General features: G+C 37.0%; 6 protein-coding genes and 1 long non-coding RNA gene across 13 annotated transcripts; 6 read left to right on the top strand and 1 right to left on the bottom strand.

The window, feature by feature from the left end:
- The first annotated feature begins 3,168 nt into the window (after positions 1-3,168).
- Positions 3,169-13,125, top strand: mtmr8 (myotubularin related protein 8). The gene is made up of 14 exons (XM_042723715.1): positions 3,169-3,357; positions 5,020-5,142; positions 5,443-5,605; positions 7,231-7,388; positions 8,087-8,215; positions 8,684-8,818; positions 9,255-9,387; positions 9,534-9,643; positions 9,735-9,860; positions 10,408-10,457; positions 10,835-11,035; positions 11,220-11,348; positions 11,521-11,647; positions 11,729-13,125. The coding sequence occupies exons 1-14, from the start codon at positions 3,334-3,336 to the stop codon at positions 12,020-12,022; spliced, it is 1,902 nt and encodes a 633-aa protein (XP_042579649.1). The 5' UTR covers positions 3,169-3,333; the 3' UTR covers positions 12,023-13,125.
- A 63-nt stretch (positions 13,126-13,188) lies between these two features.
- Positions 13,189-17,177, top strand: LOC109075039 (ankyrin repeat and SOCS box protein 12-like). Of its 2 annotated transcripts, none has more exons than XM_019091019.2 (4): positions 13,189-13,299; positions 13,971-14,169; positions 15,319-15,891; positions 16,716-17,177. In XM_019091019.2, exons 2-4 carry the CDS (start codon positions 13,980-13,982, stop codon positions 16,868-16,870), a joined length of 918 nt encoding a protein of 305 aa, XP_018946564.2. In that variant the 5' UTR covers positions 13,189-13,299; positions 13,971-13,979; the 3' UTR covers positions 16,871-17,177. The 2 variants fall into 2 exon arrangements, with proteins under 2 accessions (XP_018946564.2, XP_042579648.1); XM_042723714.1 differs by lacking the exon at positions 13,189-13,299 and adding an exon at positions 13,607-13,814.
- Positions 17,178-20,548: 3,371 nt separating this feature from the next.
- Positions 20,549-27,795, top strand: amer1 (APC membrane recruitment protein 1). 2 transcript variants are annotated; one of them, XM_042723712.1, is made up of 3 exons: positions 20,549-20,672; positions 20,821-20,997; positions 22,817-27,795. In XM_042723712.1, the coding sequence occupies exon 3, from the start codon at positions 22,922-22,924 to the stop codon at positions 25,724-25,726; it is 2,805 nt and encodes a 934-aa protein (XP_042579646.1). In that variant the 5' UTR covers positions 20,549-20,672; positions 20,821-20,997; positions 22,817-22,921; the 3' UTR covers positions 25,727-27,795. The 2 variants fall into 2 exon arrangements, with proteins under 2 accessions (XP_042579646.1, XP_042579647.1); XM_042723713.1 differs by having other exon boundaries at positions 20,821-21,012.
- A 4,613-nt stretch (positions 27,796-32,408) lies between these two features.
- LOC109075042 (rho guanine nucleotide exchange factor 9-like) lies at positions 32,409-56,960 on the top strand. Of its 2 annotated transcripts, XM_042723711.1 has the most exons (11): positions 32,409-32,608; positions 42,325-42,504; positions 42,796-42,879; positions 48,854-49,069; positions 49,934-50,113; positions 50,203-50,435; positions 50,602-50,731; positions 51,919-52,050; positions 53,902-54,145; positions 54,377-54,445; positions 55,020-56,960. In XM_042723711.1, the coding sequence occupies exons 1-11, from the start codon at positions 32,600-32,602 to the stop codon at positions 55,190-55,192; spliced, it is 1,650 nt and encodes a 549-aa protein (XP_042579645.1). In that variant the 5' UTR covers positions 32,409-32,599; the 3' UTR covers positions 55,193-56,960. The 2 variants fall into 2 exon arrangements, with proteins under 2 accessions (XP_042579645.1, XP_018946566.2); XM_019091021.2 differs by lacking the exon at positions 42,796-42,879.
- Positions 56,961-57,556: 596 nt separating this feature from the next.
- On the bottom strand, positions 57,557-82,375 carry LOC109075040 (GRB2-associated-binding protein 3-like). Of its 4 annotated transcripts, none has more exons than XM_042723706.1 (11): positions 82,117-82,236; positions 71,255-71,318; positions 70,115-70,418; positions 66,198-66,402; positions 64,595-64,998; positions 63,811-63,863; positions 63,440-63,671; positions 61,360-61,450; positions 60,973-61,057; positions 59,982-60,092; positions 57,557-59,679 (listed from the first exon to the last, which is right to left on the bottom strand). In XM_042723706.1, exons 3-11 carry the CDS (start codon positions 70,377-70,379, stop codon positions 59,563-59,565), a joined length of 1,563 nt encoding a protein of 520 aa, XP_042579640.1. In that variant the 5' UTR covers positions 70,380-70,418; positions 71,255-71,318; positions 82,117-82,236; the 3' UTR covers positions 57,557-59,562. The 4 variants fall into 4 exon arrangements, with proteins under 4 accessions (XP_042579640.1, XP_042579644.1, XP_042579641.1 ...); XM_042723710.1 differs by having other exon boundaries at positions 70,115-70,341; XM_042723707.1 differs by lacking the exon at positions 71,255-71,318 and having other exon boundaries at positions 82,117-82,375.
- A 1,364-nt stretch (positions 82,376-83,739) lies between these two features.
- On the top strand, positions 83,740-109,818 carry LOC109085737 (SWI/SNF-related matrix-associated actin-dependent regulator of chromatin subfamily A member 5-like). Its single transcript, XM_042723705.1, has 25 exons — positions 83,740-83,923; positions 85,600-85,683; positions 89,593-89,759; positions 89,891-89,991; positions 91,140-91,240; positions 91,535-91,714; positions 91,844-91,999; positions 92,171-92,302; positions 94,412-94,480; positions 94,590-94,699; positions 98,626-98,852; positions 98,977-99,098; positions 99,975-100,127; positions 100,263-100,395; positions 102,299-102,444; positions 102,679-102,807; positions 103,000-103,110; positions 104,188-104,301; positions 104,419-104,541; positions 104,645-104,777; positions 106,522-106,640; positions 106,892-106,966; positions 107,065-107,202; positions 108,536-108,646; positions 109,160-109,818. Exons 1-25 carry the CDS (start codon positions 83,867-83,869, stop codon positions 109,217-109,219), a joined length of 3,051 nt encoding a protein of 1,016 aa, XP_042579639.1. The 5' UTR covers positions 83,740-83,866; the 3' UTR covers positions 109,220-109,818.
- Positions 109,819-110,747: 929 nt separating this feature from the next.
- LOC122137361 lies at positions 110,748-114,014 on the top strand. Its single transcript, XR_006154793.1, has 3 exons — positions 110,748-111,079; positions 111,464-111,572; positions 113,874-114,014. It is a non-coding gene; the product is annotated as an uncharacterized LOC122137361 (long non-coding RNA).
- The last annotated feature ends 7,172 nt before the right edge of the window (positions 114,015-121,186 follow it).

Raw genomic sequence — 121,186 nt, 5'->3', positions numbered from 1 at the left:
CCCTGAGTCACAAATCAAAACTTTAACAAGACCAAATCTTTTGTCATTTTTTTTTAAAGTGAGAGTAAGGTTGATGGTACATGGGGCACCATTTAGAGCAATTTTGCTGGGCAACTTTTTTTGAGCAGTGTTTCTTTGGCACTTTCCCTCTGAGAATTGAAATATCTATCTGGATACTTTAGATCAGTCATGGGCCCTGTGCCTCACCTGGTTGCCCACTGATGGCATCATTGCTCAAAAAGTTGCCCCATGTATCATCTGCCTAACTGAGGACTTTACAACAAAATAACTGAATGCCATCAGTCTACATTTTTTAAATAATAATAATAAAACAGCTTTAGACAAACCTAAATATTCATAATGCTATCAGATACATAACTCAGATATACAAATAGCATGCCTATTCACGTCTGGAGACGGATGGAGCCTTTTGTATGTGAGTGTATGTGGGGTTAAAGGTTACAGACTGTGCTTGTCTGTCTCTGTTTACTTTATCTGAGACAGGGAGGTCAATTCACTATCAATGCACATCTAAACACACACACTCATTTAACTCATTCTGCTGTGGTTCTATAGTCTTGCATCAGAATCCTGATTCAGAGACACCAAGAAGTGAAGAAACAGTACCAGAATTGCTTACTGTATGAAAGTATATATAAAACTGCATGAAAATCAAACATCGAAGTGTATTCTTTTTTAACTGTGACATTAAGCATTATTGTTAACATGGCATAGGCAGAACAGAAAATAATAATAAAGTAAATAAATAAATAAATAAATCTTTCTCGAATTTGATGATTTTATGGTTTCGACAGCCATAAAACAAAATGTGTTTATTCTTACTGTAAGTGAACTTTAATTTAATGTAGTCTGGGTCATATTTATTCATTTTGCTTCTCTTGTGTTCATTGCATTTTATTATTTCCATTTATTTCAATGTTTTTATCTGCTTGTGTTGAACTACTCATGTGCAAACAACAAACTCTAGACATCCAAAAAGACTATATTTCCACTATAGAGGAACATATTTAATATTTTTAGTGCTGTGATTAAAATGGAAAATAACATAATTCATTTGTTCACTAATCACAGGTTATTCAAATACATGCAGGTTATTCCATGTAACATCCATCATATGCCCTACTGCGTTCATTGAAACAGATTCTACATCTTTGACTGTATCCCAAAAAACAACACACATCGTCATTCACGTACATCTCTGTTGCAGCTGGGCAGACCTGATTGTGTCAAGCTATTAACTGAGATTAGTCCTCACACAAAAGACAGTAAATTGCCATTGTTTGAGAACTAACACATTAGCATCAGGTCAACAAAGCCTGTCTCCTGAGGGTGTGAAAGGCTCGGCTTATTGAATATGACTGAGTCATTAACTTTAAGTGCATACATCTCAGAGACTGAGACCAGGAGTAACGCATGTGTGTGTGCATGTGCGCATGTAGGGCCTACATTTGTGTGAGCTCCAGATGGCAAATGTATTTCTGAAAAACAATATAACTGATAATGTGACACCATTTGGTGGTAGGATTACAGAAACTGAAAAGGGTGACAATAAGAAACAAGAGAGAAATGTGAGAAAGTGAGAGGAACTGAAAGAGGAGAGTGGAATAAACAGGAAATTGAAACTAGTTTCAGGTTGTATTAAATACGTATACTTCCTTCAAGAAAAATTTGGTGCTTAAGAAACATTTCTGAAAACAGCTTCATATTTTGTAGGAATTCAAGTAATGGCTGCTGAAAATTCAGCTTCGCCATCAAAGAAATCAAATTACATTTTTGATCAAATAAATGTACCTTTATGAGCATAAGATTTTAAGTAACTAATATTTTGCATGCTTGTTTTTATAGTTTATAAACGTATTTATGATATTTTTCATAACATTTATGATACCATTACAATACTAGTACAGGTACTTTTGTACCTGCTAGTCAGAATCAGACAAACATACCTGTCCTTTCTGAACCCTGTTGACATGCCCAAACCTGGTCATGCTCACATTGAGAGTGCAGGAATGAGATACACGGAATGATACAGAGTTAAGTGTTAGACAGCATTCAAATCTGTGTGTAAAGATCCATCTGCAGATTTTATCCTCATCCCAAAGGGCGTGTTGTTTATCTGATTCTCTTCTCTGAGTTGAGATTCCTAAAATTACATTAGCTTCTCCAGCATCTGAAGGGCTATGCTTCAAAAACAAACTCCTGGGCTGCATCCAAATTAGGTACTTATTTTAAATAAGTTCTTATTTCACAACCTTTCATGTTTTTTTGTATGCATATTCAGATGCGGTAACAACTGTATTTCTTGAGTAAACTCTGCCTCGATTCGAATGAAACTCACCTTTGCTCTTAATTGCAGTCAACAATTGCTTTATTGTTGTTTCAGATTCTACACTATGTGTATTTTGTGCTTTTGTGTTTACAGGACATTGGCAGGTATTCGAGAGGGAATTTGGCTTAAGCCGAGTGAGCTGTAGCCTATGTTAATGCTCTTCATTAGTGTGCTGTTATCAGATAACTGAGCCTTTAGGTTGGAAGGTTGTTATGGTGACAATGGGTCAAGCGATGGGGGTCCTCCCCAGCAATTAGGCAAATCTGGTTGGGCCACCCTGCAGGAGCAACCCCCCTGTGCTGCATGTGTCTGGGTGTAGGTAAGGCTTAATGAGGTTTCCAGATATGTTTAGGCTTGTCTAGATCAGGGATTTTCAATCTTTTAGATGCCACAGACCCCCAAATATGATTATCCTTATGCGATGCACACCATCCTAAAACTGTATGTATTATAATAATAATAAAAAATATTAAAAATGTGTGTAAAATATTATTTGGAAAATATTTAATTTCTATTTTTTTACATCACTGTGTTTCTTTCTACTCACTTACTGTACTTTTAGATTTTTTATAATAAATATATATATATATTTTTTTATTTTAATAATTTTATTTATCTATTTATTTCAATCAAATGTATAATTTATTTATTTTAACCGAATTTATTTTAACATTCTGTGACTAAAATAATTGGCGTTATTTATTTTAAATTGATATGTTTTGTTGACAGAAGGACTGCAGTGTTTAAATAATTACAACAGCATCCTTCAGGAATTAACTGCTGAAAACCCATACATCAAGTAGGAGACTGAAAACACGTCGCGCTTCGAGTTATCGCGATATTTGCTCCCGTCAGCTGACATGATTGTAGTCCTCAGGTCAGGGAGGAACGCAGCAACATAATATGAGTTCCTGAAACAAACATGATAACCGCTAAACATCGAAAGTTTAACGTGGACATTTGGATGATAAACCACTGAAAATATGGAGCACATTATTACGCCAAAGGTAAGTCTGAATCAACAGGTGTGCTCGTGTAAAGTTGGCAGATCTCGTGCTGTATGTCAGATTCAGTAACGTTACTCTAAAATCTCGATAGATGTAAAAACATAACGTTACAGAAGGAAGCGTTTAAATGTGGTTTCTTAACACGATTCCGAGTTGTTAGGTTTTACTTAATCTGGTGTTAAATCCATTCAGTTATTTTTAATGTTGGTTACTAAACGTAACATGTAGCCTAACATGTGAATGGAATGAACTTGAAGGAGTTTTCAGTCCTCACTTCATTTCATCCAAAATTCAGATGTAACTTTGCTCAGGTGAACCTGCAGGCAAAAGGGAGGGAAAATCATATACAATCTTCATCTTTTTAGATGCCACATACCCCTATGATCATTCTCATGTAAGGGACCCCTTCCTAAAACATTGAAGGTATCTATATAGTTTCTTCTATAAAGACCCAGTTTATACAGTAAAAATCATAATATTATAAATATATCTAAAATAGAATTGGGAAAACTTTATTTATTATTAATTCAACATTATTATATTGCTTTTTACTGTCACAGTACTGTATTTATTTATTTTAATTGCCTTTAATTTACTATTTACTTTCTTTCCTTGAACATCATATTTATTTTTATGTATTTTTTAATCGTTATTTTTTTAATTATTTATAGAATTCTTCTCTAATGTTTTCCACATACCCAAATTTGAAGTTTTCCCTGGATGCAAATTTGAAAAGCCCTGGCCTAAAGTATGACCTTGTCATGCAGTATCCCATCACGTCCCATTTTAGATGTCTGTCTTATGTAACACACTTGATTAACATCATCTTATTAGAAGAGCCTCCCAAGACCTTAACTACACAGAGAGACCTTCAAAATGCACAGTTCTGCATAGGCACTTTTGTTACATAATATTATATGCTCATATGATCGTCATAAAAAGTATAAAAGGACGAATGCTGCAGTGTTTGGCCTTTTTGGATGTTTATGGGGAGACATGGAGGGGTCAGCTCAAAGGATGTCACATGTTGAATCAGCAATACTACAGGAAGTCTCTGTATTAGCAGCTGACACCTCTGCTCGGATCTGCTCTGCCTGTTAATAGAGAATTATGGGTTTGAATCTTGATCAAAATTGACCGGTAGAATCCAAAAAGTTTCTTGAGTTTCTTGTCTTGCTGAAATACATTAACCTGTTCACTAAATAGAGACATACTATAGAGAATACTAACTTGCATTTGCTGTCCTAAAGCCCTGAAGGGATCATTCTAATCATTTACTGAAAAGATTAGTTCTCATGTAGTTTATCAAGTGTAAACGAGCAGAATACATTAGACTTGGCTCGAGAGAAAATGTTACTTAGTGCTGAATTGGCATCTTGTGTTATAATGTTGTTTCATTGCTTGTTACCAAGTAACCAAAATGACAAGAGATGGAGGAACAGGATGTGCTGACAGTAGTCTTAAGAGGTTCTGTAGGATTTCCTCTCCATTGTGTTAAACACAGGCTGGATGATGGGTTCTGCTCCCTGAGGGGCACATCCAAACCCTCAGACTTGATTGTGTCACGCTAACCCTTGCGGTCGCTGGCTAGTGCTTTTTTTATTATTTGCAGATAGTTGAGTCAATAAATCTGCACTGTTTTTTTTTTTTTTTTTTTTGCAGGTGGAGTATGTGAAACTACTGAACAAGTATGCTGACAAGAAATCAGCTCTGGGCACTCTCTACTTGACCGCTACTCACCTTATCTATGTGGAACAAACTAACAACGCACGCACAGAAACATGGGTAATGAAGGCCATTGGGAACAGAATATGTAATAGTCTTCCAATTATCTGTTGTAGGATCGCTTACACTTTATTTTAAGGTGTCATTGTTACAGTGTAACTGAGTAATATTAATTAATTACTTACTAAATGGTTAGGGTTAGGGTATGTCTTAGGGATACTTGCATGTAATTATGCATAATATATTGTTATTGAAATAGTAAGTAACGTGTAACAATAAAGTGTTACCGTAGGATCTTTTAGAAACACAGATGTCTAGATGTCTGATAACAGTGGATGTATCAATCACATGTGTTTGAAGGTGCTGCATCATCACATCGTGTCGGTAGAGAAGCTTCCGTTAACTGCATCCGGTTGTCCGCTCCTGATCCGCTGTAAAACCTTCCAGCTGCTTCATCTGCTGTTCCAAAGAGAGAGAGATTGTCAGGATGTCTATCAGTCACTTCTGCGCCTGTCTCAACCAGGTGCACACCACACACACACACACACAAACGTTTGCTTCACTAACTTATCTTAGTGAGGACATTGCAATGTGTTTATGCAGTTTAAGGTTAAAAAAAAACACATCATTGTCCACATAATATACATTATTGTTTCTCCTCTATGCCCCACCTTTCTGAAACGCATCGATTTTTACAAAGCTCATTGTTCTGAAAAGCAAGGTGTATGCTGATTGGCCAGCTATCCAGTGCATGTCTGCATTTGTGATCTGAGAAACAACAAACAACAAGCTCTAACAGTTACTCTACACTGCTTAAAACTTGCGTTTGAATCATTAGTGGCAAATTCTTTAAATATAAAAAACTTATGTACAGGCTGTGAGTCAGAAGCACCGGACTGTCCTTGCAAAGTTGGAACTGCCCCAAATTATAGAAACAGCCTTTGAGCACAGATGCATTGTAGGCTACTCTGCAGGTTCAGGAAACAGTCCTCCATAAAATGCGCTGCACACATCTGAATATTTGGGTTGAACACTTCTGGAACAGTGTTGTAAATACAACTTAACCACTGATTTCTAGTTGTGTCCTCTTTTGGAAGGAAAAACAAAGTAGTTTCGCTTTCAAAACGAAACACACAGCATCACACAAGGCGGGTTTGAGTAAGCGGCGGCTGGCGGGCTTGTGAATGGTGCGGCCAGCAGATTTGATGAAGGAGCAGCCGGCGGGCTTGCGGCAACCACATGTGACGACACTGAGCTGGACTCTACTTCGTCCACATTGAAAACTGATCTGGCGATCCACAGGGCGAAGTTGATGTATTACCTCAGCGACCAGCACGGATCAGCTCCAGGCATGACGAAGTGGATATCGTCCTCTTTTGGACAAAGTACTACAAAGTAGTTTTGCTTTCACAACCAAACACACAGCGTCTCCACAACATTGCTGGCGGCGGCAACAACAACAATACTACAACGAGAATAAAAGTTATGCCTTCTTTCTTTGCGTGAACGTTTGGGTGGCGTTATGCAAATCTTCCCACACAGTGACATAGACGTGGGGGCGTGTTTAAACGAGGCGTTTTAGGAGGCGTGGACAAGTCTTAACTTCTATGAAGAATATCTCTTTGGATTTGAGACTTTAGTCTTTGCTACTTTACAGATCTTCTTTATTCACCAAGAGCTTGTAACACTCCAAAGAGAGAGGAAAATTTGAAATTGCATCATATGACCCCTTTAATGTTTAGTTTTAGTATTTGTGCACTTCAACTTAAACATTTTATTTCAGTTAGCTGCCAAGGGCATATTTATAAGTTTTATTTAAGTTTTTAAGTTTACCCTTTTGTCTAATATTTATATTTTATTTAATTTCAACTTTATTCCAATTAAGTAAAATTATTGGTTATAGTTTTAGTCAACATTAACAACACTGGTATGTAATGAACATGGTGACAGCACATGACTGGCCCAATTAGACAAACAACACTTATTTTTCTTTCTTTCTTTTCTTCAAAATCATTCTTATTTAGTGCCCAGTCCAGGAATCTTCCAGTAATGTTTATTTAAATCTGAAAAATGCAGTAATATTTTGCAGACTGACCCAACTGCACACGTTTGCTCTCAGATTCTAACAGTGCTTTTGTGCCATTTCAGTCAAAGAAGAGGAGCTGTATGCCTTTCTCTATAATCCACACCAAAACGAGGAGGACAGGAGACAGGGTTGGGAATTCATCAGTGTGGCGAATGACTTCAGCAGGATGGGTCTCTCCAATGATTATTGGGAAATTAGCCATCTCAACAAGAACTACGAGGTAACATCTTCCTATTACTCGAAAGTCTAGTATTCATGCTTCCTGTTTAGGACCGTTTCACAATAATCAGCCTAACTCTTTTTGTCTACTGACCACAATGGTTATACTGACCACATATTATATGTTCTAGGTACAAACAGTTTCAACCAAACACCCGTATACTACCCTTCAAAAGTTTGGGGTAAAAGATGTTTTTCTTTGAAGAAATTCATACTTTTATTCAGCAAGAATGCATTAAATGAAGTGAAGACATTTATAATATTACAAAAAAAATTACACTGTATTTTAAATAAAAGATGTTCTTCAAACTTCCTATTCATCAAAGAATCCTGAAAAATATGAAGCAGCACAACTGCTTTAAGTAATTATTGATAATGATAAAAATGGTTTCTTGAGCACAAAATTAACTTATTAGATTCAAAACTTTAGTTATTTTAAATTGTAGCAATACATCACAAACACCATTAAACAGTAAAACTTTGATCAGAAAAATGCAGAACAGCATAAGACAACTTCTTTCAAAAATGAATCTTATCAACTCCAAACTTTTGAACAGTAGTATATGCACCCAAAACTTGATCAGAATATTCTTTTTTTATTTGACAAACATTTGTAATTAAATTGTGTATGTTATGTTATAATTATAATTCATATTTTGTTCTGTCTCATGGATCTTTCGATGTCTCTCTTTCACATAGATCTGTAGCACTTATCCATCTATCCTAGGACTCCCTAAAAATGCCAGTGTTGCGGTAGTAACAGGCAGTGCAAAGTTTAGGAGCCGAGGGCGATTGCCTGTTCTGTCTTACTATCACAAAGACACTAAGGTATACAAGCACATGCACATCATGAATACACATAATGGCTCTGTTCCACAACCAAGTGAGCACCCTACCTAGACAAAATCTGACAGGCTGGCTATTTCAAACAGTAGATATCCTAATTATACTGCCTTCTAAAATGTTTGGCAAAATTCTAAGGTAACATTGCATGTACTCTTCACCGATAACAGAGTCCAAAAATACACTGCAACAGACTGATCACATTGACCAGAGATAGAGTCAGAAGAAAAGCTAATTATAAGTACTACAGTATATACATGTTTTATTCAATACTGCAAAGCAATGAGTGAAAATAGTTTAAATCAGATTAACCTAGAAACTATTAATTGCATTCCATTTTTACAATTTGGGTGCATATTAATTCACAAGTAGATTTAAACAGGAATGATTTAAAAGTTGTGCCACTAACAACAACATTATATTTTCTTTGCATCTTGTGTTACTGTCTTGCAGGCTGCGATCTGTCGCTGTAGTCAGCCTTTGTCGGGTTTGACGTCTCGCTGTGTGGAAGACGAGCAGATGCTTCAGGCCATCAGCCAAGCGAACCCCAACTGCCCTTTTATATATGTAGTGGACACACGGCCTAAGGTGTGACCTTTAACCTTAACCTTTCTATATACATAAGAGGACACGTCCAGAATGGATCTTTTAAAATGTTTATCTTTAAACTTTCAACCCCAACTCCTGTGGCATGAATGTAGGAGACACATAAGAGAATGTGTAATCTTTCGCCCTCTGACCCCAACTACTCTTCTTTTTATGTTGTAACTAGTTAACCATTACATTCTTGTCATAGTTAGGTTTTTCTGTAACATTAGAATGAGGTTATGGAATGAATTTTATTTTTGTATGTATTGCAGATATTAAATATGCTTAAATTATTGTTGCCCGTCTCATGTTTCATCAGTGTAACTGGAGAAACAACATTTCATTCCTTTCCTTATTATTTAGGAGATCGTAAGCCTTGACCTGACCCTCTGGAGCTATGTATGCATGTATTTGTACATGTGTTTGTCTTTGTCAGTTGAACGCAATGGCCAACCGTGCAGCTGGTAAAGGCTATGAGAATGAGGACAACTACTCCAATATCAGGTTCCAGTTCCAAGGAATCGAAAACATCCACATCATGAGAAACAGCCTACAAAAATTGCTGGAGGGTGAGAGAACACTCTTTTTTTTTTATTAGTACTGGTATATGCAGTAGCTGATTAGGTTTATTTCTGTAAGTTGCTCAGTTGGGTGTTGGCTGTACTTTTTAAATCAGTAGATAAAATGATGATTGGTTGTACCTTTGCTCTTCCAGTGTGCTCTGTGAAGTCTCCTTCCATGAGTGACTATCTGACAGGTCTGGAGAACTCTGGCTGGCTGAGGCACATCAAATCTGTAATGGATGCAGGCGTGTTCCTCGCCAAGGTACTGACCTCCATGCTATAATTGCATAGAGAGACACACCAACAAGAGTATATCAATGATGATGAGCTCAGTCATTTTGTTTGTGCTCTAGGCTGTCTGTGAAGAGAGGGCGAGTGTGTTAGTGCATTGTTCTGATGGTTGGGACAGAACGGCTCAGGTGTGCTCTTTGGCTTGCATACTGCTGGACCCATACTACAGAACTATTAAAGGCCTCATGGTAATGACCCAGTAACCTATAACCTCTACCCTCAACACTGGACTCGTGTGAACTTAGTTCACACTCACACTGTTGAGCAGGTCATGGCTTTTCAAATTAAGTCATTAACTATTCCTGTGTAACTTATTATATACCATATATGGGTTTGGGGTTGGTAAAATTTAACGCTTTAATATTTAATTTTTTTTTAATATAATTTATGTGATGGCAAAGCTGAATTTTCAGCAGCCATTACAGTCTTCAGAAATCATTCTAACATGCTGATTTGGTGCTAGAGAACATGAATAGAAAGTTTAAACAAACAGCATTTATTTGATATAGAAAGTTTTCGCAACAATATAAAAGTCATCATCACTGTTCTTGCATTAAATACCTGAAAGTATTATTATTATTATTTTTTTTTATCTTACTGACCCCAAACACTCAGACTGAAATATGGCAAAATAATAGAATTTAAGGTCTTGACTGTGTTGAATTTGTTTATCGTATACAAGAAAGCAGGCTGTTGGGAAAAGTCATAATTTGACATCTGTTTTGTTTCATACAGGTTTTAATAGAAAAGGAGTGGATCTCTTTTGGTCATAAATTCAGTCACAGGTAAAAACTTTCACTGTTGTTGCATGTGTTAAAAAATACCCCTCCAAACATTATCAGAGCTTTCGATAACTGCGAATATGTATATAAGATATATTCATAATAATACCATTTTAAGAGAATTATTGTTAAATATTGTAATAATTAATATTTTTTATAATTATAAACATTAATAACCATAATTATTAAGAATTGCAAAAATTAAAATGGTAATACATTACAGTTACCTTTTATATACTATACCATTACGATCAATACCAAAATTAAAATGGTAATACATTACAGTTACCTTTTATATACTATACCATTACGATCAATACCAAGTCAGTTTTTTGTGACATCACATTTTCATTTGTACTGCATATATGTTTGTGCTGTAGGTGTGGCCATCTGGACACCGACCCCAAAGAAGTGTCTCCGGTTTTCACCCAGTTCCTGGAGTGTGTGTGGCAGCTGTCTGAACAGTTCCCCTGTGTGTTTGAGTTCAACGAACATTACCTAATAGAAATACACAATCAAGTCTACGCCTGCCAGTATGGAAACTTTATCGGCAACTGTCAGAAAGAGAGGCTGGACATGAGGTGAGGAAAGACAGCACATACACACACAAACATACATGTATGTATAAAAATGATGCAGTCGGCACTGAACGTGTATGCTTCAAAATGAAGAGCAATTATTCTTTATTATTAAAGATGAAATCAAACATGCAACGACTGAATGATTTTAAAATGCTTTGCTTCACTGTTCATTGTGGGATTATAGGTTGCATGAAAAGACGTTCTCCTTGTGGCCACATCTTCTGAAGAACCAGCATCTGTATCGAAACCCATTGTACCGGCGTTCGTTAGAGAGCACAGTTCTGAGACCCAGCACTTTACCACTGCACTTCAAGTACGGATACACTCTTAAACATATGAATAAACCAGCTGTGCCATTGCAAACTAACATTTAAAGATGACACTTAAAAAAATTCAAAGTAATTGGATTTTTATCTAGAGCAATTTTATTTGTGTTTTCCTGAATAGTTTTGCATCAAATTTGTATGTCTGTATGTGTTTTCCAGGTTCTGGTGTGGGATGTATAACCACTATGACAGAGGCATGCACCCAAAACAGTCTGTTCTAGACCAGCTGCTCTCCCTCACACAGAAGCAGGAGGAAGGAGAGAGAACCATGACTGAATTACAGCGAGTAAGTGGGTTTGTGGTAGTTTTGTCAGTGTGGAGAGGTATTCGACTGACATGACGCTGTCTCTCTCTTCTCCATTTACAGCAGCTGGCTGTTGCAGATGGAGTTCTCCCCGATCCATCCGGACCAATCAACACACCTACGGAACAGGACAGTCCAAGCGAGAAGACTCCCACCGCTCCTTTCGTCCAATCAAATGGAAGCTGCCTTCCTTTGGTTAATGGAGACGCAGAGGAGGTGGGCCCGGGAGCTGAGAAGTGCATTGACAAAGAAGGGGCGGAGCCAGGAGCCACCGAACACGATCTGACCTCCTCTGAGGACAAACCTGTTTCTGTGGAAACAGAACATTCCAAAGAGGAGGTACAAGAATCCTCTTGAGTCTCCATAGTAACAGAACGGACATTTTGACTGAAACCCCAAAGAACAAATATATGGATTATTGAAAAGATGCATAAAGTACTGTTTCCACAGCTGAAGCTGCAGCACACTAGTTTGTTATTGTTTATATTGCTGTAATATCTGTTCTTTATGTTTTCTGTGGACTTCAGTGTGTTTGATGGCCTTCAGACCACGAGGATTGAAGCTACATGCTTTGATCGTAGGCACTTAGAATAATCTTCATTTTGTTTAAATGCCGTTCTGATCAAATGTGGCCTTATTCATTGTACAATAGACTGTTTTTTAATGTCTTTCTTTTAGTAACACTTGTGTAGTACATTTGAAAGCCAGACTCTGATACTGATTTATTCAGACACACAAGCAGCTGATGTGAAATTCATGTTGATAAAGGGAACATGTTGTTAAAACATGGATCAAATTGATTATAAGTTTTTTGCAAAAAGGGCTTAGTATTATTTTTGTGGTGTTCCTAATTGCAAACGCTGCTCATTTTTCATAAAAAGAAACACTGCTGTTGACTGCTGATTCATTGCAATAGGATGCCATATTGTTTGAGCCAAGCTCTAATGCCAAACAAAAAATTTGATGCGCTTATTTCCTTTTAAACAAGCCTTTTAAATTGCATATAGTTTTGCAAAGCAATACTGTTTTTAATGATGTGGAAAAGTTTTGACAACTTCAGTTCTAATATTCAACTTCTTGAACCCTGGCTGCTGTGGGGCTCCAGACACGTTTTTATTATTATGTGAAATGCAAAACCAATGTTTAAAAAGGCTTCCTTTATTGAGAAGCATTTGTTTACATTATTATTTTTTGATTAAATTAGAAATAAAATCTATTGATTAAATGTACAGCAATAGTCAAAAGGGAATTTTGAAATAAGAAAGAAGAGGGTTACCACTGAAAATGACTGTGGTCACGTTACATCTATTGTTTTTAAAACTGAGAAGAGTTTTGCTCTGTGTATTAATTGTGTCGGCTCATTTTATACACGCTTGTTTTGATCATTGCACTGTTTTGTACCTCTTTTGTACATCATTCAGTTTTCTTTAAATAAATAAATATTAATTTTGGTGAACAAATGTGCGTTATGTTGTGCGATTATATTGCATTATGTTTGTAGACAACACTAAAATCGCTCATCACACAAAACAGGATGTGTGTGCGCGCGCAGCGCCCCCTCTGGTCGCCCATAGTGACAGAAGTTCAGCTTCCGCTGTTTGCTGCTCGTCGGTGTTTGGTTTGTTATTAGCTCGGTGAGTGTCCTTTTAGGCGAAAACACATTTAAAATATCTACTATATGCTCATGTTGTATATTTATTGTAGTCTTTACCCTTAAAAATGCGTGTTTGTTTGACAGCAGGTCAGAAGGAGCGAGTCAAACTGCGTTATTTATGTTTCAGATAACGTTAACGTTACTGGAGTTAAATACACCGAGCTCCGATAGCCTGGGAATACATTTCCGTTTGAATGCGAGGAGTGTTACTCTCAGCTGAGTTTACTGGCACAAAAGCATTTAAAAGTGCTTGTGTTTTTGGTGTGTATCTCGTTTGCTACCCGACTAACTGACCGTGAATGCTTGCTAGTAACGTTAAAGCTAATGCAGATAAACTCTTATCATGACAAAGCGTTCCATTAACGTAAACGCTGTCAAATATATTACATTAATATAATCGTAGTTTACTCATTAATAACAGTAATATCCCAATATAAGGTTGACTTGTTATGCAAAACTGAACTGAAAGTGCAACATAACAATTCACGTCATGAAGTGAGTGCAGTTCATCCTGAATACAACCTAGTGAGCTGAATACCTAGACAGCATTTTTGGACATAGTCTAGATAGGCAGCTCACTAATTTGCTGTTATTTTCAACTGTCATGCAGAGGCCCTCATCTGTGCATGAACTGATTGTTTTTCTCTGCAGTTCTCTTCTATGCTCGTGCTGCGGCCAGTGGAGGAGGATGAAGCAGCCTCTGAGAGTCTGGTGCTGAACCGAGCTGTGGCTAAAAATGACCATTTCCTGCTGGCTGAGCTACTGTCACAAGAACACTACAGGAAGTGCATTAATCAGCAGAGCGGTTGGGGGATCCCAGGTACACCGTTACGCATGGCTGCTTCCAAAGGTACATGCATCACCCGTTTCATGGTGACACAGCTGAGTTTTTTGTCCACCACGACCACAAGATTCAAGATTTTTCGTCACAAACTCAGTTTTATATATATATATATATATATATATATATATATATATATATATATATATATATATATATATGTGACCCTGGACCCCAAAACCAGTCATAAGTAGCGCAGGTATATTTGTAGCAGTAGCCAACAATACATTGTATGGGTCAAAATTATCAAAATAATTTTTCATTTATGTCAAAAATCATTAGGATATTTTGTACATTTCCTACCGTAAATATATCAAAACTTAATTTTTGATTAGTAATATGCATTGCTAAGGACTTCATTTGGTTAACTTTAAAGGTGATTTTCTCAATATTTTGATTTATTTGCACCCTCAGATTCCAGATTTTCAAATAGTTGTATCTCGGCCAAATATTGTCCTATCATAACAAACCATACATCACGGAAAGCTTATATATATATAAAAATCTCAATTTCAAAAAATTGACCCTTATGACTGGTTTTGTGGTCCAGGGTCACGTATGATACATAACCAGCAATAATGTAAGTCTGGTCCGGTCCATAGATTTAAAACAAACTATAAGACAAAGAAAGTAATAAACATGGAGATAAAGATAATAAGACTGTACAAAATAAAATAAAGAGCTTGAAAGTACAGGACATTACACAATAATCTTAGAAGAAAATATAATAAATATTTGAATCTAACAGAAATGTACAAGTGAGAAATATGCTGAGGTATGTACAGAGAAGAATTTGAGGTTAATGTTCAACAGTGCAGGTTGTTACGTAGCAGCACAGTGCTGTATGCGGCGACAATGTCAAGTAACGGGTGTGGTGAGTGTATGCTAATGAAGTCCTGTAGATTTTAAGAGGCTGAGGTTAGGAGCCTGATGCCCTGAGAGAAGAAGCTTCTCCTAAGTCTCTCAGTTTTGGCCATCAGACTATGGAAGCACTTTCCAGATGGGAACAGGGTGAACAGAGAGTTACCGGGGGATTGAAGTCTTTGATGATTTTTGTGGCTCTACTTTTACAGCATCTGAGGTAGAAGTCCTGCAAAGCGCACTGCTCTCTGCAGGGCTTTGCAGTTATTTTTAATGCAGCAGTTTTTTCCGCTGTAGGTCACCTGAGGTGTCTGCAGTTGCTCCTGGCCCATGGGGCAGATGTAGACCGCCTTGATGTTAAAGCCCAGACCCCTCTTTTCACCGCTGTGTGCGGGCGTTACTTGAGCTGCGTGATTGCGCTTCTCCGTGCTGGAGCTAATCCGAATGGAAGCCACCTGAACAACAGCTCGCCCGTGCTCACCGCTGCCCGAGAGGGCGACCCCGAGATCCTCCGCCAGCTGCTTCAGCACGGGGCGGAGGTCAATGCCAGGTCAAAGGTGACGCTGTGGGCCTCAGGGGTTGCTGTGTGCAGCGGTCCACTTTACCTGTCAGCCATATATGGACACCTGGATTGCTTCAAAATGTTGCTGTTATATGGGGCAGATCCGAACTATAACAGCCCGGAAGAGAAGGTGAACGGCAGAGCCACGCAGCAGAAGACGGTCCTGGAATTGTGTTTGAGACATGGCTGTGCAGTCGAATACATTCAACTGCTCATTGACTTTGGGGCAAACGTCTACCTGCCGACCCTCATTATAGAGAAGAGCACCAAACAGAACGAAGCTGTTGAGCTGTTGCTGAAAGAGCGAGGTGAGAGAAGTTTTAGTGGTATTATAGCATTGTTTTTTTATTGCCATTAGTGTTGTATGGAAACCTGTTTCTACAAAGGAATAAAAAACAAAAAAGGTGTTTTTTCCCCATTGCAATTCTGAGACAAAAAGGTCAAAATTTCAAGGTATAATCCCAGAATTCCAAAAGATATAAACTCACAAAAAAAGGTCAGTTTTTTTCTTCACAATTCTTATTTTACATCTTGCAATTCAGATTTTTTTCTCTCAATTCTGAATTCTCAGAATTGTGAGTTTTTACCTTGCAATTTAGAGATTATATCTTACAATTCAGAAATTGCAAGAAAATAATAGAATTGTGAGATATACACTCAGTATTGCAAGGGGGAAAAAAAAAATCAGAAATGTACGATGAAAAAAAATTGCAATTACCTTTTTTATTTTTATTTATAACATTACGGAAACAAGCTTTCAAAGTGTTGTTAATTAAAACTATTAAATATCTTTTTTTATTTAAATAAATCTGAAAATAAAATATAAATATACAATGAAAGTTTAAGTTAAATGTAAAATTAGAAGTTTTGCCTTGGCAACTAACTGAAATAAATGCATTTTAAGCTGAAGTACTAAAACTTAAATGAAAGTAAATTAAAGCTAAATGGAATTTTTTTTTTTTTAAAACCCAAAACTAATAAAAATGACAAAAGCACATAATAATACTCAAACTAAAATTAAATTAAAAAAAAATGAATGCTAATTCCAAATTAATTCAAAATGAATGAATACTATTAGTAAAATAACACATATTGTGATTGTTAAAACTTTTTTATTCTCTCTTTTTCACAGGGTGCCCGAAGACTCTCGCATCTCAGTGTAGATTGGCCATTCGTAAACACCTGATACAGGTGAACAAGATTCAGTCTTTGGACTCTCTGGAGATTCCACCCAGGCTCATCGACTATCTCAAACACAAGCCACACAAGAGTGCACTGGTTTACTGACAAAACAGATTACCCTCCACGGTGCCTTTACTAAAGGACAGACTCATTCACTCACACATAGACTGGACAGGTAGACCATACAGACATCTAGAGGGACAGAAACAGACAGAAGATCTGGACTAATTACGTGGACTCACTTGTATGCAAAATAAGAGATGGAGCGATATACTGCTACTAACAACCATGGTTTACATATATGTAATGTGTTAAACTTGAACATCCACATAAATCAATTAGCTTTAATCTCTTTCAGATTTGATTGTGTAATATTACCAGTAGTGTTGCTGCAAATGCTCTCGAGCAGTGGTTCTCAACCACATTCCTGGAGGACCACCAACACTGCACATTTTGCATGTCTCCTCAATCAAACACACCTGATTCAGGTCACCTTCTCATTAGTAGAAACTCACAGACTTGTAATGGGTGTGTCAGACAAAGGAGACATGCAAAATGTGCAGTGTTGGTGGTCCTCCAGGAATGTGGTTGAGAACCACTGCCCTAAATCAGTGGTTTTCAAACCGGTCCTACAAGCACCCCTAGCACCTCACATTTTGTATGTCTCCCAATATCTAACACACATTTCAGGGTCTTGCAGTCTTTACCAATGAGCTGATTAGTTGAATCAGGTGTGATAGGTAAGGGAGACACAAAAAATGTGCAGTGCTGGGGGTGCTCGCAGGACCGGTTTGAAAACCATTAGTCTAGAGCTTAGCTCATACAGCCTGTTCTGCCTTTCCAAGATCATCTGGAGCAGAGGTCTCAAACTCAATTCCTGGAGGGCCACAGCTCTGCAGAGTTTAGCTCCAACCAGCTCCAACTCACACCTGCTTGGAAGTTTCTAGTAATCCTGAAGACCTTGATTAGCTGGATCAGGTGTGTATGATTAGGGTTGGAGCTAAACTGTGCAGAGCTGTGGCCCTCCAGGAATTGAGTTTGAGACCACTGATCTGGAGGTTTTCATAACTCCTACTAAATTTAGCAATTATTTTTTTTACTGAATTTTTTGTGTTTTGTTTATCAGAAACAGCTTGTTGAAGGATGTAAAAATGTTGGTAACTGGCTTATTAATCTTAATATGATGTGTAAAATCCATTGTGATGTACTTGTGTCTATGAATCCCTCGTTTAGAGCAGATGGACTCTTCCAACCGATGTTGTGTACCCTCCATCATGCAGATAACATGTAATGGATATCATTTTGTTCCTGTAAGGTTAAAGACTTCATCAGTTCCAGAGCAAGTCCTCAGAAGGACTTATAGCAGAGGTATTAAAGTATCTTGCCTGAGGATTACAAAGTAAATCAGTCTATGCTAAATCGGATATACAGTATATGCAGGTGTATTTTGAAAACACAATTCTGCTATGAATAACATCTGGCTTGTAAGTTTGTTCATAAAATTGTACAGCTGAACATCATAATGTTTATCCGTGTTGTCTTCTCTGTATTTACATGTATAGGGTATAGTTTGAGGTTTCCATATAGAGATTTATTTCCACTTCATAAAGTAGGATTATTGCACTGATGTGGAAAACGCTAACATTTAGATTTAATTCATTTTTAATTTAACTTTAACTTTAGTTTGGTTGTGTGCTTTTGTCATTTTTATCATTTTTTTTTATTTCTGTTTTGGTCATTTATTTCAGTTGAGTTTTTCATGTAATTTAAATTGACAAAATATTTTTCATTGTTTTAGTTTTATCACTTTATGATGTCAAGGACCCCTCATGCCTTTCTAAAATAAAAAGGCTGCAAATTTAAATAATTGACTTTCTGTCATTGTACTTTTTCTATTTTGGTTAAAAATTATCTGAAATCAATATTTGAGTACATAACCAGCCAGTGTTCAAAATTAACGCCCTAACAGCAGTTACACGTCTGTAAACATGAAGTTGTCCCGGCTACTAGGTTATCGCATGTGAGGATCCTGCAGGTGGTGGATCGTTTATAGCCTTTTCTCACAGCAGCTAGAATAATTAAATGTATCATTTTGATTGCGGATTGTAATCCACAAAGGATTACGTGTTCATGAAACATGTGAATGAAGTTAAATTATATTCCAGTTTTAAATATGCTTCTGATTACAGATAGCCTGGGATAACATAAGATTTGTATTTTAAAGACAACCAGTTTGAAGGGAGCATAATTTGCTTTTTTGGGTTAAAAGAATTTCTTAATATGAAATTCGAATGGCATGACAATTAGAGATTAGACTGTACAGAAATTTAAATCTACACCCTAATACACACTATAGGCCAGTGGTTCCCAACCCTGGTCCTGGAGGCACCCCAACACTGCACATTTTGCATATCTCCTTTCTCTGACACACCAATTTCAGATCTCGGAGTCTCTACTAATTAGCTGATGACCTGAATCAGATGTGTTTGGTTAAGGATGCATGCAAAACGTGCAGTGTTGGGGTGCTTCCAGGACCAGGGTTGGGGCAATGCTGATGTTGTTAACATTAATAATTTAAGAATAAAATATAACAATAATAATAATTTGCATGGTTTGATGTGATATGAGCAAACCGATCTTTAGATAAAATCACCATTGGTAGCGCGATTTATTGTAATGCTTTTTTCCCTCAGTTGGTCAGAACAAAGGTGGCAGACTTGTTACATTACTTGTTCAGATGACAATATCCGGTGAAAATTCTTATTTGTGTCATATATTCCAAGACATAGGCTAGAATCTGTGAGGTACAATAAATATCCACACCAGTGTATTGACTGAATGCCACACATACTCCTCAAAACATTAGATTCATCTGCGCTGGAGCCGTGCCGGCGCACAAACCACGCAAAGAAGAGAATTCTGCAAACAGCTGCAATTGCAGGTTTTCAAACTGAGGTGGCGACAAAGAGGCTAAATTTACAGACTGCAGCTTTAAAAACATTTTTATTTTGGTGGATAATTTTAAAATTCAACACATTAAAATTTGACATCCCCTAAAAAATATGCTTAGTAAAATCGTAATTTTTTTCTTTCTCACAAATTTTCTGTGGACCCCTGGGGCTTTGGCCAGGTTTGTATCTGCTACAGCGAAACTCGTTTTTGGTTTACACCTTGTGTACTTCTCCAACAGAGCATTTATTGTGTTAATTAGTGGTGGGTAGAGAGAGGCTTCGTGAAACACTGAAACAGTCGAAGGAAAGGAACCGAGGCTTCAAAACAATTCAACACCCGTCTCTACGTTCACACCTAGTGGTCATTTTCAAGTATTGATCTGAAACAGCGTTGATAGCAAATCGAGTTGACGACTTGTAACAAATATGTTGTGCTTGTTATTCCACCATGTGGGTTGGGGGTGTGGTTAGTGTGCAGGCGTGGCATTTTGCCAGAACCAGTCACTTAAGTTTCGAATCCCGGGTGAAGCATATATGTAATTATAATAAATATTTGAAAGTTGTGTTTTTATTGTTCTGTTCTTGTGATGTGTTGTAACATCTCTCTGACAACTGAAAAAAAACTCTTTGTGAATGTTATTTATTTTGGTCATGAACAAAAATAACTAATAAAAGACATCAAGACACAACGACTGGCATTTTTTACATATAAAGATTTTTATTTTTATATATTGTTCTACTGCATTAACTGCACTTTTATACGTTGCAGAGTTAGGTTAAGACAGATGTGCGATTGTGTGGTTTGTTCCCGACCTTGTCGGTCAAAAGCAGATTCGGGTCTCGAAACACTTGTGAAACGCCTTAGTCACGTGACATGGGTGTTTCGAATCACACTTCGTTCGGAGCAGTGTTTCGAAAACATCTGCGCTTCGGGATCTCGACGCCGTGTCGAAACGGTAGTTTCACGTCATCAATCCCTAGTTTTAACTGCGTATATTATATTATTTTTATTGCAAAGTTATGTAACCCATTGCTATTATTACTTTAATTACCTTTACAATTTACCTGTTTTTAATGTCACTGCTTTTTATCGCCCATGCAAAGACGAAGCAGACATACCATGGTACTACACTTCCCAAAATGCACATAGCACGGAAAAGCCGCCAGCCGCTGCAGCCAGCGCTCAATGAACAAAGTGAATCACAGTCGCGAGCTCCTGCAGCGCTGCGCGAGGACAGAGCACATCACTGCACGCGCGTTCGGAAAAGATGGAAAAATAAGGCGAGTATCGTTAAGGTATTTATCTTTGTGTATTTTTCGCTATTTGACTGTTAACGTACGTGAGTGTACGCGCATAAACAGCTGTTTGCGTATGCAAGTAATGTGTATGTCAGTGAAGCGGACGCGAGCTGGTTAGCGTCTGGGCTAGCGCGCGTCAGTTGTACGTTCATTCGCAGTGATGGTGTCCAGCTGGGGACACTGCGTGTAGTCTTTTGATAGAAGTTCTATTCGATGCCAGTAACATTTTCAGTGCAGTAATTGGTGTAATTGGCCCATGGGGTGTAGTTCTTTGGACTGCACGCTGTCTGTATGTGTTACTCCTTTGTTTATGATGCACATACAGTGAGTGTTCAGGCCCGCTGGCTTCAGTCAGCTTTTGTTTTGATTGTAGGTTTAATCTAGCGGAACTTCGCTCACGTTATGTGTTGCATTGAAAGACTCATTCAGGTTGTAACACTCTACTGTCATCGATTTTGTTTTTGGTATTTTTGTAGGTTAGCCTTTCAGCCTTTGTGTTTAAGAAAACAAATTTTGTTCGAATTATTTACACCTACATGAGCAAATGTAATTTACTCAGTAGTACATAGCCCAGTAAAAAACTGCATGATAGAACATTTTATTCTTGGTGATAGCTGTAACCAATGGGAATACAACAATGCAAATGTTCATTAAAACATGATAAAGTAACAGGTTAGTATCATATATGGTATAGTTTTACAAATATAATTGTGGGTAAAACATAAAAAATAAAACATGCAATTATTATTGGTTCGTTGCATTTAATTGAAAAACCTTTTATAAACATTTTAAAATGGTGAATCATTTGGGCTTTGTGTTTTCTCATAATTGTTACCAATTTTAATTGTGAACAGGGTCTAAATGAGCCCAATGAAGGTTATTAATATATTCATAATAGATCACGTGCGTCCAAACCTGCTCTTCTAGGGTCACTGTCCTGCAGAATTTAGCTCCAACCCCAATTAAACACACATGAACCAGCAAATCCAGGTCTTAATAGTCATACTAGAAACTTCCAGGCAAGTGTGTTGAGGCAATCTCTGTAGGACAGTGGCCCTTTGGGACTGAGCTTGGACTCTCCTGCAATAGACCCTTTAAATATTTATATTTATTAAATATAGTAGTTAATTTTGATTTTTGTTCGATTTTGCTTGCTTTTTTTATGGAGTCTTAAATGAGTTGGGACATTCTAGTATGCTTTATGCAGTAAACATTGATACTTAAAGACCAAATTTCAGTGTATACCTGAATAAGTTCAGGACGAACTGAGATTTGTCCTAGTTGGTGGCAGTATTATATTTTGTTATATTGTGTTCTATCACAAACCACTAAAAAGTAATTCATTCTTTAAAGGGATAGTTCATCCTTACGTTAAACACAAAATAAGATAATTTGAAGAACCAAACAGGTGATGGTCCCCATTGACTTCCATAGTAGAGAAAGAAATACTATAGAAGTCAATGTAGATCATCAACTGTTTGATTACCAGCATTTTTCAAAATATCTTCTTTTGTGTTCAACATAAGAAACATATACATGCTTGGAATGACATGAGAGTGAGTAAATTATGACATTTTTCATTTTTTTGGGTGAACTATTCCTTTAAAGTTTAAACCTTTTTTGCAAGGTCATATTTGGCATTTGTGCAAACGGTCATCTCAAACATTGATGTACAGACACATCTTTCAGTGTTTGAATAAATTGTTATTGTAAATGTTTATTAATAACTATGTGCCTAAGTTTTTTATTTTTTATTTTGACTGTTCCTAATGATGCGTCTTAATTTCTGTTTCTTCCACAGGTATAAGATGTTTGATAAACACAGTCCCCATACCTTCCAGCCTGCCTCTCAGGGTGGAGTATTTACTACAGATATGCTCCACTAGCCACAGTCATTTGTGTCAGTATGGAGACCGCCACAGGAAGTGAGGTTGTAGGTGCAGAAGGGGGTCCACAGTCAGACTCCGTTTCCCATGACAGCCCTCAACCTCAGTCACCCCCTTCTGTGAAAATACGGAAGGCGGCTTTTAGGTTTTTTGGTGGTCGGAAGAGCATCTGTGTTCTGCCCAGCTTTTTCGGTGGCCGTAGCAGAAGAAAGGGGTCATCAAAAACAGGTGTTACGAAGAGCCAAACATACGATGGGGTGAGCAGAGCATGCTGGGAAGATTTGGGTAGAGGTAGCAGTGAAGCTGCCTCAGGGGACTTTGAGTTTTGTGCCTCCAGTGACCCTCAGAAATCACAGGAGGATCACGGGAAGTCTCAGTCTCTACCACGACAGCGCAGAGGCCTTCGGGGGCTTTTCAGCAGCATTCGGAGACACAGGAAAAACAAAAATGTTGAACTAGAAAAGCGTGAGACACATGAAATGTCTTCAAGCTTCCATGCCGAAACAGTGCCTGGTGCCCTGTCGAGCGTCAGTGACCGTAGCGAAGAGTTGGTGCCAGATGTGCCTAATCAATCCACAGGCAGTGAATGCGAACTGCCATTGGCTGCCACTGAATGTATGAAAGATGTAACGCTAGTGCCTGAGAAAAGGAGGAGCAGAGTGGAGGTGGATAAGAGGAAGAGAGCAAAAGAAGAGGAGAAAAAGGGGAAGGAGAAACAAAATGCGAGACGGGAAGGACTGACGACATATCATCAACCCTTGTGTGCCGAGTCAGAACTGGACCGTTTGGCTGAGCAGAATGTGGACGTTCCCGACGGGGAGCCTCCTGCTGTATCCTGTTCCTCTGAAAACTTAAACTTCGGTGATGTTTCGTCATTGAAAAGCTTTGATTCGCTGACAGGTTGCGGAGACATCATCGCAGACCAGGATGATGTCAGTGTCGCCGAGAGCTCAGTGTCTGCTGAAAGAGGCAGCCGAAACGCAGGAAAACGGAGCTCGTGTTTTGTCACGTATCAAGGTGGAGGAGAAGAGATGGCAACTCCTGATGAGATAGACACGGATTACTTGCAGAGCTTATGGGAATCTGAAACTAGTAATGAAGTCTGCTATGTCCCCTCAGACATGGGCTCGGATAGCCCTTCGCTTACTCCTGATCAGCAAATCAGCTCCATCCGTGTCACCTCCAACAGCAGCCCACTGGGAATCACAGAAACGGCCCTCACTCCTGTTGACCTCTTGAGCCCACAGAGCGAACGGCAGGAGTCGGTTCCCAACAGCGATGAGGGATACTATGACTCCACCACGCCAGGTATGGAGGAGGAGAGTAGAGAGCGTCCACACCAGGAAAGGCTTCCACGGGACAGCTACAGTGGTGATGCCCTTTATGAACTTTTTGAGCCTGACGATCGTCTACTCAGCCCTGCTCTTCCTCCCAAGGATGCCCATTCATTTGTTGGTGCAGATAAGAGTCAGACAAACCCTCTGTATGCCCTGGCATCCTCTGCCCTAGAGACCGGAACAATGGAGACGGAGGAGGAGCGTCTGAGCAAGATCCAGCATGCCCTTCTGTGCTGCGAGCTCCAGAATCTCAGAAGCCCATCCAAAGATCAGCTTCTGTTCCAAACAGACTGCTTCTACAATGATTCGATCCTTTCCACAGGCAACAGTAAGATGGTTTTGGAAGAAGCCATGAATCAGTGCTATCCCCAATCACCACCGAGATCCCAAGCTGTAAAAGAGCCAGTCCCTCTCAGCAGGGGTCAGATCCAGGGGACTCCATTGTTTGCCGATTCAGGATTTAGTTCTCATGTCGCTGAGACAACCAGACGGCAGCCTCAATCTGAGGATCAGAGCCCATTACTACCCGCCAGAGGCTGCAGTCAATCTCAAGAAGAGCTGATGGTCTGCTTCTCCCAAGCACTCGTAGATTTCACAAAGAACACCCGGCTTTACCGCAACTCAACTGAGAGTCTTGATGGCTCAGAGTCGAGTTCTCCTTTCGGGCCGAGTCTGAGTGCTCTGCCCGCCATCGTCACGTTCGACGTTGTCGACATGGAGAATGAGGGTGAATGTGAGCAGCAGACCGAACTTGTTGAGGAGGAGGAAGAGTTAGCATCTCCTTATGAACCCTTTGAGGAGGATGGCTGTTACCTTCAGCAAGACGCCTTTGCTGAGTGTGACCAGCGTACTTTTGATGCTTACGAACAAAGTCTTTTGCTAAGTAACGCTTGGGGCATTGCTAGCCTTCCTCGCCACCTCAGTTTGGGTCGACCTTGCCCTCCCGTCCCCGCCCCATTAGCACTAAACCGTCGCAGTCGCTCCCTTGACACAGACAGTCTGGAGTTTCAGACAAGTGAGCTTTACACCAACTGTGACTCTGTGTTTTCACAGCGTAGGACTGCTGATTGTTATGATAAGGCATTACCGCAACAGCCCTGCGGGATCACTGTTGATAGTTGGAGGCGGGGCTATGGGCGGAGTTTTGAGTCATCCAACTCTTCTCACCAAGAAGCTAAGTTGCCACATGTGGGCCAGTCAACCATGAGACCTTCACATCTCCCTCTAAAGAACAACTGCCCTAATCGTAACCTCCCTGGATCTGCTAGAGCCGATGGTGATGGGGAGATTTTGTTAGGGGGAGGTGATGCGCTTTACCCCTGCAGTTACCCCCCTATAGGTATGCAGTGGAAGAATCGACCTGTCGGGGTCACTCAAGGTGTGCCCCACCTTCGCTCTGAGCAATCGGCAGACCATCGAGAAATTCCCATAAAGAACCGAAGGGGGGAACTTCAGGGTGGCTTCACCCCTGCACCACCCAAATTATAAACAATATCTCCCACTCCAAGTACAACAATAATACAAATACAAGTCTCGTCACCAAAGACGATGCTGGATGTTTACTGACAGTCTTGAATTGTATCTCACTCACACACTGTAGTTGCTGTTACTGCCGGATAAGCTATTGTATTCTTTTGTGATGTACTGTGTAGTTTCTGAGCTATTTTTTAGTTTCTGTGAGTTTTAAAAGGACGTGTATTTGTACCTGTATTTGTTACTCAGCAGGTGCTGTCTATATATAGATGCCATATTGCTTTGCATTTATGTAGCCAGGTATTGCGATGGAAATTGATCCATTTTGTTTGGTTTTGGATATGTTTTTGATATATTTGCAAAAAGACGACAACCTATACATTACTTATTTTAGCATAAGAATGAAAACCTTCATTAGAACATTGAAACCAATCATCTTATAACTTTATAAGTGTCAAACTCAGTTTGAGCAAATACTTTTTAATGCAATACTTTTTTTGAAAATATGCTGTATGTTTCAAGGTTTTAATATTTATATCTTTTTAAACATCTTGTTTAGCTAGTCACACATTTCTTTAATATGGTATTTTTTGTTTTTGGGATAGTACATGCTACTTTCATGGGAAAAATGCCTGTTAAATCAGTGGCATTTTAGCCAACATCCTTGATACACTTCTTTACTTTATTTACTGAAGGCTTAAGGATCGGAGTATAGAATCTGGTTTGTTTCCTCTTGTGCTGCTAAACAGTATTTGATTGTTTTGGATTACATAATGTACTGTATTAACTGTATGGATATCTGCATATTTGAGTATTCTCTGTGTACATTCAAGTCAGATCTGGCCTAAAGTCTTCAGTAAATATGATCTATGTAGTTGATAATCAAAGGGTACTATCTTGAGTCATTTGAGACAGAATGTCAGTAAAGCCTTTAATGACATTATGTGATTGTTCTGTGCTGTTGTATCACAGTCACGGTCATCTACCCTCATCAGAATGCCAAAGTCAGATTAATGCACTTACCATTTTTACCAGTGCATATATTCAGCTCTTAAGAATGAATCAACCTTTGTGTTTCCTTGTAGATAAATCCAGTGCTGTTCTATAATTAATGTTTTATTCTTTTTTCTTGCATTTGGTACCTTTGTGTGATTGACTGTCCATACCCCATTTTTTAGTGGTATCAGAAAACCAAAAGCATTTTTTCCCCTTTTTGTATTTTAATACACAAGCATGTACATACACAGACAAAGAATGTTAGAACGTGTCAGTAAAACTTGACCTTCATTAGCCTCAGTGTTGTCATTTTCAAAAGGTTTAAACATATCAATCACAACACACCCTGGACGCAATCTCTCTTTCCACACTGGAATCAACACTGACTGGAAATAAACCCTTAATAGGCATCAGTACTGCAAGTTTGTGAGTGTTTTTTAGTACCATCTGAAGTGCTTTAGTTTCCTATGGCAGATGATTTGTTAATAGTGCAGCTTTAGGTCATTATTAGGCCTTGTTGTATGCATATGTGTATATATATATTTTTGAGCGTGCTTTTTATGTTTTGCTTTATTGAAGAGCTTCTGGTGTTTGGGACCATCATGACTAATGTTTTTTTTTTTTTAATTGTGCTCTTGTACTGTGAGTATTAGGATTAGCAGAAAACAGACACAATCTTAATATGTTAGTGAAAAAAAATTAACTCTTTTGGACCTATTAAGACTGTACTATCTATTTTGACAAAAGAGAAATGGAATATTATGACTTAAAGCTGTGTGTAAGCTTATCATGCACTGACATCTGCACTGTAATTCTGTTTTTGATTATGTAGTGAAACCCTAAATGGGCAAATGGATTTTAGATGTGGCACTTATAGGTGAAATAGCATTAGTGCCTTATTATTTTTTTTCTGAGCTGTTAGGCATTGCCTTATTAGTAGAGCTTATGCTGTATTTGATTGACAGGTGGTCTCCGTTCTAAAGCCAAGGAGGTTCCAGTTGTCATGGAAACTGGTTGAAGCTGTCGTGCACGTCTTACTGTTATGAGCTGGGAAGAGCAAAATAAATGTAGGCAATTCGTGACTGACAGCAATTGATGTGTCATATTGTCTTTTCCAACCTCCCTTCTCGCTTTTCTTTTTTTTCCCTATACATGTCAGTATGTAAATTGCATATATAAGAAAACAGATCAGCGATCAATTGAGCGTCACAGCAGGTTTTGGCTCCCTCTACTGGTTAGATTGTGTCCAACCACTGTGATTCTAAAATGCTCATGTCATAATAAATAGTTTTAATATTGTTGTACACTATCAAACATAAAAAGTAGTTAATCATTCTAAACCACATCGTTGATTTAATTTTAAACGTATCCATCTGTGGGCCTTACTATATTTACATGTGATGACAATTTAGTCTAAATTTAGTGAAATTAACACTGTGTGCAAAACCTCTCAAACAAGTTTGTTAATATCTTGCATTTAACCCTGTCGCTCAGTTCATTCAGTTCAAAATTGTCCAGGCTTATGCATTTACATTTATTTAGCATTTGCTGTTACACAAAGCGACTCACAAAAATAATCTTAATAAATATCTGAATGTAAAAAATCTGTTAGAGAACATTGTGATGCCCAACAGCAAGACTTGGAAGAAAACATGACACAAAAGTTCTGATTTTTTGTGATCTAGTCCACCACTGCATTAGGGGGCACTCTCAGCATAAAACAACTAAAACAACAGGACTGCATTTATGTTGTTGTTGTTATAATTTTGGTGATAAAACAACTTACAAGCTTAATCATGCAGGTGAGTCACAGTGCACAACTTGCTGATGTAGATTTATGGAGACAAAGTTGAACTTCTAGCAGCATTTGCAGCACACTGATTGATTTGCATTAGCTTGTCTGTTTACTTCTTCTGTCCTGACCTCAACCAATCAGCACGCTGCATTCCATCGCATCACTGCGGGATGCACTCCCAGGGTTGCTATGCAATGGCAATATTGTAAAACCACATGATCCAGAGTTTGTTTATTGCCCTCTTTGAGCTTTGAAATGTTTTTCTTGACTGGGAATGACTGTCGTGTTGACATTATCATCTGTTTGTCTGAATTGAAACAGATGGCTGGTTTACTGAACTCTGTTACAAGTGCACACAGTGTAAGGTCATTTGAAGAAAGGTGTATTCCACAAGATCCACGCTAGTTTTGGCCCATAACCAGAACCGTACAGTGGCCAGATTTCAATATGACCTATTTCTACGTGGTTTGTGTGAGCATGTTGATGATTCCTTCATTGGCACGGAGCTGTGTGATGAGTCTCTTTCTCAGGAGAGAGTATATTACATAAGCCTTCAGTCTCTTTCTCTCGTCCCTTAACAACCTTGGCATTCATCCGAGATGGATATTGGAGCGTTTGTATAGACAAGCTTGTACTTTTGTCATTTTTGCGATTGTCTCTTTTTCTTCATCTTGAAAGAGAGGAAAAAGCTATTAAAAAGAAACACCTTCTTTGAACTTGGAGCCAGTATGATGCTTTTGGACAGTACTATTATGGTAATACCATGGTATTCTATGAAGTACTTTGAAGCCATGTGCATAAGCGGTGTATGAATATGGAGATCATTTAGTACTATTACATACATCAAAGTGCCATTTATGTAGCATTTTTGTGTACTACCTTGCACTATATTTTTGAAGCAGTTTTTAATATTTAATTTTAATCGCAATTTAAGAATGATTTTTAAGCTCAAATTTTAAAGTATTTTTAGACAACTTGGAGAACCAATTAAATAAGCAGTGTATGAATATGGAGATCATATTTATACATCAAAGTGCAATTGTATCGTAATGTACCGCTTTGCACTATATTTTAGAAGTAATTTAAATTTAAACCGTAAATACTATTTTTTAGAATTTTGGTTTAAGATAAAAATTTAAAATAATTTTAGAAAACACAGAGAACCATGCAGATAGACAGTGTATGAATATGGAGAGTATTTAGTATCATTATACATCAAAGTGCAATTATACAGCAGAAGTCAGTTTTTTGCACTCTATTTCAGAAATAATATTTTTAATAGTAATTGAATAGTATTTTTTAGATTTTAGGTTTAAGCTATCATTTTAATATGAGGAACCCTGTAAATAAGCAGTGTATATGGAGATGATTTTGTATTATTATGCATTACATCAAAGTACCATTGTACTTTTGTGTACTGCTTTGCGCTATATTTTAAACATAGCAATCTAATAGTATATTTTAGATTGTACATATATTTTAGTATTTTTAGAAAGTAACAATCACTAATTATTCATACCTGTGTAAATGTCATTAGCCTGGAGCTCAAGACTTCAAAACCTCCTTTTATCTACAGATATAGAGCAGGACTTCACTTATATATTCCACATAATAATAGGAAGTATAGCACCATGTTTTATTTATGAAACTTTGAGCTCTCTTTTCATCTGATTTATTCAGGACTCACACACATATGCCACAAAATACACTATTCTAAACAGTGCCTTGGGAACGAGGTAAAGCTTATGAGGACTGTGTATGTGTGTGTATATATACATAAGATGCCTAAAGGTTAAAACTGCATGAGCCGGACAGGACATATTGTCTCCAAAAGCTTTTATACACATACACACCAACTCCCTCGCTGTTATACACACATATTCCCCAAAACATTGAGTCCATTAGTGACATCCCAACTCGCACACTGTCCTGCCTTGGTTTTAAGCTATGAATACACTCTTACGTATGCAAGAGCTACATCACAGAAAACCTCGGGACACACAGAGGGAAGTCGGGGGGATGGGATCTTGTGATCCCCAGAATGCTCGTTACATCATCTCTCCTGCTTCATTGCATAATGTAGCAAAAATATATATGTGAAAGTCAGCTAGAAATACTGGATTGGTGTTCTGTGTGTCTTTCTGTCTCAGTACAGGAATTTGAGATTAGTGCTTTCTTGCAGGGTTCATTTGTCCCCTAATCATTTAAAGAAAGGGTGATGGAGACGGTTATTGGATAAAAGTTTTGGCTTCGCTTTTAAGAATTTCAACAAGGAATTTATGTGGAAAGTTGACACAGTGTTCCTGCAGTGTGATATAATAAGCCTGTACTAAACAACATTTTTTGTACATTTGGCAGACACTTTTTTGTATAATGACTTGCACTGTATTTAAGGTGTACATCAGTGTGTGAATTCCCTGGGAATCACATCCATATATGACCTTAATGTTAGTTTATTAATGCATATTTATTTATGCACCTCATATTGAGAGACTACATGGAATATTTAAGAAAATGCATTTTAGTAAGCTACATGAATATAAAAAAAAAAATACTAAAAATGTTGCAAACATAATTTAGTAAAATTACATTTGAAGTTAAATAACATAAGACTGCAAAATAATCTAATATCTAAACTATATAAAATCTACTGCTCTACCTTTCAAAAGTTTGGGGTCAGTAAGATTTTTTTCAAAGAAATTAACACTGTTATTCAGCAAGGATGCATTAAATTGATCAAAGGCACTTGAATATACTATATATTTTTAACTGTAATTACATTTCACAATATTTCTATTTTACTGTATTTTTGATTAAAAAAAGAAGCTTGGTGGGCATAAGACACATTCAAAACATTAAAAAAATGTCACCGACCCCAAACTTTTGAGCAGTAGTGTTTATAGAGACACTATAAATCTCCCGGCCATCAAGATCATCCTATAGAAATGAAGCAGTGATTCAAACATCACATTAGCTCCTCATCTGTTGTCTGTGTGATTTCAAACACACGCTGTATATAATTATACCTGATGACAGAGAGTAATCTCCTCTCACCCATGATATCAATGTTTTCAGTATCATATTACATTAGGCCTGCCTATGATGATTAAATAATAATAAACTATTTAAAAATGAATGGTGTCCCTTTAAAAAAAAAAATCAAATGATCATCAGAGAAAACTGTACAGGACTGTATTGTCAGCATGATGCATAATTAAACACATCTGAAGTACTGAGATTCATATTCAAAAAACCACCTGCAGGTTGAATCTATTTTGATTTCGCCAAAAATAAACATAGCTCTATTCTGTCATATTCCATTGACGTGTTTGTTAAAAAACAAATTAGTTTACTTAAAAAGCACGGAAATTGATCTATCAAAAAGGTAAAAACTAGGGGTTAAATCTGACAACTTTATTAAAAGTGCTTAGAATAGCAAAAATTTCAGTTGAGAGAGTTGTGATTTTTTTCCAATAGTTAGGATTGTTTTGCATTTGATGTTTTGAGATGGGATCTTTATGGGACACATTGCTGGGGTTGTATATTTTTTGCCAGGCAGTGTTAAATAGATATATAAGTGCTGCCTGTTTGCCTCTGAATGATGTAAAACAGAGTGCAATTTTGTCCATGTCTTTCCTTTGTTTTTGCTTATTTGCTTATTGGACATTTTCCTTTCTGCACTGAGACGATGATGATGTGAGTTCCCAAAAGCCAAAAGGTCAGCATTATTTTGTATTCTTTTTTTATTTATTTTTTTGATTATGTAATGTTTGTAGCCTCCTCAATAGCAGAGTGAAGCACCCCTTCTTTTGACTGATGGTTGGCTCCTCAGTGTGTGTGTGTGTGTGTGTGTGTGTGTGTGCCGTGGTCACAAGCACCGCCCATACTTCAGCTCTATTCATAGAGAGAGAGAGAGAGAGAGAGGGAGACGCAGACTCCCACCTCGCCGTGAGAACAGAACAGCGTCTAACCGGACTTACGTTTCTCTCCCATACGCCGCGCGTTGCTCACGGAGCGCGGATACAGGGTTGCAGCTGGCGTCGGGGGCTCGAACCTGCGGAAAGGACACGGATCCAGGACCGGGACTGATCCTGAGGATGATGAAGGTGAGGCTGACTGTGATGCTCCCGTGAGCGCCATTCTTCTGGCTTACCGACGATATCTGTTAACGGATGCGAAAATAACGGGGGGGCGGGGGACGACTTTTTTTTGGCGATGGTGGATACACACGAGCAGAACAGAGGTCGCGAAACCGCGAACTGGCATCTCGGTATCGTGAAGTATTCTTCGTTTTATTCACCTGGGAGGCTGTGAGTTAATGGACGCCCCCCCTCGCGCCGCGCTCCATCCGCCTGCGCGGAGAGACTCGCACCGTTCCAGTGCTATGGAAACGGGAGAGATGGAGCAAGCGCACGACAGAGGGGGATACCCAGCACCTCAGCGCCGCCTCGGGCATGTCAATGACGTTGGTATATTTTGCGCTCTCCTAAATGTGTCACGGTGTCCGTTAGAAGCTGTTCACCTTTGATTTAAGCGCGACGCATGTGCGTGCGCAAAAGCCGTTCGGTTTTCTGCCACCGTCGCTTCGTTGTGGCTGATTCTGACGCGAGTGCGCGTTTTCTCGTTTATTGATTATGAGCGACCGGCGTTCTGTAGTCGAGCGGCCGGATGCGCGCGCGCGCAATCACGCGTGCGTCCGCTTCGTTTATTTTTACAGACATGATCGTTTGTGCGCAGTTTATCGGTGTCAAACGCGCGCACGCTGATTTCGCGGTCGAGGACGAGACTTGCAAGCTAGGCCGGCGATGACGCGGCTCTGGCCTCCGTTCAGAGGATAAAACCCGGACAAAATGAAAGAATTGAAAGAATGCTCGCGTATTTTGTTTCCTTGAGGTGTGTCCTCGAGCTGATCGCAATGAGACGCTCCGATGATCACAGGTGCCTGGCAACCATGTCCTGTGCCTCTCACATCTTTCATTTCCTCTGCACCATCCTACACCATCTCTGGTTTCTCTTATGTTTAACAGTTCTGGTCTATTATAGAGAAGCCACTTATCATCTGTTGACCTATAAGCACACTACACTTTTTTGCTACTGAGGGACATTTGAACGAGCATGGATGTATTGTGCGATCAAACAATGTGTCCAGGCAGTTGCACCTGAATGGTCTTATACTGAGGCCATGCCTTATTGCACACCCCATTCATCCAAGGTTCAGGCTATAAACACCAGAGAAGTTGGTGTTAAACCTGTGACATTCCTTTGCATGGTTTGTTTTAATTAGATTTCACATGCTTCTTGTGCAGGTAGATGCTAGACTGTAGTAGGGGAGTGTTTTAACTTGTAATGAATTTAGTTTTAAAGCATGCAACTCAGTGTTTTTGCAGAACAGTTTGTCCCTAAGCTGTGTAAAGTAGCTACACTGGACATTTTAGATTTTTTTTTTTTTTTACATATATCAAATATACTTTTTAAAAAAAAATGATTATGCCTTGCACTTTATTTCCAAATGGTAAAAAAAAAAAAAAAATCAGTTCTGAACTTTAAACCAAAATATCATCAATACAGAAATAAATGAAACAGGCTTAACAATTCGTAACTGACACTGTTTGTTTGTGTTCACATGTAATTGTCACAAATGTGACTTTAACTCTTTGTTGGTTCTGTAGAAGTTGGTCAGACATGATTCTTTTTTGTTTTTAAATACAGATGAAACTTTTGTGTGGATGTTATATTTAAAATGAAACAAGAGACCCAGTTTCAGGGGATATTACACCAGCAAAAATGTGACTCTAGACCACAAAACCAGTCATAAGAGTCAAATTTCTGAAAATGAGATCATCTGCAGGCTGAATAAATTAGCGTTCTATTGATGTATGGTTTGTTTGGCTGAGATACGACTATTTTAAAATCTGGAAAATTGCCTTTAAAGTTGTCCGAAGGAAGTTCTTAGCAATGGATATTACTAATCACGAATTAAGTTTTTAAATATTTACGGTAGGAAATATACAATATTCTGCATAAAAGAAAAATCTATAATTTTGACCCATACAATATATTGTTGGATATTGCTACAAATATACCTGTGCGACTTATGACTGCTTTTGTGGTCCAGGGTCACAAATTATAAATCAGATGTGCATAATGTTCATACCTCCAAATAGGTTTGTAAATTTCCTGTAAATTTTAGCTATTTCTATACAGAGACTTACAGACTCTACTTCCGCCTCAGATCAGTGATACCCATGGATGACAAGGATTTCAAAATTTCTTATTGGCTAAACTGATGGTGTTCCAACATGCTTATCCCTAACCCTAACCCTTCTAGAGGACAGACAGGCGTTTGGCTATTCTCATTAAAGATGATTACGGAATCACTGCCATCAGCTAAAACATGAATCAGCTGAATCATTCCCTTGAACTCATGTTTCTCAAACCATCAGCCTTAGTGTTTTGTGTGTTCGCGCTGCAAGCGCATATTTGCAGACTGGGGTTTTGTTGTGCGTTGGAGCATAATGGTTCAGATGCATCCCACTGAAGTGCTGAAACCGTTGACTCACTCTCTCTATGGAGAAACAATATTGCTCCCGAAAACTTCACTGATGGCGTGCTGCATCAAACTCGGTAATACTTCTGCTGGACACTCAAAGCCACAGTAAATTATCTCTATACATACACACTCAAAAAGCTGACTGGAGCGGTACCTTTTCAAAAAGCAAAAATACCATTTAGATACTTATATACACTTTAGGTACTAATGTGCACCTTCATGGTACAAATAAGCATCTTTTTATGAGTAAATAAGGTACAAAGGTGTACCTTTTAAAATACTGTCAATAGGTGTTCCTAATGACAGCTTTGTACCTTTAATGACTTGTTTTCATTTTAAAACACAAGGGTTTGAACCCTGTAACTGCTTTATTAGCTGTGTTTTTTCTTCTTTAAAGCAAAGTAAACATTAATAGCTGTAACTGGCTTGTGATAAGAAGCCACTGTCACACCAAACATATTAAGCACTGTGTTTATGTTCTCTCATATAATATTAGAAATACCAGACGGGAAATTTTCACATATTGTAAAGCGGTTGTACGCACACACTGCAATTATGCATTGAGACATCAGTTAGCACCGGTGTGGGATGTTGAACACCGACTCATTTTGTATTGCCAGGCTATGGCAGGATATTTCCCTTTTGCATTAGCATGCAGTCCTTCTCTCCCAACAGATCTGATGCACCTGTTAACAGTGAAGGGAAGTCTGGGAAATGTACTGCCAGTGCAAGAGAGCGACTCGGACTTAATGTCGCAAATGACATCATGTTGTCCGCGTTATATGCCCTGGAGACAGATTCTCTGCCTTCTTTAAGTGCGCAATCTCGCACGAGTGTAAATGCGCATGTTGGCGTATTCGTTAAAACAGAAGCTTATGGATTCACTTTACATCCTACTCTTGAGACGCCAGCAGCCTTTAATCCTGTCCTCTGTAGCCATCTTAAAATGGGCTTGAATCAGCTCGGAAACTCTTACGTAAAAGGTGATTGCAGAACAACTGATGTATGGAGGTTTTCTACATAGTATGGCACTTCTGACCTCATAGTGCACATTTTAGGGGTGCGTTCTGGCCTTTCAAATTTGCAGCTTGAGGTTTCAGGACCGTTCCACCGAGCTGGTGTACGACATTCACATGGAGAGGCATGTGCATCCAAAAATATGACTACGCAAGTGTGGGAAAGAGCGGGAAAACCAAGAGAATGGCCAGATTTAGAAACATCTGCACTGGGAGCGTAGGCTGGGAATCCACCCACCCACACACACATGCACACACACACACATGTATCTTTCATGGCTGAAAGGCCTTTGTGCATTTTCTCAGCTCGTGTTTGTTTTAGGAACCGTGTGGGCAGGCAATGCTGCATGACTTTAAAGCATTTATAATCTAAATTTAGACCTCAAGAAAAAAGCGCAAAATGTTTTATCAGGATGATTCATATCAACGTGGAGGGAATAACAGGCTTAAGCGGCATCATACGGCTAAGCAGCTCAGACTCGAGTAGTTGCTTAAAACATTCGGTTCATAATGTTACTTCGCTGTCTGCACATTTCATTTCTTTTATTATCTCTCCCTGCAAGATATGATGAGAATTAATGGCTATATGAGTTTGTTTGTGTGTGTATGCAGTTATGAGAGCTTAATCCATAGCGTAGCAGTCTATTTTAATGCAATCTCTCTCTCTCTCCACGTGCTTTCTCCAGTTCTCTCTCCTAGACTCCTAGCCCACTGTACTCAGATTACATAATCGTCCTCCCCAGTCAGGTGTGTGTGTCTATGGTGAGGCAGCATCCTCTGGTCTCTTACATGTTCTGTTTTCCTTTTTCCCCTTTTCCCTTTTTTGCCGAGCTATAGCCCTCTGAATTATAGGGCTGTTCTTTCTGTAGTGCAGTAATAATGATACTGAATGAAAGAGGCACTCTATTTTCTGCTAAGACGTTCAGAGCTCTTTATTTTGTTGAAGGGATCTCAGGTGAGCAGCACCTGGATGGAGTGATGGCAGTCACTGAGAGCTGAAGTGCTGACCCAAAGCAGCTGTTCTGCTGGAGGGGTGGAGATATTCGATTATTGGACATGGAATGTTGTTAGAGGGCCTAATGGGTCATTTGGACCAGATGTTGAGGTAGACACCCTGTTGAGTGTTTTTAGCCTCTGCTGTGCCATTTGTCCAAAGAACCGCAGCTTTCTCAGAGCAGAGGGAGCTGACATCTGTGCTAGTGAGCTAGTGAGGGGTCATTCCTTCCTGAAAACAAAAGCTGTAACCAAATTGGGTTGAAACTTGGATATATCTAGATTCAAGTGAGGTTGATGATTGTCTAGAATTGTAGAAATGGCAGCACCTTGAGGTTTACCCACATCGCTTTTACTAGCTGGACTTTGTTACACATATATCTATTTGATATTCTTGATGCTTCTCTGTTTTTATTAAGATGACAAAGAGTTTTTAAATGTATATTTTTATGCTGGTCAACCTCAGAAATCTAAGAGTGCTTGTTAGTGGCAAAAAAAAAATTGAGATGGCCAATCAAATCAAAGAAGGCTGGCGATATTGTCCTTAGATATCGAACGTGAACTCCAGTGTGATGCTTCAGTTTTTAGTGAGGTGAGATGTAAGTAGCTAAAAATTAAATATCTGTCAATACAATAATGTTATAAGATAGAAATTCTGTCCATATGGCCTAAACCGTCAAAGTTTGCAACTCTTTACAGAATTTTTATACAAGACTACATTCAAAGTTAGTCTGGACAAAATTGTATAATGAATTTAAAGCAACAATATGTAACCTTTTTTATTATTCAAAATGTTCAAACTTTATATAATGAGCAAGTACATAAATCCATTTTTCAAACTATGTTTTTATGTTACCTTGAAACACTAAGATATGCCTGTAGTAAGTGTTCATATTCAGATTATTTTAGATCTGTCCTGACAACAAACACATACAGTTTTGTTTATTAACTGCAAGAGCACCAGAAGTTACATAGTGTACCTTTAAATTCATTTTGATTTTACTTCCTTATATTCTCATTTGAATTGCAGTTCTGATTCCACATTCTGCCTCTAATCACATTCAGAAAAGTAATTTTCAGTTCACCTTTGAGCCCTGGCTAGGATCCATGTTACATTTATCTAAAGCCAGAAGCCAGAATGGTCTAAAACAGCAAGTTAAGATCATCTCTTGTCAAAGCTTAAGAAAGCTCAGTGATTTAGGTCAAATGTTTAACAGATGTCCATTCAATTAACCTGTGATCCATAATCAATAACCAGTCCATAATCAAATTAATGATAGTGTGTAAGGCTAATGACTGAAGGACATCAGTTTTGTTGATATGTGCACCAAGGCATTCACACACAGAATGAGAGACTGAGCAAGACAGAGAGAGAAAGAGGAAGAATGTTCCTGAGTACAGTTCATTCATGCAGGAATAAAGGCAGGAGGAACGAAGAGACGGCAGATAACACACACACAAAGTCATGGCCCTCTAATGCTAGTGTTACTCTACTGCTGTATTCTCACTGTTTATGAACAGATTGCCTCAGTTTGGCTCTTATAGACAGGATTTCATCCCGCTAAATTCATCACCATCCAATCTGATAATCTCAGGGGCTCTTACATCATTTTATCGTGTAATATTTCAGTGTGTGGTTGATAGCCTACAGCTCTGATACACGCAGTGCCACATAATAATATCTCACATGAGAATAAGTTGCGGATGAAATGGGATGTTTAAGGGTTGTACATGATCCTCATCAGCTGTTCTCTTTTTCTGTTTCAGTGTGATCTGATGCTAGCTTGGACAGGAACACTGCTTTTCCACTGCAGTTTTTCTGACTGATTTGCATAATCCTACTGCCTACTGTTCCCTTTAGAGAGAGAGAAAAAAGCATGTTGCAACATTATTGAGACTGCACAGAGAGACACTTCTTAACTTTTAACTTAATAAATCAAACTCATTTGTTTCCTGTTATTAGTGATGAATCGGTTGAACTGAAGTATGAATGATTCACTGACTCGTTTATCTGTCTTTTTCCTAATGAGCCAGGAACTGATTAGTGAGATGATAGTACAAACATTTGCAGTGAATTAAGGGAATATGGTATGACTTTTCACAATATGACAGTTGGTTTGGTAAGTAGTATTTTAGTAAAACATTGAAATCCAGTCAAGAGTTTTAAATGAACTTTTATTATGTATTGCATAAACAAATGTTATAATTCCTTTATGTTTTCATGACAGAACGGAACAAACAACAAACAGTAGCCTACTGTGACTTAGTGTTTCATTATCATGGACTTTTAGTTTGTTTTCACTAGGATTCCATATTTCTTTGTTCAGTTTTCCCGCCAATCTTTAGTTGTCATGGATGTTCAGCACAGCATAGGTGTTTTTCAATATTATCCTCATTTGCCATGTTTTTAAGTCGCTATGTTCTCACCTTTAATTTGTCTGGAATTCTGTCGAACACAAAGGTCTTGTAAGAAATTATAATTTGTATATTAATTCATGAAACGTATTACAAATTAAAGAAGCAGTATCACACAAGCAAGAATGTCTCAGGCAATCGTAGCCATCTTGATATTTACAAAAACGGCACAATTGCGACAGATATTGCTCTTATAAAACAATTCACTGAGCAAGAGATTGTTTTGAATAACCTACATTCTAGACAATATCACCAATAATTTCGACAGTTTTTGCATTGCTAATTAAAATAATTTCGAGCAAACAATAGCAGAATTAATGACAGCAAAACGTCACTTAGAAACATCGTTTTGCTGCTTGAATGAATTGAGTGAATCATTCAATGATTCACTTACATAAACAAACACTTTTATCCTGCATGAAACAGTGTTTGAACAATTAAATGAATAATTTAGTGATTCATACATGAAGGCAGTCACTTGTTGCCACCTACTGGTAAAAAATGTGATTGACATGAAATGGTCTTTGAAAGATCCCCATCACTAATGCAAGATTTTCACCCAGTAATCAGATCTGTGCACAAAGCTGTCGAGCATGTAAAACAGAAACAGTCACCATATCCAATTACAAACATGTACAAGACACAAGTAATGCATTTACACACATACAGATACATATAGCTTCTGGAGAAGATTCTGTACAGTAGATAAAACAAAAATTGATGGTGGAGCGATAATTCAAACCCTTAAAGGCTGTGTGTATTTGTATGTAATTGCATGCACATGTGCACACACACACACACTTTTTTGTTTCTGTGAATTGTGGGGACTTTCCATAGACTTCTATTTCTTTTATACTGATTAAACAATATTTTCAATCCCCTAACCCAACCCTAACCCCAAACCTACCCCTTACATTTTTTGCATTGTAACACCTTCAGATAAACAGAATGTTGGTCCCCACAATGTAGCATAAACAAGTACACATACACACGTGTTTATGTTGGGTAATTCAGTGCCCTGTACACTTGAACAACAGTAATGGAGTTTAGATATCAGATCAGCAGTGAACTCTCACATTTACCCACAGTGTGTTGTGACACTGAGATAACAACTGCCATGATGTGTATCAAATGCAGTTGCTTTATACAAATCAAACAGATTTTATTCGTTCTGCTGACAACATAACATTTTTTTCTCTTTAAGTGCGCAAAAGAGAATTTTTTACATCCTGGCTGCCTCTGAGACAGAGAGAGAGAGGAAAAGTGCCTGGAGTTGTGGGGGTGAAATCCTGGAGCTGATTATGTATGAGTGTTTCTGTGTAGAGAATTACCAAGCCATCATCTCAAGTTGCTGTCATGGGCTTGTATATGTGAAAGTCAGCAGGAAGCAATACTATAACGCATCTCGTCTTTACTCGAGCATGGAAGCCATGGTTACTCAAGCACAGCTTCTCTATAGCTCTGTGACCTTGTACATTGCCACTTCCTTCCTATACCAGCACAATTGAACCGTGGGATCCAGTTCATTTCAGATCTGATTTGGAGCTGGTTTTAAAGAGACTTTTTTCTTTTAAATTCTGTATATTTCATTAAATTAACAGCCACAACTGAATGTTTAGAGCAAGTTTGGATGAGGTATGCTGTTTGTATGGCATTGTAGTCAATATCTAGTTGTTTGTCATTATTATATAAATAGCATAAATTCTTTGTGTGAGTGTGTGTTTAACTCGTGTTCAAGAGAACTGCACTCAGATCATTTTCACCAATAACAAAAGGATAGTTTAAATAGTAGTTTGATATATTTTATTAATAAGTTATTTGTATAAAGGATTTGCATAAATGTGTTCGCTGGCTGGAAGCAACATTTGTGACAAAGGAATGGATATGAATGCAGTGAATATGATTTATTGTACACTACGGTTCAAAAGTTTGGGGTCAAACATTCATTTTTTAATGAATACTTTACTTTTATTCTGCAAGGATGTATTAAATTTGATCAAAAGTCACAGTAACTATTTATAATGTTACAGAAATTTCTATTTCAAATAAATGCTGTTCTTTTAAACCTTCTATTTTTGTATTTCTACTTTATATTAAAAAATGTAAAAAAAATGTGGCATCATTGATAATAATGTTGTGACACTGAATACTGGAGTAATGATGGTGAAAATTCAGCTTTGCCACCAAAGGAATAAATTACTTTTTTTTAAATAGATTCACAATAGTAATATATATATATATATATATATATATATATATATATATATATATATTATAAAATGACAGTTTTTACTGTATATCTGAGCAAATAAATAAAAAAGCTTTGCTGAGCATAAGAGACATCTTTCAAAAACATTTAGAAACCCCAATTTATTTTATTTGCTGTTAATACTAATAAGGGTCGCACATTATTTTACAGTACATGAACCTACCTAAGAAAGTTCTGGTAATACAAGGTAACTACATGGGGTAGGGTTAGGTTCAGGGTTAGTACCTAGTTATTACCTATTTACTGTAATTACTACATAGTATGTACATGAGGAATAAAGTGCTACCCTAATAAGGCCTATCAACTTCTCTCAAAAAATAGGGCTATTGTGTCTATCCTAGCAACTTAATCTGCACCTTTTGTTTCCAAACTGAGGTGAAGCAGTCAGAAAACAGGGCAAACCCAAATCAGATGCAGCGTGATATCTCGACACCCCTGTCAGTTTTGTTTCCGCAGAGCTGACTGTGGAGTGGAAGCCAGCATGTGACTATTTGATGTTAATCCAGAATGTTTCGGATGTTATGTAACTGTTGTCCTCCTGTAGCTTATCCTGCATCTACTCCATCTCTCTTTCTGCAGTTGGTCAGCGGGGGCTCTGTAGTGAATGCCGAGGCAGTATGGGACCATGTGACCATGGCTGACCGGGAACTGGCCTTCAAGGCCGGCGATGTCATCAAGGTGTTGGACGCCTCGAATAAGGACTGGTGGTGGGGTCAAATCGACGAGGAGGAGGGCTGGTTTCCCGCCAGCTTCGTCAGGGTGAGTCCATCTCTGACATATACCTGTCTGATGGCCACCTGTCTAAGACACCACATCTGTTTTCATACCCAATACCGTTTCTAACTCAATAGAAGTCAGATAGAGCTGTTTTAAAGAAATGCAACATACACGCCTGTCAAGAAATGAACAATATGACACATTTTCAGGTAAATGATTCAATATTAAAGACATACAGTGAGTCACAGCCCAGTCAGAAGAGGTCACATTCTTCCCTTTAACCTCCATCTTGAACCCAAACTCTTGTTTGTGTTGCTGTTGTTGTTTCTCTAAGTGGAGTCCCACCCCGCTCAAACCAAACAGCTTTTTTATATCAACCCTGTCGCTGCATCACGCCTCACAAACGCCACGGCTAAGGTGCGTTTTTTTCAAAACCACTGCTTACCGTTTGACCGTTGAATGCATCCCATTGCTTACTGCTCACATGTTGTCGCTGTGTTCCAACGTTTCGTTTACGCCACAGTCGCCGCGCTTCGCTTCCATGGCAACTTATCTTCATGCCCGGGTCTGCCAGAAAACACTGAAATGGGAAAAAGATTTTGTTAATGTTATGCTGACTCAGTTATGACATTTAACGATGACTACTATCAATATTTCCCTCTTTTCTGACAGTATCTTGTCTTTTTCTTTTTTAATGGGACTTGAGCAGATGTTGGTCTTAATTTGAGCAATTTGACTGCTAAAGATCTATTTTTGATCTATATATATATATTATTATCTATTATATGATATATATATATATATTTATTTATATGTATGTATATAAAGAGAGCTACAGAGATTGAAAACTCAAAAATAGATTTTATCAGTCCCTTCAGTGACTCTTCCAGCATCTCTTCAAATTGCGTCAGGGGTCTCAGTGGGGTCCCATTGCAAACACTTCCTCTAACTCAACCTTTTCTCTCGCTATAGTGAGCCAGTTTATGCTTGAACCCCTCCAACCTCTTGTATATTATGTAAACTTGAGAAAAGTCTGTTGTATTTCAAGTGTTAATTTATTAGGGATAATGTAAAACTCGGATCTAATATCATGAGTAAAGTGTGTTGAAATGTTATGAATAAAACTAAAGGAGGCGATATGATCATGTTGCACAATAAAACTGAAATATTAATCATGTGCAAGCACAGTCAAGCTTGATAATTTGCATATACATGCAGCCTCGCCGTTAGCCAACCGGGGGGTGATGTCCCTGCACATAACTAAAGATGAACCCTCTGTTGCACGACATTCCCTCTGGGTAACAAACCTGTTCTCTTCACATTGCACAAGCACATGATAATTTACATAAATGCAGTTTTCCCATTACATTTTTATGAATTAACTTATATGACTTGAGTGTATAAATAACTTCTGTGAGTTATCATATAATGTTTTATTTCAATTTTATCTTTTCTGTACTATCATTTCATATTATAAATTACATATTATATAGATTGTGTACACTACCATTCAGAAGTCTGGAGTTTTTGGATTCAGTTTTTTGAACAAGGAGGATAAAGTAAAGACATTTATAATTTTGCTAAATATTTCTGTTTCAAATAAATGCTGTTCTTTTGAACTTCCTAAAATTGTATAATGGTTTACACAAAAACATAAAGCAGCAAAACTGTTTTCAACATTGATAATGATAAGAAATGTTTCTTGAGCACCAAATCAGCATATTAGAATGTTTCTGAAGGATCATGTGACACTGAAGACTAAAGTAATGATGCTAAAAATACAGCAGGATACATGACATTTTGAAATACATTAAAATACAAACAAAATAGAAAACAGTTGTTTTAAGTTGTAATAATATTGTTGTGTTTATTATTTTTTTTTTTTTGGTTGAGTAAATGCAGCCTTGGTGACCATAAGAGACATCTTTGAATTCAAGCTTCAATCCAAACTTTTAAATTATTGTGTATATTGAAAATAATAAATATTTATGTTAAATATATTTACATTCATTTATAGTTATTTAGATTTAATATTTATACATTTTATGTAATAACTAAGAAACATTTGGCATGTTTTGATGTATTTATTTTAATATTGTGTCACAGTTTTGCCTCCAGGCAACATAACTAAAAAGGACAGTGAAAATATCGTCTTTTAAAATGAATTTTAAACAGAGATTTTAGTGCCATTTTATGCAAGTCGGTTTTTGTTTTACATTCTTTCATAATGCATACAATTAGAGTTAATGATGCATCTGGATTGTAAGTCCAATGCAGTTGTGGCCAGAGACTGTGAGATCCATCGGTTTGCTTTCTCTGTGAAATCCCAGTATGAAATTTGAACATAAACCCTTTTAGTGGGGATCATGGTTGAAAGGATAAAAGGAGGTGTAGGATAGAGATGTGGTTTTGAAAGAGGAGTGCGTTCGTAAAGCTGGAGCACTCTTTAATGGGACTTTTATGTAACTTGGTTAACTTTGGCTACATACGTCGAGCTTCCTAAGTGCATTTCTCAGTTCCCATTTTGCTTTCTTCCTATCTTTCTCTTTCCTCTCTTTTTCTAACAGTCATCTATCCCCCCTTCCTCCCCAAACACACACTCGCACAGATGCCAGGTTGTGTAAGCCACTCTCTCGGGCATGACAGGTGTGAGAAAATCTCTTTGCTGTACAGAGAATATCACCTGTGTCCACACAGACAGATACATATTTAATACACACACACACACACTATATCAATCTTTATTCGGACCCTTTGAGCATCTCTTATGCAACGCTGAGAAAGGACAAGGAGAAACAGACAGGAAGAGAATGAGTGTGAGAGAGATGGATGCGGGAGAGTCTGAAAGCATTATGTCAAACCAGTTGGTGGCGCTGGCCTGCAGGTTTGGCGTCTCTCTCCTGCTGAGACCTGGAGCTCTCGTGTCATCAGAAATCATTGCTCACTGTTTACTCACAGTCCACACGCACTACACTAACTGTGCCCACGTACGAGAATCAGCAGTGTACGGTGGAGCTTATAGGGTTTTAATTATGAAACCTTACATATATGAAGACAAACACAGCTTAAATGTGGTAGGCATTTTATTATTTGAAAATAAATTGTCGTTTATCCCAGTTGCAGTGTGTAATTTCTGCACCATTAGCAGCACAAAATGCAATACCTTAATAATAATTCTTAGTTCACAGCAAACTGAAACCAAAGAATCCAATTTGTTGTACTTCACGAATGAACCCTGTTTGCAAACAAATGAATTCAGGTAACATTTTTATATAGTTTAACAAGTCGCATTTTGTGAACTATTGAAACGGTACATCTGAGAGGGTATATAATCATTCTAAGTACCCAACTAAAAGTGATTGATAAATGTTGTATTAATGTCACTTAAAAAGGTTAGTTTTTGGTTTTGGTGGAAGATGCGGACACCTTTACACTGTATCCTCTGTTCTGCTGTGTCTTGTGTTTCTCTTCACTGTTCAGTGAGGTTGAGTCATGAAGCATAAAATGAGACGTCACTTTTCATTAGAGTACAGGAGAGAAGAACAGACAAAAAAACCCAGATTGCTCTGGGAGGAGAGGGTGAGAGAGAAAGATAGAGAGGCTAAAATAGATTGGACACTGAGAGGAAGGAAAGAGAAGATTGAAGTGTGTGCAGGTGTGTGTGTGTGTGACATCTGCGTCATCGGTTTTCTTCTGATTCCTCTATTTCTTGAAACAGATAACTGTAGCAACACACGCTGTGTAGCCGGGCAGCAGGATCACTAAACTAAGCCTTTCTCTTGACGAGGATGAGGACGGACAGCTAGCAAGGCTAATGTACTGGAAAGTTGCGCTGAGGCAGAGATTTCTAGCTATACAAGTATAATTTGAGATTTTAATGAGATCTTAATCTGAGAAACATCCTTCAAGAGATTAGACATCGTATCTGTGACTCTGTGTAGAAACAGTGTGTGTGAGACAGAAAGAGAGAGAGAGAGGGCGAGGGACTTATGCAGGACATGGTTTCAGGGTGAACAGAATCTGTGACAGGCTTGTGTATTTATGAAAATCTATTTTTAATTGTGAGTGGATTGTGAGTCCATATCAGGTCAGCAGTGTTGTGTGTGTGTGTGTGTGTGTGTATGTATGTGTGGGTAAGAAATTACCTACACTGTGGGGACCAGCCAGCCGTTTTCATGAAGAATACGGCTTAAAGGGACAGTTTAGCCGAAATGAAAATTCTGTTATTTACTCATTCTCATGCCATTCCAAAATGCATGCTGTTTTTTCCCATAAAAATAGTGGAACACAACGGAAGCCCGTTTCCGCCACTGAATAACAAATTAAAAAAGCTAATTGCGACATTTTATTTCACAATACTGACCTTTTTTTTTCTTGTAATTGCGAGTTCATATCTCACAAGTCTTTTTTTCTAAGAATTGCATGATACAAACTAGCGATTCTAACTTTTTTCTCAGAATTTTGGGATATTAACTCAGTTTATTAAGTCAGAATTACTTGATATAAAGTTTATATCTCACAATTCTGACTTAACTCGCAGTTGTGAGTCTATATCACGCAATTCTGACTTTAGAACTTGCAACTTTCTAAGAATTGCATGATATAAACTTGCAATTCTGAGATAATGTCAGTCTTTTTGCCCCTCAGAACTGGATTTTATAATTCGCAATTGCAAGTTTATATCTCACGGTTCTGAGGAAAATAGTCAGAATTGCAAGATATAAACATGCAATTGCGAGAAAAAAGTCAGAATTGTCCGTTTATATCTCGCAATTCTGACGTAAAGGTGGGGTAAGTGATATCTGGTAGCCAATGTTGATATTTCAAATCACCAAAACAAACACGCCCCTACCCCTGTTTTGATAGCTCCACCCCACACATACATACGCAACCCAAGCAACGATTATGGCAGAATCTGCTGTATTATTATCTGCTGTATTAAACATATTATCTTACTTTTCGGACACACTTTGGGAGCTGGCGCTTGAAACAGACAGACGCTCCAGGCTTATAGTGTGTGTAAATGAATGCGTCTTTATCATAGCTGAAGGGAACGACAATACGATTAGAGATGAACAAACAAGCGAACGTGACACAAGCATATTCAAGCAAAAGCCAGCATATATTAGTTCTGTGAAACAAAGCAAAACCAATGTTACTCATCTATCAAGAAGAAACAAAGCAAGCTTGAACACTCAAGTCCCCATTCATTGTAAACTCAAGGAAAAGAGCGACCAGTGCTTTCTTCAAAACTTCACCTTTAGTGGACCACAAAAGAAACTCATACAGGTTTGTAACAACATGAAAGTGAATAAATAAGGACTGAATTTTAATTTTTGTGTGACCTATCCTTTAATAAAGTGATTAAAATAATGCTTTTATTAGGCTACTGATATGACTGGAGTCTTCATCTCATTTTAAATGCATTTTACATATTTTTCAAAAGTATTATTCTTTTCATAAAGGGACAGTTCACCAAAAAAAATTACATTCTGTCATCATTTACGCATGTTGTTCCAAACCTGTATGACTTTTTTCTTTTGCAGAACACAAAAGAAGATATTTTGTCAAGTGTTATTTGGAAGTCAGAGGTAACCAAAATATTCTTTAAGACATTTTCTTTCACATTTCGCAGAAGAACATAAGTCATACGGGTTTGGAACAACATGTATGAGTGAATTATAACAGAATTTTAATTTTTGTATCAACTGTTCCTTTAAGTGTTACCTTTTGTACACCTTTTGTTTCTGTGATTTAGGAGTATAGCTCAGTATATAAAATGGGTGCATATTTGTGGGTTTTTATTATGCGTGCGTGAGAAAGAGAGCTTGCAAGTGTGTTCGCATGTGTGTTCACATCAGTTGGCTCACCTGGGAAAGCAAATGATAGGTTACATAATCAGGGCAAATAAAATCACATCAGATCCTCTCAACCACCAAACACACATATACTGTGTTCCTACAGTCAGAAAAAATAATTCATTGGATGAACTCAATTTCATTGAGTTATATGTATCTCCCTCCTTCTCTTCCCTTCTCCTGGCTTATGTGTGTGTATCTTGGCAGCTCTGTGACAGGTCCAAATGCAGACTCATTTATGTCCATGTGAAAACAAATTTGGTAAGTGTTTACTGCAATGCCTTCAATGTGGAAAAATGCAATTGGGACTGGTGCCACCAGAGGGCACACTCTGACTCCATTTATTTCATTTCAATGTAACTTTAACCCCTTTAAAGCTTTAAAAGCCCTATCTAGACCTTTTATGATAGCAAACACGCAGGCCCTTAACTCTGGATGCTAATCGAATGTGAGCACAGTTATCATGATTACTTTAATTGATAATAACAGGGCTTGAAGATCAAGTCATGTCTCTCTTAATGTGTGTGTTCTAGTTATGGGTAAATCAGGAGGAGAACAATGTGGTCGAGGCTGCCGAAAGCTCCAGCGAGGTGCAGAATGGCCATGCCGAGGCCAGTCCGAACCCCAGCACTGACTGCCTGTGTCTGGGCCAGCCCACGCAGAACCGAGACCAGATGAGGGCCAATGTCATCAATGAGATCATGAGCACAGAAAGACATTACATCAAACACCTGAAGGACATCTGTGAGGTAAAGACACATGCCAACCCTTTCAAGGCTCAGGAGACTTCATTGAGTTCTCTTTAACCATTATATTTGGTTGTCTCAGATGGTTCCTCTAAAATTCCTGTGGAGAAATATACATAAACACAACTGAGACAAATGTTAATGCAGTAAGAGTATAAAACTGTACAGTTTATGTGAATAGCATGGCTCAGATGAATCAGATGAGACATATTTGAATTTATAATGAAATCTTTTAATCGTTGACTTGTCAACTTGCTAAATGTGAGAATAGTATGTTACGTTGCTGAAATCTCATAAGGAACTCGATAGAAAACACGTGAGATTACTATGGTCTTTTCTCTAAAAAAGTCTCCATTTGCTTTAAATCTATGTCCAAAACTGTACAGTATGTTGACATATTGCACGACATTACACTACCATCCAAATATTTGGTGTCAGTAAATTATAATTTTTTTGGAAAGAATTTAATACTTTTATTCAAAAAGAATGCATTAATTGATCAAAGGTGACTTTAAAGGCATTTCAGTTGTTACAAAAAAATCTATATTCTAATCTATAATCGATATAATCCAAAAGAATATATATATTCTGTTTATCAAAGAATCCTTAAAAAACTAGATGTTTCTTGAGCACCAAATCAGTCTATTAGAATGATTTCTGAAGATCACATGACACTGAAAACTGGAGTAATGATGCTAAAAATTCCAATTTGCCATCACAGGAATAAATTACACGTTAAATGCATTTAAATAAAAACAGCTCATAAATGGTGAGCATAGGAGACTTATTTCAAAAACATTATAAAAATCCCAAAAACCCAAACTTTTGAACGGTAGTGTTAATTTGTGTACGTGTTATGCCTTTTAGGGGTATCTCCGTCAGTGTAAAAAGAGGAGAGACATGTTTAACGACGATCAGCTGAAAGTGATCTTTGGAAATATCGAAGACATTTACAGATTCCAGCTGAGCTTTGTCAGAGACCTGGAGAAACAGTTTAACACAGAAGAACCTCACCTCAGCGAGATTGGACCTTGCTTTTTGGAACACGTGTGTATTGAAACACAGAAAATCACACATATATACACACTGAATTGAGGATACTGATTTTTAATGTTTTTTTTTTTTTTTTTTTACAGCAAGATGGATTCTGGATCTACTCGGAATACTGTAACAATCACGTTGACTCCTGCATGGAGCTCACACGTCTCATGCGAGATGCACGATACCAGCACTTCTTCGAAGCTTGCCGATTGGTTCAGCAGATGATTGACATCGCCATTGATGGCTACCTGCTCACACCAGTCCAGAAAATCTGCAAATACCCTCTACAGCTGGCAGAGTTACTGAAATACACAGTACAGGAACACAGGTACACACGAAACACACTAACTCCAGGTGCATCGTGCAGATAATGTCGCTCGGGTCCACAAAATATATGACTGTGTAAACCACACATATCTGGTTTCCACTTATCATTTTGACATCCCTCATTTTCACTCTTCTGTTTCACTCATTCTTTTCTCTTTCTTTCCCAGTGATTATCGGTACGTAGCTGCGGCACTAGCTGTAATGAGAAATGTCACTCAGCAAATCAACGAACGCAAAAGAAGGCTTGAGAACATTGACAAAATTGCCCAATGGCAGGCCTCTGTACTGGATTGGGAGGTGTGTGGCTAAAGCTTTTCAGACAAAATCATTAGTAGGATATAAACGAGAGCAATGGAATAGCTAAACAGGAAAAAAAATATATATAAATAATAATAGTAAATGATTAAATAAGTAGCACAACTGTGTGTATATGTTTTATATGTTTTTGAAAGAAGTCTCTAATTTGATGCTCAATTATTATCAAATATTATTGGTGTTCAAGTATTAATATTAAATGGTTATTATTATTTTCAATTTTGGAAGTAGTGTTTGGTGCTTAAAGGGATACTCCACCCCAAAATGAAAATTTTGTCTTTAATCACTTACCCCCATGTCGTTCCAAACCCGTAAAAGCTCCATTCATCTTGGGAAACAATTTAAGATATTTTGGATGAAAACCGGGAGGCTTGTGACTGTCCCATAGACTGCCAAGTAAATAACAGTATTAAGGTCCAGGAAAGGTATGAAAGTCGTCGTCAGAATACTCCATCTGCCATCAGACGTGCAATCTGGGTTATAAGAAGTGACGGGAACACTTTTTGTAAGCGAAGAAAACAAAAATAACAACTTTATTCAACAATTCCTTTGTCAACGATCTCCTCTGTGTCTGTATCCCTTTAATATTTTTTTGTGGAAAGGATTCGTTCTCTGATTTTTTATAAATGTATTGTCACTTTTGAGCAATTTAATCCATCCTTACTAATAAAAGTATTAATTATTATTATTATTTAAAAAAAATCATACTTACCCTACATTGTTAAATGTTAGTATCACAGGTTTCCACAAAAATATTATGCAGCAAAAACATTCAACATTGATAATATTAAGTAATGTTTCTTGAGTACATAAAGTAGAAAATTACAAATCAAAATATTTAGAGAAATTGTAATAATAATTACATAATATTAATGTTTTACTGCATTTTAGATCAGACGAATGCTGCCTTGGTTAGCATAAGAGACTTTCAGAAACATAAAAAATCCTAACTTATTTTAACCCATTAAGTGTATTTAATATTCACTCACTCTGATGTTATCTCCTTTTACAAAAAGAGAATTTTTCTATACAGGTTTCAATCAGTGATGCATGTTATTTACATGTAATCTGCACCACAGACTCCATTTGAGAGCTGCATGCTAAAACCTGAACGCATCAGAGCCTCGGTGATGTCAGATGTAGTGATTCATTTGTTATTGTGTGTGCAGGGCGAGGATATTCTGGACAGGAGCTCAGAGCTTGTGTACACTGGGGAGATGTCCTGGATATATCAACCATACGGGCGCAGCCAAACCAGAATCTTCTTCCTATTCGATCATCAGATGGTCCTCTGCAAGAAGGTGAGGAAAGAAAGAGGGGATGAAGGCCATGATAACACTGAAAACTAATTTTCTGATAAAGTAAGATTCTGATGGAAATAAAGTGTAGAGAACAGGTGAAAAATTAAGGGATGTGGACAGATAGATAGATAGATTGTGTAGAGGAGTAAGGATTGATCTTTGCACATTTGCTTTCACTTTGAGAGCAAAGATGCAGAACCGAACCAGACAGGCACACAGAAGCAAATAACTGATTCAGTTCTGGTAGTGGTACAACTGAGAGTTTGTGATTTGGATCACTGTTTTATGTTTCAACTGTCCTCCAAACACCCTTAAGCTTAATGCACGTGGCTCATTTTTAGTCTTTACACAAAGGTGCAAAAAACTGATTTCTTCAGCCCCATCTGACATACACAGACAATTCAGCAACACAAAAACAGAGAACTTTTTTCTCACAAGACATATGTGACCCTGGACCGCAAAACCAGTCATAAGTTGCACAGGTATATTTGTAGCAATAGCCAAAAATACATTGTATGGGTCAAAATGATCTATTTTTCTTTTATGCAAAAATCATTAGGATATTAAGTAAAGATCATGTTCCATGAAGATATTTTGTAAATTTCCTACCGTAAATATATTCAAACTTAAAAGGATAGTTCACCCAAAAATGACGTTAGAAACCCGTAATACCTTCGTTCATCTTCGGAACACAAATTAAGATATTTTTGATGCATTCTGAGAGCTTTCTGATCCTCCCATAGACAGCAATGTAATTAACACGATCAACGTCCAGAAACGTAGCAAGGAGATCAGTAAAATAATCCATGTGACATCAGGGGTTCAACCGTAATTTTACGAAGCTACAAGAAAACTTTTTGTGCACAAAGAAAACAAAAATAATGACTTTATTCAACAATTCGTCTCCTCCGTGTTACCATAGTGCCATTTTTATCCACTGAACGCAAACAGTGTATGCTGTTCTTTGTCAGCCACACCACACGGATACGTTGTTTTCATTCAAATCAAAACGTAAATAACCGTAGAAAACTTATCCGGGTGGTGCGGCTGACACAGAACAGTATACGTTGTTTGCGAAAAATATCTTAATTTGTGTTCCGAAGATGAACAGAGTTTGTACAGGTTTGGAACATCAAGAGGGGGAGTAATTAACGACATAATTGTCATTTTTGGGTGAAATATCCCTATATTTTTTAATTAGTAGTATGCATTGCTAAGAACTTCATTCGGGCAACTTTAAATATGATTTTCTCAATATTTAGATTTTTTTGTACCCTCAGATTCCAGATTTTCAAATAGTTGTATCTCGGCCAAATATTCATCCAGAATTCATCCAGCTTTTACATAATGTATAAATCTCAATTTTGAAAAATTGACCCTTATGACTGATTTTGTGGTCCAGGGTCACATAAACAATGATATACCTTTTCTTTGAAAAAATAAATAAATAACAGCATATACTGTATTTGAAATAAAAGTATTTTGTGATTGTAATTATAAATGTCTTTAATGTCACTTTCGATCAACTTAATGCATCTTCGCTGACCAATTGTATTAATTTCTTTCTTTAGAAAAATCTTTCTGGAGCCAAACTTTTGAACAATATATACAGTATATATGATATAATGTATTAGCTTTTGATCATGGCCAGTCAGAGTTGCTATCACACGGAATGCAACCTCCTGGTGTAGCAAATACCTTGATGTGTGTGGAGAGGAAAGGAGGTGGAGGACGAGAATGATGTATTGGATGTTTCATGCTGGAGCAGAATAATCAATCAATCCAGTTTCATTCTATCAGTAATCTGTCTGGATTACAGACATCGCCATAAAGTCTCTCCGCCTTCCACAGGATCTCATTCGCCGTGATATTCTCTACTATAAGGGTCGGATTGACATGGATCGATACGAGGTCATCGATGCGATCGATGGCAGAGATGATGATTTTAACGTTAGCGTGAAGAACGCCTTCAAACTGGCCAACAGAGACTCAGACGAGATCCATCTGTTCCTGCCCAAAAAGCTGGAGGAGAAAATCCGTTGGCTTCGGGCGTTTCAAGAGGAAAGAAAGATGGTTCAGGAAGATGAGAAGATTGGTGAGTTCAGACATTATTTCTCATGTTGTTTCAAATTTCTGTGCTGTTATTTTATTTACACTGAGCACAAAATAAGTGTTTATTTAGGCCAGTTTTTTCAAGACATTGACCATACAAGTTCATAGTCACCACTTGCACTTTACAGTGATTTGAACTTTGTTATTTTCTTCACACAAAGCTACTACATTTTCACACTAAATATCGTATTTTTTTTTGTTTTTTTTTCTTTAGGCTTTGAAATCTCTGAGTATCAGAAGAGACAAGCTGCATTGACCGTTAGGAGAGTCACCAAACACAAAGGTATGAAATCTTGAAGCCTGTTCTTAAAGTAGGGCTGTGTGATAAAATAATAACGATAAATTGTGCGATATAATTTTCCTCAATAAAACGTTTTTTCATGTTTTGACCATAAAGAGTCAGAAATAATTTCATTTAAGAGCAAAAATCTTCCTTTAAACTTAAAATAATTAAGATTTTATCCTGATAATTATCGATGTTGACTGATATGAAAATTTTATCGCCCAGCCCTATCTTGAAGTATGTTCCTCATGGAATTTAGATGGTCTTAGAAGTTGTTGTGTCTCACTACTTTAGGCAGAAAAATATTTTTGCGTAACATAATTTTCATGCTAATGGCCAATAAATGAAACTGTTCTATTGTATTGCTGTTATCATGGTGAAAAAGTACCTGCTAAAAAATATAAGCAAATTGATACAAATTGGAATTGCAGTAAATTGTGGTTTTGTCCTGCAGTAAATAAAAAAAAAGTGCATCACTAATAAGTGATGCTGCAGTAATAAGTGATGTTAAACATTGAAACCAGTTGCGTTTATGCATTAATCTTTGAGTATTCCCTTGCGTTCGTCTTCTCAGGTGTGGGCCGGTCAGGCCCCCCAGCGCACCCACCTCCACTGGACCCCGTGAACCCCGGGCAGTTCCTTCTCCCCGATGGATACGGGCAGGCGGACGGATACGAATACGAGCCCAAACGCAGCACATCTCCCTTCTGGCAGAACTTCAGTCGGTTAGCTCCCTTTAAAAAATAGAACACACATTCACCAGGGGTCGGATACACCAGCCTCTGTATACTTGGAAAAGCACTATTCTACTTAAGATACATCAGCGGGACTTGAGGAGGACCGACACACACACACAAACTACAGGAGAGAGGACGGACCTCGCTTTACTGGGGTTTACCAGGCGTATTTCTTTTACTGGGGTTACGGGGACACCTCGCTGGGCTGGCTGCACTGAATACTGTACACAACATGTTGTAATTCACAGAAGAAGAAAAAATCACGCAAACGTACACACAAAACATACATTTTATCCCTCAGCACTCTCTTTGTAGAGAGGTTTTAAATGATGAAATATAATTTCTTCTTCTCTACACGAATCGACGGAAAGCGAATTTGAAGCACTAAACCAACGTAATGACTCTTGCTCTCTAGCGCCGCCCTGGTGTTCCTCCGTGCACTGTGACTATTCGGGGCATTCTCTCTCACCCAATCTCTCTTTTTCTCTCTCAATCTCATACTCCACATTATCACGTGTTTTTCCAACAGTTTCAAGTCTGGTCAAAGCTGAAGATTTTTGTTTTCCTGGACAATTTCTCCTTGAATGGAACTTGCTGCACTCTTTAGTTTGTTTGCATGTGATTCAGTTCATTGCAGGTATTTTTATTTGTGTAACTCTATTCCTACGGGTCTCAAAGAACAGTGGATCACGATCTGCAAATTTGTCACAGCAGTTGCTTACACCGATCACGGTATACTGGAAATATACGGATATTGGAACAACTTTGACATTCGGAAAAACCTCCAGTCAATCAAGCTAAAGGTCATTTTGGTTTGCTGGAGCTTTTAGGCACCCTGATAAAAACACAGACCAGAGAAACCTAAAGGAGGAACTGTTTTGCTCTGAACAGTGGACCTCTGTAGCGTGTTTACGTCAGAGCCTTGTTTATCCTGAGGTCTCGGGCTCGGCTTCACCATTGTTTCCTCTCTCCCGTCATAAGTGCAATCCGACAGAAGAACAGAAAACCTAAAAAAAATGTAATCATGCCACCTCTGAGCCCTGTCTTGATTTTATGGGGAATGATACCTGGACCAGGACGACTTTAAATCCTGCTGATCAACCTCGTAATGACGTGCCAATCCATCTCTAACATGCCAAAATAGTCTGGTTGCCAAATTTTCCTCTAACAGGTGCACTGGCATGTGCGAATGCCAACCCCATGAGCTGGTACCCCGCCATGTGACTTCTCAGGCGAAAATTAAGTCAGTGAAATTTGGTTATCGCTGCTAGAATTAGCATGACATAGCGTTTCAGTTTTTAATTTGGTCTTTTTTTTTGGGATTGTTTTTGGTTCTCTCTCTCTCTATATATACAGTATATATATATTTATATTTATTTTTTCCCAAATTAAAGGGACTTGTGCAAAATTTAATTTATGGTATATTCGCGTTTTGTCTGATAACTTTCAAAGGATAGTATTTAGTCCAATCACAATATTTATAGTATTGCTATAAAACATTATTTATTCTATTATAGTGTGATTTTCTTTTTCCATCTTGATCCTCTTTCTATATTTTAGAGCTTCTGCTGGAGTGTTAAAGACCCTTTTAGGGCATAAAAAATGTAAGAGGACAGTATGGAAGAAATATGTCACACATGTGTACTAAGTGCCACATGAAACTATTATTATGTTACAAAGGAAAATATCAGTTTAATATTTTTGATTCGGTGATCTGATTGAAATAACATTATATCATTATTTCATAATAAACTTCATTATGGAGAAAAACAGAGTTGAAATTAGTATGTTTCCTCTGGTCTCATTGTAGTATTCATTTTATCATTTTTTTTGCTAAACACAGTGATCTTGGTTTCATTTTAAACATTTTTCGAAGTAATTCAAATGAACTCCATCATAAATAGGTAAATAGCTTATTGAATTTCCAAAGATGAATTCAAATATATAACAGATGCACACTACCATTTAAAAGTTTGAAAAAATGACAGTAAAGACATTTACAAGACATATTTGTATAAAATTTCCCACAAAAATATAAAAAAAACTATTTTCAACATTGATAATAATAATAATAATAATAATAATAATAATGTGTTTCTTGAGCACCATATCAGCACATTAAAATGATTTCTGAAGGATAATGTGACACTGAAGACTACAGTAATGATGCTGAAAAATCTGCTTTAACATTACAGGAATAGATTATATTTTAAATATATCTAAATAGAACATATGCTTTTAATTATTATATTTTAAATTATAATAATATTTTACAATATTGCTGTTTTTTTCACAAAACGTCTTTCAGAACAAAACAATTGTGTATGCACAAATTTTATATTTAAAAAGAACAGATTAAAAAAGAGGCTTTGAGGGTTTTTTGTTTTCAGTTTATTGAGCTGAATTGTTTTAAAGTGATTTAATGTGTTCAATATGCATCACAATAATTTACCTGCTGATGGATAAACATCCATTGATTCACACAGGTTAGTAAGGTCTCTGAATTTCAGCAAAACACGCAGACACTCTCTCTCTCTCTCTTTCAGTCATTCGTCCTTTCTCTCTCACTCGCGTATTACATTTCTTCGTGAAACATAAAGTGAATTTCAAGATTGGCAGGAAACTGTTGATGTCACAGTGATAGTTTCCCATGAGATTTTTGTGCTCTTGTCAGTACAGCAAAATCTGACCACCATAAAAGAACAGTGTCATAAGCACAGCATGACATGGCACTAAAAATCTACAACCCAAAACAGAAATACATTCGTAATGCCTTATAATCGTGAAAGGTCGATGGGAAAAATACATTCCGATAAATATTGGCAGACCTTCATATCCTTGTTAGGTCAATAATTTGACAGTAGTCTTACATATACAACATTCAATATTCACTCAGGATTCAATCCTAAAAAAGCAAAGGCAGATTTCCCTTCTACAAAACATTCAGTTCCTTCATAGTTTTGTTCCAGCATCCAATCACAGTGTGTGGTTCCAGTGGTTTACAGTGGTCTGACTCTCATCAAACACGAACTCAAAGGTGTGTAATAAACACATTCATTGGTATAATAGTTTTTTTGTGACACTCTTCAGTGATTGTACATGTCATAAATATTTAACATTCATAATATCTTTTTGACACCTATGAAAACATTATTTCAGAATTCACAAGTAGGCAATGTGACATCAGTGAGCTGTTATATTCAGGGAATTATTTCAAAATAACATCCCAGGGAGTGCAACAACAAAAAATCACTCTGTTCTTTTTCCAAGTTAAACAAATGATTAAGCATTAATGTGAATTTTATAAATAATGTCTGTTATAAAAATTTGTGCTCTGGTAAACAAATTCCTATTCTGTACACGTTCTAGCTTTGGTGACATATGTTTTTACATGAGATTCATGCTGTTAGCTTTTTTCGGATTTCATTCAGTTTTAGAACAAATTTTAGTAGTAGTAGTAAATTAAGGTCGGTGAAGAGAATTTCATGCTTTTCAACAAATTACACACCTTCCTCTTAAATATGAATTTCAAAGTGGCTGCGGTTTTGTAAAAACATACACTACCGTTCAAAAGTTTGGGGTTGGTAAGTTTTTTTTTTTTTTAAAGAATTTAATACTTTTTTTTCAGCAAGGATATATTAAATTGCTCAAAGGTAACGGTAAAGACATTTATACCGTTTAAAAAGATAGATAGAAACAAATGCTGTTCTTTTAAATCATCATGTTCTCTTCATCAAAGAATCCTGAAAGTCCTGATTATGCCACACATTTCCAAATATATTCAAATAGAAAACAGTTACTTTAAATTGTAATAAAAAGATTTTATAACATTTGTGTTTTTTTGCAGGCTTGGTGAGCAGAAGCGTTTTCTTTCAAAAACATTAAAAATCTTACCAAACCCAAATTTTTGAAAAATTACATCTAGAACCTTTATAATACACATGAACTCACATCCTTCTGATAGTTTTGCACTTTTTTAGTACATACTATCAATTTGTTTAAAAAAAACAAACACTATTCACATTTGAGGTATGGCTGTGTATAATTTATGTTGTAGATCAAATTAACATATTTTAACTTTACTTATAAACCAAAACACGCTACTCTAAAAATGAATAGGAAATGCTAATTCTCTTCCCGGTAAAAGAACTACAAAACAAAGCTTTATTCTTGAATCATTGTGTTGGAGGTCTTTTATTCTGGAATAATTTCCTGAATTATCTGCCATTTTATTTCTGGTGGTTTCTTATCCAGCTCTGTACTTTCTCCTTTTATATCAGTGTGAAAAACCAACATGTACCTGAAATTGCAGGAGATGAAAACAAGTCAAGTTTTGAACCATGTAATAATTTAAATGGATTATCCACCGTCCCAGGGGCCTTAGGCTTTTGACTGACGGACATCCTTCCACTCCAGCTTGGTGTTTTGTAAAGCCTGTGTCTTCTTCTCGTCTACCTTCACGTAATCCACCCTGTACTCGTCTGCCAGCAGCGCTTTCTGAAAACATCAAAAAACACAATACCAACAAACAGTCAAAACACTAATCCACATGGCCACAATGCATCAATCCAGCAGGCAGATTTCTGCCATGTCATGTTTAGAGCTGAGGGCTTACAAAGCAACAGTAACTGGGACAGGAAATGATGAGTCACTGTTATCTCTGCCTGAGGATTCATTGTATAAAGAACGATTACTACAAGAGATAGCAGTACCCACAAAAACCCCACAAACACTCACCAGATGTTTGTCAGATGCATGTTAGAAATTTGGTTCTTAAACAGTTCATGCCTACCACTGACCTTCTGAACAGGTGAGGGGGAGGAAGAATTAAAGTCAAGGGACAAGTAATCCAGCTGAGAAGGCCTCATCCAGGGAACAGAATCACAAGCTGGGAACAAGAGCCGAGACTCCTGAACAAAGAAAAACACATACAAATATAACCAAAATACATATATAGTACTGACACATTTTATGTTTTATTATTGTTGTGTTGAGGTATGGCTCACTCAGTAGCGATCACATCAGATATAACAACAATTATATCAATAATATTATAATGTCTATACATACATTTATACATAAATGCATCTGTTTATTAATATATATTTGTGTTCGAAACTGTTCAGAATGTGTTTTTTTATTATTATTATTATTTTTAAAAGTCTCTTATGTTCACAAAAGCTGCATTTGTTAAATAACAAAAACAGTAAAACAGCATTGTGAATATTGGGAAATGTTACAAATTTTTATAAGAACTTTAAAAATGTAATTAATTCCTGTGATGGCAAAGCTGAACTTTCTTCAGTGTCGCATAAATCATTCAAATATGCTGATTTGGTGCTCATTTATTATTATTATTATTATCATTGTTGAAAACAATGCTGCTTAATATTTTTGTGGATTCGTCGATGAATAAAAAGTACAAAAGTACAGCATTTATTTAAAATAGAAATCTTTTGTAACATTATAAATATCTTTACTGTCACTTTTGATCAATTTAATACATCCTTGCTGAATAGAAGTGTTACTTTCAAAAAGGAGAAGCTTTTGAATTATAGTGTTTATAATTGGAATTTAATAAATTTTGTCTGCTAAATTTTTCTTTTTTTTTTTTTCTGAAACAATTTCCATTGTAATTTTGAGATTTACTGTTTTGTTTCTGCCTTTTTTTAAAAATCATTCTTATTTTATTTTCTCCCTCTGTTGCCCTCTTTGCTCTTTCTAATTTCAAGGAGAAACGGAGCGATAAATTATTAAGGACAGAAGATGGGTTAAAGAAAGTCACGTTACCGTTGGCGTGATGCTTCCTTCCTGTTCAGAGCCGTTTAAGCCCCATACCCGCCGCCTGTCCAAAGGAACAGACTGAAGTGATGTGCTAGAAACAAACAAACCGACACGAAACACAGCAACTTTCAATATACAAATATCTTGCAATTAACAAATAACATAACATCAGTGTGGCGTTTATAAACATCACAAACAAGTAAATGAGAAGACATTTGTGCAGGGAGGGCTGCAAAGGCAGGAAATAGAGATCAGGTGACCTGAGGAAGAGCAGTGTCAAAACAAACACAGTGTCTTTGTTGAAGATGTAGGACACAGACAGAAGTGGCTGAGAAGAAGAACAGAGTTTGGGGTCATTTTGGTGTGTAAATATGAGTTTGTCACAATTCTCACCTGGGTTCTGTCATGGTGCGTGTGAGGGGACCGTGGAAAGGACATTCGGAAATTGTGGACAGACCCCGCAGGTCTAAAGGAGGCGGTCGAGCTGTAAAAACAAACACAATGTAGAACAGTCAAACACTCCTTATCTTTTTCTCTCATGCACACCACACACTCAAACAAACACTTTCACTTTTAATGAGGCATTTCCTTTGTGTGAAGGTGCATGACCTGTAGGAACCCTGCGCCTCCACTCAAGACACAATGCTGTCTGTTCTGTGTATCATGCACTTCCTCTCTTGTGCTTTTGTCTTGGCAAATTCTCATTTGAAAAAGAATCTACATTTAAATGCCACAAAGAATCTCTTAAAGAAGTACGCCCCTGTTCAGAATTAAATGTGTCTTGGAATGCCTGAGAAGTGACGTACTGTAATCTGGTGACTGTTTTGTATTTATATCATATGAGAGAGTTTCGCAATACATCACATGAGCAAGATTGGTGTTTTGCCCCGATTATCTGCACGACTGCAAATGTGATAGTGATTTTATACAACAGTTCAGTAAACAAATACGTAAGCATTGTGTTATTTTAGACAAAATATTCTCAGTATTCTCTGTTTTTGCTCAATTTCACCAGTGGAAACCGTTTCAAATAAAGCCACAACAGAACTCTTTGACCTTTCTGAGCAAAAACATAGCAGTATTTCGTTGCTAAAGTAATCCACCTTCATAAATGAATCGAATGACCCAACGATTCTTTGTCTCTGAATGAATCAGTCGTTTGAACAATTCGGTTGAATGAGTCATAGGACTGAATAACCTCTATTACTGTGACTTGCTGCCACCTACTGGCTGAAATATCATTTCATATTTGGATTTTTTTTTAAAGCACATTACTGTCCATTTAAAAATTGCAATAGGCTATTTATGCAATTCTATTTCATGTCAGTCTTTGTATACCTAAATGTCCAGATGCCTTAAAGGTCTATGAGTAGCCTAATAAATTATATTTTGAATCAAAATATTTCTTTCTAAGGTTACCTTTTGTGATGTCTATTAATTTTTCAAATTTCGCAGCCCAGACCGACAGATTAATTTTAGGAGCGAGTCATTTTATTCAATCAACGAATAAGAATCAACTTATTCGTTCAAACATGCTGATTCATCCAGAAAAGAATAAATGAGCGAGTTATTTAGTTGTTTATTAAGAAGCTAATCGTTCAAAAACAATGATTAATTCAAGAACCACACTGCTGTGTTTTAATTGGACAAGCTCAGCGATTAAAGGTAAGGTCACATTTACATTTGTTCAGCGATTTTTTTTTTAAGGCAAATCACTAATAAAAAGTACATTCATTCAATAGCAAGAACCAGCACCAAAAATAAAAATAAAAGATATTATATTTTAAAATAAAAATACACAGTCGCTGTCAAACCATGTTAGAATTCGACATTTAATATTCTCTACAATCTCGAGGTAAGACTGCAATAATAAAACATTAGAAAAACAACTACGAAATGTGGATTCTGTGTGACACAGATCATGATCATGAGCTCTGCTGCATCTCATCTTCATTTTCAACATGCGTCACTCTTCTGTACCTCTCCCTCACATGAGATAATCTTTTCCATTTCTCTATTTTCGTTTTCAGATGTTTCTAGTTATTGAAATTGCTTTATGACAGCAGTTATAGCTAACATGGCACATCAGTATATCACATAGCTCCGTTGTGCAAAAAACCTTAAAAAAATTAAACAAAACAAAAACAAAGAATTCTGAAATAGCAAGGCTCCTAAAACTATGGCATCACATTCTGTCTTTGAGCTAGATATTAGTCATTGGTACAATTTATTTAACGTGGTAAAATGTGTTTGGAATAGATGCATCTTATTGGCTAAATGTGAATTACATTGTGCAAATGCTGTTGATGCTGGGACATAAAATTAATGTAAATCTTATTTCTTCTTTAAACATTTATATTTAAAGGCAGCAGGTCAGTCTCAATAAATAAATGCTAATGCTACAATCACAAAACTCTGGTTGTTATGTTTTGTAGTACTGGTAAACCTTGCATTTTAACCCAGAAACATTTACCCCGTGTTCTTGGTTTAAGGTTGCGGTCGACTGGAGGAGGCTCAAGGTCAGGATTGGAAGGCGTAGGCAGCTCTGTTTTGCCATTGGTGAGTAGGGAGATGGGCAGGGTGGAGGGGCTCATGGGTATGTATCCGTCTGAAGTCACATCAGAGCAGCTGATCGGTGGGGAGGCCATGGGCACATATGAATCCTCAGAGTGGTTTTCAGTTACTGTGGTATTCAGAAATATTGGCTAGAAATAGAGATACAGAGAGAAACACACTGACACATCTGGTTTCTGGCAGTGAATATTCAAATTGATGTGTATTTGCAGTGTCTGTTTAACTTTCTCCAGGCTCATTTGACTATTTTATATTTGAATATTTCTTTACCAGGTTGAGGCTTAGACGTTTGTTCCAGTTTCTTCCAGCATTGTCAAACTCTCCTGAAAACATGAAAGTACAATATTAAAATATATAACAAATGTTGTTGAAATGTTATAATGAGAAAAGGGGGTCATTGATAACATCTCCCTGCATTACCTTTGCTGTACGAAATCCAATAGTTGTTTCTAACTAATTTCGGGGTGATTCAAAAAATAGTGCCTTTTTGCTCTAGCATGGCACACTTTCTCTCAAAATATGTGCATTTCATTGCTTTTTTGCTTATGACAACCATTATCCTAATCACCAGTAAAACTGCCACAAAGGCATTATTCATATCGTCCTCTGAACCAGGTAACAGCTATTTGTTAAATGTATGACATTATTTAATGCCTCGTACTGATTTGAAGGTAAGAATTATGGCCAATGACAGAAGAAAATGCAAACATATTTTCTGCTATATCTCTGGGACTTCTACTGCAACAAATGGCAAAAAATGACTGATTTTGTGAATTTGTCTTTATGTATATTTCTTGACATTAAATGGAGCAATTGAAAATTTTACCACTCATTTAAATACTACTTTTTGTAAAGACAGAAACCAAAAAAAAAAAAAAAAAAAACCTTTTTATGGATATTTTTGCAGTCAGCATAATCAAATTAAATAATAGGTATTTTCTTGCAAATCAGCAGAAATATATATATATATATATATATATTATATATATATATATATATATATATATATATTTATTTTTTTTTTTTTTTTTTTTTTTTTTTTGCGCATTCTCACCTCTCTTAAAGTGGTCTATTCCTGAAAGTGACGTCCTGCGAGGAAGGAGAGCAGGTTGCGGCTGATTACAGCCAGTATCCTCATTACCATGATGATCGGACAGGTGTGTAGGTTTGGGTGGGAGGGGAGGAGGTGTCTGTGGGTCTGATGTACCGTAGAAGGGCCGGTCGAATCTGAAAATATCCGGTGGCCGGCGTAGAGAGATGGGAGACGAGAGGCAGGACGAAAGGGAGGAGGAGAGAGAGTGCGGGCCGTAAGGAGTGCTGAATGGGGGCTCGGACACCCCACCCAAAAGGAAAGGGGAGGGGGAGGAGTCAATGCGTGGGGTGGGGCTAAACACATCCTCTGTGTACTCAGACGAGCTCTGCTCAAAGGATCGTTCAGAGTTAGAGATGCTGTCACACCTAGGGAAGGACAAACACACAGAGATAAGCATGTATCCATGGAAACAATAACCAAATAATGTTACTAAATGTACTGTTATATAAAATACTGTTATATAAAAGTTCTATGGATAGAAGCATATGGAAAACGTGTGGTGTGTTGTCATAATGAAACTATTTTTTTTTCACAGGCTTACTCTGCTGAATGAGTGCTGAATGATTTAGAACTAATATATAAATTTAAAATTTGCTTTCATATGAACTGCCTTAGAAAGACAAAATCTAAATAAACAAGTGTAATGCCACATATTAAGTATGTTAAAAATTAAACATTTGCTTAAGTCTCTGTGACACAAGTCAACATGAAATGAAATAATACTTATATTCAGAAAGGATGAATTGAACAGAGGTGAGAGTAAAGATATTTATAATCTTAAAAATATTTCTATTTCAAATACAAGATGTTCTTTCTATTCATCAAAGAATCATAAAAAAGAAAAAAACAAAAGAAAATTGTTTTCTCAAAAATATTAAGTAGCACAACTGTTTCCAACTGTGATAATATTTAAGAAATGATTCTTCAGCACCAAATCATCAGCATATTATAATGATCTCTGAAGGATCATGTGACATTGAAGACTGCAGTAATGGCTGCTGAAAACACAACTTTGCCAACACAAGAATGAATGACATTTTAAAATATATTAAAATATAAAACATAAAAAACCTGTAATAATATTTCACAATATTACTATTTTTACTGTATTAGAAAAAATGAATGCAACCCAGGTGAGAATTAGAGCTTTCAAAAATACTGAAAAATCATATCAACCCCAAACTTTGTGAACTGTAATATACCTGCATAGTTGTGTCATTCATAAGCTATAACCCCTTCATAATGATGCCTCAGTATTCAAAACAAAACTGCATTACAAAAATCATTGTGCATTTGTATAAAACCATTAAGTCCCTACTTTGCATGCAGGTAGCTGAAGATTTATTTGAATCTAATCACCGTGTGTTATGCTGCAGTGACCAGAGGCGAAAAGCGTGAGAGATTTTCTATTCTCATTTATTCTCTCAGTCACCTTTATTAAATCAGATTAAAGGAAAAGCCGATAGTCTGGTGCTACGTGAAATGAATCTCATTTCCGTATTGAGATTAACATATAAATATTATTTTTGCAACGTATGATCATAAGAAGCGGGGTGGGCCTTGCCTGATGATGCTCTTCGTGCCGGTTTCACACTGAGAGAGAAAGAGGTAATCAAGTGGAGGACTGATCTCTGATTCGCTGGGCCTGTCTAGGACATCGTGGTTTTCGACGGTAACTGTGTCCTGATTGGCCACGAGAGAAACATGAGGAGAGAGTGCTGGAGAGGGCTGCTGGGAAGAGGGAGTGCGATTAAGACTGTCCATTGATTCTGTCAAAAAGAAAAAGAAAGAGATTTGGTTTATACATTATCAATACGTTTCATCTTACATGTCGATAAAAGAAGTGCAATAACCATACTTTGCAAATTCCATTTCTGAAGTACCTTTGCTTCTATTCCAGAAGGTGGCAGACCAAACCACCCCCTTCCAGCCCCCCACACACCACAACCCACACACACACACACATCTCTTTCTCTTCCTGTTTAGACTCAAACAGTGCGTTAGTAGTGGGCAGACATTTCTAAACCGCTCAGTCCCACAGATGAACACGTGAGGTTCATTCCTGCCACACTCGCTAGAAGCACATGATGTGTTCACGGTTGATTTTTGGGGTGTAATCATTTCTTTTTTTAATGGTAAGCAAAAATATTTTTGGAAGGTGGAACTGAGTTGAAATAATGCAGAAAAAGGTCACTATGGAAAGTTTTGTGCCGTTTCCGTGGTCAAATCTATATTTGCTTGTGAGAAAGAAATTTGAGTGACAGTCTCTCATTTTGGGAGTAATTGTTGAGCAGGTTAATTAAATAGGCAATTTTAGATAATCCAAGTAGTTTTCATTGTGCATAAACAGCGGTGTCCAGTGGTGATACAGTGTTTGGACGTCTGATCACACTCAACCTGTTGGTGCTTGAAAGACAGTGTGAGTAAAACAGAGGTAATGTTGTGGAAAAACAGTTGTAGATATCCGGCTTTTGATCACGTTGCAGCTAGCATGCTAATCTGAGGGGGGTTGTGTGGGCTCACGTAAACATTTCTTCTTTGGCAGAGCCTACTATTGGGTATCCAACACTTGAACAACTGATAATGACTCACAACATTTCTGGCAAAAGAGAATTCTGAGAGGCACCGAGCGTGTGGTTGTATTAATTTCTGTGATCCTATATTTACTGTAAACATCTATAGGATTTGACTTAAATGTGTAAGCCTATAACGATTTTGCGCAGTATTTGTTTTGTAGGTTTAAGATTTTTTGAACCATTTCTTTTATAAGGCTGCAGTGAGACGCCTTTAATTATTATGTAGAGCTGTTTTTACACCCCAAGTCCGAGGTTGCCATGGTAAAGAGAATTCAGGAGAACAGAGAAGTAGACAGCAGTTGGCATGGTAATGTGGTCAAAGGGACAGTAGAGATAAAATAAGGAGTAGTCATGGTGATAGGGGTCAGAGAACAGTACAAATAGAGTAAATGGTTGTTATGGTGACAGGTCAGTGACAGCAGAGATACAGTGAGTGGTGGTCATGGTGGCGGGTCAGTGAGAGTAGGGTTACAGTGAGCAGTTGTCATGGTGACAGGTCAGTAAGAGCGGCGATACAGTGAGTGGTTGTTATGGTGACAGGTCAGTGACAGCAGAGGTACAGTAAGTGGTTGTCATGGTGATGGGTCAGTGACAGTAGAAATACAGTAAGCAGTTATCATTGACAGTCAGAGCGAGGGACACATTGAGACGTTGTAATTTTGAGAGGGAAAGTACATGTACGGTGGTTGTCACGATGACAGGTCAGAGTGACAGAAGAGAAATAACAGTGATGTTTAACCTGTGGCCCTGGCAGAAATCAGTGTTTAAGTACACAAAAGTTCACAGAAGCCTCGGTGCAGCCGGACCCCGCACTGTTTTTAACCAGCATGTGTTCTGAACGTCTCGACACATGGCTTGAAGCAGGATCTGAAACTGCGGCTCTCCAGGTGTGACTACAATCTCTGCTGTGTTCTTCTCTCACCCTGCTGTCCGTCTGTCTCACTACAGAAGAGTCTTTCTGTAAATAAAGAGCTGAGATCCAGTCCTGCTGGGGTCTGTAATGAGGTGAGCTGCTAAGCAGCGACCAAGACTTTCAGTCTCCAAAGCTACACTCGCTATTTCAATAATACATCTAATAGTCATCTCTGGCCTCCAAGACTTAAACAACAGGAAGAAAAATGGTAAATTAAGCCTTTTACACCCGTCCATGTGTGTGGGGAAAAGGGCATAGATGTGCCTGTTGTTCTGTATATACTAGCTTTATCTTTCACAGTCGTTTAGAGGCGTGTGCAACCCTCCAGCGTGTTGTGTATTAAACAGTAACCATGCGCGTGTCTGAAACCCTCCTGGCTGCTGTATCACTCATCTTTCTGTTATCTTTCCAAGTAATGTGTTACTTGTGGTTTCTCTTACTCTCTGTGTTGGTATATCACAGTAGCCACTCTAACTGCTAAAATTTTTCCATGTGTCTAACACTAATTATTGTTCCGTCTTTAACAGAAACACGTTTTCTTGCTATGATAGTGCTGTGGACACAGATCGTGACACTGGCTGTTTGCTGTTAGTTAAATATATGGGACGCTACGTACTTAAGAGCATCTGTTATGACAGACGTGTGTGTGTCTGAACGCTCCTCTGTGACGCAGCTGTTGCTCTGCAGACTATTCAGAAGAGAGATGGAGGAATGGAACAGAATATTAAAATAAGACCTCGCCTAGATTACAGCGTCATGGATTCTGTCTGCATCTCTCAGTCTCTGCATCTCTCTCTGGAGAAATGTCCTGTGGTTAATTATTTCCCAGGCTAGGTTTGTTCATTTTAAAACTGAATCTTTAGGTTAATGCAGGGATCTGATGTGGTGAAAGGGCTGATCGTAGGCTGTATTTTACATACAAGGGTTTTTCCTGTTTTAGCTCATCAGTAGCACTTTCCTTTCTCATAAACCCACATGCATATACGGTTTGTATTTATTAACGACATGTTTACTGCAAAGAAAGGTTAAATAATTTAGTTTTAAGAATTTTATTTTAAGATGCTTTTGTTTTTAGTTAGACTTTTAGTTGTTATTCCAGTTTTTCCTATCGCCTGCCACTTGCTGGGGTACAAAAATTCTTACTTTTTTTCTGTTAATTATTTCTAAAATTCACATATAAAAATGTTTATGATCAGAAATATATATATTTTAAAAAAATTAATACTTTTATCGAGCACAAATGCATTCAATTAATCAAAAGTGACAGTGAAGACTTTATTATTTTTATTTTACAATTGTTTATTTCTATTCTTTTGAACTTAAAAGGATTAAAGGATCCTAAAAGTGTATCATGGTTTCTACAGAAATATTAAGCAATATATAGTATATTAAACACCGATTGTAATAAGAAATGTTTTTGCAGCACCAAATCGGCATGTCAGAATAATTTCTAAAGGATCATGTGACATTAAAGACTACACTATATTTTAAAATAAAATAAAATAAAAAACCTGTTATTTTAAATTGTAATAACATTTCAAAAAAAAATTAAAATAAAAAAATATTAAAAAAATAAATGCTGCCTTGGTGAGCAGAAGTTATTTAATTTAATAAGAAAATTAGTATTTTTTTAATTTATTTATTTTTTATAATTGACTGCATTCATTCTCACATTCTCACATGTAAAATTGAAATCATTCCAAACCAAGCCCTTGTGCTAATGTTAATGTGTAGTGTTTTGCATTGAAAAGGGGAAAAATTAAGCCGAAGTGTCTGGAGTCAGCTGTGAACTGAAGAATGAAGTCATGGACTGCTCATTCTTCAGAGAAAGCGTAAAGTAGTTTTCAATAGTATGTTGATAATGTAAAGTGAAAGCAAAATGACTGCAGGACTGCAACCCAACATTTCGGAAACTATTAGAGATTTATCAGAGGCTAAAATTTATCAGCTGCTGAGTATGTCATACTAAGTGCTCTAATAAAACCTCCTCACCTGCATGTCTGTTCAGTCCTCCAAACGTGCAAATCTGTCCAATGTTCTGTACCCAGATGTTCATCTCTTCTGCCGTTTTGGCCAGCAGGTAAAAGATACGCGTGGCGGTTTTGACCACAAACAGGTGCTGATTCTGATACTGGCGTTTAGTGGGCCGCACCTCTGCCTCGATGGTGACCTCGCACTCCTGCAGGTCGATGGTTCTGATTGGTTTTCGGGAACTCTTGCTACGGTAATATTCCAAAACGTCAGGATTCCCGCTCATCCGACCCCTCCGCAAAACAAACCATCGCTTTCGCCATGACTGAGAGAGAAAGGGACAGAGAGCGAGACACAGAGAGAGGAACAGAATTAGATTAACATTGTTCTGCTGGATGGACTCACACAGGTTAGCAATCAAGTCAAAAAGTCTCCTTTGAGAGTTAGATCTTTAGGTCTTGTTTTCAGACAGCAAGCATTCACTCTTCACATGAAACATTTGCCATATTTTGGTCTTGATTGGTATTATTTTGAACAATTCACCTGTACACATTATTCCAGATAAAATGAATATTTGTCTTTATAAACTTGAATAATTCAAAGTTAGTTTTGTTAACTGAAACACGTTTTAGTGAAGCCCCCCTGTATTTTAATAGGCATGGCACTCCTGGAAGTACTGTAAGTGTACTATAAGTCACTTTGGATAAAAAACAAAAATGTCGACTGTAAGACCAAAGTAAATGCAGAAGTCTTTTCTGGCCTCTTCTTGTTTAATCTGGCTCTCAGGACTCATGTCAGCATTTAGTCTGGATCTCAGAGAAGAGGAAGAGAGTTTGTCTTATGATGCTATAAACGGATAGAAATCCTGCAGCTCTGCAGCTTTCTTTCCCAACATGCATTTGTTTGGATCATATTAGGCATCTGGAAAAAAAAACAACAACCTCAAGGGAGGAAGTCAGGGTTTTCCTGATGATACAAGTGCAAGACTGTGGTCTTTTTAAAATATTGCTGCAAGAAAGAAACTTTTTTTTAGAATGAATTGAACACAAATAGAGAAATGCTCAGAAAACTGGTTTTGTTTCTCAAGAGATCTTAATGACACTCCTCTTCTTGTGAGTTAATTAGATTAAATTCTTAGATGCCTGTGTGAGACGTCTTTACCGTCAGGTGTTGTGTAACAGCTGATTGCTGTGATGAAATCTTGGTTACACAAAGAAAACAGCACCTAAGTGAACAAAGATGCTTTAGCTTGAAACAACAGAAGTGAATGATGTCAGACAGAAGCAAAACAGAACGCACAAGTTGCTGATGGTTCCAGAAAATTCAGGATCAGAGCTGTTACGTTGAAAGGCCACACAAAACTGCTGAACTTTCTCTTTTTTGACTGAAATAACATTCTCAAGAATGGGAATAAGGATCCAGTCCGGTTGGACTATAAGCTAGTGGCAATGACAGATGGTGTTTGTTTGGTTTTGGTTTTAGGTGGGTTTTTGGTACCGCATCTGATGGTCATTTTGGCTTTCTAACTTCACCTTACTGACATAAATCAATTCCTAAATTGTGTTCAGACTGAGTATGTCACCATTTAAAATGTATATAACATGTTTGCCATTGGCATTAAACTGAAAACTCTCTAGATAATCTCTCTCTCTCTCTCTATATATATATATAAACTGTATATGTTGAACTACAAATAATAGTTTTAATTTAGTTGTTAAAAAGTTTTTTGTTTTTTCTTATCTTGGCTAGGACTGGTGCCCCGTCAAAAAATTGAATGGTGCCCCTACTTTATTTGGATTATTGTATTATCTTCCCTAATAAGAAAAAGGAGAGAGAAACTATGAGTAAACTGGGGGCTTCAAAGGAACTGCCGCTTTCCCTTTATTCCCTGTCATTCTCTTTCCTGAGAAAAATATTTCTGCAGTAGTTTCTGTTCCATCACTGAAAATGGAAAGTCACACGCACAGGAGAATTCTCTGAAAGACAGACTTCCAGATTTCACCTGAAGCAGGTACTGCTTACACTTAACAGAAACACACACACACACACACACACACACACACACACACACACACACTTAAAATGACACATAATACACTGTATAATAATCAGACATAATGACTTAATAACCTAAAGTATATGCATTTACCTCTTAAGGTAATATTAATGTAATCACCTCATGATGTCATAATAACCTAAAATCTTTTTTAATGGAATAACAGCTTAATACATCTAATAACCATGTTTTTGGAACTGATTACAGTGCAGAAACTGGATTTCTAGTTACTGCTAAAGCCAGGAGATTTATAACGATTGACTTGGTGTGTAAGTGTTGATTATTTACTTCTTATAATCGAATGAGCACCCTTTTTCTGCTCTGAGAGATTACTCGGTGTGTGTTTCTTGGGAAGTAAGTTAGTAAGTCATCTCTGACTGCAAACCACACCCCGGCCAGTTTAGACAGAAGTTTATCTGTAATTTTGTTCTCGCATGTACACTAGCCTTGCCACGGTCACACTCGGTAACTAAGGGAGGACACCGGTGTGAAACTTTATATTGGGTAAATAAGGGAAATTATATAAATGAAACTTACTTATACAAACGGCACAGATGTATCAGTCTAGATCCATTCTAAGACCATTTCAGCAATGGCTGAACGCTTGTAATGATCACCGTTTACGTTTATTGCAATTCCATCTAATGCTCTTTGAGTTTCATTTTCACATTTAGTCAAAATAAACTGAGCTGTTTTCATTATTGCGCAATGAAATTGGCTTCTCGGTTGGTTTGAACACTGACACGACATGGTGTGGAAAATATGACATTGGGGCGAGACTGATTTGTAATTATATTTTCTTTTGTAATCATATTTAATTTGTAATAATTATCCATTTACATATTTACTAACATTATCAAATAGCCAGCCTTAGTGACATCAGTGGAAAAGCACATTTGTTTCAGAGTAAGTTAGTATATTATGATCAGTGTTATTTTAGTATTATTTATATACTATTATAGTATTTATTAAAATGTTGAATTATCTTTTATTTTTATATTTTCAGTTTCTTTTTAACTTTTAAAATATTTTAAATCTGACACCTCAGGTTTTTAAGATGAATTAAAAAAAAATCCTTTATGTTTGACAGGTAAAAGTTATATGTTTGGAGCAATAATAATAATAAGGTAATTTGGATATTATGCTCATGCTTTCAGCTAAATATGTCCATTTTACAACATTTCAATAAATTCTGAACCTTTTCATATATACTGTAAGTATTATCACATTGAAAATAGACTTTACAGTAAAGGGGGAGAAATGGCCACAAACACTTCCTTAAAAGTAATCACACCTCGTTAACACAAAAACAGTTTTTGCTTAAATGCTGCTTACAAGGCGAAAGTCTCCATGTTCTTGGTCTTTATGATAAGACATGCAAGAAAGCTTACATAGCCTAAAGTTGGTATATTTTGAAGCAATTAGCAATTTCTCAGTTATTTATTTATTTATTTATTTTTTAAAGAAAAAATAAGTTATTTTTTAAAAAAGAAGTTTTATCACTAGCACTGCTGTACTGTCAAAATCTCCATTTGAAACAAACTTGAATGTATATGGAAAGTTATAAAGCACAAACCACCAGGCACTCATTAACACAGTTATCTTTAACAATTCTTCCATCTTGAGTCACTAATGTTAGCGTGTGTGTGTGTGGATTTCACTGAAACACATACGTTACTCTTCCCGTGTCTAAAGTGTTTTTCTACAGAATTCGTCAGAGACCACACGTTGTTCTGAGCATGCTCAGAACAGCAGGGTCAGGCAGTGGCCTTGATTTACCTCTGTCGCAAACAAAAGACATTCTCTCTATTCTTTCTTGTGGAATGGTTATATTTTCTTCCCCTTATGCATGCATGTTTTAGTCAAAGAGAGGAACTAGAGCTACGTTTTCCCAGAACCCCTCACAGAAGGGAAGTCTGAAAATGGCCTAAACGTTTGTCTGCATTAAACAAACACTAACACTTTTATGTTTAGATGTGTGTGTTTTTAAGAGTTTGTCTACATGTGTTTGCATCATATATCTGTGGTTTGGTCTGTATGGTTGGTTTTAGATGAAGATAAGTGCATGTGAATCCAAACTAACATTTAACAATGTGTTTTGTTTTCTTCCTAATGTAAACAAAAAAGAGTAAAGAGTACTCGGTTTCCCTTTATTTTGCGCAAACAAGTAACGATAGTCTTGATGATGTTTTTGTATTTATAGGCCTATCCATCTTATTTTGCAGAATTTAAGTTTAAGCTATTATCTTTGGATGTTCGTGACTTTCGAATTCTTGGCCTTAAGTAAATAACTATAAGAATAACAGTGCAGTAAACTGTAAAAAAAAATGGGTTACAAACCATTGTGTTTATGATTATAATACATTAAAATAATATGATAACAAAAAGTAGTATGTAGTATAACAGACTGTTTTCTACAGCCTCACGCATTCAAGTTACAAATGGCCTCATCTGCTCTTACGTTAAAAGTAAGGAGGAAACAAAAGTAAATTCATCTGTAACTCTTTCTGCATATTACATGATTTTGTAGTAGCTGTCAACAAATGATTGTTTTAGTGAATCATGTATCATTCATTCAACCACTTTGTTCAAAGATGCAAATTCATTTAGGAAAGAAACAAGTGACTGCCTTTGTGAGCGAGTTACTGAATCATTTACTCAAATGATTAGTTCAAAAACGTTGATTCAGGAAGGAAGGAAACCACCTCACAGCCGGCTCTGCTTTGTGTTGCTATGAAACACAGCAATTCTTTTGTTTGTTTGAAACTATTTATGTTGTCGGAGCAAAAACAACTGGAAAAGTATACACTCGCAGTCATGCTGTGCATATATATATATATATATATATATGTGTGTGTGTGTAAAACAAAATATGTACTCTGTTAATATAGAGGAATTTTCCTTCATGATTTTTCACATGTGCTTTACCTGAATAACAAATTACTTGTTATTTCTGTTTTACTTAGACATATTTTATTTCAGGGTTAAAGAAAATGCTTTGTGTTTTTATACAGATCTTCTTCTTACCGTGTACCTCAAAATTATGTAGTATTATACAGTTGAAAATTTTAAGGCTTTTATTAAAATAAAAATAATGTTAGATTTAAAGGTGTTGTATGTAGGATTGACACCGAGTGGTTGAACTAGGTATTGCAGTCCAAATTCAAAATATTGGAAAGGGTTTTTTTCACTCAGCACCTCTTCCTCAGACTTGACGCACATGCAGGTTGCCAGATTTACAACACTTACAAGAAGAAGCGCACTTGACGATGAATGAAATGAAATACGCTGTGTTTTCCGCCAACTGGAAACCTAGGATGCCGAAATACAATTGGGTAAACTGGCAGTGGGCGGGTTTCACAAACCAAAACAAATATGACATTCTGGCCCGGAACGCACATTTTCAAAGGAGAATAACTGACTGTAGCATTGTTTTTCAGATAAACAAGTATGTTAACTTAGCATTTTTCTGCGAACATATTATGGTATTTTTATACTTTAGAGTTAAAAACTTACATACAGCATCTTTAAGCTCAATGATGATTAAAAATAGAGAAACACTTCAAGGAAATAGTGACCTGTCACAGCTCCTTTATATTTTTTTAACCTAAAATATTGAAAATCATTCAAAGAAAGAAAGAAAAGGATCACACTGGTAGCTTACACACACTACACTCCTTCCCATTTTACTATCAGATGAAGCCACAAAACCAGAGAAAGAGAGAAAGTTAGAGAGAAAGAGCGAGCGAGAGAAAGCATTTGCTTGCTCTTCATGCAGTTACTATGACACGCACATGAGCACAAACACAGACTACAGGCACTTTTTGTCAGTCACCGGGTTACACCTCCTAACTCAGGGGTCAGCAACCTACAGTGGCATGCAGTCGATCGGACTGCGGCTGCGCAGTGCGACGTGCCATTCACAATCACAACACGCACGGTCAAAAATAATGACTTTATTCAACAATTCCTTTGTCTACAGTCTCCTCTGTGTCTCTCCATATCACCGTATGCTGCGTATGCTCTTCTGTATCAGCAAAAGCAAAAGTATATCCAAATTACCTCCAAAACAAAACCAAATACACCAAACTCCTAATTTGCTTCTTATTAAGGCTGACACAGAAGAGCATACGCAGCATACTTGGCATACTATGGGACAGTCGCAAGCATCCCAGTTTTTATCCAAAATATCTTAAATTGTGTTCCGAAGACGAACAAAGCTTTTACGGGTTTGGAACGATATGGGGGTAAGTGATTAATGACAAAATTTTCATTTTGGGGTGGAGTCACCCTTTAAGTAGAAAATAATTGTACCCTCCCTGGCCACCCCTATAAAAACATCCTGGCTCCACCACTGAAGGTCACACACAAAATGGCACGATTTGTTATGTTATTTAATCAATATTTTTTTTTTTTGTAAAATATGGAGACAGTACAATAGAATGTTTAAGAATAAAAAAACAAAACTGCATGTTTAAAAAAAAGAAATATGTCAAAAATATGCAAAGTTCATGTTGTTGGTACTTTTGTTTATTTTATTAAGATTTATGTTATTTAATCAATATTTTTATAAGAAAGTTGTTGAAATATTTTTATTTGTTATTAAATTTGCCCTTTTAATAAATGAGTTATTAATGGCCAGTATATGTATGTAATTTGCCTTTAAGTGTAATAATAATAATAGTAATAATAGTATCCTTTTTTAATAATAAAATCACATACACATTAAAAATTATAAGCAGTATCGGTATCGGTAAAAATTGTAATCGGTATCGGTAAAAACGTATCGGTATCGTATCGCATAAAAAAAATGTGGTATCACCCATCCATACTAGGCACTTCAGATTAAAACCTCATTGGTCTAAATGACTGAGATGGCCAATCAAATCAAAGTAGGTGGGGTTTACTGTTGACAGAAGCAGAGCACGAAGCCTCAGTTCAACGTTAAAGAGAGCGAGGTAAGATGAAGCTGCAAATCATTTAATTAGGGATGGGTATCGTTAAGGTTTTAACGGAATTACTACTATTACCGATACTGGTTATCGATTCGGAACTTTATCGGTATTCTTATCGGTATTTTGATATATATATATATATATATATATATATATATATATATAAAATAAGCGTTGGCCCCCTTGCTGATTTCTTATTCTTTTGCATGTTTGTCACACTTTAATGTTTCAGATTATCAAACAAATTTCAATATTAGTCAAAGATAACAAAAGTAAACACAAAGCAGTTTTTAAATGAAGGTTTTTATTATTAAGGGAAAACAAAATCCAAAACTACATGGCCCTTTGTGTAGAAGTGTTGAGTTAAATTTCTCTAGCCAAACCCAGGCTTGATTACTGCCACACCTGTTCACAATTAAGAAATCTATTAAATAGGACCTGCCTGACAAAGTGAAGTAGACCAAAAGATCCTCAAAAGCTAGACATCATGCCAAGATCCAAAGAAATTCAGAAACAAATGAGAAAGAAAGTAATTGAGATCAATCAGTCTGGAAAAGGTTATAAAGCCATTTCTAAAGCTTTGGGACTCCAGCGAACGACAGTGAGAGCCATTATTATCAAATGGCAAAAACATGTAACAGTGGATAACCTTCCCAGGAGTGGCCGGGCAACCAAAATTACCCCAAGAGCACAGCGACGACTCATCCAAGAGGTCACAAAAGACCCCACAACAACATCCAAAGAACTGCAGGCCTCACTTGCCTCAGTTAAGGTCAGTTTTCATGACTCCACCATAAGAAAGAGACTGGGCAAAAATGGTCTGCATGGCAGAGTTCCAAGACGAAAACCGCTGCTGAGCAAAAAGAACATAAAGGCTTGTCTCAGTTTTGTCAGAAAACATTTTGATGATCCCCAAGACTTTTGGGAAAATACTCTGTGGACTGACGAGACAAAAGTTGAACTTTTTGGAAGGTATGTGTCCCACTATGTCTGGCGTAAAAGTAACACCGCGTTTCAGAAAAAGAACATCATACCAACAGTAAAATGTGGTGGTAGTGTGATGGTCTGGGGCTGTTTTGCTGCTTCAGGACCTGGAAGACTTGCTGTGATAAATGGAACCAGGAATTCTGCTGTTTACCAAAAAATCCTGGAGGAGAATGTCCAGCCATCTGTTTGTGACCTCAAGTTGAAGCGAACTTGGATTCTGCAGCAGGACAATGATCCAAAACACACCAGCAAGTCCACCTCTGAATGGCTGAAGAAAAACAAAATGAAGACTTTGGAGTGGCCTAGTCAAAGTCCTGACCTGAATCCTATTAAGATGCTGTGGCATGACCTTAAAAAGGCGGTTCATGCTCGAAAACCCTCCAATGTGGCTGAATTACACAATTCTGCATAGATGAGTGGACCAAAATTCCTCCACAGTGCTGTAACAGACTCATTGCAAGTTATAGCAAACACTTGATTGCAGTTGTTGCTGTTAAGGGCGGCCCAACCAATTATTAGGTTTAGGGGGCAAACACTTTTTCACACAGGGCCATGTAGTTTTGGATTTTGTTTTCCCTTAATAATAAAAACCTTTATTTAAAAACTGCATGTTGTGTTCACTTGTGTTATCTTTTACTATTTAAATTAGTTTGATGATCTGAAACATTAAGGTCTGACAAACATATATATACATCTGTGACAGCTGAATTAACATTGCTTTATATTCTAAATGTAAGATAAATATTAAATGAAATGAATATAAAACATCAATTTGTAAATGCACCAGTGTGCAGGCATTTTTAGTGTTTTGTACTGAACATAAGACAAAATACAGTAAGAACATGAACAAAGAAACGAAGTAAAACAAACTGACAAATACAATAAAACAAATATACAAATGAAATGAAAAACAGTGCTTTCATTTTTCCATGAATGTCTACTAACACTACTGTTCAGGTAAGTAATTACAGTAATAAAGTATTACAAGTAAATGTAATCAGATTAAGATTAAGAGTTGTGAGTGATTTTGTCTTTGCATTTTGTTGTTTGATTAACTGATGGCCCAAGCTACAGTATATTTAAATTTAAAGGAGTTCACGTCAACGAAATCAAAAGATAAGCGCTGCATTTTATTAATTATCAGCTCATTTCAAGATAAAAGCCCGCAATAGGAGAGCGCGCGTCATCAGCACTGGAAAATTAGTCACACTAGTTTCAATGAAGATGATTGTGTGTTGATCATCTGCGTCTTACTTTTAAGTTTCATTCGCGCGGCAGTTTGCGCGTCGGCTTGCTGAAGAGATGCTCAACTACTCGTCCGCGGCAATGCGTGTTGCATTAGCGCTGTCATATCTGACTATAATGCCATATAGCCTATAACACACTCTCGCACGTTTGTACACTGTACAAATCATTAATGCATTCTGTATAATACAGAATGCGTTAAAGGGGGTGGTTTGGCACAGTGGTTAACCAGAAAAATTAAAAATGGCACGTCATGCCGGGAAGGTTGCCGACCCCTGTCCTAATTAATAACAGTCAGGCCACTTTTGCCTGTGTGGTCTCTGATAGCACAGCTCATTTCTGAATGCAGGGTCACTCTCAACTGCCTGGCATCCTACACTTCCCATGTTTTGCAACACACCCAAATTTCACAAAAACAGAGCGAGAGAGAGAGGGGTGAGTGAGTGAGTGAGAGAGAGAGCATGTTTGTGGTGTCAGACTGACACTTTGAATACACATCTTACGACTGGTGGTCCTCCCAATTACTTTTCTCTACCAAATAACTGAGACCTCCACTTCCATGCAGAGGACTAAATCAACAGTGTCTCTGAATGTCTAATAAGGTTTTATTTAGAGTAGCACAGTATTCTTTTGTATATAATTCGACTTTTGAATAATATTGTGCACCTGCTTTTGGAAAGGATGTTTTACGATTGTGAATTATGTGTATTAACAAGGAAAATACGAACTCAATAATGTATTTAGCCAAACTAGTGACAAAGGAAGCTTAGAAGATTAGTAAATGGGTAGTTGACATGACATATCAGCAGTGCACTTAAGTTTGACATGCTATATTTCAGCTAAAACTTCGGTTTTGGGAGTGATTCTTATATACATAGTTCTTATTTCTTCCAATTAATTAAGAGACCACATGAAAAACACACATGACAAACTTCATATGTCATACCAAAGGACTAAGTAAATTACAAAAGAAGCAAAAAGGTGATTAAAAAGGATGAACAACTTAAAAGAAACGTTGATCAAACCCAGCACCTAAAATATATCTCCTTTGTTCATTTACATATTAACCTGAACAAGGTGTTATTGTTGTTAATTAAAAAAAAAAAAAAACTCAGTCAAATAATAAAAAAATTAATTACTTGAAAAAACAAAAACAAACAAAAAGAAAACCTGAACTTGTTTCAGCTAGTTGCCAAGCCAGCATTTCTCATTTTCATTTAGATTAACTTTATTTACTAAAACAACTAACACTGAAATCAAAATTAATTAAAATTATTAGGAGATTAAAAAAAAGAAGAAATCACAGTTAGGGCTTGTTCATACCATAAACAATAACTATAATGGTAACTATGTTAATGTTCACACCAACAAACAATTAAGTAGGGTGTAGTGAAAGTGCATTCTTCAGTTACTGTATATCATCAGCTTTACATGCTTAAGCTATTAAAGTCAGGACTGTCAAAGTTTTTATCCTTCATCAGGTGAAAAAATGTTCAGAAAGAGATTCCAACGATATTGTTCCCTTGTGTTGTTATTGTTATAGCTTTGGATAGGACATCCCTATTCTCACAGAACTAGAGTGATTATTCAAATCTTACAGTTATCGCCAGGTTAAAGTTGTAATCCGTAGTGTGTCTAGACGATAGAGGATTAAAAAAAATCAAAATCTACCCACCATGAATGAGCTTAAGGATTTAAAGATGACATAAACAGATAATAAACAGAATCTGGACAGTTGTCATCCGTTGGTGTGGGTGCTAATATGGTTATAGTTATCATTCTTGTTGTTAACAGGACTGTATACAGTATAGGGATTACCATGACATACCACTCATCCCTGTTTACAACAGATTATAGAACACCATTTAACACAGTAAAAAGAGAACACAGTTAGGCTGTTTCAGTTTTAAACTGTTCCAGTTTTACTTTAATAGTTCCTGTTTTAAACTGTTTCCTGTTTACATGTATAGCAAACATCACAAAAATACAAGTAGTATTTGCTCGGACACAGGTAAAACGTGCACTGTAGCTTCTGGTCTGACAGATGAAAGCACAGGGTGAAATGAGCGCTGAGCACAGTGAAACGCTTGCACAATTAAGCACAGTAAACATAAACCGTTTGCATGCTAATAGAAATGAGGAAGGAACAGCAAACACAGGAACGGCAAATGACAACAAAATATGCGCTCTGCATTTCTGCAATAGACAAATAACAAATAGACTGCAGTTACATGACAAAGCACAATGCTCTGTCCCTTACATACTAAAATAAACTGCAATATACAATTTGGTACAAGAAATCTAAAATTTGAGATGCATTCCATGACAGAGTCATACAGTACAGCACAGGTAAACTGCTTTGTCACAAAGCACAGTACTGAATTTGACACAGGCAAGAGGCAATGCAAAGCAGCACAGCCACGTGCGAGAAGGCACACAAATGCTGCACAAACACAGCTGAGAATTAGCATGTGTAAAGCATCGCATAAAGTCCACAGGCAACAGAAATGAAAATGCAGCCAAGCAGAGCCTTGGGCACGGCACAGTTGAATAGTATAAAACACTGACAGAGACAGAAAGCAGCAGAGAAAGCCCAAGTGTAAGCCATAGTTACAAGGTATAGGTCACCACTTAAGTATGTATTAAAATGCAACCGTGCAGCACAGAGAAACACAGCTGTGTTCTAAAAACACAGAGAACGTAGATCATTATACTGCAGTACCCGCTTCTAATGCTGAACACATCACACACACACACACACACACAGGACTTTTACTTACAAATCTCTTTAGCTTCTTCTCCGGTGGGGATTTTATGAGCCATCCTGTGCACACCACATCGTCTGTGCTCATAGCTGCTGCGTCTGTCTGTGTGTGTGTGTGTTGCTGATTGCAGACTGAGAGGAAGGCAGAGAGAATCCTGTGTTCAACCCCCAAACACGGAGAGGAGGAACTCACAGCATCGACCAGGGAGGAGGAACAAACAGTGGGTGGGAGGAGAGAGCGTGTGTGTTTTTGTATTTGTATGTGATCTTTGAGAGGACATGTATGTACAAGCAAACCGTCTGTGTGTGTGTGTGTGTGTGTGTGTGTGTGTTCTGGGTGGAGGATGAAAAAGATGTTCCTCCCACCAGTATCTTGTAACAAACCAACACATGACCTTGTGTGTATGTGTATGTGAGAAAACCCAAGGTCAGTTTGGAAAATGCTGTGAGGGGAATTTTGACCGGTTTACTAGGCCATCTGTTGTTGGAGCCTTGGAGAAAGAAAGAGGGAAGGAGGGAGATGGAATATGAAAAATGGTTAATTATTTCGAACTTTTTAACATTGATTTGTTACGCATGCCACCATTATCAGCCCTACAAATATTTTTCAGGTAAACCTCCAATATTTTTTCCTATCTGCACATTATGGGAAGAAGCAGGTTGTGCTGCATGAGGAAATGCAGTGGTGTCTGTCTGCCATCTAGTGACCAATATCTATATCAAAATACTTTTTTTGGCACAAAATATTTTATTAATATTACCACCTTTTATGCTCCTGCATATGCAGTAAACATAACTTCCAAAAGCACAAACATAAAATACATTTGAAAAATTAATAAAATTGTAATTATTATAAAAAGCAGGGGTTCTCAACCAGAGGGCCGGGGCCCACTAGGGTGTCTCAGTACACTTCTAAGGGCGCCTCAAGATATCATAAAATGGTAGACAACAAGCATAAAAATAAACCAATATACAAACAAACACATAAATAATAAATAAATAAATTAATTTTTATTTCATAATGTATTGAAAAAAATATGGATATATGAAAATGCACATTTTATGAATGTGTTATTTTTTTTCTAGTAGCTATGTCTTATCCTTACTCCTTGTCCATTCGATTACAAACATTTACATTTTATTTGTCATTTTATTTAATATTTTAAGTGGATCCCCACTGACCACAACAAATATCTCATGACTTTTCCAGTTTTATTTGTATAAATAGCTTATACAAATGGTTAAATATAAGTTTATTTTATTTATCATGTGGTATCTTTCGTTTTGTTTTTGATGAACTGTATTAAAACCGGTTAGGGTCATTTGACCCGAAACATCATAATAATCATTATGCATGATAATAGAACCCATAACATCTGAAAACAAAAACATACAATGTGTTATTGCCGTTTTTTAATTATAATATCAATACTAATCTGGTCGATTTACAAAAGCAGGGCATTTAGTTTAAGTTGAGACATTGTTAAAAAAAAAACAATATGATACATTTGATCTCCCGCTTTGTGTCTCAGTGGTTGCTGTTTGACAGTTGCCCATTTTTGAGCATTTGATAATATCGCGAGATCTAGCTCTGAAAGGACCTATGGAGGACTCTGTTCTCGCGAGATTTGGTATGAAACTCTGAAAGGGGCGTGTGCGCGCGCCGTGACTGTACGGTCCTGTCATGACGCATACACCAAAATTATGTTTTATAACTTACTGTCTGGTCACCAGTAACTCATGAAAAGCTTCGTACATTAACCAACATGTCGGACGAAGAGCTACCGTCTACTTCTCGGGAGGCTCACGCGGAGACGGAAGAGGTAAAGAGAAAGAGAAGTACAGAATGTGTGTAGCAGACGGACATGAAAAGCAGGATGCAGAAGTTTCCAGTTCATCCGTGTTTTGGGGGAACGGAACATGGCGGGAAGGCGGAGTTCAGTTCACATCTGCAGAGCTTTAGCTGTTTATTACTCAGTGTTTCAGAGCGTGTTTTTGTGGCTTTGACACATTTGCATGCAGAGTTGCGCCGCTCTTTGTGCAGCCGCAGACGGAACGCACGCAGATTTGTCTGTTCGACGTCAACAACTGTATGCAGGCATGCGTACATAAACGCTCACATACTCACGGTTTCTGTCAGTTGAACTGTTTCTGTCATTCTGGCTTTATTTGAGCTTATGTAAGCCTGGGTCAGTGAGAGCATTGATCCTATGTCACTATCAGCAGTTCATCTGGGCTCCAGCTTTTAGTGTCAAAAAGAGTCTAAGCGATGTAAACATGTTACATGAGTTTGGTCACACTTTACACGGATGTTCGTGTTGCTGCGTTTAAATAATCAATGTAAATATCGTATTGATATATATATATATATATATATATATATATATATATATATATATATATATATATATATATATATATATATATATATAGAACATGTTGTTCCACATCCTGTCATCAGTGTTATGGTCTAGATAAAATGCAAACTGCAGGTTGTAGAAAAGAAATGTAGTAAATGTATTTTTACTTGAAAGGTTTTCATTTATAACCATTACATTATAAAACAAAAAAACACCTGTTTACATACAGCTGTTAAAACAGAATGTCTCAATTAAAAATATAACAATTAAAATGATAATAAAGGAAAAAACTAATTTATTTCTCTGGACATAGTAACATCAATAAGTGTAATTTCTTCAGCGGTGGCCTGTGAGAGAATTTTCAGAGAGGCTGATGAACATAAATAAATTTGAATTGAACCAATAAATATTTCAGCAGGTTTGATTAGGGCTGCACGATTATGACAAAAATTATATTCGCCTATTATTCCCTACGATCCCCTACAAATTTACATTAAATTATGTTTTGAAAAGCTTTATGCTATTGTTTGAAGCAACCTCATGCCATATTGTTATAAACAAGCTGAAAACACTCTTCCTGAAACACTTGTATTGTTTTGCTATTATAATGTTATACTAAAACTAAAATGAAAACAATGGAAATAACTCTTAAGCTAACCTGTAGAAAAAAAATACAACTCTTAAGCATGTATAATAATGTAATTTGGCTTATGTAATTTTGCCTTTGAACGATTGCATGGCTGTGGCATTCTTGATTGTAATCACAATTAGAAATTTGATTAACTGTGCAGCCCTCGGATTGATGTTTATATATTTCCTGTTAATTATGTTTCCGTACATGCAGTAAATTATATTTATCTAACAATCTTGAAAAATTAATAATGCATTATAATTTCTCTGTTCACCAACACAATAGCAGGACAAATCTTGCAGTACGATATACAGTGACCCTTATTTAACTATTTCTACACTATTTCATTATGAAAAATGTAAATATTTACTTGTTGGTCAGTCTTACTTGTTTTAAAAGACCTTCAATAAATTGCCTAACAACCCTAAAAAAATTTCCTAAACCTTTTTGTTTTACCACAAATGGGTTTGGTGACGTACTAATGTGTGTCTTTGATTTGTGTTTCTAGGAAGACCCACCATTTCTCCTGGACCCTCCTCCTAAAGCAGTTGTGAAGGAGAGCTTGGCTGACCCTGAGTATGAGGAAAAAAGAGTGAGTTTATTACACTTTTAATCCACACTGTTAATGTATAATGTAGTGGAAGCTGGTTTTTAAATACATTGAGGTGTTAGTCAGTGCTAACCACAGTGAGAATTAGGTTTGCATCAGAGGTGGGAGTAAGTCACACATGTGCAAGTCACAAGTAAGTCTCAAGTCTTAACCTTCAAGTCTCAAGCAAGTCCAAGTCACTGCTTTATGTCAAGCAATTCAAGTCAAGTCATAGCTTGGGTCAAGCAAGTCACTGTCTAGTCATACAAATGTTTGATGATTTAACTGAATTTATATATTAAAATAACTTACAACTACAGTATTCATGGACTATGGGAGTTTTATTTGCAACAAAAAAAACGGCAATATACAGTTCTACTCAGAAGGTGTCCACATACAGCAGAGTTGTTAATACAATAAAAATCTAAAAATACAAAATAAATAAAAATTAAAACTACATAGCCTAAAATGTAGATGGAACTGAAATTAGTCCAACACAAAAGCATGAAAAGTATTTAGGTACAGCTGTTTCAATATGCCTCAAACATTGAAGAAGACCAAGAAAAAGTATTAAACAATTCAAGTATAATGGTTTCCATGCCAACAAATGACATTCTTCAAACAGGCATCACCTTTATGGGACATGAACACATATTTAAAGGGATACTCCACCCCAAAATGAAAATTGACTGTTATTTACTTGGCAGTCTATGGGACAGTCACAAGCCTCCCGGTTTTCATCCAAAATATCTTAAATTGTATTCCGAAGACGAACAAAGCTTTTACGGGTTTGGAACGACATGGGGGTAAGTGATTAATGACAAAATTTTTATTTTGGGGTGGAGTATGCCTTTAAGTTAGATCCTTCCTTTTTAACAAAAGAATAACAATAACAAGAAAAAATATTGAATTGAATCACACAAACGTTGTACCTGATTATAATGTACATTATTAATCTGTGTGTGTGTGAGGGAGAGAGAGAGAGAGGGGTGATTTGAGTGAGTGTGATTTATTAATATTTGTGAGTGAATGTGTGTGCATGTATGAGTGAAAGTGTATTATTTGTTTGCATGTGCATGGTTGTGCTTGCAGGTTTGAGGTTTTTTGTTTGTTTTGTTTGTTTGTGTATGCATAGCTGGGTTCGCAACTCTGTATGATTTTTTTCTTTTATGCATCCCCATAAAATATCCATAGGCTTTTCACTTAAAGTCTAACACTGAAGACCAATTATTAGACACTGTACACATGCATATACCAAGTGCTAAAAAAAACCCTGACATTTCCTTATAACTATTTACAATGCATTGCACTTGCAAAAAATTAAGTTTGATAGTGCTCACAAACTGTATTTTAATGCAGCCAAATTCTTAATAAAACTGTTTTCACTGGTAAATTTTTCTGTTTCTATTGTAAGACAACGGGATGAATATGAAATACAGACTGGCGCTGGGAAAACAAAACCTTGCGCTCGTGCAGCAGTACCGGCGAGTCTCAGAAACTAAAAAAGGTTTTTCCAAGAAGTCGCTAGATTTGTCACTAGGCGCTTTTTTTGGGGGGGAAAAGTCGCTAAAGGGGTCTGAAAAGTCGCTAAATCTATCAACAAAGTCACTAAGTTGGCAATACTGCGCACGCTCTGCTTGCCTGCTGCGTCAGTTGGTTAGGTTTGCGATGCGTACAAAAACAAACAGAGTCTCAAGTCCTAAAATTTGCGACTGAAGTCTGACTCGAGTCAAGTCAGGTGAAATCAACCAGATGAAGGAACTTACTAGATGTTAAGCAAATACTGAATTCAGACATGCTAGATGCCTTCCTACTAGAGCTGAAACAACTAATCGATTTAATCGATTAAAATCGATTATTAAAATAGTTTTCAACTAATTTAGTAATCGATTCGTTGCTAAATAATTTTTATTTGCCGTAAGCGGCTCATTTCGTGCATATTTTTAAATCTGCGGTGACCAAAGTGTGGCAGTAATGAGCCACCGGAGGTTTTACTCAGCCAGTACAGCAGGAGAAGTAGCGACTAGCCAATAGCTGGCCTCGTTTTTATGTCACGGGCTTCCCGCACAGCGTCTCTCTGTCTGCAGCATTCAGCGTGATGGGTGAGGCAGGCGGCAGTGAAGTAAGCTCGAGTAAGAAAAAGAAAAAAGCGGAAGATAAAACTAATCGGACGAAGTCATCCAAAGTGTGGGAGCAAAAAGAGAGCAAGCCTGTTAAGCCCTGAACATTTGGACATGTTGACCTTTTTGCACTGAAATGCAAAGTTTTTCTCAAATAATGAGTGAATAGTGTTCTGCCTCATTTCCCACAGGTAGTCAAATCCCTGTCAGTTCAGGCATAAGCTGTTTTGTTAACATTTTATCGCTTTATTACATTTTTGAATTTTGCACTGTTATAAGGACCACTACATATTTAAATCCGATGAAAATCACAGTGTGCAAAGACTTTTATTTGTGCAGATTCTGCAGTACAATGTTGTTTGCAAATGTTTAGTCGTAAAAGCTGATAACATTGCTTTTTAACAATTAACATTTAAAGCTTTGTCATTTACCAGTTCATAATTCAGTTATGCAGCCTAATTATGACTGACTGAGAGAGGTTAATGTTTAAATGTATTTGAAATGCATTTTTTTTTCTAAGCATTCACTGCTCTTTTTCACACAGCAGGTTTTTTGTGTGTCCAATTTTTTTTCTGGACAACCTTCTGATGGATTTTACTTTAAATTTTACTTTAAAATGTGAGTTCCATTCAGGTTTCATGCCATTGGCACTTTATTGGAAGGATTGTTTACAATTTCACAGCATAAGCTATAAAGCTGTTTCCCACGGTATAAGCTGTGTGTTTACAGGAAAAAAAATAAGAAAAAATGCAATTTACTGCAATTTTAATTCTGTTTTATTCTTATTCTTCGTGATAATATGTTCTGAAAGATTCCTTAATAAGCTTTGTTCGGGATGTTAAACTACTTTAGGAGCCCTAAGGATTGCCATGGTGAAAACATTATTTGAAATCTCCTTGTGAAAATTTGCTAGAGTATGTATGGGTCAGTGTTTTGATTGCAGAAGAGTTCGACAAAGGATAAATAACACATAATAAAACACAACTCCAGGTATGTTTTTGGATGAGGATATGACAATGCAAAATGGTTAAAATCTCTAAAAAGTCTATGTTGAATGATAAAGACCCTTTGTTAATAATTTACTTGGGAGAAAAAAATGGGCAAAACTAAAATATAAGTACATAAACCGATTAATCGATTAATCGTAAAAATAATCGACCGATTAATCGATTATCAAAATAATCGTTAGTTGCAGCCCTACTTCCTACATTTATATACTGCTTGTGAATTCAGCATTTTTCAGATTTCAGGCACAGTTTAGGTCATATTTGGCAAAATTGTGAATTATATTTAAATGATGAAATAGGGCTGTGCAAAAAATCAAACGTGATTTTCTCCAGCATCTCCAGAATCTCCAGCACATGCATTCAGATGGAGCAGCATTTACTACACAGAGCCGTAGTTCACTGACAATCTACACAAAATTGTGTTCAAAATCAGCAATGAATCACCTGCGATTTTGAACGTGATTTTGTGTAGCTTGTCAGTGAACTACGGCTCTGTGTAGTAAATGCTGCTCCATCTGAACACTCGTGCTGGAGATTAACTACTAATCACAGGAGCAGCTTTACTGACGAGATTCGCATGAAAATCGCATTATCAGCCCTATAATGAAATACAAATAATGTAAAATCATCCAATTAGTTTTAGAATGTCTAATACAAAAGTGTTTTTTTTCAGGGTAGGTTTTTAACAAAACTTTGTAAAGTAAAAATAATTTTTTATTGAGTTTGAAGTAATAATTTGCAGATCATAATTTACTTAAAAACCTTGATCTCTCCCTTGGCTGTAGAAAACAGACCGTGCCAACAGGTTTGAGTTCCTGCTGAAGCAGACAGAGCTGTTCGCCCATTTCATTCAGCCTGCCAGTCAGAAATCCCCCACCTCACCTCTGAAGGTCAAGGTGGGGAGACCCCGAATCAAACTGGATGAGAAACAGAACCTGCTGTCTGTCGGAGAGTGAGTCAGACACACATACACAGACACGCATGCTCACACATTCATTTGCATAAATTAGAGATTATTCCTAAAGCTGCTGGTCAGACATGTGTCATCATGGTAGTTTGGTTTGATTTATTTGTGTGTTTCAGTAACCGCCATCGTCGAACAGAGCAGGAGGAGGATGAGGAACTCTTATCTGAGAGCAGGAAGGCAGCTAATGTTCTTGTTCGTTTTGAGGAGTCACCATCATGTATGAATCAATGTTTTTATGAGCAGTCAGTCTGCTTCTGTTTATTAATGAGTCTCACACTGTTTTAAATACAAATAGCAATTAATATTGGTACTTTAATGTATTGGTTATTTAAAAACAAAAATTGTGATTAACCTGTTATTATTTACTCACTCCCATGTCATTCCAAACCCATATGCTGCTATTACTTCCATAGAACACAAAAAGAGGATTTATACAACTTTTAATTTGGCATGACATTTAGTAATGAGACAAGCAAAAAAAATGAATGTTTGATGTTCCTGACATTCAAAAAACTGTGAATAATAATAATTCATAAATTATTCGTAATTATTCATAAATTATTCAGTTATTCATAAATAACAAAATGCATGTTTGAAGTGAGTAAATTTTCTTAACAGAAGTGGTCTCAGCAAAATTCCAAGGTGCCTCAAGATGACTTAAAATGACTTAAACAAAACAAGCATAAAAATAACAACTAAAAAACTAATAATTTCTTTTAATTCACACAATTTTTTTTAAAGAACTAGGATTAATTAGGATTTAACTAGTTATTTTTTATAACTAAGTAATTTTTTTTCTAGTTATGCCAAGCTCAAAATTATTTTATCGGGGTAGAAATTGTGAATAAAAAATATTTGTAATATTTATATACTGTATAAAAATCCTTATCCTTAATTCTTGTTGATGGGCCTTGGAGTCAAAAAGGTTAGGAACCACTGCTTTACAGGAGGAATGTGAAGTTTCTGCAACAGAAACAGTCCCAAATGGAATGGCAACAATAACGATTGTTTCCAAGCACAAAGAATCCCACAGAGCCCATGCATCGTTATTATTTTTCTGTCTCATTTTCTTTAGAATTTTAAGACCTTTTTCTTACTTTATAGCCTGTTTGAGCTCCTCTTGGAAACTGCAATTATTTTTATAGTTTTGAAATTACACACTGCACCTTTAATAACACACAAGGTGACAACAAGTTCACACAAACTGTGTTATCAAGCTGTCAAGAACAAAAGACACCTGTAATGTGATGTGTAATATTTAAGAACCTCTTCCAGTACTTGATTTCATGAGATGATTTATTATAGCTCATTCGCCTGTGATCGGATTCAATGGCTGCTGATTATTAATTTTTGATTCATTGACAGATGTTAAGAATGGAGCTCTGAGAGATTATCAAATCCGAGGCCTGAACTGGATGATTTCTCTGTATGAAAACGGCATCAATGGCATCCTGGCTGATGAGATGGTAAAAACCCCAATCTGTTTCTCTCTAATGTTTTACAATAAAGCTCAACACATTGAAATCCAGCATGGGGTAGGTGGCAGGTAAAAGCAACTATATGATAGTCCTTTATGGAACGCCTACATTTTCAGAAATAGTCTGAATATGCGTCATTGCAGAACCACACACATTCATTACAATGAAAACGCGGCTCCAGCATCTTTTCAGAGGCTAAAGTAAGACTGTGATTTTTCTGGGTCTGTGTTGTTGATGTCTTAGACTGTGACTCACTGGATTTCTGTATTCTGATTGGTTCAGGGTCTGGGTAAGACCCTGCAGACAATCGCGTTGCTAGGCTACCTGAAGCACTACAGGAACATTCCCGGCCCCCACATGGTCCTAGTGCCCAAATCTACCCTGCATAACTGGATGAATGAATTCAAGCGCTGGGTGCCCACCCTGAAGGCCGTCTGTCTCATTGGGGATAAAGATGAAAGAGTAAGACTGCTCAAGTCCTTCTGTTTTTGTTTTCTATGCCCTTTCTACCCACTTTCACTCTACCAGCAGGTCCTCCAAAATGCTTGTATTATAATTAATCAGTCCTAATTAGTATGTGCATGTTTTTAGGCAGCGTTCATACGTGACGTGATGATGCCCGGTGAATGGGATGTGTGCGTGACATCATACGAGATGGTGATTCGGGAGAAATCTGTCTTTAAGAAGTTTAACTGGCGCTATCTGGTTATCGACGAGGCACATCGTATCAAAAACGAGAAATCAAAGGTATTTGAACCCAGACAAAAAAACTGATGAGAACCAATTAATGCAAGAGTAACTAAAAAAGCAGAGCTATATGTCTCATAACACTTCTGAGATGATTTAATGATCTGATACAGAGGAAAAGACTTCAGAGCCATCTTTCCTGTCTCTTTCTCTTTTATCTCCGGCTCACAGTTGTCAGAGATTGTGCGTGAGTTTAAGACGACCAATCGTCTGTTGTTGACTGGTACCCCACTGCAGAATAATCTACATGAGCTCTGGTCGCTTTTGAACTTTCTGCTGCCTGATGTGTTCAACTCTGCCAGTGTGAGTCATACTTTTTTAAATGTTGCAGCCTGTTTTATCTCCTCCCACACGTTAAGTTGCTGTATCTGTCGCAGTTGTGTTGGAAGTTTGTGTACAAATGTGCTGTGTGTTTAAAGAGGTCTACACTTTAGATTATAAAACCAAGTTTATAATCAAATCAGCAAAGAGACTGGGAAAAAATGGCTCCAGACTGTTTTTAGCTGAATATTAATTTCCTTGATTCTACAGTACCTTTCAAAAGTTTGGGACTAGTAAGATTTATTTATTTACTAAAAAGAAAAAAAAAAAGAAATTAATACTTTTATTCTGAAAGCAAGGTTCGCATAATCGCTAACCTGATGTTCTGGGAGTGTCGTTTCTTCCAATTAGGCTACCAAAATGTATCTGTACCAAAATGTATCCATGACTTGGCAGTTATTCTCTTAAGCAGTCGGTTATGTCTTAAGTGAACTTAAACAGTGGTGAAAGAAATCGCATGTGTATCATTATATTGAATCCATGCATCAGGTCTTAAAGGGACAGAAGCCTATAAAACCTGCTGATTTCCGTGTCAATAATGTTAAACAACAAAACACACCTTTCAACAAAGCTTCATTTATACAGTGAACACTATAGCCCTATTCGGACGGGACTAGTTTTACAGGGGGTCATTAGAGAAATCTGTGTTTCACAGACGTACTTGGTGATTTTAATCCCGTCCGAATCTGCCACGTCTGTGTTTTTCTCACACAACCTCTGTGATACTTCCAGAGCAAATTACCTACTGTTTTTCAGCAAACTCAGTGATCCTCTGAGAAAACTAATCCCGTCCGAATGCGAATGTCTGTGTTTGCCGGCGATATTTTATTTCACAACGCATTTCCTTGTGTGTTTTGGCCAATGTGAATTACCGTAGATGCTCTTACCGCGCGCATGTTTGATATATTTGCTTCCCGGCAAAGAAATAATAATGATAAAAAATTTAAAATAATAAAATCAAGAGCCAGATCACGTAAACTATTAATACTGGCTATTGTAATATCAGCATCAGGTAAGATTACTCACGTTCATTTATGCACTCAGTTACATAATGTTTTAATTACAGATGTACTTTATGAAAATTAAACATGGGTTTAGCCTACTACAAAAAAAATTAAAAATAAAATAAATAATAAGTAAAAAAAACAAAAAAAAAACAATATAAAATAAACAAACAAAAAACTAACATTCTCTTTCAATACCAGACATTTAGTATTTATTATGTAATAATACTAATGGTTATCAATCCGAATGGCTATAACCAACCCACCCATACAGAGCGCGTGATCTCTGTGACGCCCAGATGCACAAAACAGACCCTCCCACCTCTGTAATAAACACGGAGATGTTAGTCCCGTCCGAACTGGTACGTGAAAATCGCAGACGTCAGGTGGTAAGAATCGAAACACAAACGTAGTTTAGAAAACTAGTCCTGTCCGAATAGGGCTTATGCAGTGTTATTTTACATGTAATTATTACATTTCTGTACCTGAAAACTAATTTTATTTTATTTGTACATTTTTATTTAATTTTTTTTTTTATCTAGGCTATGCTTGTAATTTGTTTATTTTTCTTATTTTATTATTGACAGTTCACTTGTCTTTAAAAAGGCTTGACCTTTATTAGTTATGTTACTAGTTTTTGCTGTGGTATTAAAGAGTTCTTTAAATAATAAAGAATCTTTTTTTTTGCTCATCTGAAAAATTATCCAATGTGCTACTTAAAATCTGGAATATGATCCTAACCATGCATTTTGTGAACCGTTGCACCCCTACTCTCTTGACTTGTTATTTGAAGAAAAATACATTCATAGAAGTTTTTGATCATGCTGATTTGTCATCAGAGAGATGTGACACTGAAAACTGGAGTAATGCCATCATAAGAAAAATGAAACTGTATACTGTATATAACGTAGATCATAGTCTTAGAGGCACGATTTTGATCATAACCTGGTGAGAAGCCAACAGGTCTCCATAAAAAATAATTTCTAAATGAAAACATATCAATAATATTAGATCTGTATAAAGACAGTAGAAGTCAATCAAATTTTATTACCAAGAAAACTTATCTGTGTGTCTTTTAAAATTTCAGGATTTTGATTCCTGGTTTGACACAAATAATTGTCTTGGTGACCAGAAGCTGGTTGAAAGACTTCATGCAGTGAGTCTTACCCTCTCTTTGGAAGATATTTATAGTATTGTTCAGCATTGAAGTAGTTTTTGATGATGATAATGATTGGCTGTTAAGGCTATTGAGTGGTTGTTTTCAGGTTCTGCGTCCATTCCTGCTGCGTCGTATCAAAGCAGAGGTGGAGAAAAGTCTTCCTCCTAAGAAAGAGGTGAAGATTTACCTGGGGCTCAGTAAAATGCAGAGAGAATGGTAAGATCACACACTCACAACTTCCTTAAAAACAAACATTTGTTAAGAGGATGAGACATAAGGCCCCTTTTCAGATACTGGATCACAGTCCTGTAGCACTTGGCCACATTAAAAGTAAAGTGCAAGTTTACCAGATGTGTTGTAATTCATATCACTGAAGCAACATTTAGAGGTGGGCAGGGACAGATTCTGACATCATCTGATAAAGATGTACATGGGGTGCTCCAATCAGGATTTTTGAGGCTGATCACCGATCGTGGATCACAGGAAGCAGTATCTGCCGATACGATCACCGATACCAGTCTATTTAAAGCCTTCTTTTTATCATGTAGAATTATTTATAGTGATACTCCAATCAGGATTTTTAGACATTTATTCAGGGCCTGAATTTCATTTTTGAAAATGGGGGGAAATTCCCCTCTTAGGTGACTCTTGTTAGAGGGGAAGGGTGGAGGGGGCATTTTTTAAAAATACATATTTGTCTCACCTAAATGTTTGATCATGTAGTGCATTTTTGTTTTTACAATCATGCAATTGTTGCACAATAGCTTACATGCAGCACAAGCCTGATTTTGTGAGCTATATGTGCATTGCAAACGGAGTATGTTTGAACCTGGCCTTATGTGTGTGCGCTTCGAGTGTGCATGAGCGCACAGTCTCCAGGAGAGTGTGCAAGTGCTAAATGGTTTAAACTCTGGCAAGAATTAAAAAGAAATGCAATTTATAAACTTTAGTGATGATGCAACACTGCCTTGATTGTGCAAGTGACAATTCTTGTCTCAACTCTCTTATAGTGCAGATGCGATTTGATTTGAAGCCATTTGCACATTTTTAAAAGAGGGAAAGAGAGAGAGCATGCGGTTATTCACTCACGCTGTGTGAAATTATGTCTCACAGAAAGTTTTCACAGTATTTTATGTTATTTAATGAAGAAATATTAATTGTAGCTCATCTTTAGCATTTTAATTATTTCACCCGCGCTGGACAGAGACTGAGACAGTGCCACTGCATGTTACGCCAAACCACTGACAACAGGTGCATCATCAGCTTGAGATCAGTTTATGAGATCGGCCTCTATAGAGACCGCCGATCAATCATCCCAAATCGATTATCCGCCGATAGTGATCAGTAGCCGATAGGCATGGGCCGGTATGAGATTTTGACGGTATGATAACCTTAAGCAAAAATATCACAGTTTCATGGTATTGTTATTACATCTCTGAAATATGTTATTTTTAAATGACTGGGTAAAAAAAATTTTCCCACTGGACACAATATATTTTGTTTTTTAGCAACATACAGAATATTAGAAACATTAGAATTAGTTTATTTTTTTCTTTGATTTGTATCCTAAAAAGAAAAAAATAAAGACTGACATCTTTATTTAACCTAAATCTGTAATTACAGTTATTTAGTTATATAATTCATATACATATCATTTATATCATTTCATATCATTTAGTTATATAATAATAATCATACACATAATTTGATTTAATAATAACCTAATTTGAAGCAAAAACAGAATGTTCTGACAAGCTTTGTGAAATTATACCATGTAAACTTTTCAGAAGACAGTCAGCTCCCCTCAAAAAACACATTCATGTAAACCCCCAAATCAGTATTGAGGATTTTCCTCCAATAGTTCATGCATCATGAACAGTGAGTGATCTGCCTGCTACAATATTTTTCTCTGTGCATCCATCTTCAGCATCTCTGGCCTTTGTTAACGGGTGTTAACAGACTTGATATTTTCACATAAATTACATTTTAGAAAATGATTGCATTGCAACGCAGTTTATGCAAGTCCAGAACAGAAAGTTGCAATTAGGCAAAAAACAGCCGGTTGCCAATTGCGTAAAGGCCAAAGTATTCCAGCCACCTGCGCACCGTTGGCATTACGTTATTTTCATCATCAAGAGGGCTCGCGGACAGCCGCGCACCCCGTGGTACTGCGCATGTGTCAAGCTCATCTGTCCGCGCTCATCTACAGTTGAGTATACTTTTGAAAGCTGTGTGGACGTGGCTGTGTGCGAGATGAAAGGGAACGCTGATTGTGAAGTCTACCTGGGCCTTCCTACACACACGTGACTGACCGCTCGCTCGCACCAACAGGAAGAGGAGGGTTCAGTGTTACTCTCTACACTGCACTCAGTCTGAGAGATTCCTACTCTTTCAGTCTTTGAGGAGACATGGAAAACAGCGCATACCGCAGGAACGTTATAATGGACAATATTAATGGTTTTGAAACCGTGAAATTTTCAAATCACGGTATACCTTGAAACCGGTAATCGGCCCATTCCTAGTAGCCGATCAATCGGAGCACCCCTAGATGTACAGTAAATGCTGATGTGCTTTTGTTATCTGCATGAGATTGCAAATTATTTAGAACTTCGATGGACTGAGTTGTAAATTTTTACCAAGGGCTGTGTTTTTTGATTCTGTTCTCAAGTAAAAAAGGCAAAAAAGTGTCATCCAACTTAATGATCAATATCGGATGAATTATTCCGCAGAACGAGATTGGGAATCTCTTGTTTCTCTCTGCAAATCATCACTTACATCTCTCTTCATTTTCACGGGGGCGTTTTAAAACTTGCCATATGGTTTGATAAACACTTTGGGTGATTATTTATAGTGTTGTGTGTGCTATGTACTGGTGAAATGAAAATATAACGTAAACAAACGCTGTTGCTTATCAGCCAGATTTTTTATTATTTTGAACTCATCTCATCGGTGGGTTGTCTGAATGACTACAGTATAAGACATCCCTGTATAATTAGACTAGTTTAGGGTCATAACTGACTCATAACTAGACATGTTTCTTACAAGGATTCTTATTTCAGTCATAACAGCACAAAAATATCTCACATAAAGCAGGGGGGGTGGTTTCCATTTTTTTCAGTTTTACTTTTTCTGGACTCCTTTTTAATGGTTAAATTAAATTTTATTAAGCAAAAAGCAAGTCTAAAATAATCAAAATCATGAAACTTAAACAATTTAACATCAATTTATTAAAAGTTTAACAAAAATTTAAAAAAAAATTCCAACCTTAAGTTTTATTGTTACCAAATTCTGTGTTTTATCATGTCTAATTATTTAAAGGCATAAAAACAAGTTTAATTTATTCTTACAATAGCCTTATGATTTTTTTCCTCAGAATTTCTGTGTTGTGTATTTAAATTTTTAAGGCATTTAATTTATCTATAATAATAATAATATAAATATAATATAATAATATAAACTTCAATATATTTGACTGTAAAAATAATACATTGTCTGTTCCAGATATCTCACATTATTAATAATATATACATATCGATTGTAAATTGGTTTTTGTAGGTATTTAATTTATTAATTTCAATTGTTATCACCTCCAAAAGCTGCTGTAAATTATTCCTGGAACAGAAAATATTTGTGTCATCCGCAAATAAAATAAATTTTAGTATTTTAGTAGTTTAGATACGCTACACATATCATTGATATAAATGATAAACAGTTTTGGACCTAAAACCGATCTTTGTGGTACACCACAAGTTATGTTCATATTTGAAGATTTCTGTTCACCCATTTCCTCAAATTGTTGCCTGTTTCTAAGATAACTACTCACCAAGTCCAAACCATCCTTTCTAATACAATACACACCGCGGCCTTTCTAGTTGCTACTTTAAATGACTTATGTTGTGATCTGGCACTATAGAGAAAATAAAATTAACTTGACCTTTAAGGGAGGGTGGGGCACCCCCCTAAAATAATGGCAGGGGAAACACTGCACTAGTCAACCTCACCAACCATTTAGTAGGCTGTTAAAAGAGTAGTCAACCATCCTGCCCAGTCAAAAATCAATTTAAAACAATTAGTAGTTATTGTCATGTGTTAAAATAAAATTTCACACATTAACAAAGTGTTTATGTCCTTGTTTTAACCAGGTACACACGTATCCTAATGAAGGATATTGACATCCTGAACTCTGCCGGTAAGATGGATAAGATGCGGCTTTTGAATATTCTGATGCAGCTGCGGAAATGCTGCAACCATCCGTACCTGTTTGACGGGGCAGAGCCTGGTCCCCCATACACCACGGACACACACTTAGCCACCAACAGTGGCAAGATGATTGTGCTGGATAAACTTCTGCCGAAGGTGCAAGAGCAAGGTGAGCAGTGTGTGTGGGTTTATTAGCTTTTAATGGGCAGATATTTAGGCATGTTTTTAGTTAGAATGCAGATGAACTTTTTCATGTATTTTTTGCATGCATTCCTGGATATATGTGTGTACAGGATCCAGAGTGTTAATATTCAGCCAGATGACACGGATGTTGGATATTCTGGAAGATTATTGCATGTGGAGAGGGTTCGAGTACTGCAGATTGGATGGCAATACACCTCACGAGGCCAGAGAGGTACACATACTGACACATGCATACATTAAATAGCATGATTTCATACAGGCACATGCATGTTAGACAACAAATGGCTCATATGAGCCAATTCATTTATTATTTAATCAAAATAATATAGCATAACCGGCATAGTTCATCGATTCATGATGAAAGATGACTCTTTTGAGTCAGTTATTAATAGTGAATCAGTAGTTAATTGACTGGTTTATTAGACAAAAATTTTCACTTAAAGACACATAAGTTTTGTCAGTAGCAAACAAATTCAATGAATTAATGAATATGGCATGTTACAAGGAAACTTGTCACCTTTTTAAATCACGATTCCCATCTCTAAATACCAAAAGGTATAAAGGAATGATTTACCAAGAGGAAGAAAGGAAATCAGCAGGCTTTATAAAATTATGAGACACGTACAGAATCTCAGCAGAGTTTATATAAAGACACTGATTAACCAACCTGGTACTCATGGAAACCGCTGATCAGTTCTGGGGTGAATGTAAAGTCTGTGGTTACATGGGGATGTTGGACACATTCATATGCTAAGAATATTCTTTCAAATACTATACATTAAATGTGTTAGCTTCTTCTTCTATCAATTTCAAATCTAACAACCAGTTTGCCTGTTTTTAATGTTTTTAGTGAATTTTAAGTAATATTGTGTAGAATAAGAATCTATTCGATTTCATTCATTATGTGTAAATTTGTTAAACATGTAAAAATCAGTTGTATACGTGAATTGCTTTATGTATATCAGGCACTGACCCCCAACAGACTACCAATGATAAGTAGACCATATGAATTATAATTATATAAGTCAAATAAATAATTTCTGTCTCTCTTAAATGCTGTCCTTCTATCTCTGTTGTTGTGCATTAGCAAGCCATAGATGCTTTTAATGCCCCGAACAGCAGTAAATTTATCTTCATGCTGAGCACACGGGCAGGTGGGCTGGGAATTAATTTGGCTACAGCTGATGTGGTGATTCTCTACGATTCAGACTGGAACCCACAGGTGGACCTGCAGGCCATGGTGAGAATCACCACACACACACACACACAAAACCAAGCTCAGTAAACTTAATGATTGTGAGCCTCAGAGAGGTGCCAGCGTTCTTTATGACTGTTGTTTTAAATGGTTGTTGTTATGCCTTGTACTGTATTTTAGGACCGTGCTCACCGTATCGGACAGAGGAAACCAGTAAAAGTGTTCAGGTTGATCACAGACAACACAGTGGAGGAGAGGATTGTGGAGAGAGCGGAGATGAAGCTACGCCTGGACTCTATAGTGATTCAGCAGGGTATGAACACACTAGGAGTAAAACAGAGTAAAAATTATTCCTTACAGTTCAGTCTCTCTGCGGTTCTCATGTATAATGACACCTTTAAAAATATAAATATTAAACTGTGAATTTTAAGGTGTCCATGTTTTAAAAGTAATTACAGTAATTCTCTCTCTCTGAATGGCTGTAATGGCAGAGATGGCAAATGGATTTAACAGTCAATTAAACAAAAAAAACCCCTCAAACTTCGTATTGCAAATGTGTAATTATAAGTATTTGCATAACTAAAAGTAAACAAAACTCTACAAATGGTTTGCAAATTGTAGATGCTAATAGAGATCTCACTGGAGCAGATTTTGAACTAGTATTGGATGCATGAGTTTGGTGTTTGATGTTGAAACCTAGTGGTATTTACTAGTGGCCAGTGTGTCTACACTACTATTTAAAAGTTTGGGGAATAAAATACTTTTATTTAGCAAGGGTGCATTAAATTGATCAGAAGTGACAGTAAAGATTCATAATAATAGGAAATGTTTCTTGAGCACCAAATCAGCATAGAATGAGTTCTGAAGGGTCACTGATAACTTGAGTAATGTCTGCTGAAAAGCTTTGCCATCACAGGAATAAACTACATTTAAGAATATATTAAAGGGGTCATATGATGCTGCTAAAAAGAACATTGTTTTGTGTATTTGGTGTAATGAAATGTGTTTATGCGGTTTAAGGTTTAAAAAAACACATTATTTTCCACATACTGTACATTATTATTTCTCCTCTATGCCCCGCCTTCTGAAACGCGTTGATTTTCACAAGGCTCATCTCTCTGAAAAGCAAGGTGTGGTGTGATTGGCAAGCTATCCAGCGTGTTCCCACATACTGACATGGCCGAATGCCTCAAGCGTATGACAGAATTGTTACGCCTCTTAACATATTGTGAGGCCTTGTCCGGCCGGAGCGACGAGACAAAAACATAAAACCCATTATAAACGTGATATAAACATGATTTCTAGTCGTGTTTGCTTTTGGAAGGCAAAAACAAAGTAGTTTTGCTTTCTCAACGAAACAGCGTCACACACCGTGGCCGGCTTGAGTGAGCAGAGGCGGGCGGATTGAGAACGGTGCGACAGGCGAATTCTACGAAAGAGTGTACCTTGGTCTTTCAGCAACCACATGTGACGACCCCGGGCTGGTGAAAGCTGATTTGGCAATCCATAGCGTGAAGTTGATGTATTTCCACAGCGACCAGCACAGATCAGCTCCAGGCATGACGAAGTGGATATCATCCTCTTTTGGAAGGCCGAACAAGTAGTTTCACTTTCACAGTGAAACACACAGCGTCTATACGACATGGCGGCAGTAGTAACAACAATACTACAACGAGAATAAAAGGTACACCTTCTTTCTTTGCGTGAACATCTGGGCGGCGTTATGCAAATCTTCCCACATACTGACGTAGAGATGTGGGGGCGTGTTAGAACGAGCCGTTTCAAGGGGGCGTGGACGAGTCTCAACTTTTATAAAGAATATCTCTTTGGATTTGAGACTTTAGTTTTTATTCACAGAGAGCTTGTAACACTCCAAAGAGAAAGGAAAATTTGAAATCGCATCATATGACCCCTTTAAAGTAGAAAACAAATTTTAAATTGTAATAATATTTCACAAAATTACAGTTTTACTCTGTTTGATTTTCAAAGTTTCATTTTGTGAGCAGAAGACTTAATAAGACTTAAAAAAAAAAACATTAAAAAAACATTGTTAGTTTTCTATACACCATATCCCATGAATAAATGTTGATGTCTCACAAGAAGTATTTTAGTAATTGAACAGTTTGGTGCATTAACAACCAATTGCAGTTTTAGTATTTTTATGCCTGTCTTATGTGTTAAACAACAGTGATGTGCTGTTATTTGTGCTCTTACAGGACGGCTGATTGATCAGCAGAATAAACTAGGGAAGGATGAAATGCTACAAATGATTCGCCATGGAGCAACGCACGTGTTTGCCTCTAAAGACAGCGAATTAACAGATGAAGACATCGACACCATTCTGGAAAGAGGCGCCAAGAAGGCAAGTGTACACAAACAAATTAAGACTAGACTGAAAACTATATAGTTGGTTAAATTCACTGGTAAACTCCATAATAGCTTCAGATTCAGATTCAAAGGCATTCGTATTCAAACTGATGAATATAAATAAAACCCATCAGATTTTCTTCACATCATGAGAATTTTCCACTCTTACACTCTGGTTGATTTTATATAACCCTTTTGAATTCTATTTGATGCCTGTTCTTCCTCTCAGACGGCAGAGATGAATGAACGCTTGAAGAAACTCGGCGAGAGCTCGCTGAGGAACTTCACCATGGACACAGGCAGTACCGAGACCAGCCTTTACAAATTTGAGGGAGAGGATTATAGAGAGAAACAAAAAGTTAGTGTGTGTGTGTGTGTGGAGGTTTACTGGGTGGGAATCGATTCATACTTGCATATAATGCAGCTCTGAGGTGCATAAGAGTCTTATCAGTGTGCATTTGGCAGCTTTTTAAGCTTTGCACTTTCATGTCACAGACTGTAGAAGTGTATGTGTGTTTAAGTGTTTTAAAGAGTTCTGTGTGTTGTGCAGCTAAGTTTGATCGAATGGATCGAGCCTCCTAAGAGAGAAAGGAAGGCCAATTACGCTGTAGATGCTTACTTCAGGGAAGCACTGCGAGTCAGCGAACCAAGAGCCCCGAAGGTAACACACGTGCACAGTTTAGACACTGAAATGAGTTTATTGTCAGTGCAACTCATGACTGCATACTCTAATGCAAGTACAGTGTACACAAGCCTACTACACAATAAATAATGCACCCAGATCACTGTTTTCATCTGAGTCAGTGAGTTAAAGTAAACAGCAGTAGTAACTCAGCTGAAGGGCGCTGTGTCATCGTATATTGGAGGGAGGTAATGGATAAAGGGTTGAAACACAAAGGTTGCAGGTTCAAACGCTGACTCAGAAAATGACCTCATGAACTGGACATTCTTCTGTCTGTCCTGTCACTTCTGTGCCCTTGAGAGAGACACTTAACACTAGATTGTTCCTGAGGGACGTTTTGTTCGAATAGTGCACTGTAAGTCATAAAAACATCAATAAGGATAAAAGAAGAAGAAGTAAATGCAGTGTTCTACTTCCTGTTGTAGGGGAACATTGCACCTTTGATGCAGCTTCTTAATATCTATAGTTGTTTTAATCCAATTTGTAAATTTATAGTGTCAGTTTTATGACAGTTGCAGGTGTTTCTGTTATATTCATAAACCTTCCATCTTTTTTATTATAAAATATATAAATATGATGTGTACAATACATTTTGTGAATGTATTTTGCGATATATTTCGATTTTCTGCTCATAAACTCACTATTTATGACACTCTTCTATTTTATGTTATATTGGTCAGTGCTTTTATTGTTAACTAAAACTTTTAATAATCATCTTTGTTCATTGAAATAAATCTGAATATTATATGAAAAGCTTAAAAAAGTAGAAATGTTTCCTTGGCAACTAGCTGAAATACTAAAATTACTGTAGTTAAATATAAAACTAAAAAAGCTAATAAAAAGACAAAAGCACAACAGAATTACTTACACTAAAATTAGAGGCAAATTTAAAATATTAATAAATACTGTAATAGTATGTACTGTAAATAATACTAAAATTGCATCATACAGTACACATCAAGAATCACACAGATGGTTGCATGAAAATATCTGCACAACAAGTGTATGTGGAGAGATCAAAAACTGTGTGTGAATGTGTGTGTGGATGTGATCCAGGCTCCTCGGCCTCCAAAGCAGCCCAACATCCAGGACTTTCAGTTCTTTCCACCACGGCTCTTTGAGCTGCTGGAGATGGAGATACTTTACTACAGGAAAACCATCGGATACAAGGTGAGCTCTTTGTACGTCATGATTGTATTGAATATTCCTGTACAGTCTGCTCAAGTTTTTGCTGATGAAGCATCTGATCTAAAGCGGTGTGTGACTGTGTACGTGTGTTTATTGTAGGTTCCACGTAATCCAGAAATCCCGAATTCAGCACAGGTTCAAAAAGAGGAACAAGCTAAGATAGACGAGGCCGAACCCCTCACACCTGAAGAGACAGAGGAAAAAGAGAAACTACTCACACAGGTACACATAATCATCCTCTCTGCCACTCGCTTACACATTCATACACACTTGTAAATGTGCAAAGTACAGAGCAGAGCTACAGCAGAAGGTTTTTTTCCCCCAGGGTTTCACAAACTGGAACAAGCGTGATTTCAATCAGTTTATTAAAGCTAATGAGAAGTATGGTCGTGATGACATTGACAACATTGCCAGAGAGGTGGAAGGCAAGACGCCTGAGGAAGTCATGGAATACTCCGGTACAGTACACACCAGTGCAAATAAACACAAGCCTAACATCTTTAGAAATAACTCACTAGGAATGTCCACTAGTCGGTGAGTTGAACTAAATGGTCTTATGAAACCCTATATAATTTGGCTTGTTTTAGGTTCTTGTGACCAGATCCAAAAAAGAAAAAGAAAAAAGTAAAAACAATAAGAATATATTAAATATTAAACATAGTAATATGAGAAATTATAGCAATAATTAACACTTTCCCCGCCAGTATTTTTGAAAAAAGTTGGCAGCCACTGCCAGCGATTTTGATGATTTTCACTCAAATTTGATGGCCTACAGTATATTTTGCTGTAAATCTGTTTTTTCTAGCTTAAAGGAGCTGTATGTAAGAAATCAGTTTCAATTAATCATAAAATGGCCCTGATGTGTCACTAGACATTAAGAAATCATGTTCATTTCAAATACTTATATCATTGACAACGGTAGTCCGCCCAGGATATTGTCATTTAAAAAGTGGACTTGCAGCCCTCAACTGATGTTGATGTTGTCATTTTGTGTTTTTGGCCTGACGCGCCTCCCTCCACCTATCTACCAATCACGAAGTCAGTAGTGTTTTGGGATCCGTGTTGCCAGCTTTGCTGTAACCTACCCTAACTCCAGTCGGATAAAAATGTCTAATGTTACTAAATCAAAAAGACCTCGTTATAATTCAGAAATACATAATTACTTATCAAAATATCTCTCATGAAGCATAAACATAATTAACAGAAAAAAAAACTTACTGTGTACGTCTGTTCGTCACTTGCCATTGGAAGCTCATTGAAGCAGCCTATGTTTCTGCTGAATCCTGCAGCTCATCTGGCAACCTCAAGTCAGGGGGTAGGGGGAGGGGATACACCGCTCTACAGTATTTTTATAGTGATCGCAGTACCAGTTTAGGCCACAAGCCTACATACGGTTCCTTTAAAGCATTTTTTTTTTTCTCAATGCTTGAATATAGGTAGGTTTCATAAAAATGTATAATTTGAGAAAAATCACCTTTTTTTTTTAATCAAACTACATCTGGATAATATTCAGTATGAATAAAGCATAAATCCAGTAAATCGCTTCCATCAACACCTCCAAAGCTTGCACAGCCATATACCATTTCCTGGATCATTATTTTATTCCACAACATTATGCAGTTTTCATTTATATGCTGTCTATTGCTGATGATCGCATTATTATCATATGCTTCTGTTTACATACAAGATCTCTAGTTTTTCCATCCTGTTCATGTGTGTTTTTTGTTCGGGAGATTTTGTACGCATTCAAAAGATGTGTAATAGCGCCCCCGAGTGTATAACAGTGAAAACACGAAAAGCCGTAAAAACTCGTCAGTGGCGGGGAAAGAGTAAACAATAAATTTAATATTATTAGAATAAAACTGCTGTAATCATATCTTATTAATTTCAGTACTTGAAGTTTAATACTTGAAAGTTGATTTTAGTGCAAACTGCTAAAGCATTTAAGAGAAAAGAATAATTTAAAAAATATTTAAGGAAAAATCATGGAAAAAAAGAAGCAACTTTGCCAATCGACTAGTCTGTTTTTGGGCACATAGTAATCATGACTCATTCATATTGTACACATTGTACACAGCTGTATTGACTACACACATATGTAAACGTATAAAATACTCAAGTAACTACACCACGCAAAAAAATGTTTCACTGCTCTGCTGTAATAACTACACGCTCCTTACACATTGTTTGTTGTTATGATAGCGGTGTTTTGGGAACGCTGTAATGAGCTGCAGGATATTGAGAAGATCATGGCTCAGATAGAGCGAGGAGAAGCTCGCATCCAAAGACGCATCAGCATCAAAAAAGCCTTGGATGCCAAGGTCAACCTTTCAAAAATTTGCCATGCCAATTATGTTGTTGACAAGCCTGTTTTTTTTAATGGCTGCTGAATTATGATTGTGTGGTAGCTTTAGTATTCCTTGCTTTTGATGATTTGCAACCTCAGTATTAGGCAATAAAGTCACAGCCTTATCACACGAAGCAAGAAACTTTCAGAGAAAATTAAATTTTTGATGCAATAATAATTAGGAAGTATTACTTGTTTGATGACGTGTGTTTGGTGTACTTGTAGATAGCACGGTACAAGGCTCCGTTCTACCAGCTCCGCATACAATATGGCACAAACAAAGGAAAGAACTACACAGAGGTGGGTGCATATGAGAGAGAGAGTGAGTTTGTGTGTAGTGTGTTTACGAAGAACCTGAAATATGGAAATTTTTCTTTTTTGTGTGTGTGTGCCTGCAGGAGGAAGACAGGTTTCTGATTTGCATGTTGCATAAGATGGGCTTTGATAAAGAATATGTCTATGAAGAACTTCGACAGTGTGTACGGAACGCTCCACAATTCAGATTTGACTGGTTCATCAAATCCAGGACTGCCATGGTGAGAACTCACACACTCTCAGAAAGAAAGGTACCAAACTGTCACTGGGCGGTACCTTTTCAGAAGATACTAATATGAACACTTTAGGAAAAGCTAATTTGTATCTTTAAGGTGCTTACAGTATATGTAACATTTAAGGGTAAACATGGAGCAAACTTATGTATCTTAGAGTACTGTCCCAGTGTCCTAGACATAGGCAACTAGGAAATATCAGGGGATATTTTTGTTGAAAATTCTTGAAGAAATTGTTCTCTGCAAGTTTATTTGCTGTCATAAAAAAAAAAACAAAAAAAAAAATCTTGAATGACTGGAAAATCAATGGACAAAATGAAACGTATTACCTGCAAATATATTTAAAAGGTGTGGAAATTAAATGAATTAATTTATATATGTAATTTATTCAGACACCTTCACCATTTCTCACATTACCACAGTTTATTTGCTATAGTTACGAAAATGGTATTAAAATATGACTATAATATAATAATAATGCCATCCTTCTGTTAGACTGTAAAAAGGTCGGATTAGCAATTAAAGAAAAAAAAATAATCCAACTTTTTATCAGTTTTATTGATAGTCCACTGTATGAAGAATTTGTGGGTATAATATGTCACAGTTTACTTTATTTTGCTATCCCCACTTACATAAATGAACTATAGTGTCCTGCACCCACTAGTACAAAAAATATCAAAAATTAAATCTGGTCTGAATAATTTTTGCTTTGACTGTATATAGGGGAGAGTTTTAAAAAAGGGACATTAAATGTCAGTTGCAATGCCTTCTTTAAGAGGCATCACCACATGAAAAAGAGTCTAAAAGACACCTTAATTTATTATTAATAGGCTGATGTAACAGTTACCATCAGCTCACATTAGATGTGAATGGGAAGTCTAATACGGATAGAATTTCTGTGGTTGTGTGTAGGTTTACTTAGCTGTACTTTGGGGACAGCATTGAAAAAATGCTGAAAGTGGGGAAAAAGGTTCTTTAAAATGCAATAAAGAATACTTTTATGGCTTGGGTTAAGATGAGTCTGTAGTGTTTATGTAAAAACAATATAATAAAGGATAAAAGCCTGTGGAATGTTCTCATTTAGACAGCCGAGTAAATGTGTATGCGTGTCTCACACAAATGAAAAACTCTTGTTTTTAATCACATTAGATCCAGGGATGTTTTTCAGGTCATATTGGCGTGCGTGTTTGTGAAAGAGTGTGGGTGCAGATGCTTGTCTGATGCCTGAAAGGAATTGTAAAAGTCGATGAGATGTGATGTGTAACTCTTGTGCTGAGATGATGAAAGAGTTTCCTTGCGTGTGTTTTGTCTGGTTTGCTAGGAGCTGCAGCGCCGCTGTAACACGCTCATTTCTCTCATTGAGAAAGAGAACATGGAGATAGAGGAGAAAGAGCGCGCTGAGAAAAAGAGAAGAACACCCAAAGGACAATCAGTAATACGTCCTGTCTTCTTTCTTTTCGCTCCATCTGTTGTTGTGCTCCGTGCTTCCCGTCTCCAGAGACTTTCTCTCTAGTTCAGAATCACGCTTGAACAACTGAACAAGAACAACATGCAAATGATCAAAAATCCCCTCAGATTTACTGTCCGCAGTAAAGTATAGTATATCCCACTGACGATTTCAAACCTGTCTGTCTGTCTATGTATCTTGTCTATCTATTAGATCATGTGCATGGTGAGTTGTAAGATTTTGCCTGGGGCAAGGAGCATTTTTTCCCCTTTTTCTGCCACTTTTCTCTTGCTTCAATACCGTTCCATCACATGCTAACTGCCTATAATGTCAGCAAGATCTGTCTATCTATCTATCTATCTATCTATCTATCTATCTATCTATCTATCTATCTATCTATCTATCTATCTATCTATCTATCTATCTATCTATCTATCTATCTAGTCTCAGTCATACTAACGTTCCTAAAAACATCCTGTTTGTTTCATCTTGTCACAGGCTCACAAGCGTAAAGCCGAAGTGTCGTCTGACAGGAAAGAGAAGAAATCTCGTACCTGACTCCTGTGCCCGCAGCTCTTTGCTCCCCGCTCCCCATTACGAAGCACTACAACATTCAGATGCCTCTCTGCAGCATTTTGACGTTCTGTTTTTATTTGTTATATCTGTGACTCAACACCAGTTTCTTAAAAATAAACATGTAAATTTATAGCAAAACAAAAGCTTTTTTGGGACATCCAAAATACTTCCTTATCATATTGAATTTTGTCCCACGGGCTGCATAAATGTTGGCAGCTACACAACGTTTTGCTAAAGCTTGTTTTTATTAAGCAATTTTTCAAAATGTTCTTTGTTCATATCATTTATTTAGCATGCTAAATGGGGGCTTTAAAGCCTGTTCTGATCTTGTTTGTGTTTTATAAATGCAAATCTTTTTGCCTGAGACTCTGTTATTGTACGTTTAAGGTCTCTGTGATCTGCACCTTAATCTATGTGATCAGTAGCTTTGCACATCCAGTCTTCTTAAGCTCTTTTATACATTCATGTGCCATTTTAATGTTGCAGTTAAGCTATTTTACACATTCTTGTCTGCACTCTTGTTTGAACCTTTCCTGATCTTTATATGTACAAGCCCAGTATTATTAAAAAACTAAATCGGTTGGTTTTGTTTACTTATTATTTATGTTTATATCTTATATGCTTATAGTGTAGACGAGAAACTGTGCCACTTTGGCTTTACAAACTTTGTGTAATGGAGATAAAAAAATCTTGTGTCCTAACTAGGCATTGAATGACAGAACAAGCAATAAAAGCTTTCTATTTTAAAATTATTTGGAGTGACCCAAGTAGCCAAAACCAGACTCAGTCACTTGCAAACCACAAGACTATTTTAGGTGGGGGATTTTTTTTTCAACTAGTATATAATGAAAAAGAAGAAAGATTAATCAAAAATTGGCCTTGTAATGTTTTTTTTAAAGAAGTCTGGAGGCTGCATTTATTTAATCAAAATTACAGAAAAAAGTAATCTTGCAAAATGTTATTACAATATAAAATAATGGTTTCTATTTTAATACCAAGTTCCTTGACGAATAAAAGTTTTAATTTCTTTCAAAAAAAAAAAAGATTAAAATTGTACTGACCCCACACTTTTGAACTGTAGTGTATATTGTTAGAAAATATTTCTATTTTAAATAAATGCTCTTCTTTTTAACTTTTTATTCATCAAAGAACCCTGAAAAAAGTAACACAGGTTCCAAATAAATATTAAGCAGCACAACAGCTTCCAGCACTAAATCAGCATATTAGAATAATTCTGAAGGATCATGTGACACTGAAGACTGGAGTAATGATGCTGAAAATTCTGCTTTGCATCACAATAAATTAGATTTTGATGTATATTAAAATAGAAAAACGTTATTTTACATAATAATATTTCACAATATTATTTTTTTCCTGTATTTTTGATCAAATAAATGTAACCTTGATGAGCATAAGACACTCTTGTAAAAAACATAAAAAAATCGTTCTGATACCAAACATTTGGCCGGTAGTGTATATATACATAAAAGGTGCGAGGGGACACTGGCTGTAGTACCGCAGATCTCGCCACATGGGTGCGCTGTTGTACTTTCTGCCGCGCCACAGTACATTCTCTCTCTGCTCTGCTCTTGTTTAGTGTGTGCCACACGCCCTCACAGTTTCTGTCACACACTCAGACAACGTGAGTTCAGAATCCGGTTGTCTTAAGTTAAACGCACTAAGAAACACCTGAACGAACAGAGACGAGCTGCTGTCCGGTATCTGACTCGGGTCTCACTCTGAGCACATCATTGGTTCCGGTGACATCCGTTACCATACCGCACTGATGACATCTTATTTAATCACGCAGCAGACGACAAGACAAGAAACCTGTGCTATCAGGTGAGAGCCTCGGTTCAACAGCACTAAACAAAGTCTCTCTATTTGTCCCTGCCACTTTCTCTATCACCGCCTCTTCACTCCTTTATATAAAAATGGGGGTTTAAAATTGAATTTGCAGCAGGTGTGTGTGTGTCTCAATCACACCTATAGGGTTTATGCAAGGCGCGCGCACACACACAGTCATTAGTACCCAAATGACCTGCTGTGACAGAACTGCAGCCAGACTCTTGCATTCTGCTTCCTGCTCACTGGCCCAGAAATCCAATCTCCCCCATCATCCATCTCCACGTGTGTGTGTGTGTGTGTGTGTGTGCGCGCGTGCGCATGGCAGCGTGTGTGTCTTGAATGCAGGTGTTAATGTGTTTTGTGCCTTATCTCACTCAGCCAAAGACACTACATAAAAAATATGCAGCTCAGAAAGAGCAAGAAAGAAGGGGTACACTGCAGTGTTCACTCTTCTGTTTCACTGGGGACATCAGGAACAGGTAAAATTGTGAGTATGAACCTAATGTCTTCATTTTCAAAAGACGATTTGAGACTTACAAAATGAAATATGCTCAGAGGTTGTAACAGAGGCTGTTTACCACAAAAATGCTTCCCTGGTAATGAATTCTCGCAGCCCCGTGCTGTTCAGAGCAGTCTCTCTTTACTAACTGCTGTTAATTTGGCATTGTCTAATAAACTGTAGCTCATTGCAACTGTGAACATGAATATTATATGTGTGAGATTGAATGTTTTGATTGACATCTCTGATGCTATTTACAGTAGGCTATGTCATTGGTATTTTTGTGTGTTGTACTCAATCACAAAGGCACAAGTTTGAATATACTTAACCTCTTAAGAAAATATTACTCACTTAAGTCAGGGTAGCTCCATATAATGTGTGTTTGGAATGAAATTGAGGCTGTGAGGGACAGAAGTACAGTGCGTTCATTGGATTGTACTGTCGTTTAACAACATGCCGAATGTTCAGCTGACCAATGCTCTTTCTGAAAGTGGACAAAAACTCCTTTAAACAGTTTTAAAAGTTGCGAGCACGATCTAGGACCTTTATACGGTGCGTGACATTGAAAAGACGGTACAGTCCATCCCTCACAGCCTCGTTTTCATCCTTGTTAATTTCAGTATGGTGTCTAACAGGTCTATAGCAACGTCACTCCAGTCTCGTTATGTGTTTTAAATGTCACTGCAGTATTTGGACTGCATTAGATAAAAAAATTGAATGTAAAATATTCCAGTGAAAAGTCTATCATCATGTACTCATTACATTTTCATTTACATGTCATTTTTTGTTTAGCATTGGACACAAAAGGACCCCTCCCCCCAAATATTTGTAAACTGTGGATTAAATAATGACAAAAGCACTATAGAAGTATCCAATTTTAAAAAGTCATTACATTCAAGCTTTTCTAAAGTCAAATAATAGCTTGGTGCTAACTATAAGTTTGACATCAACATCGTAGATGTCAAAAAAAGGTGTATATAATTGATAAATAATAGTATATTGATTTACTGTCACTTTTGATAGGAATATATAAGAAAGATTTGACAGTAAAACATCTGTAATACTACAACAGATTTCTACTTTAAATAAATGCTGTACTTTTTAAATTTATATTGAGCAAAGAATACTAACAATTCATTCACAGTTTCCACAAAAATATTAAACAGCAAGTTTTAAACATTGAAAATAAGAAATGTTTTTTCGGGCATCAAATCAGTATATTAAATGTGACAATGAAGACTAGAGCAATGGCTGCTGAATAATATGTGAGGTTTAAGTAAATAATAAATATATAAATATTTTTAATGGCAAAGAGCAGCATGAACAAGTTAATGTCTGATTCAGATTTTTTTTATTTATTTTTTTTGGGTGGGGGGGGGGTTATTTATTCCTTTAAAGGTTAGACGCTGTATTAAAGTTAACAGATGAAAATGAGGCTGTGAGAGGGTAGATTTGCAGGCTTTACACTGGAACACACTGTATAAAGGTCCTAGATCATGTAATGTTTTTGAACTCCCAACTTTCAAAACTTTTTTTGTCTACTGAAAGTCTCTGGTCAGCTGAATATTCGCATTCTGTTAAATGGCAGTACAATCCATTGAACGCACTGTACTTTTATCCCTCAAAGCCTCAATTTCATTCCTGTCATAAATTAAATATGGCACTATCCTAACTAAGGTAAAACTCATATGGACAAACATATATGAGGGGACATATTCCCTCGTCCAGTTCATAATCATGTCCACACCCTTAGTAGTAATTATGTCTTTGCACCAAATACTACAAGAGCATCATTTTTAAATGACAGACCATCTGCATTCATGCTAAGAGCCACTAGGGAGAGTTGTTCAGGTTCCTGCATCCCACCCAGCTTTTTCCTATATAAATTATCATTATGCACTGATAAAAAAAAAATCTATTTCAGCCTCTGATGTTGCATTTTTAGCATTTATTAAAATAAGTTTTAACTGCGATACACTAAATGTGAAAGGACCTTGAAACACTAGTGTTAACAGCTTGTGCTAATTGGCTTGGAGTAATTTGTTTATCCAGCTGTACAAATGAGACACGGGGGTGCCACAGGGACACCGCGCCTCTCCGAGTAGAACGAAAGGACCAGACATAGATTTCGGAGTTTGTTGCCATGGATGCAACTTACCTCCTTTGAATGATAGTGTTTACAGTAGTCTGAATGACGCTTGTAATGAATCACTTACTTTAATTCTCCTTCTATGAAGCATCTGCTAGGAATCATTTGCTGTGAATCACTTCTGTCCATCGTTTCTTTAGAATCATTTGGTCGACATATTCCTTGTAGGCTTGTCTGTTCCTGTATGGATGATCAATATAACCACGGCCCCACAGATAGAAAGAAACCAAGAAGACCAGCATCTCAAGACAAGTTAAGGCCATAAAAGGCGAACCAGTGAAGTTCTGATAAGATTTCCGTATTCTGAATCGTATTTACACTGCAAACGAATTTAAAAAATCAAATATAGCATGAAAGTTAGGTTTACACCAGCATGGCCATGGATCATCCACTGTCAGTTCAATGACCGCTTGTTGCATATTGCATACAAAAACTGCAAGTGGAATAATTAATTTCAGATAAACTTGCCTAAACAACATGTAAAAAACCATGTGATTGATGGATTGATTTTTTTTAATGTCAGTCAAATGATCTCCTGTTTACTAATTGGGCAGTTCTTGTTCAGACAAAGCTGCAGTGAGGACTAGACTTTCTGCCACAGGCAAAAGTCTGACTGCACTTGTATTTACACTGGAATAGGATTGAATCCATACCAAAATTTTGGCTTTAGAAAGATATAAGCCTCTGGCACCTAGCTATCAATACTAAATCAATGCCCATAGAGTTTGTCAAACTTTTTAATGCCATGGTCCCCTAAATATTGTTTTCCCCCTTCATAAAATATAAAAGACCGCTATATTTCATGTATAAAGACAGAATTTAAGTTTTGATAAATTAAATATATGTTACTGTATTTAGAAAGTATTACTTTCTATTAATGTTGTGAAAAGAATAAATTAGTTTCATGGTGTCTAGCTAGTTCTTATATTTTAAATTACTATTATTATTATTAGATTTTTAAACAATTTTTCCTCTACATTTTTCTGTGGGCTTCCCAGCACTCCTTTCCAGTCCTTTTGGGATCCCATACCTTAGTTAGAAAACCCCTGCCTTAAACAAAAAACAGGACAAAATTATTGCTCATGCGTATATACAGTATATAATTGAAACATAGTCCTGGACTACTGTATATAAAACAACAGTAACAATAATATCAATTTCTATTATATTTAATAATAATGTTAAGTATATTATTCATATTCAGTAATCATTTAAACAAAAATAATATAACATAACATGTTGTTATAAAAACAACAACAATGGTAATAATAAAGAAATTATTGTTGTCTACACCTGATGCATATGAGTTACGTAATCCTTATATGGCTTGTTCTGTTACAAAATGCTTGGTTGGATTTGTCAAATAGCTTTGAAGACTATGCAATTATGTAGAATAGACCTAATTCTGACTTATGAACCGTTCAAACACCATTAATATATTTAACTTCATAGTCCTCCATCATGGATTTTGTCTTCATCATATTCTGTCTTGTATACAGTGACAAATGCATTTAGACCGTCAGATTTCTACACAGCAGGGATAAACTGCTCTTTATCTCTGCGTTTGGAAGCTCATTTAGTCTTATTAAAGTTCAGAGTTTGTTCTCTGTAGCCCTTTGTAGGAAAAACTAGCTGCGGCTGTCAGATGCAGAGTCCCTGAGCGTACACCGAGCGCCTGTGCTTGCAACGCTGCAGTTAAGTACGTGATCCGCTGAGGAAAAAAGGGCATTTTCAACACTGACATTTACGTGGCTTAATAATAATTATCTCATTAAATGAAAAACATCTCTTCAGTGGCCTTGTGTTGACAAATTAATCTTTTGTCAACATTTTCCATGCTTCACATCACACTGTGTGAACTGCAGAACTGTGAACAGGTAACGAAATTTACGGATTTATATCGTACCATTGTATTTTTTACCATATTCATGCTATTTGTAATGTAAAAGCTGGCATATTGAATTAAATGTTGGAAGCTTTCATTGTGAGTGGTTTCCAGCTATTTTGGCCAAAAATAGCATATTTTAAAATATTTTGAAATACTTTATATATATATATATATATATATATATATATATATATATATATGTGTATATATATATATATATATATATATATATATATATATATATATATATATATATATATATATATATATATAGACTTAGAATATATAATAGACTTATAATATAATATATAATAGACTGTTTAGTTTTTTTTTTTTTTAATTTCTTGAATTTGAAATGGAAAAACTACAAACTGGGACCGTCACGATTACTGTTTTTTCACAATACGATTATCGTGGGATCAAAATTTCATGATAACGATAAATTGTGATATCTAGAGAAATATTGAAAAATTAAAAAAATCGTGCTATCAAATTAATCTTTATTTATTTTACCAATAAATCACACCATTGCCTACAAAAGGAACAATTACACTAAACAGGAGAGACTAAAATGCTAACCGTTCTTAGTTTGGCTCAGTGTCAAAGTAAGACAACTTATGAGAATAACTGCATATTTTTACTCCAAACTTACTTTATAGCATCATTCAAGTGTTTGAAATTACTTCCTTTTGTGAATGCATTCTTATTTTATAGTATTCTATACAGTGATAAAGTTTGTCAATTAACATAGTAATATAAATATACATTCTCCATATGAAAATACCTTAGATGGCTTGAAGAATGCAGATAAACCATATACTGTTGTAGTCTTGTACATATTCTAATCATGCAAAACTGTCGCTGTAGCTGAGTAAATAATGCACTTTATTCAGCTACAGTGACAGCTGGATGCCTTTGTCCATTTAAGGGATTTCCTGGAATTTGTTTTATTACTTTTATGAGTCTCACTTGTGGACTTTCTGCTCGAGGTTGCCCTCTGGTGTCAGGTATGAATGAAACAAATCACACGTAAGAGTCTAATGCTTCATAATGACATTGGCGCTAGATTTTTTTGCATCATAATTTCGTATGTGTATTATTCATTTTTAAATATTGCCAGTACCAGTATATTGCGACACTCCTAATTAACATGATATTGATATTTCATTATTTGAATATCACGATTATCGTCAATACTGGTATATTGCGACACCCTAACTACAAACCAATAAAATAATCACACTTCAAATTTTTTATTGAAAGTATTGCATCAAATTGGACAAAATATTTTAAAGCAAACTTAAATGTATTATTCTCCATACACTTCTTACCTCTAGAATCTCATCAAACACATTAGAAAGCGAGGCAGTGTGTGACTCGTCACTTGTATGTTACCGATTCATATCTTTTCGGTATGTATTTTCAGCCAAAAACCAATAATGCCATTTTTGTCCGAAAATTCGGTACATCCCTAAAAACAGGCCATTATGTTCCATGATAGTGCAAACTGGTATTTATCATAATCGTAAACACACTGGTTTGTTGCGTTTTACTGTTAACCCCATTTTATTATTGTTCTAGTTATTTACCGGTTAATAAATTGGAAGTTTCAAACAGTTACAGAAATTAATATGGATATCTATATATCACGCATCCTACACTGGAAATAAATGTTGATTCTCATGCAAGACATCCGCATATTTAAATACTTTTTAAAGAAGAAATCCATCCAGAATGATTAATCAAAAACATCTTTGACGTGACATTCAGCCAAGTATGGTGACCCATACTCAGAATTCTTGCTCTGCATTTAACCCATCCGAAGTGCGCACACACAGAGCAGTGAACACACACACACACTGTGAACACACACCCGGAGCAGTGGGCAGCCATTTTTATGCTGCGGGGCCCGGGGAGCAGTTGGGGGTTCGATGCCCTGCTCAAGGGCACCTAAGTCATGGTATTGAAGGTGGAGAGAGAACTGTACATGCACTCCCCCCACCCACAATTCCTGCCGGCCTGAGACTCGAACTCACAACCCTTCGATTGGGAGTCCGACTCTCTAACCATTAGGCCACGACTTCCCTTAATTCTTTGCAACACAAAATAAAAAAATAAACTAAACAATCTTGTAAGAAGGGACTAGAGAGACCAAAATAACACTGTTTTCACGAATGCCATTTTTCATTCGCACTGCAAACATGGGCGGGTCCCTCTTACGGTTTTCATTTTTCCTTTCTCTTTCATTCTTTCCTTTTTCTTCAGCAAAACTTTGTGTGTAGTGTGTGTGTGGTCTTTTCTAGCCTGTTCAATACCTCAGCCTCAATAATGGAAACGGCACGGTTCTCTTTCTGCCCACAAATCAGCAGTGCATTCACTGGCTGCCCGTGTCCATCGGTCTAAGAGCGGCCATGTGCTTTCTCTGATAATGTTTAGGCTGAACAGCTGGTCCTAGATCAGAGCGCCACATCACACCACAGGACATTTCATCAGGAGAGACCACAAAGAATGGGAGTCAGAAAATCAAAGGCTTGTCAGCTTTTAGAGGACAATGTCATTTCTTTCCTATAAAAACATTGCTGCCCCCCGTTGCATGGATGTGAGACAGAGAAACAAAGTGAAATCTGTAAACAGCACAAGTCGATAAGGGGGCTCTGGGCTGACCTGATCATGTGTGACCCCCTGTCGGGAGCATCAGTGGTTCCCATGGCGACCGAGTGTCTGCGAGTTGACTTCTGCTTCCACAGTCGATGGCTCTCTCTCTCTCGCTGTCATACCTTAAATGGGGATGACTAATTACTAGAGTTAATTAATTTAACGTGTGTTTGCATGCATATGAGGTATTTGCCTTACTTGGAGTTTAAGTGATTGCATTTTTGTGAGTGTGTGACACAGATAGAGAGTGTGTGTGCACGCACGCATGCACGCACGTGTGTGTGTGTGTGTGTATGCCTGCCCATGCAGACTTGGCTAATCCCTGATCGTGAGATGGCAGAGAATATGCTGGATTTCTTAAGGCTGCCTTCGTTCCATGTCAATAAATAATGCCAAAACACACACACACTCTCTCTCACTCTCACTCTCACTCTCTCTCTCACTCTCACTCTCACCCTCTCTCTCTCTCCTCTCTCTCTCTCTCTCTCTCTCTCTCTCTCTCTCTCTCTCTCTCCTCTCTCTCTCTCTCTCTCTCTCTCTCTCTCTCTCTCTCTCTCTCTCTCTCTCTCTCTCTCTCTCTCTCTCTCTCTCTCTCTCTCTCTCTCTCTCTCTCTCTCTCTCTCTCTCTCTCTCTCTCTCTCTCTCTCTCTCACACACACACACACACACAGTTTGTAACATCAGTTCCCCATTTACATTCTGTTTCCAGTATGAACAAAATGTCCTTTTCTGTTCATAAATGTCCCATGTCTCCATCAGTCATAAACATGCAGGAACATTCTCTTGATATTCGGCAGCAGACAAAGCCACTGCTTTTAGCCCGAATGGAAATATATGTTAATGTGTGCATACAATTAGGTGAAAAAGAGATAAAAAGAGAGCGAGAGAGAGAGAGAGTCTGAAAATATGGATTGCTTAATGTGTATGCATTGCAATTAGAAGAGAGGGAATGAAAGGGACAGAGTAAAAGAGAGAGGAAGTTCTGAAACCTCGCTCCCTCCTTCTTTCATTAACATTATTTCGTGCATAAAATCTCCATGTGAACAAAAGGGATGAACAGAAAGCAGCAGCAGAAGCGGTGAACGTTGCAAAGCGTGAAATTTCCAGTAAATCCCATAAAGCATTTATTTAGCTCTTCCTCCCCTTAGAATACATTACTTCTTGTCATTGTTTCAGTTGCTCTACACGCTGGACTTTTGCAGTGCCTGTATCATCTGGCCTTCCAGAGAAAGGGACCCCAGAATGTTCCAGCTTTATCTCATTACACATGCCTTGAAGTCCCTTGATTGGACACTACTAAATGTTAAAATTGATTTCAGTTTATTGGTGTTCAGATCCCTTAATGTGTTTGCAGCTCAACCCATATCTAATAAGCTAGTGAAGTTTGTTACAGACGGGTCTCTGTGGTCTTCTAAACCTGTTCTAACAGTCAGAACAGAACAGTTATGAGGATGCACAGTCCCTAACTATGGAACAGCCTGCAGAAGATATCAGGCTCTCTGGGGAGTTGTTCACAGAGGATGCGTTCTTGCACTCAAAAGCAGACGTAGTGCAATAAAATCAAACTAAAAGTAAGCAGTTGCTTTAAGTAAAGCAATTCCTAAATGTTGTGTGTATACATGCATACAGTGTCTTCTCAAAATATTGGATGACAAATTCATAGTACAAAAATAAAACAACGCCAATATTACAAAATCTAACAATTAAAAGTATAAATCACTCGTTATTCTAAAGAAACATTGTCCAACAGTGACACCAGCAGGTAAAGTTACAGAGGGAGTCTGCATCTGTCGTGCCTCCCCAGAGCCCATTGAGTTTTAACAGACTTAGACTTTGAGTTTGCTGGGGGGTAATTGAGAATGAATGGGGGAAGGTCACGTGAGAGGAGGCAATTGTGATATGATAGGATATGACTGTTTGATTGGCTGTGATTGGTTAATGCGATAAATGCTCTTGTGTTCATGCATATTCCACGTTCGCAAATCAGTCTGAATGAACAAAATAATGGTGTTAATGGGAAGAGTAATTTAAAAGTTGAAGTAAATAACTCACACTTATATATAATCACTTTGTTATCTCAAAATAAGACTTGAAATGGCCTGAAAACATGGTCTGTGGGAGTGTTAAATGAGTAATCAGCTTGATGAAATTTAAACTAAATCTCTGTCTGCGACCAGTATTTACAGAGCTTTGTTGACTGATGATTAAAAAAAATTCAAAAATAGTTAAAAGTTAACTATAAAAAGAATAGCTGAACGTAAGTTTACAAATAAAATATATTTTTTGAATTGTTACCGCCTTGAGTTATTATTTTGGAATTAAAGTGGTCATATGATGCGATTTTAAATTTTCCTTTCTCTCTGGAGTGTTAAAATCTCTTGGTGAATAAAGAAGATCTGTGAAGTTGCAAAGACTAAAGTCTCAAATCCAAAGAGATGTTCTTAATAAAAGTTGAGACTTCTCCACGCCCCCCTGAAACGGCTCGTTCTAACACGCCCCCACATCTCTACGTCAGCATGTGGGAAGATTTGCATAACACCGCCCAGATGTTCACGCAAAGAAAAAGGCGTACCTTTTATTCTCCTTGTAGTATTGTTGTTGCCGCTGCCATTATGTCATATAGACGCTGTGTGTTTCACTGTGAAAGCAAAACTACTTTGTTTGGCCTTCCAATAGAGGACGATATCTGCTTCGTCATGCCTGGAGCTGATCCGTGCTGGTCGCTGAGAAAATACATCAACTTTGCACTGGGGATCACAGAATCGGCTTTCACCGTGGACGAAGCGGCGTCCAGCCCGGGGTTGTCACATGTGGTTGCTGCAAGACCAAGGTACGCTCCTTCGTAGAATCCGCCTGTCGCACCATTCAAGCCGGCCGCGGCTCACTCAAGGCCTCCGGCCTCTGCTCACT

Source organism: Cyprinus carpio, chromosome B5 (assembly GCF_018340385.1).
Source record: "Cyprinus carpio isolate SPL01 chromosome B5, ASM1834038v1, whole genome shotgun sequence".
NCBI classification, from domain to species: domain Eukaryota; kingdom Metazoa; phylum Chordata; class Actinopteri; order Cypriniformes; family Cyprinidae; genus Cyprinus; species Cyprinus carpio.
The sequence above is the reverse complement of the archived record's forward strand: the minus strand, read 5'-3'. Positions and strand labels throughout refer to the sequence as shown.

Excerpts from the sequence above, each read along its gene's own strand:
- mtmr8 (XM_042723715.1), top strand. The coding sequence starts at position 3,334 with ATGGAGCACATTATTACGCCAAAG. Across the intron at positions 5,606-7,230 it reads TCTGCGCCTGTCTCAACCAG|TCAAAGAAGAGGAGCTGTAT; the intron begins GTGCACACCACA and ends GTGCCATTTCAG. Across the intron at positions 9,861-10,407 it reads GAACTATTAAAGGCCTCATG|GTTTTAATAGAAAAGGAGTG; the intron begins GTAATGACCCAG and ends TGTTTCATACAG.
- LOC109075039 (XM_019091019.2), top strand. The coding sequence starts at position 13,980 with ATGCTCGTGCTGCGGCCAGTGGAGGAGGATGAAGCAGCCTCTGAGAGT. Across the intron at positions 14,170-15,318 it reads ACGCATGGCTGCTTCCAAAG|GTCACCTGAGGTGTCTGCAG; the intron begins GTACATGCATCA and ends TTTCCGCTGTAG. Across the intron at positions 15,892-16,715 it reads GCTGTTGCTGAAAGAGCGAG|GGTGCCCGAAGACTCTCGCA; the intron begins GTGAGAGAAGTT and ends TCTTTTTCACAG.
- amer1 (XM_042723712.1), top strand. The coding sequence starts at position 22,922 with ATGGAGACCGCCACAGGAAGTGAGGTTGTAGGTGCAGAAGGGGGTCCA.
- LOC109075042 (XM_042723711.1), top strand. Across the intron at positions 50,436-50,601 it reads TACACAGTACAGGAACACAG|TGATTATCGGTACGTAGCTG; the intron begins GTACACACGAAA and ends TTTCTTTCCCAG. Across the intron at positions 54,446-55,019 it reads GAGAGTCACCAAACACAAAG|GTGTGGGCCGGTCAGGCCCC; the intron begins GTATGAAATCTT and ends TCGTCTTCTCAG.
- LOC109075040 (XM_042723707.1), bottom strand. The coding sequence starts at position 82,188 with ATGAGCACAGACGATGTGGTGTGCACAGGATGGCTCATAAAATCCCCA. Across the intron at positions 70,419-82,116 it reads AGAAGAAGCTAAAGAGATTT|TCATGGCGAAAGCGATGGTT; the intron begins GTAAGTAAAAGT and ends TTTCTCTCTCAG. Across the intron at positions 61,451-63,439 it reads CCTTAAACCAAGAACACGGG|CTCGACCGCCTCCTTTAGAC; the intron begins GTAAATGTTTCT and ends TTGTTTTTACAG.
- LOC109085737 (XM_042723705.1), top strand. The coding sequence starts at position 83,867 with ATGTCGGACGAAGAGCTACCGTCTACTTCTCGGGAGGCTCACGCGGAG. Across the intron at positions 104,542-104,644 it reads AAGAGAAACTACTCACACAG|GGTTTCACAAACTGGAACAA; the intron begins GTACACATAATC and ends TTTTTCCCCCAG. Across the intron at positions 104,778-106,521 it reads GGAAGTCATGGAATACTCCG|CGGTGTTTTGGGAACGCTGT; the intron begins GTACAGTACACA and ends TTGTTATGATAG.